Raw genomic sequence first — 144,179 nt, 5'->3', positions numbered from 1 at the left:
CCCTGACAGGGATCCAACTGGCAACCCCCATCTGGGGCCAATTTGGTGCCTACACTCAAACCAGTGGAGCCACTGGCTGCCAGAGTAGAAGAGAGAGAGAAGGCATAGAGGGAGGGGTAAAGAAGCAGATGGTAGTGTCTCATGTGTGCCCTTACTGTGGATATTCACACGCCAGGCGCACACTCTATCCACTGAGCCAACCGGCAATGACTTTTTTTTTTTTTTTTTTTAATAAATTTTTATTAATGGTAATGGGATGACATTAATAAATCAGGGTACATATATTCAAAGAAAACATGTCTAGGTTATTTTGTCATCAAATTATGTTGCAAACCCCTCGCCCAAAGTCAGATTGTCCTCCGTCACCCTCTATCTAGTTCTCTGTGCCCCTCCCCCTCCCCCTAACTCTCTCCCTCCCTCCCTCCCATGTCCTCCCTCCCCCCCCCACCCTTGGTAACCACCACACTCTTGAATGACCATTTTTTTAATGCTACAGTAAAAGCCACTAAGACTTCAAACTTTCTCTCATTTAAAAAGTGCAACATAAATTTCTCATGTGAACTCTCTAAGACTTTAAAGCCAATAGTTCAAATTTTTGATAGTTAGGAAAATTTTTTAAATGACCTGGCATCCAATCCATCTGGTATTGTTTTTGCAATATACTCAGCCTTATATTTATCCCAATATTTAGTGAGAGTATTCTACCAGATTAAAATTCTAAAATTAGAATTAATTTCAGGTAGTTAATGTGAAGCATAATTATAATTATCAAAGATTCTCACTGCTCCTGATAATGTCAGAAAGCTTACCCTTATAGATTTAATTTGGTTACTATATTTTTAGTTGTCCCTTATCTCAAGAGCTATAGGCATTTGAAGTACAAGTTTCTGATATATTAATATATATCTAATATACAAAAACATGTGCATTGGCTATTTATTTATTTATTTATTTATTTATTTATTTTGTCTTTTTCTGAAGCTGGAAATGGGGAGGCAATTAGACAGACTCCCACATGCACTCGACCAGGATCCTCCCAGCATGCCCACCAGGGGGCGATGCTCTGCCCATCTGGGGCATCGCTCTGTTGCAACCAGAGCCATTCTAGTGCCTGAGGCAGAGGCCATAGAGCCATCCTCAGCGCCTGGGCCAACTTTGCTTAAATGGAGCCTTGGCTGCGGGAGGGGAAGAGAGAGACAGAGAAGAAGGAGAGGGGGAGGGGTGGAGAAGCAGATGGGCGCTTCTCCTGTGTGCCCTGGCTGGGAATCAAACCCGGGACTCCTGCATGCCAGGCCAATGCTCTACCACTGAGCCAACCGGCCAGGGCTTGCACTGGCCTTTTAAATATTTGTTCCTTGAATGTGAGATTAAATCCAACAAAAGTCTCATGTCCATGTCTCTATAATCTTGTATCATTTTTTGGAATCTAAAAAGAGTCATGCTGTTCTTACTGGATAATCTCCCCAGCACTGTGGCCAAGCCTGCCCAGAGACTCATTATTAATAATAGGAATACAACAGAATTCCTAAGCGAATTACAGCATCATCTGGAGAATATCTACAGTATAAACATCCAGAATTTATTTACTTATAAAAACATTTACCAGAAGGAAATCAAACATAAATCCAAGAAGGACCAAGAGGATGAAATCCAGAAACCCAGTGTGTTTTACAGGAAACTGATGAGCTGTCATTGCAAGGCTCTACTTCCTGTTGGAATTACAGATATTATTTTCACTAACCTTCAATATTTTCATGTTTAAATCATGGAAAGGGGCAATTAAAAAAACATTTTGTGGCACAGATGTCAAGTGGAATTAAAATAAGGAAGGTTATCCTCTAGAAATAGCAATGATTACAGTAAAATGTTCCTTCACACTTTTCAAATCAGCTAAAGCCAAAAACCCATTAATTACATGTTCTTGAAGAATGAAACTTTCAGAATATCTTTTCTTTCCTGCATTATTGACTTATTAACTTCATTTCAACTTAATAAGCCATTCATTTATTTCTGGTTTTTCATTATTTGCAATTTCCTCAAAATTGCACACAGTATATTATAACCCATGGTAGACTATGTTTATATAAAACACGCATATAGTCAAATGTGACAATATATGTTACATTTTTATTAATTTAGCATGTATTCTTTAAATCATCTTTCACAATATAATGCACACATTCAAAATGTCAAGTGCATAAATGTAAAGTATGTACATTTATTTTTTTTTCAAAGCATTATTGAACTCATTGAGTTAATATTGCCTAATATTTCCTTAGGTCTTCTATTTACACAAATGAAACCACCAAAAAACTTAACTGGCTAAAATACTGATTCTTCTGGTCTTCATTTTTTTTGTTGTTGTTTCCTCTGACAGGATGCAAGATAAACACCCAGTTTGCTTGAGTTTTTAAAGGATTATTTCCTTTGCCCCACTTGAATGACCAATAAAGACACAAGTCCTACTGGCAAAGTGAATAGGGGGTCTTCTGGTCTTCATTTTAACTGGAAAAGCCCTACACAAATACAGTAACATAATTCTCTGATTCCCTGCCTGAAACTGCTCAAGATGTAAGCCAGAGAGCCATATTCATTACAACAGATGATATAATGTCACTTTGCTCTTCTGTCCTAAAAATGAAAGAAGGCTCCTTAGAACTGAGATTCTATTTTCTTCCATTGAAACCCTTCTTTGAACTTCCTCTTTCATTGCCTACCCTGATGTCAGGCCTAACATAATGTAGCTGAATTAATATTAAAAAGTTAATTCACCCTGGCCCATTGGTTGAGTGGTAGAGTGTTGGCCGGGCATGTGGAAGTCCCAGGTTCAATTCCCGGCTAGGGCACACAGGAGAAGCACCCTTCTGCTTCTCCACTCTTCCCCCTCTCCTTCCTCTCTGTCTCTTTCTCTTGATCCCCTATGCCTTGATCCCCTTCTGCACAACTCTTTCCCTCTCTTCTCCTGCCTGGATTTCTTAGGAACCCTGGTTTTCTACCCTCCCCTCAGTCCATTAGTCCTCATAAGAATCCCTGTCCTTTAGTTTGGGTATCAGGCTAAAGGCAGCTTGCTGCCATCCTTGGGAAGGAATAGGACCTGTTTCACCTTTCCCTCCATCATTTCAGACAGATTTTTCTAAATGCTCACGTCAAAAGCAAACATTGTCTTTTCTACTCTACATATACAAAGCTGCCTGCAACCATGTCCTGTTCCAAATTTATGCCAATTACATACTCCCTTTTAACTTACCGTATTTCCCCATGTATAAGACGCTCCCATGTATAAGACGCACTTTAGTTTGGTGATTCGAAATTTGAAAAAAAAAAGGTATTACTTAAAGTTATTGAACTCAAGTTTGATTTATCATAAAATTCATACAACTCATCACTATCAAAACTCTCATCCATTAGCTTGTCCTCATCGGTGTCCCATGATGAATCACTGTCTTCATATATTACTTTATCCTCAGTTCCATTTCACGTGAAAAAGCAGAAAATGCAAGCAAAAAAAATCTACAACCACTGTATAAGACACACCCATTTTAGACCCCAAATTTTTCTAAAAGGGTGCATCTTAGACATGGAGAAATGCGGTATTTTCTGATCAATTTCTCAGTGTTTCTCATGGTTAATGCCAGGCTGCAATACAACCTTACCTCTGTCGCTAATGTTGCCAGTCTGATCTCCTTCCTGAACTCTAATCTCTTGTTTCTGAATATCTGATCACCATTCCTGTTGCATTTATCATCAGTACCACAAACTCCACTGTCTTCCTAGCCAAGCTCTGCTCTCTGCCGCAGTCACCATGTTCTATTAAGGGCCTCACATTTGATTCTCGTTTGTTTCTTATTCCCTTGTTCAACCAGGTACCAAATTTATAGATTCCACCCTAAAAAATTTCTTTCTTTTAATCCATTTACTCTTAAGTCTCTTGGCACTGCCCTAAAGATATTTTACTTTTGAGAAATAAGGCTCACAAATAACTCACTTCAGCTAGAGTTAAAACTATAAGAATGAGGCCCTGGCCGGTTGGCTCAGTGGTAGAGCGTCGGCCTGGTGTGCAGGAGTCCCGGGTTCAATTCCCGGCCAGGGCACACAAGAGAAGCACTCCACCTCTCCTTCCTCTCTGTCTCTCTCTTCCCCTCCCGCAGCCAAGGCTCCATTGGAGCAAAGTTGGCCCGGGTGCTGAGGATGGCTCTGTGGCCTCTGCCTCAGGCACTAGAATGGCTCTGGTTGCAACAGAGCAACGCCCCAGATGGGCAGAGCATCGCTCCCTGGTGGGTGTGCCAGGTGGATCCTGGTCAGGCACATGCAGGAGTCTGTCTGACTGCCTTCCCATTTCCAGCTTCAGAAAAATACAAAAAAAAATTAAATTAAATTAAATTTAAAAAAACTATAAGAATGAGAGATTCAGCTTTTCTGCAGATTCTAATTTAGGACTCAATATTTCTACTAGTATTTTTTTTAAAAATAAAGTAAGTTAGATCTGATAAGAATGCAAAAGTATGGCTTTGTACCCACTATAAATAAACAAAATTATGTTGAGAGGAAATATATAACAATTTTAAGGAGAAAAATTCATGATCAATGAAATGTCAGTTCAAATTACTAAAAGCAATTGTAGTCTTACTATTTCAGTGAGGTATTGAGAGAAATAATAATAAAAACTATGGAGCTGAAAGATGTTGGCAGGCACACCGGGCTCTGGGCGCAGTCCCCACTCCATCCGTCAGCCCTCTCCCGGGCTCTCTAGCTTCTCATTTTCCACATCCTTTCAGGGAACTTTTGTCTCAATGCTTTACATATGGGGCTTTCTCTTTTTCTGTTGAAGGAAAGGATCAGTGAGTTAACCCTACTCCATATTAGCTTATTTTTATAGTTGCTTCTTACCTAATGTTTAGGGTGTAAATTCATAAGTATTTTTATTTTTTTAATTCTCTCAAAAATGATTACATACATGAATCATCTTAAAACTCTTTTCCCTGAGTAGACTGTTGCAGAATTTACTTGAAATAGTCAACTGTCCACATGTCCAGGGTTGGAGGAGACTCCAGGCTTGAGACGAGACAATTACTTGTGTTCTCTTGCTAATCACATTTGCCAGTGTATTACCAAGAAACTCTCTTGTTAAATGCTTCAGAGAAACAGATTCCTTGGGGATTTTTCCTCTTCTTTTCCATGACTGTTTGTCCTTCTGGAGGGTCACCTCTGATGGGAAGCTTCCTGTTTCATCCATCTTATCTACACCCCCTGCTTAGCACAACGCCTTGGGCGCAGTCAGTAGACAACAGACATTTTTTTTTTTTTTTTTTTTTTTTTTTTTTTTTTTTGCTGGGCCATAGTCTTTAATCCTACCTTGCACCCGGCAGGCAAGTAAAAATACACACTGGGCTCCAAAACCCAGTCACATTCAGTGCTCACAAAGCCACTGACTTATCCGAGTTTCCTAGAATCAAAGGTTTCTAGCTCACCAGACTTATTCACCTCTGTTCCCCGTCTCCTTCCTTATCCCAAATACAAACTCTACACAAACTGGCATCTCACTCAGCACTCCGCCATCTTGGCTGCTTTTCCTGGCCTCCTCCACGTGGCCTCCTTCCGCTGCTGGCTCTACTTTCTCTGCTCTCTCATGCTAACCTCAGGAACCAAGAGAGACAACAGACATTTTTGATTGAAAAAAAATAATCAACATTGTGGAAGTGAGCCATCTTTCTTTGAAGATCTTTTGATGAAAGTATTCAAAATTAACAGCTACTATAATTTGCTATTTGGGTTTTGTACCACTTATGCCCTTAACACCAATATTATTTTGAGACCAGTAATTCCTAATACCATGGTCAGATCTGATGATGGACAATATACCATTTATGGCCTCCAATTACTAAAGCATTCCTTATCTCTGGAACACTGAGATATTTAAATTTTAAGCAATGCCCTGAAAGTTCTCAGTGGTTTATGATTTCATTGCAATTCTAGGTTCTGAGTCTACAGATAGAAAAATCCGAGCACTCACAAAGTTATCCTTAAAATTTGGCACTCAAGAATTTCATTATTAAAATTAAATTTCAAAATTAAAGTATAACTTTTGGTCAAATTGAAGACATTAAGGTAGTTAGTATAACCTTCAAAAATATAGTGGGATAAACGTACTATATTCCACCCAAGTTTGCTACTTTCCTAATGTCAGAAACAAGATGAGAGTAAAAAACAGAATGTACGGCACTGGCCAGTTGGCTCAGTGGTAGAGCGTCAGCCTGGTGTGCAGGAGTCCCGGGTTCAATTCCCTTCTGCTTCTCCACCCCTCCCCCTCTCCTTCCTCTCTGTCTCTCTCTTCCCCTCCCACAGCCAAGGCTCCATTGGAGCAAAGATGGCCCAGGCGCTGAGAATGACTCTTTGGCCTCTGCCTCAGGTGCTAGAATGGCTCTGGATGCAACAGAGCAACGGCCCAGATGGGCGGAGCATTGCCCCCTGGTGGGCATGCCTGGTGGATCCCAGTCCAGGGCATGCAGGAGTCTGTCGGACTGCCTCCCCATTTCCAGCTTCAGAAAAAAAAACAAACCCAGAATGTACTAGGTCCTATTCTCATTCCATGTCATCATCTGATCAAAATATCATCAGATGAAACCCAGTTGTGTGGTTTTTATCATAACTTAAAGCAAGAAATTTGGGCTGTGAACACACCCAAAGTTATACGCAGCTACTATTTCCTGTCATGGAAACAGCTAGTGAAAGTTTGATAGCATTTTTAAGCAAATGTTACCAAAGAATAGAGAAAGAGAGAGAGAGAGAGAGAGAGAGAGAGAGAGAGATGGGGATTCTTTAATGTAAAATAAATTTGTACACAGATTTCTGTGGGTTCACATTTTTGTTTCCTGGCATTTTCCTTACTCATAGATGTAGTGGGGTTTTTTTAAATATCTATTTTAGGGCCTTTTTTATCACATCATTAGCTAACCAACTTTAATGAACTAATGATAAAATTTAATTAAGCAGACAACTTTCACCTAAGTTATAAAGATTCTACAGTATTGCTAGAGGTATACTGCTGTTTTAAATTTCAAAAAGCCAAGGCAGTGAAATACTTTAAGTGAGTGATTCTTTGAAATATTAATCATATATTAAGCAAGTGTAGAAAAAGTAGAATCACAAAGGCAATGGGTATCACAAATAGGATCAGTCAATTGAAAATTGAAAAAGTCAACCAGCCTGACCAGGCGGTGGCGGAGTGGATAGAGCGTTGGACTGGGACACAGAGGACCCAGGTTCGAAACCCTGAGCTCACCAGCTTGAGCGCAGGCTCTTCTGGTTTGAGCAAGGAGTCACTTGTTCTGCTGTAGCCCCTTGGTCAAGGCACATATGAGAAAGCAATCAATGAACAACTAAGATGCTGCAACGAAGAATTGATGCTTCTCATCTCTCTCCCTTCCTGTCTGTCTGTCCCTATTGTCTCTCTCTCTCTGTCTCTCTCTGTCTCACACAAAAAAAATCAACCAATTAACTGGCTCTATTACCTGTACTTTGCCAAGCAGCCAGCTGGGCTGACTCTTCCAAATTAACTGAGTCTCAGCCTGCAAGGAAAAGAGTTACATGTCAGTCATTAAGTTTCCAAGTTTCAGTAAGGTTATTATTTTGGCCTTCGTGACAATGAAGCTTTATGGGATCCACTTCGCTCTACACAAATAATAAAAATCATTCCAATCAAGAAAATCTACAATTTAATGTAGAGAAAACCAAAGACCCATGAGCATTCACTGCAGAGAAGCACGAACATTTTGTGGCATAAATATCAAGAAAGAACCCGTTTGAATCCTAGAATTGTAACATTAAGCTAATTATGCTTACAATGAACTTTGATTGCATAGATTGAGGATTCTTATCTGGAGGACCACAAGCAGGCTACTGTTATTAATGTCAGGGTGCTTTATCCCTGAGGGATGGATCTCTTATCTATATTAGATGGGATTGAGAACCACTGGTATAGATGATGAATAATAAACTTGCAATTATCAATGGAGGAGATAAAAATGATCTATTTAATGTAAAAATATACAAACTAGGAAGTTTCAAGTGAGTCAAAATAAGATTTAACTGTACTATAAGTATCCAGTCATGCTTTGCATGGCTGAAATATTTGACCATGCTGATGGGTTTGTAGCAGTGATTTAAAACAAGAAGGCAGTGGTCCTGGGGACACTTCCGAACTGTCACAACAAAGTTTATGCAAAAACAAAACAAATCAGAACAACAAAACTGAACTACTGTATTTCAAGTGCATCTGTTTTTCACCCGTGCATCTCTGTAATTGGCACAGTGGCTAAGACTATACTAGGAGGGTCCTGAGTAGTACCTGAATTAATACATTGACTTAAAGCTAGATATAATTAATTAGTTGTTTCCATAGTTCCAATTCTATTGTGAATTTTTGAACTGATAACTTTTGGTTGCTCAATACTCCCTTGAATTTTAGGATTAAAAACTATTATAAAGTGATAAATAAGTATCTTGCATTGATTGTCCTGTTTTATTTGCATGTTTACAGGCAAACGGACATAGTTTTGTACATATGGAACATGAAAAAGCTGTATTACTACTGAAGAGTTTCCAGAACACAGTAGACCTAGTTATTCAACGTGAGCTTACTGTCTAAATATTTTTTATAAATAGTGAAGATACGTCTAGCCAGACCTAATGTTCAAAATTAAATTTATACATAGGAACAAATTTTGCCAATTGCTGGACCAATGGCAAACATTAGTGCCAAATGTATAATATTATATGTTAGCACTGATCATCCTTAAAAATGTTAACTATATAAATATGATGTTCATGTGGTTATGTATTAGTTTTAATTGTCAGCCTCCGGCTGTGCATTGGTGCAGTTTTGTTTTGTTTTTTAACCAAATAAGTTTCTTCTCAAAATGGATTTCATATGATTTCAGAAGCACGGAAGCACACACAAGCTCTTTACAAATTCTGCTCTCCATCAGAAACACTGCCTCAAAGTTGTATATGCCTTTATATAGAAAATACAAACAGAAAGAATTGTAATTCCCATAAAGTATTTCTAGCACAAGATATATGTTGGCATATACACAAAAAAAGAATATAGAGCAAAACAATATTTTCATAAACTAAACATCTCGGATTGAGAAAGAAAATATATCTTAAAATAAGACTTTACTATATTGACTCTTTTTCAATAAAAATTACATGATAATGCCTTATGAAAGTAACTGTACATATGGTATAAAGTGTTTCTACTTGGTTCCATAGTCATTTGCTAAATTCTCATAACACAGAGTGAAATGTTTCATAAATTAGCCATTTATCTCTGGGACCTGAATAAAAATAGAACAAACTAATTTATTTGATGCCTTTAGCTGATTGCAGTACATGCAGAGTTAAACAACAGACTAAAGGTCATTACAGAGCAGTCTTTTCACCACAGATTTAAGCAGTGAACGATGGTGGCAGGAAAGGTATTGCTTTATTTCTTTCAAGTTTATATTGATTATAAACTGTGACCCCTGTGATTTCTTTACTTGTAAATGAGGAGGAATTTATTTGTGTGTTGCTTTATCTAATTTGCTACTTTTAAATAATTTAAAATGAGTTTTGGAGATTGATAAAATTTATCACTAGGAACGATTGCTGTTAGAAAGGTATGGTGGGAGATTAATAAACTTTGGTATTTAAATATGAAACTTCAAATATAATTTCTCAGAGCTAGAGTCTACCTGTATTATTAATTTCAGTGCCTGTTGTTTTTTTTTGTGGGCAGAAATAAAGAAAATACTTTTGTTTCAAAAATGTTTCAAATTATAATCCTGAATTTTGTCTCACTTGAGAGAATGACAAACATAGTTAATACAGGCTTAGTTTAACATTAGAACTGTTCTATTCAATAAATAATCAATTCATTTTATAATTCATTGAACCCATTTCTTTTTTATATTAGTCATTAATTTGATTAAATATTAATTTGAGATTTTAGAACAATTTCCCAGAGTTGGTTATGTGAATTCTCTCTCATATTTCCATAGAGCTCTTTTTAAAATATACGTAATAAATTTACTTTACATACCAGTATTTCAAGTCTTCTATTAAGATTTTCACAGTAGTTTCCCACATTGATGTCATCAAAGCTCTGAGAATAATATTTGTAAGTTAAATGTTTTATGGGGACATTGAAAATATTGTATTTTTGTAGGGTCTATTAAAAATGGATGTCACTTATTAGAAGTATAGTGGTATTTTTTGGCAGTAGAATTTGTCACTTGAAGGCAAATGATACTTCACTTTATAGATGATGCACTAATTTTGATGTTGCTTTATGTCAGGGTAACATTATATCATGATTTTATAGAGTTTGACATTTAACAAATGATTAAATGATTGGCCTATTTAATATGTTTCCCAGAAGTAACTTTTAAATGCATTTAAATATATTTACAGTTTCTGATGAGAAGTGTTTTTCAGAGCCTAATTTTCTTTGACAAAACTTGCACCAAACCACCACCTCCAGCTGCTATTATAGGATGATCATCAAGACAGAGGCCCTCACTGCCTTTCACAAGACCGCTTTAAAGAAAAAACAACATCAAGGGTATAGTTTCGTGGCAATGAAGCAGCTCAAATCATCCCATCAGTTCTGTTTACTCTTTTCCAGTAGAAGTAGGAGAAGAGCCAATGTAGGACCTCCCAGGTCTTTTTTCTTCTGTTAGGTTTCCATGACAACCCCAGGCCTTCAGGAGATGCTTGTGAGGCACAGCTGAAAGGATCATGATCTTTGTAAACACCTCTGCCACTCCAGATGTGGCAGCATGGCCATGGCCAGTGCTTTCATCGTTCTTGTTGTGCTGTTCAGAAATGAGGAAAAAAGAAAAGAGATCCCTGACCAACTGGAAAAGAAATCTGTTTCTCAAACACCTCACTGTCAATTGTACTGCCATGCTGCAGATTAAGACAAGGCAGGTAATAATGAAAAGAGGCATTTTTAGGTGGACTGAATAAAAACAGTCACTAAGCAGTTAAGGGTGTGTGTGTGGGGGGGGGGACCTAATTAATTCCACAAGTGACCAAAACCAATTATACATTGATTTTTGAGTATTGACCTTTTGGGGGGGGGGGGTAGTAAGTGATTTTGCTACCTGAAATAAGAATCTGATTTATGTTAAGGAAAACAAAAACAAACAAACAAAAATGGAATTTAAGGTTGTGCTTTTAAAGAAAGAAAAGTGGACAACAAAGAGTGGAATTCATGATGTCTCCAGGAGACTCTCCCTCTTGGTTTTTGGTTTTTATTGGAATCTTCCTGCTGAGGGAGCTATGTCTGCCCGATGAATCAGTCAGTAAGACAAATGCAGGGGAATGAGAAAAATCAGAAGTGGAAAGAACATGCACTGAAAATTATTAATAGAATAGCTGCCAATTTTGCAACCCAAATAGGCATTAGTGGACAATTTTTAAAACTATTTACAATGCTTATAAAACATTGTAACAAAAGCTCTCCTACCATAATTCCAGCCTTCCAAACAACATGTGCCATCTAAACAAACATAGTCATTTCAGAATATAAGTGTACTTTTGACAAGGAATAATCAAAGTCAGTATGACTACAGATATTTACATCATGCTGTTTTATTGCTCATTGAAACCTGTAAAAGATTGGTGTGTCCCAGTTCGTTAGAATTGTAATTAGATAGACAGCAAACAATTCTGGTTGTTTCTGGGCTTTACCTTGGATTCCCACCTTGGAAAGCAGTTTTAAAAACGGAAATGATAAATCTTATTTTCATTAAAAAAAATGTTTTAATCTTGAAGATAATTACACACATATCACTAATATAATTGCTTATATAAACAAGGACTGAAATATCTTTTGCCAGGAGAACTAAAAAAAAAGACTCTTCACACTGAAGAAATTAGATTTATATATTCAAATATTAAGTGAAAATTAATCTGAATCTACTAAAATAATTAAATGAAGCCAGAAAAACATTCTACTTTTAAAAATCTGGTTAGTATCTCCACAACAATTTAATGCTTTGAAAAATGTAATATAATGTGTTTGCCAGCTTGTCATTCCATTAGCTGTTAAAGCTGTCCACAATCTTTTTCTGCCCCCAATTAGTACACAGATCAAGGATGTCTATTCTAATGAACACACTCTTGTCTTGAGGCAACGATACCGCGTCACCAGATAAAAAGAGCCATGTTGGGATAGGACTATCACTCTAAAGATCTTTGGTAATTTCAATCAGACAGCGTCCTGATATATTGACCAAATAACAGGTTCATTGAAACACCGGGTCAGTAAAAAGTTATGCAAATTATTAAATCCAGTTAAGAAGATAGGTCCTTCATCTAGTATCAAGACAAACAGGTTTGAAGTTTCTGTAAAGTTTCTCTCACAGAAATCCTAGATCTCTCTGAAGCTTAATAAAATATTCAAAGCCTGGTCAGTTATATGCCCTCTCTTATGGTTGTAGTTGTCTGATCATCAAAGAACTAGAGGGAAATCTTCAGATTTGAGATCACTTTGTGTGTACTTTTCTCCTTAACAATACAACTGCCTTTTATTAAGAAACGCATCCTGCCTCAATCCTGAATATTTCTCCGTCTCAGCAAGATGATTCCTCCAAGTGTACATCATAGCAAGAAAATAGTATGTGGATTGTGGAAAAAATATATGCACACTGTAGAAAGCATGTGGGTTACTATTAAAGGAAACCCTGGGCATCCGCTCTCCTGTGCATCCTTTGAGCTCCATTTTATCTAAACTGTTCAGAGAATGTATTTTCTGAAACACCCCACTTTACAAATGTAAGGCAAATGCAACGAAGTTTTCCAGTTTATTGAATCTTCCAGGGGCATTTCTGTTTCCCACGGGTAAAACTGACATGTCTTCACTGCTGCTGTTGCTGCTGTAGATCCATCCCTCGGACACCCTGTGGTGTTCCAAAGGCCGTGGGTGCTGCTTCTATCCTGCTGGCACACGGATAAGGGCCCCCTTAAAGTGCCAACTGTTCAGACACTCTTGAATAGCAACTGATGGTTCCAGCTTCCCATCTGGAAGAAGCCCTTGGGTGATCGAGGAAGCTGGAAGAGTAGTATTAATCAAGGCAGAGAACCTACCGTGTCTCTGACAAGAGCAAGCAAAGCTTGTGCCCAACAGCTAGGTTGACAATGCCTTCATCCAGCTTTGTTTCCACTTCTGTTTTTAAAATGTTAAGCTTTATCATACCAAGGACCTTCTCTGAGCCTCCTGCTAGCTGATGCTTATTGGGACAGGTTCCAAACTTCCTTTATTTTGACACTGTCTGCAACAGAACGGTTTGGGAAAACTCTCTGGTGAGACACAGCTTCTGCTTTGGAGGATTCTGAGATTTCTGATAAATCAAGGGAAAAGTCTACTCTAAGATTTGGTTAAAAAGAATAAATGAAAATCTAGGAATATTGAATCCCCTGGGCTTTTAACGATGTGATGATCATAATCTCCCCTGAGAGCAGTTCTGTAGGAAATAGAGAAAAATTGAGGGAGGGGAAATAATTCACTGGTTCCAACGTTAGAAACATTACTTCACCTGGGACTTTCCCCAGTTGGGTTCTGCTGCGGGACAGTCAGCTCACACTTTGTGACGACCCACTGGGCACAGCCTGGATGTAAGGCAGGCACAGATGAGAAGAATCTCACTGCAGCTGCACCAATACCTCCCACAAATATCCGGGGCTGTAAAATACTGGGTTTTTGTCTGCCTGGTTTTGTTCATGGAAACACCTCAAATAGTGGAAGGTTATAAAATTCCTGCAGTGTTTATGTAGAAAGTACTGAACTCCTGTAACCCTAACTAGTCTGGGGTTGGAACCAGTGTCGTCCTAACCGCCCCCCCCAAAAAAAAATCCATGGGTCAAATTTCCACAAGTGTGACTTTTCAAATCTAATTAATTGTTTCCTCCCCTAAAAAATAAAAGCTCTCTAAGCTAGCATAATTTTCCATTTATTTTCAATGTATGTAGAATGTACTCAGGAATGGGTGTTAAGGAAAAAATTAAATGAATCAACCAATCTTTCCCTAACTTTGAAAGTACATATATTTTTTCTTAAAACTATCATGTTTGCACAATGGTATTATTTATGCCAGTGTTTTTTCTTATGTAAAATAAAGGAATGAGTAAGTGCCCTTACTCATCGCTCTACCTAGGGTAAAATATATACCTTAGTGCAGTGACTTTTATTTTCATCAGCCAGCTGCATATTTCCTCCATAGCAAAACAATTACTGTAGCTGAGTCTTAGATGCTTAAGGTATGTCATTCATAAATTCAAAACATCTGGAGACGTTATTGAAGAATACAACAAAAACATTAAATGTGAAGGTTATAAATATTTTTTGAGCATCAACTATATACCAGGTACTTCAAGGGATAGAACGTGGTCTCCTGCACAGAATCTCACAATCAAGTGGAAAGATGAGAGAACTTCCAGATCAAAGACAGTACAAGACAATGTGGTGAGTCCTTTGTCTCAGACCTCCACTCATGGACTGCAAAAGGAAGCAGCTTCTTTAATGAAATCTCTCTTGGGGGAGAGCATGGTTGTTCCATTTGGAGATACAGGTAGGTCTCCCTACTGGGTCCTATCGCCTTTGAGAGGCCATTATGAATGTTTGCCAGGATTTAGAGCAATATTTGATGGCTAGTGGATATCTAACTGGACAAAATAAATAGCAGCCAAAATCCCTTGAATCTCTGGAAGAGAATTTTGCTAGTTAGTTATAAAGAAAAGGGTGAATAGAATGAAAAATGATGTCTCTTAACCTGGCCCAGCACCATGTCTTTACACCCCTGACATGATGGGGAAAGAGGTAGAAATCAGCACTTTAAAAGACTTGGGTGTTTAGATGAATTAATTCTTCTATGTCGAGTGTCCTCCCCCAGGGTTTCTCCTGTGACCACTGTGTCTTGTCAGGGAGCATGGAAGACCCAATATTAGAATGACCCACTCAGAAATGCAATGAGTTGTATAGCCATTGGGTGGTTGCATTTCGTGTTTATGGGGTGAAGAACACCTTACTACATGCTGTTCAGCCCATCCCATGAAAATACTGTCTGCGTGAGGTTGGTCACACGTATCCATGTATCATAGACATCTACTTTTTCTTCCGAGGAGTTTGATCCTCTGAATTTAAAACTGGTTTTTTTTTTTCTTAACTCTCAATGTTTTAAACACCTAGAAATCCTCACCTTTTCTTGAGTACTCCTGTGCTTTTCAACTTCAGCCTTTGCTCACACAGGTCCCCTGCCTCTCTCCCTTCCTTTTCTATATTATCAAATTATATGCAGCCTTTGGGATTCAGCTTGAACATCACCACTACCATGAAACTATTCTTAATCTTCACTAGAAGAAAGTTCTCTTCCTTAGTACTGTTATATTATTTTTTGATATTTTAGAGTACTTAACATATTCCACCTGAGGTCATAGTTACTTGGTATTTGTTCTTTCTCTCCTTTCAACTGTAAGCTCCTTGAGAGAGAGAGGATCTGACAAAACTTAGAAGAGGCATTCTGGGTAGAAGAGCTACCAGAAGTCGTATCTGGTTTTGTTTACTGTGTGTTTAGTGTCTGTCATAGTGTCAGAAGCATAGTAGGTGCTCAATAAATATTTGTACAACGGTTAAATGGATGACAGGCCTGGCATGAAAACACAATAAATATTGAGTTAAACACGCAGTTGATGATCAATTTGCATGACATTAAACCAAAAACTTTTCACTTTCTCAGTTCATTTTCTATTCCTAGTTTGTTTTAAATTCTCCCCTTGAACCTCTTCCCTTCCTCAGCATTTCTTCTAAAATCTTTTAAACTCTTTGTGCTTTGTTTCAGCTATTGTGTTTCATTTCTCTTTTATGTGTTCTGAGGATTTCAACACAATCCAGAAAGTTTAAGAAGTGGCTTTTGTTCATTTAAATAAAGTACATCATATCTATCCTTTTGATTTGTTTAGATTTTATTTCTCTTGTTGGAGGAAGTCCTGCATATAGATATCAGAAATCTCTTCAAAAAAAGAATGTGTGAGGTTGACCTTACAGAGCCATGGTTTTGGTCTTCTTGCAGGCATCTTAGAGATCATCAGCCCAGTTCCCTCCTTTTATCAGAGGCCCAAACAAAACTTAGGTGAAGTGACTCTGGGAAATGAGGGCATGACTGAATCTGGTTTTATTTATTTATTTATTTATTTTGTATATTGATTTTAGCCAAAGAGGAGGGGAGAGAGACAGAGAGACAGGAACATTGATCTTTTCCTGTATGTGCCCTGGCTGGGGATTGAACCGGCACCCTTTGTGCTTCGGGCCGATGCTCTAACCAACAGAGCTATCCAGCTGGGAAAGGATCTGGTTTTAGAACCCTATTTAAGTTTCTTCTACCTGTTCATTGGGACTTGGTAGATTTGGTGGTGAGAGTCAGCCAGTTTGCACCGGTTCAACAGAACCGATACCTAATTTTTTGTTGACTTTGGCGAAACGGTTGTTAAATATGGCATTTGTAACCAGGGTTCTCTCTAAGGTGGGCACCTGGACAGCCGTCCAATGTGGAAATCACAAGTTTACAGTCCTTACTTTTTCTTAACATTCATCTGCACAACAGCGTATTCTAAGTGCCTGTTCATTCCATCCATAGGTGGAAAAAATGACAGAACTATGCTTGTAATATTTATTTATTCATTTCATAAAACTCATTATACCTTTGATGAAATACTGCATTTTAATTGTCACGCTTGTTGCTTCAGTAAACAAACATACAGTGTAAAGAGAAAAAGTGCCAAACAACCAGGGGGTTACAAACTGTCATTGTTAATATTTTAAATAAGTTTTATTGTTTTTTGTCAGGTATTTATTTAATATTTTTCATTAATATCTTAAAAGTCTTATAATCTAGTTTTGTGTACTTCTTTTATTGTTCTTATTTAAGTATAAATATTAAGTGCATGAAATAATAAACTACCTTTTGGTATATAATTTTTTATACTTAAAACGGTCATTAGGGCAGAGAACCAGTTGTTAAATTATTTGAATCCCACTACTGGGTAGATTACTTTGCCCAAGCTATTTTTTAAAATTTGGAGGTGTCGGGAATAGTAAAGGAAATTGTGATAAAGATGAGTCTAGGGAAAGGGAGTGGGGAAGACAGAGCCCCAATCCTATTTTAGCTCTAAAATTAATAAAACTGCTGCCTTGTGCTGCCTGTTCTAGGAAAATGAAAACTCTGTGCACAGGCCCTTGGCCATAGTTTGGCATTAAAATGTTTACACATTGCATTTTGGCATCATTTCATAGACAGATTCCACTACCTGCATTCCTAATGTGAAAAATGTCATATACTCCAGCCAAAATCTCAGGCCATTGCAAAAGCCATAGAACTAACATGATTATTTAGATAAATCACAGAAAATCTGAGTTATCTTGATAAAAGCTACATGCCCCCTCCCAAACTTTATAGACGTAAGAATCTGGCCTACTGAAAGTTGAAGGAACACTATTTATACTGCCGTTAGCATTGGCTTCATTAGATGCCTCCCCTGTAGGGGCAGAAAGGGGAATCCAGCTCCTGAAAATAAAAACAGTGTCTAAGTGGTGAAAACCTAGGTTGGTAAGCTCCTAATTTCAGTTCCTTTATTACCTCACAGGGTCTTGATTTTCTTGCAAGTAAAGCATTTCTTTCTTAACTTTCTCTCAAAAATATTTCCCATATTTTTCTATTTGGATTTCATAAGCGAATTGATTACAAAAGTGAGTGAAATATTCCCAAACAAATCCATTTCCCATATCCTATTTTGGTTATACTAATAATTCGAATTACTCCATCAGCTTCTGCCTTTTAATTTCTTTGTATGAGGAGAATTTGGAATTATGGCTTTATTTTTAATGAAAGAAGATCTTCTTTAAGAAAAAGTCTGTCATCATTTTTGTGATACAGTGCCTAAAGCTTTCCAGAAGCCTACATTTTGGTCTATAGCCCAGTGCCTATATATGAAGAAGAGATGAGTTATTAATGGAGCAAGAATGAGAAAGCTGCTTTGGCGAGGTAGCTTAGCTGGTTGGAGTGTCATCCTGATGCTCCCCGGTGGCAGGTTCGATCCCCAGTCGGGGCATGTGCATGAGTAGCCAGGGAATGCGTGGATGGGTGGAGCAACAAGTTGCAGTTTCTGCCCCTCCCTCTCTTTCTCCCCTCCATTCCTCTTTCTCTGAAATCATTTTTTTTTAATTTTTTTAAAGAATGAGGAAGCAATAAGAAGGGAGATAAAAGACTGATAAAGAGAAACAGAGAGAAAGCCGATAACAGAAACCAGACTCAGATTTAGAGGCATCCTTGAGTCTCCCACTGGCCACGCCCCTTCTTCAGAAGCCCCAGAATTCCGTGCCTCCCACTCCTCTCCCCTGGCCAGAAAAATGATTTTTTTTTTTTGTATTTTTCTGAAGTTGGAAACAGGGAGGCAGTCAGACAGACTCCCGCATCCGCCCGCCCGGGATTCACCCGGCATGCCCACCAGGGGGCGATGCTCTACCTATCCAGGGCGTCGCTCTGTTGCAACCAGAGCCATTCTAGTACCTGAGGCAGAGGCCATGGAGCCATCCCCAGCGCTGGAGCAAACTTTGCTCCAGTGGAGCCCTGGCTGCGGGAGGGGAAGAGAAAGACAGAGAGGAAGAAGAGGGGGAGGGGTGGAGAAGCAGATGGGCACTTCTCCTGTGTGCTATGGTCCGGAATTGAACCCGGACTCCTGCACGCCAGGCCGACGCTCTACCACTGAGCCAACAGGCCAGGGCCAGAAAAATGATTTTTCAGCTCTTCTTGGTTTCTGGCCTCTTTCCTACTCTCCCAGAAGTAGAAAGAATAATTCAAAATAAAATAATAGCCCTGGCCGGTTGGCTCAGCGGTAGAGCGTCGGCCTAGCGTGTGGAGGACCCGGGTTCGATTCCCGGCCAGGGCACACAGGAGAAGCGCCCATTTGCTTCTCCACCCCTCCGCCGCGCTTTCCTCTCTGTCTCTCTCTTCCCCTCCCGCAGCCAAGGCTCCATTGGAGCAAAGATGGCCCGGGCGCTGGGGATGGCTCTGTGGCCTCTGCCTCAGGCGCTAGAGTGGCTCTGGTCGCCAACATGGCGACGCCCTGGAGGGGCAGAGCATCGCCCCCTGGTGGGCAGAGCGTCGCCCCATGGTGGGCGTGCCGGGTGGATCCCGGTCGGGCGCATGCGGGAGTCTGTCTGACTGTCTCTCCCTGTTTCCAGCTTCAGAAAAATGAAAAAAAAAAAACAAAAAAATAAAAAAATAAAAAAATAAAATAAAATAATAATAATGTGGCATATATAAGAAGTAAATACATTTTACTTTATTGCTATTTATTTCTAGAAACTACTTTTTGTAATGTAATTTTTAGTCACGCAACTCCTCCTCAGTAAAAGGAAAGTCACTAAAAATTACAAAAAAAAAATTCCAGAGAACTTTTCTAAAATAAAAGCTGATATGAAACAATATAGCCACGGGAAAAAGCTCTGTGGGGAAATGAGGGAAATTATTCTATCCTGAGACAGAAAAGGAGCTTGAGGGGATCTGACTCATATGTCGCCCTTCAGGGAAGAGTTAATGCTATTTTTAAATTCCTCCAGAGAAGAGACTGTCACTTGCCTTACTAAACCACCCTTATAAAGCAACAAATTATGTATTTTATCCCAATAAGACCCTCTGTTTAAATTACTGGATTCAGGTCTGACACATATAATCTTCATACATAGTTGGGACAAAGGATGAACAGATTCACATACTTTTTAAGAACATATCTGCAGTTAGAAAAATCTACCACTAGATGGCGCCTTTATATTTTATATCCGAATTTTGGCAATTCTCTGGTTTAGATGACCACAGCGTGTACGGTCCATTTTTATAGCTGTTGTACTAATACTGTAAGTGTTAATTTATTTACATCCCTTTCCATACAACTTTGAGATAATTAACTTGAAATAAGGCTCTAAATATAAATAATACAAGATAAAATATTTAAGAGCTTTTTAACTTATTTTAAGCAGTTTCCGTATTTTCTGACTAAACCTTTCAGATTTTATCAACTACTTCCAGGACCCAATCATAGAAAGGAAGAGAGAATCTTCTCTCTCTCTCTAATCCTTGGGTGAATGTGTGCTTTAAAGTTTGATGTTCTGAATTGTTCAATGTAATTATTACATCTAACAATTTAATAGTTCTCTTTCATGTACTTTCCAGATATTTTGTGCCTCTCTGCCGCTATTATAACTAAGCTTCTTTCAAATATGCTCATTCCAAATATGTGGGAAGATATTTGCTACCAATTATTTAAAATATTGTTTTTAAATGAGCTTTCCAAAATGTAAACATTGGGAATAAAGTTGGCCTAGCAAAGCCTTCCTAATATAATTCTAAAACTAGGCTCATCTGAATTTGTGTGTATTGCTTTATTTCCAGCTGACGTCTGGCAGTAACTGAGCATCTAATATAAACTTCTAATTTTCATTTTATCTATGTGTACAAGAAATTAGCGTAATGTTATAAGATTTTACCTTATTAAAAAATAAATAGAAATGTATTTCAAAATGAATGGCATAAAGTGATCATCAGCTTCAAGGGGTAATTTGCAGTCTCCCCGCACCTCCCTTCCTTCAGTGTTGAAGCTACAGAGCCTGTGACAGCTTTAGTGACATGTCCTCAAGCTATTTTGGTTCTTAGATATTTGCAACTTCCAGGCCTCTAGTAGCTGGATTATTCATTAAAAAGTTAAAAGTTTCTTTTTCCTTCTTCTAAATGAAAATCAAATATACTCCCAGATTAATTTAGCCAGCACCCTTGCTTGGGCCTCTCCTGTGTGAATTCCATCAGAACCCTACTTTCTTGAGGGTTCCAGGTGTTTCTATGCTAACTATTTCAGCTTTCTTTCTTCCAGCCCCGAGCAGAGAGGGAGAACACGGTGTTCTTTCCAAAAGTCTTCGTGAAACTATTTAAATCCCCAGCTACTAATATTATATGGTCTAACTTATTTGTGACCTCAAACTGACCATCTTAGTGCACAATCTTGGGTTTATCAAGCAAGATAATTGTCTCCTGAACACATTTAAATGGTATACAATGTGGCCACACATTTTACAGCAAATGCCACAGGGGCCCAGCTTGGTTCCATTCCTTAGAACACATCTCTTGGCCTTTTTATTTGTCCTGTTTCCTAGTTCATTTTTTTCATTCCCCTCTCAGACTTCCCTAAGCTTTTCGTGCTAGGTTTAGTTGTGGAATCTAGAATTAAGTATAAGAACGAAAGGTAGGGAGAATTCGTACTGAGAATGATGAGAAAACTCAAATGAAAGCTATTTAGACTCCAGTAATGTTCTTGTTTTGTTACGGCTGGTGGCACCTCTAAATTTTTTTTAACTCTCTTAAAATTTTTATTTATTGATTTTAATTTTTTTTAGGTTATATTTATTCATTTTTAGAGAGAGAGGAGAAAGAAGAGAGAAGGGGGGAGGAGCAGGAAGCATCAACTCCCATTTGTACCTTGACACGGCAAGCCCAGGGTTTTGAACCAGCGATCTCAGCATTCCAGGTCGATGCTTTTATCCACTGCGCCACCATAGGTCAGGCTATTTATTGATTTTAGAGAGAGAGAGAGATAGGAACATCAATCTGTTGATTCCCTTAGAGCAGGGGTCTCAAACTCGCGGCCCACCGAACAATTTTGTGCAGCCGCAGACTAATCCACGAAGTTCAAAATATTTTGGATAAAATTAAGTAAGCCTAGGGGCCTACTTGTATTTTTCATTTCTCTAGCATCCTAGCTAGATATTAGCTTAGTTAACAGCAGTTGTGATGCGAACTACAGTTTCTGGTCGTTTTGTGACACTGAGTAAACTGCATGTACGATTGTGCTTGTTGTACTGATTTTTTTTTGTTTTCAACTGCAGTGAGAAAAGTGTTGCGTAACAGTTGCCTTTTGTAGACCTAGTGCGGCCCGCCAAACGGCTGTGATCTTGCTCTGCAGCCCACATGCTGAGTTGAGTTTGAGACCCCTGCCTTAGAGCATGGGAGCTTGTGGCTTATTGCTTTTTCTTGGGGCCTGAAGAGGCCTTATCTCTTTTATCCACAAGAACCCCATTATGCAGAACAAACCTGATCATTTTCTATCTGGGCCACAATGCAAAGAGCTTGGGAAGCTCTGCTCTTAGGTACAACAAGTGGGAAGATAACCAACGCTGGGTTGGAGAGTGGAGCCCTGAGCAGGTGAGGGAAAAGAAGAAAGCATGAGAAACTGTTAATGAAAATGCCTGGATCTCTCTGAAACACGCTCTGCATGCCTCTTCCTCTCCCACCTGGATGCTACTTGTGCATTGTATCACCTCCCTGAAAACAAAGGAGTGACAGTCAAACTCAAGACTCTAACTCATTGTTGTTCATTAGCCAGAATTCACCTGTAAAAGAAGAGGTTGTAGGTAGTGGGCAAGAGTGATCTCCTAATTTGATTTTTTCCTCTATGTTATCATTATACAAACTATTCTTGACTTAAAATACTTGTCTTTCCTTGTCTTCCTTCTGTTTGTTTTAAACTGTCCATCATTGAGAGCCAGTCTGGACATAATTTTTCAGCCATACTTGTGGTGTTGTTCAACCTATCAGTATTTTGTAGGTAGACTCACAGTCTCATTATGATCAAACAGATTCTCTAGTAGGTCATTATTCTGGTATGTTCTTTATAAAACCATAAATGTTGCTATTAAATATTCAAATATTACAGATCTATGTGACCATTTCCTAGAGGAATTCAAACCTCTCTCTCTCTCTTTCTCTCTCTCCTTCCTCCTTCCTCTTTCCCTGTCTCTCACATAAACATAATGAGGAACTTGTTTTTTAAGTTTCATATATTTCCAAAACTGATAATTACTATCCCAGTGACGTAGGAAAGTAGTAACCAGATCATCATAAACTATTCAAAGGTAAGGGACTATGTCTTTTCTTTTCTTTTTCCTTTTTATTTCTTTCTTGTAAGTGACAAGAGGGGAAATAGAGAGAGACTCCTGCATATGCCCTGACTGGTATCCATCCAGCAACCTTTGCCTGGGGCTGACACTCATATCAACTGAGCTATCTTCAGCACCTCAGGATTATGCTCAGACCAGTTGCTGCAAGAGAGGAAGAGAGAGAGAAGCAGATGGTCACTTCTCATGTGTGCCCTGACCGGGGAATGAACCCAGGACATCTGCATGTGGGGCTGATGCTCTTCCACTGAGCCAACCAGCCAGGGCCCGTGTCTTTTCTTTTTAAAACTTTCCATAATATCTCCAGTATGTTCACCTACACCCCCCTCAACAATTTATGCTTATACTTAGAGTATTCATCCCAGCCTGTATGTAGGTTTGAATAGATCTAGCTTAAAGAGGTGTTCAAGTAATTCTTTCTTAAGCCTTTATATTAAATTAGCCTCTAGCCAATTTATATTTTTACCCTTAAAATCCACTGTATAAAAATAGTGGATTTAGTGGATTCAAAATTACATGAGTTCAACCATGGTCTGGAAAATTAGCTGCCATTTGATGATGAAGTGGTGGGTTTTGCCTTGTAGCAATTCAGCATCTTTGTGCATCAACTTAGAAACAGTGAGTTTATTAAAACCATTTGTAATAGATTGTGTAGCATGCTTACATTTGAAAGTGAGATTGTGCTTCTTAAAAACTTAATCAGAGGGCTTCTGACCTTCAAGTGCTACTTTGGTCATATTGCTGGAGATAAAGGTTGAAAGGTATTGCAAAAAGCCCAGTATCTGTGTATATTCAGTGGCATACATAAAAAGTCATCATTTTTTTCACTATTAAATTGAACTATTTATTTATTTAAAACCTCATCTTAATCCAGAAATAACAGCCATGAAAGGTTATGACCTTGGGTTTTTTTTTCATTGTTGTTGTTTGGGGGTTTAGTTTTTGCTTTTAATAAAAACTGTATATATGATACTTAAGGTATACAATAGTATATACAGTAAAATTATTACTATAGTCAAGCTAATTAACATTTCATGTCCTCACAAATTTACTGTGTATGTTTGTGTGCGTGCACACACATGCGTGCGTATGGTAAGAATACCTGAAATCTATTCTGTTGGTGAATTCCCAGTGTTTGATACAATCTTATTAACTAAAGTCATCATGCTGCACATTTGATCTCCAGACTTACTCACCACATGCCCACTAGGCTGAAATGACCCTTCCACTCATAAATCAGCTTTTCTGATTTCCACATACTTGTTGAAAGCAATAAATGTCCTAATATTGGCAAGATTGGTTCTTTTGTGAACTTTACACTTACCTGTACAATAAACTAGAGAAAACTGTGAAAAATTTACCCCAAAGTCTAATAACTCTGCAAGGAACATACAGCATAAAATCACTATACAACTGCAAAGAAAATAGAGAAAAAAAATCAAAGTGTTTAAAAAATTTGAAGGAGTCAAGTATGAATTCTTAATACGTTATGAGATTTATTATGACAGTTTTTTTTTAAATCTTGTCTGAGGAATGAACAGTTGAGGTGAAACTATTAAATATAATAGTGTCAGGTGACGCTTTCAGCCTGGAGGAGCTCCACCATGTCCGAGGAATGATCTACTAGTCACAGAGATCATTAGTTTAAACCGAACCAGAGGATCTCCCTCCAAGCATCTGCTGCCTGAGTTTAGAGACCATGTCAGAACTGAAAAGAAGTAGTCTCTTATTTATCACATTTCAAATCCAAAGGCATAACCAGGAGTAGTCAACCTTTTCATACCTATCGCCCACTCTTGTATCTCTGTTAGTAGTAACATTTTCTAACCGCCCACCGGTTCCACAGTAATGGAGATTTATAAAGTAAGGAAGTAACTTTACTTTATAAAATTTATAAAGCAGAGTTACAGCAAGTTAAAGCATATAATAATAATTACTTACCAAGTACTTTATGTCAGATTTTCACTAAGTTTGGCAGAATAAATCTTTATAAATAACTTACTATAGTTAAATCTATCTTTTTATTTATACTTTGGTTGCTCCGCCACCGCCCACCATGAAAGCTGGAACGCCCCCTAGTGGGCGGTAGGGACCAGGTTGACTACCACTGGGCATAGCTCTTTGTGAAGACCCTATTAGGTTTTATTTGCCTATCTCAGGAAGAGATTGGCTTACCCGTTAGTTTAAAGCCATGCTTTGTTTAACTTTAAAGATTAGTCCTGCACCAGGTATTCTAATGCTTCCTTCCTACACACACCATCCCCAGAAGCCTCAAATTCTGAAATGCACTAGAATATTGATAGAAGAAATTATTTTTGCATAAGCAAGATCATTGTACTCAAATCTCTATTACCAACTTTGCCTCCAAACTGCAAGAGAGAGAAAATTCAGACTTTATTGGATTTTAGAACTGTAAGCTCTGTAAGCTCTCTTGGGCAAAAAAAGTAATTAATGGGCTTATAGCATTTCAAGAACTCATTGACATTGTCAAAGGATTCAGTTAGGAAGTCTAACAGCCCTGACTGGATAGCTCGGTTGGTTAGAGCGTCATCCTGAAGTACAGAGGTCGCTGATTCAACCCTTGGTCAGGGCACGTACAGGAACAGATGGATGCTCCTGTCTCTCTCTCTCTCTTCCTTCCTCTCTCTCTAAAATAAATAAATAAGTAAATCAACAAATAAATAATTAAAAAAAAGAAAGTCTAAGAAATAGATCAGCATGTCATTCATGAGCGAGAAATAGGCATTTGCCGGGAAACCTGTGTCCAGCATACTAAACACTGCACAAAGAGCGTCTTTTCTTCAGACCATTTGCAGTTTGACTGTATCCTAAAGGCAGCTCTTTGATAGTGGCTTGTCTCCTACTTCCGGGGTGAATTTGTTCATCATTTTAAATGCGTGTGTGTTGGGGGTGGTGGGTCAGGTGAAGGCTATCACTACGTGAAAGTTAGCCATCTAGGAAGGGTCAAATCAGGTCAGCTATAGTGTGACCTTCCCTCATCTCCTCAGGACAATTGCAGTTCAATGTGGACCAAAGGCTGAAGTCACAGAAATGAGGCATTAATCCTGGGATCTCAGAAACCAGCTTTTGGGGACAGGTGCAGTTTCCCTGGAGCCTCTGAAAGTACAATGTGTAGGTCTGCCTTTCTCCGACTGGGCCGAAACTTCAAGTCCTTGTTATGGATTGTCCTGGAATCTAGAGTCTGGTTACATCAGTTTATCAGCTCCAGAGTGACAGAGGGGCATATACAGGGAGGATTTGTGTCAGGTGAGGTGGACTAATTATTTCCTTAAGGAAAAACTAAAGTCTAGGTTACTTACAATAGCTGCCTTGTTGGGAGAGGGCGTGCTGCAGATTTAAAAGTTGCAGTGGGTTATTTTTGTTTTAATACTTGGGAAGCAACAGTGTATGCAACGCTGCTGTCAGGTAGTGTGCGCTGGCCTTGGAAGGGTGAGAACCGTTAGAGCAGGCTGCTTTTATTTGTCAAGCTGAAATGGATGTGCCTCTCCAAGGGCACCTTTTGACCACATGGTTATTTTACCATTCAAGCTGGAGTTCAGCCCCCCCAGGAATGGTAGTGGATTTTACAGAGCTCCCCTTGTCCAAACTACAGCATGCTTACTGCTTTCTCCCTGCATTCCTACAGCTCAGACTACAGGGCCATCTACCAGCATGTCATTTTGTCTGTTTTCATGGTTCTGGTCACACGGAAATGCACTGTTTCTTTAAATCCCAAATGTTCAAATTGCCATGTAGAAACCAACTCCCTATCAATTTTCTCCACATTTAATCCTCAGCTTCTTGTCATATTTTCGTTTTTTCTACATTGGTTCCCATGGTAACACGTCTGTTGGCAGAGAAAGTGTGACTCTGCTTTTAGCCTTCTGCACATTACTAAATCCTTCTAGCTATTCTCAGGAACAGTCATTATAAAAAGGCATGAAGAGACTAGTTTGCTAGGATAATTCCTTTCATCTCTTAACCCTACCACATGCATTTACAACCCTATTCCCAAACCAGCCCCACTCACCCAAAAGACACCAATCCAGGATACTGCCCTGAGTCCCTCACCTATTGATGCAGCTATCCAAAGGGCCCTCCTACCCGTGGACAGATGCAAGGATCGGATCTTTTGGTTCAGGATTCCTCTTCTAGGTATCAGTGACTTAACTAACATGAATGCATAATCAAAGCAATGGCCCGGCTGACAATGGCCAGCTGGGGACAGCACGAAGCAGCAACTTATATTCATTTCTCTATAAAATTCTCTCAGACTGCATATGAGATGTATTCAGCCCAGGGAATGAGTATGTCCTGAATTGAGCCTTAAACCGGTGTCTAATGATAAGACAATGGGGACATTTAAACAGATTTTCTCCTAATGAGTAGTTAAGTGGCACATGAGGGGAAACCACAGAGAACTCTGCTCCTGAAGATGAGGAAGAGCTAACAGAGAAACATAAAGAGGACATTGTAACTGGTGGTTGGCTGTGAACAAGGAAGCTTCGTTCAGTTGGGAGAATTCAGGGTTCACGTATGGAAAAGGTAAGAAACCCACTAAAAGCTGAGGAAATAGTGCATAGAGAAAAGGGAGTTTTTAAGACACTCTCTGTAGAAAAGAAGCCTGCAAATGAGAATTGTTTCATGCAGACTTTGGCCCAACTCTTTCGATAACATATTTTCAAGTAATGTTTTCCTTAAAATACATTGTTTTGTTTTGAATCTTAGAGTTCTGTTGCGGTTTGCCATTAAGTTATATGCTCAGCAGCCCTGAATCTCCTATGTCCTCAACAGTTAGAAAAAAACTCGAACTGTTTATCAGAAACGAAACAGTCCTCTTATTTGAATGTGCTTTTATTTTTTGGAAAAGTTAATGAATTCAGGGGAATAAAAACAGATGTTAGATATAAAAAAATAATGTGGGTATCTCAGTTGTAGTTAAAAAAATGATCAAATGTAAATTATTCCTTTTTTTGTTGGGTCTTATAAAATATGTAATACTTAATTAAGCACATTGAAATTTTGGTTAGCTAATTATAGTGTATAAAGATATTTTTGGCCCTTTAAAGGTTATTTTCCTACATTAAAAAAAGTTTTCTTATATTAAAAGCTTTCTGTGACTCAGGTTTGCGTCTCTGCTGAGACACACGTGCATAGGCATTTTTCTTTGAGCACTTGTTTTGCACGGGTGATGAGGTGAGCCAGGTATGCAGGTCCACTGCTCTTGATGATAGCTCAATTAAGGAAAGCATTTGATGGACAGAAGAAACCACATTATTGTGTTTCCATCCCTCTCACCCTTCCCCAACGCTCTGCTGAAAAACACCTCTTATTTATTCAAGATATCTTATGTGATTTTTTTGGACAGTTTGGGAAAACCAAGATGAAACTCAGGCTCATAGAACATAAAGCAGTTCTCATATTTGCTAGAATGGCTATTTTATTTTCACAAGGTGGTGCTGGAATACATTTTATTTTCAATATTTGTAGAGTCCACTCAGAGGAGCCTTTGCACTCTTCAATGTGGAAAAGGTATCTTGTTCAGGGCAGTAAGGCATGTTGTATGCTAAGTTTTACTCTAGGAAATTGGGTTTTAGCTTTGATGACACCTAGTGTCAATGAAATGCAATAAATGTATTAATACTGCTTTATAATGTTTAGGCATTTCCATTTAATACCCTCAACTAATATTTTCCTCCTTGAAAATGCAAGCCTTATTTCTTTTTGTTTGGAATGAAGAGAAAGATAATTGATAAACCAGATATTTTTCTCAAGAGCCAATCAAGTTTCTCTTTGTACTCAGTGTAGAGAAGGGACTAAAGGAAGCTAATGACATTATCTTCATATGAAGGAGAAAATTTTTCCTAGTTGAAAATCAGAGGTAAAGCTATTTGTAAATTTCAAAGACCATCTCAAATAACCTTGCAAAAGTAAAGTTTGTAAGTACTGCAATTTGATTTTCCCATGCCATATCCCCCAAGGGCACTCCCCCACCCAGCTATGTATAAATAAATTGTAATATGAACTATGACCTCTTTTTATTCAAAGAAAAAGTATTAAAATTAGCAGTAATTCTACACAAAGAAAGCGATAGGTTTTTAATTGGTTTGTGAAGAATTATAAGAAGCCATGAAAAATATTATTTCATTCCTGAACTATTTGATAATTACTTTGATTTGTTATTTGGGGGCATAATCCTTATTATCAAATTCTAATTCCACCTATTTATATTAATATTTTTTCATATGCTAAACATATATACACACTAAAATTGTTCATTTTTTATTTGAGATCATATAATTTGGGAAGTAAAATATTTCAGTCTTCTGTAAGTTTAAGACGAATTTCTACAGTGATATAACATTTTAGGAAATGCACTATTTTAGGGAAATGAAGACAGTCTCTAGATTTATATTCTTTTTTGACAACGGACATCACTACCATATGTGCAGCGCAACAGTGACATCTTAAGGTCAAGTAACTAGAGCTCCTTTAGTCAAGAGAAAAAACTTGAGTTGGGATTTGTTTTCAAAGAAATTCCATTATATTATCAAGTAGTTTTCAAGTTTACAATCGCCAGATCTTTATAAGTGCTTCTTTATGACTTCTTTTGCAGTCTTTGTGAACATTTTAATGTACACTAGTAAATGCTACCATTTTACGTAGACATATTGTATAGTAATGCATGCATTTCACTGCATAGTTTATTGACACTCCCCTTGTAAAGCTTTTATGGAGAAACAGTAAGCCACAGCAGTATAGCAAAAGAGGCTTAATCTTTATAAATTGGGGCCTTTCTGTCTCTTTGCTAGCCTAGGTGGCAGTAGACAAATCTGAGTGGGAGGGGGCAGGAAACACCTCTTAACATTTCAAGTTTTCTACATGGGTGAACTCTAGCCAATTCAAAAATAATTGCTTACTTTAATAAAAGTATTTTAACATTTTATAAAAAATTAAATCACATGTTTAATTGAAATGGCTGTATTGTAATTAATATTTTGAGATAATTGTGATTTTGAGCTTAAATTATATATAAAAATTGTCATTTTTGTATGTGTTAAAAATACTATATCACAATAGTACTTTTTAGTTGAGCTACATTGATGTAAATAAAACTGAATGAAGACATATTTACTTTATTAACATAGATTGTGAATGTACTTAATGATTTTTTTGCAGTATGAAACCATAACAACCTTGAAAGCTGCTTCATCTATTGTGCAAAGATGTCCTATGAATCTATATTTTAAATTGACTGAATCGGTGAAATTACTTTGTCTGTTTCTTTGCAAATGCAAGCTGTATTCTCTAGTTTTATGTATTAACACTGATTGGCAAAGGTGTACAGTGTGATTAGAATGCAATTTGAAGATGTTTTCTGTACAGATACAAAATACAGGGACTAAATAATGCTGTGCAGTGTATAGCAGAGCCATTTTTCGGCTTTGGTGTACTCAACTTTTTCAGTATTTAAAAAGTGTTTTGAATAACATAAAAGTCTCTTTATTGTATAAATAATAAATGTTACCTTATTGTAAAGTGTCTTTTGTTTAATGTCAAAGCAAAAAAAAAGCATGTTTGTTTTAAACTAAAAACACATACACAAACTACCATATGACCCAGCAATCCCTCTACTTGGTATCTACCTCAAAACCTCGAAAACATTGGTACATAAAGACACATGCACCCCCATATTCATTGCAGCATTATTCACAGTGGCAAAGACATGGAAACAACCAAAGTGTCCCTTGATAGAGGACTGGATAAAAAAGATATGGTACATAAATACAATAGAATACTATTCAGCCATAAGAAATGATGACATAGTGCCATTAACAACATGGATGGGGCCCTGGCCGGTTGGCTCAGTGGTAGAGCGTCGGCCTGTGGTGCAGAAGTCCCTGGTTCGATTCCCAGCCAGGGCACACAGGAGAAGCGCTCATCTGCTTCTCTACCCCTCCCCCTCTCTTTCCTCTCTGTCTCTCTTTTCCCCTCCCGCAGCCGAGGCTCCATTGGAGCAAAGATGGCCCGGGCGCTGGGGATGGCTCCTCGGCCTCTGCCCCAGGCACTAGAATGGCCCTGGTGGCAACAGAGCGACGCCCTGGAGGGGCAGAGCATCGCCCCCTGGTGGGCAGAGCGTCGCCCCCTGGTAGGCGTGCCGGGTGGATCCCGGTCGGGCGCATGCGGGAGTCTGTCTGTCTCTCCCCGTTTCCGGCTCCAGAAAAATACAGAAAAAAAACAAAAAACCCCAACATGGATGGACCTTGAGAATATTGTACTGAGTGAAATAAGTAAATCAGGAAAAGCTAAGAACTGTATGACTTCACACATAGGTAGGATATAAAACTGAGAGTCATGGAGATAGATAAAAGTGAAGTGGTTACCAGAGGGAGGGAGATATACGGGAGGGGGTGGTGGGAAGGGTGTAAAGAGGGACACATATACAGTGATGGAAAATGATTTGACTTTGGGTGATGAGTATACAACATAACAGTTCAAATGCTATAAAAACACTCACCTGAAACCTATGTACTCTTATTGATCAATGTCACCTTGTTAAATTTAATTTTCCAAATAAAATTTAAAAAAACACATACACTATAATTAATATTTGAAAAATGTAACTTTTATTATGAACATGTACTATTTATCTTTAACAATAATGTTTTTATTAATATGAGCATGCCTCAATCATCCAAAAACTAGCTAGGTAGTTATCTATCTATCTATCTATCATCAATCAATCTATCTTGCTACCCATCTATCTAAGTTAATACATATTATATTTATTGGCTACTTAACAGAATCACATGGAAAGTTTTATAATGGACTGATCAGCCTACTTCTGATATTTCTGGTATAAATAAAAATGTTTATATTTAATATTAAATGAAGTTTACATATAACAATTTCCCTTTTATAAAATTAACTCATGACTTCAAGGTTCGTCTTATGAAGATTACAAGCAAATTGTAAAATTAAGGCCCTGGAAATTAAAAAACAACAGCAACAAACTGCACAAGGTTGGATTAGAACACACCAACAGCCTGACCAGGCTGTGGAACAGTGGATACAGTCAGATTGGGATGCTGAGGACCCAGGTGTGAAATTTCAATGTTGCTGGCTTGAGCATGGGATCATAGATATTATCCCAGGGTTACTGGCTTCAGCAAAGGGTCATTGGCTAGGCTGGAGCCCCCTTAACTCCTCAGTCATGGCACATATGAGAAAGTAATCAGTGAACAACTAAGGTGCCGCAACAATGAGTTGATGTTTTCATCTCTCTCCCTCCCTGTCTGTCTGTCCCTTTCTCTCTCACTTAAAAAAAAAGGAAGGAACATGTCAACAGAGTAAATTATGTGTACAAGTACCTGCTTAGTAAGTATTTAAACAAAGTACATTTCAAGATTTCTATGCAGTATATACTATTAGTTATGTTCTGTTGCTAATATCTATAGAGTTAATAAAATAAGGTCTTCAGTACCTTTTAAAAAAAAAGGAAAAAGTATTTTAAATTACCAATGAGGGGAAAATATGCAGATACAATCTCTTTAAATTTCTTGAATCTAGAAGTTCTAGATTTTTGTATGAAATATTAATACTTAGACATCATTAAATAAAAATTCACTTGAAGAAACTGTTTTGTGTTATAAGGAAATGTAAATGAGTAGGATAAATCTTGTGTAAAACATTCAGAACATATATATGCACACTATACATGTTATCACCATTATAAATGTACACAACACCTTTAAAAAATGTTATAAATGTAAAAATTCTAAGAATTAACATGACTAAAACTATAAAACAACTCCAATTTAAGTAGGAATTCGGTCTCTCAAATATTCCAGAATAGCAGCTGTCCCTTTCATTAATATGGCTGCTCGAGGAACGCGGAATGGATTTCCATCTAGCAGTAATGTTCTAAACAAGAGAGAGATATTAAAAAGTTAAACATTTTTCATCAGGGAGACTTTCTTCTGATTTGTTATAATTTTATAAACAAGATTTGTGTATTTTTTTTTCTATTTCTATGTTTCAAATCTAAGCATTTAAATAGTTGGAATTAGAACTATAATAATAACCAAAAGAACATTAACAATACTTATTATATGAAAGGTACTGTGCTAAGTAATTTAAATTCACTGAGTCTATTAGTTATCTTAACAATGCTATAATGTAGGTACCATAAATATTCCTAGTTTAGAGATAAGGAAATACAAGTTCAGGGAGGTAAAAAGGTAACAAAGACTTCTCCAAGATCACACAGCTATTAAAGAGAGGGATTGTGATATAAACCACTATTTAAGTCATCCTTTTCTCAATCTTATAATGACTATATGCTAAATGGTCATATTATACAAGATGTGGCAAAAGTAAGTTTAGAGTTATGAGTAGGCAAAAGCTTATTCTTGTATTATCATTAATTATTGTATGATTTTCCATATAAATGTCAACTTACTTTTGTCACACCTGTATTTACAAAATTATAAAATCAGCACACTGACAAGAGTACCAAAAACTAAAATGCAATCGTGACATCCCCTTCCACCCGGAAGACACTGACACGTCTGTCCCCTCCCACCCTTGACCAAATACACATACAAAAATCTATTTACACATTCTGAAATGAGGTTCCATTTTAAGACTTAACAGTTTAATTTCTTTCTTTAATAATTAATGAAATACCTTAAAGTATAAGATAAAGAGACTTTTATATTAACTTTCAATAACTTAAGTTTTTGTGGAAACAAAAGTCAAATGGACTCACACCATACTATATACAACAGATCTAAATTATATCTTCAAATACTTCCACGAGGCTGCAGACTTCTTTCAAAGACTGATTTTTTTAATTAATTAGAAAAAAACTTAATTATAGTCAATCCTTATTCCAGATTCTATTAACTTGACAACTCACTAAAATTTATCTATACCCCAAATCAATACATCTGGCACTTTCACGATTTTTTGACACAGAGCAGCACAAAGTTTGAGTCCCTGGATAGGTACACTCTCCGCTGAGGCTGCACAGGTGACCCTACCTTCTTGTTTCAGTTCTCATACCTCACACAAGCGTCCTTCTCCTGGTCTATTTGGTGTGATAATTTTTATATTTTTGTACTTGTTGTTAATTTCACTGTTTAAAACGGCCCTCAACTGCCATGCTGAAGAGTTTGTTGTCTAGTTTTCTTGAACAAAGCTACCATGTGTCTCATAGAGAAAATGCATATTAGATAAACTTCATTCAGGCATGAATTGTAGTGTTGTTTTGTCATAGTTCAATGTTAATGAATCAACAATATTAAATAAGGTGGCTTAATACAAATACACACATTAAAAAAAAAAAGGTATGTATTGATTGATTGAAAGTATTGTGACCAGAGGCTTGAAGAACCTAACCCTTATACTCCCCTAAGAGTAATGGTTCACTATTCACTAATTTAGTGTTTACAGAGACTTTATAAGGGGTCCCCAAACTTTTTACACAGAGGGCCAGTTCACTGTCCCTCAGACTGTTGGAGGGTCGGACTATAAAAAAAACTATGAACAAATCCCTATGCATACTACACATCTTATTTTAAAGTAAAAAAACAAAACGGGAACAAATACAACATTTAAAATAAAGAACAAGTAAATTTAAATCAATAAACTGACCAGTATTTCAATGGGAACTATGGGTCTGCTTTTGGCTAATGAGATGGTCAATGTGCTCCTCTTACCACCAATGAAAGAGGTGCCCCTTCCGGAAGTGCGGCGGGGGCGGATAAATGGCCTCAGGGGGCTGCATGTGGCCCGTAGGCCATAGTTTGGGGACCCCTGCTTTATAGCATACAACTGCTGCCCACCACGATAATCAACTGTACTTGCCTCCCATAATTCACTAATAAGAGTCACCAGAGCAGAAGCCAGCGCTGCTTGGTAAAGTAAAATATGCCTAACCATCAGATGCTGCTTTCAATAATGAAATTACTTTTGACATTCTGTTAACTACATGGCTTTCTGTTGACATCTCAAACTCCCTTTATAGTCATTTAATAAGCATTTATTAGGTGCTTACTATGTTCCAGGCACTGAGACAACTCTATTCTAAAGGAGGACTAAAAAATAGTATAAATGAGTCTAAACAAAGCAGGATGGAAAAATAGAGCATTGACTAACTCTGCTTGGAGAACAAGGAAGGTTTTCAAATATGATGCTTAGGTTGATTATTGGTAAAAGCATGTGAAGCTGTGATAACGCCAAACACAAGAAAATCCAGGTCCCAACGTGAAGCCCACTTGGAATAAATAGTAGTAATCTAAATTTCAGACTTTAAAAACCCTATATGCACATACAAATATATTTCCCTAACATTTTTATGCAGTAGTTTCAAGTTACACAGAGATAAGGAAAGTATTACTAGAAATAATCTGTTACTTTATTCACACATATATATTATTATATAAACAAAGCTAAAAATAAATTTGTTAAAATCTGGAAAACAAAATTGGGAATCTGAGTTACCTATTATTATTGTTATTTCTTTTTGAGGAAGGGAGTGTGGGAAACAGACTCCCACATGCACCCTGATTGGAATCCACCCCACAACCCACATCTTGGGCCTATGCTTAAATCAATTGAGCTATTTTTAGTGCCTGAGGCTGACACACTAGGACCAACCAAGCTATCCTCAAGTGTCCTCAGCCCCCAGAGCCAATGGTGGAACCAATCAAGCCACTGGCTACAGGAGGGGAAGAGGGAAAGAAGGGGGAGAGAAGCAGACGGTCACTTCTCTTGTGTTCCCTGACCAGGAATCAAACCTGGGATGCCTATACTCCAGGCCAATGCTCTATCCACTGAGCCAATCGGCCAGGACCTGTTAACCCAGGCGTGGCCAACAGTTTTTGCCCCCAGGCCAGATTAGAAAGAAAACTTTTTTCACAGGCCAGACAAAATATTAAAATTTAAAAATTTAAATACAAAAACGATTCATTTAAGTAAACAAAATTTTATTATGTAATTTGTTTATGAATAAATATACAACAGATTAGCAAAAAAACTAATATGATGTGTTGAGGCGCTTTGCATCACCTATTATTTTTTTAATATCTGGCTCTATACTTGTAGTAGCTATTCTTAACACAGCCTCCAAATGTAAATCATTCAATCTTGATCTTGATGTACCTTTATTTAGATTCATTAAAGAAAAAGTTTGTTCACAAATATAATTTGAGCTGAAGATTACTAAATATTTCTTGGCAAGTTTTTAAAAATTTCTATATTTTCCATTATTCAATTGCTTATAAAAATTGCACCGACGAGTACAAAAGTTGTAAATCTTTATAATTGAATTTTTTTAAAAAATAAAGAAGTGGCCCTGGCTGGTTGGCTCAGCGGTAGAGCGTCGGCCTGGCGTGCGGGGGACCCAGGTTCGATTCCCGGCCAGGGCACATAGGGGAGGTGCCCATACGCTTCTCCACCCCCCCCCCCCTTCCTTTCTGTCTCTCTCTTCCCCTCCCGCAGCCAAGGCTCCATTGGAGCAAGGATGGCCCGGGCACTGGGGATGGCTCCTTGGCCTCTGCCCCAGGCGCTGGAGTGGCTCTGGTCACGGCAGAGCGACGCCCCGGAGGGGCAGAGCGTCGCCCCCTGGTGGGCAGAGCGTTGCCCCTGGTGGGCGTGCCGGGTGCATGTGGGAGTCTGTCTGACTGTCTCTCCCTGTTTCCAGCTTCAGAAAAATACAAAAGAAATAAAAATAAAAAATAAATAAATAAAGAAGTATCACGAATCTATTTGACCAATTATTGGAAGTTAACCCTAAATTAGTAACACATGGAATTCTTTTCCGTGTATCACTTTCTTAAATATCTTGATTTCCAGCCTGACCTGTGGTGGCGCAGTGGATAAAGCGTCGACCTGGAAATGCTGAGGTCGCCGGTTCAAAACCCTGGGCTTGCCTGGTCAAGGCACATATGGGAGTTGATGCTTCCAGCTCCTTCCCCCTTCTCTCTCTCTCTGTCTCTCTCTCCTCTCTCTCCCCTCTCTAAAAAATGAATAAATAAATTTTAAAAAAAATCTTGATTTCCAATAATCAAAGACACTTCTGCTTCTGAGTAGCTGAGATTTTAACTTTCATTGTTGTACAATCATTAGATATCGTAGTTTATGTATAATGATTTAAAAGTACCACTTATTTCATTTCCACAGTGCATCATGCGAAGAATATTAAAAATTTAATCACAGGCCGCATAAACTCATTACATGGGCCGGATCTGGCCTGTGAGCCGTATGTTGGCCATGCCTGTGTTAACCTATTATTTTTAATAGGAGATTACAATTTTTTTACTTCAACTTTCCTGCTAGAGTACCTCAACAGAAAAATACAAAACAACATTTATAATTTTTTTTATTATTGATTTTTAGATGGGGGGGCAGACAAGCAGGAACCATCAACTCATAGTAGTTGCTTCCCATATGTACCTTGACCAGCAAGCCCCAGGGTTTCGAACCGGTGACCTCAGCGTTCCAGGTGACACTTTATCTACTGCACCACCACAGGTTAGGCCAAAACAACATTACAACAAATCAATCAAACAAATCGAAAAACTGAGTAGTGTAGTTACCTTAAGTTCACACAATTGCCGAGCTCTGGTGGTATTTGCAGGAGGTCATTATTTTGAAGGTCCAATGTGATCAGATTTTCCATTGTTTTCAGTCTCTCAGGGTCCACAGATCCAACCTGATTGTTACTAATCAAAATCGTTTCAAGTGTGGGAATGCGGTACAGAACTTCAGGTAGTATTTTGAACCTATTTAAATAAGAACAGAACACCTACATATATTGGAATCAAAAGCAAAATTATTCCTTTAAATAGATGATCTTAAATTTGATATCTTGAGATAGCTTTCTTCAGTGTGTTATTTTATATTTGGTTTAAGTCCTATAGTCAAATTATCCAGAAAGTGAACAAACTTTGGAAACCTTGAAATATATATTAAGTGGACAGATTTGTGACACTTTCTACTTATTGTATAAAAGCCAAATAAAAGTTTAGAGTAAATTCTCCAATGTTTTCCTTTTCAAGTTCAGGAGACAAAGAAATCTTTCTGAGATTCCACATAAAATGTCTCCATGTAGAATTCTTCCTTAGTTCACTTTTATTTCTTATGAAACAGAATCATTGACAACAATTAAGTAAAAAATTCAAGATTCCTATTTTGCTTTGACTACAGTTTAAAAAATGAGTACATTTTTGGTTCTTGAAAAGAGGACAAACTAGCCTAGGCTGCTGGCTTCTTCATCCAAAGCAACCTGAAAATGCCACAAGAGAGATAAAAAGGCTAATGGCTCTCAGAGCAATTAACACAAAATCCTTGAGGATCTCTTGGGGGGCAGGGGCTGGCATGGTTTCAGTGTGAGACAAACTGCCTCTCACAAAGCGGACTAGAAAAGATAAGGATGTGCTGCAGGAGAACGTTACGGCTGTGGCCTTGTCCTTGTCACTTACCCATACTGCCCTTCCTCTGCTGCCTCGATATAAAAAAAAAATGCAACAGTAAAGGGTAAACTCAAGACTGCTCAGTAGTTCCAGAGGGACCAGGGGAGTCAATAACCAGGAGGGCAGATGGACCAAACGGCCTCCAAGCAGTTCCTCCTCTTCTTCTTTCTCACCAACTCATGAATGAGGTAATTTAAAAAGATGCGGCTCAATTATTAACACAGAAGTTAGGGTTAACTTTTGTCACTTCCCCAGAGACATTACTTGGCAATGCAATTGATAACTCAATAGACAATTCAACAAAGAAATGAAAGTTCAATTCACAAATAAAATTAGGAGAGATCTGAGAAGTGCATATAGTTTAAATAATGACAACAATGATATAACCTACACATGAGAAAGCAAAAATAATGGAGCAGACAGAAAAAAAATTAAAACATGCAGCATTTTAACATCAGTATGCCTTAGATTCCTCATTTGTTAGTGAGGAATAACAATAGTACAAAACTTATACACTTGTAAGGATTGAATGAATATATCTGAAGACCTTAAGATAGTAGCTGGAATACAATAAATGTTAGCTATTCATATTTAAATTAAATTGTTACCAAAATCAACTTTCATCATTGAAAATAATATGACATTATTAATAGCCCATCTTCTGATGTAAAACCAGCTGGCTTCAAATACCAGTTCTATAATTTACTATCTATGTGAACCTTAGGTAAGTTACTTAACTCCTAATACTCGGTTTTTAAATGGCCATAATAACAGAACCTACCATGTCAGCCTTTTGTGAGAATTAAATGAGAAAATACATACTTAGTCCAGTGTTAGCAGATAATAAGCTCCCAATAAATATTAGGTATTCTTAATAATCAGCAGTATCTTTATAGTGTTTAAAGAATAAAATCAAAATTTGTTTTGACATAAAACGTTTTCATAGGGCTGGCTACTGCTTACAAGCCCAGCTTTACCTGTTCCTTACCACTCCTCTAGCTACTCACTGTATGGGTGGAGCCGTATTCAACTTCCTAGTGTCCCAAACACAGCATGTTTTCACATCTTTGCGCCTTAGTACATGCTACTTGTTCCACATGGGATGCCTTATTCCTGTCTGTCTGGCAAAGGTCTGCCTATTTCTCCTGTGTCTCAGTTTCAATGCTGCCTCTTTAATCTTCAGGTTAATTTCAGGAAACACTTTTGTGTACTATGTTTCCATTATAGCAATTTTATTTATTAAAATAATTAAAAGGAACAAAAAATCTATTACATATCAGTTGTAAAAATTCTAAAAAAGCAACATCACTTTCAATTCTAAGTGAAAATAAGCCTGGATATTTAAATAAAGTAAAAATATAGGGCCTTTTAAAAATATTTTACTTAGAAAATTAAATTTAATGGGGTGACATTACTCAGTAAGAGTACAAAGGTTTCAGGTAAACATTTCTATAGCATTTGATCGGTTATGTCCATACCTATCATACCTATTTGACCAAAGTCAAATCAGTTTCCATCACTGCATATTTGTCCCTCTTTACAAATAGGGCCTTTTTGTTTAGCTCTCTTAGTTATATTCTCTAGTGAGATCTACAAATTTTCCATAGAATAATCGTTAGTCACTCATTTGTCTCTTACCTATTATAGGAAAGATTGATTGTTTGTAGTCTTATCAACGATTCCATTTCTTCAGGCAAAGAATTTAAAAAATTGTTTCTAAATTAGAAAGAAGAAGATAATTTCCAAAACATTTTTGTTCAGCTTTAATTTATAAAGTATTGATCAGACAAAAAATTACATAACTGTTTGTCAATCTTCAATCTTCTCTCCTTAACACTGAGTGCTGAGAATGCTAAATCAGTCAGCTGCCTCGACTATTTGATTAACGTGTCAAATCCCAATATGTAGCCATAAGGTATTAACTCGCTAACAACGGATTTAACAGGACAAACACTATAAACCAACCCCTTATATCCTTCAATCTGAATTTAACAATACTCCTCACAGTCAGGGCCCTTTAGATTATTACAGGGTCCTGTAACCATCACATTATTTGATACCACCAATATTTGATTAGTGTTAATACAGATATATCTTGCACACAGACATGAAATTCTAATCCAAAAAAACCTGAAATATATGAAAAAAGTGAAACAGGAAAGTAAAGAATTCTACATATTTGGAAATGTGAAACTTTTACTACGTAGGCATTATGCAAGTCCGTTCTACTCTAAGTTTAGAATATCAATTTGCACAGTGCATTTTTTTTTTTTTAGATCTTCTGATGAACCATGGCAGTCAACAGAATCTCACTGTTGGAAGGACCTGGGAACAATGTCAGAAGAAAGGTTAACAAAAAGGTAGGATTCTACAAGCTGTGTACCTACTAATAATAGAAAATATCTGTAGCCTGAGCAGTGGTGGCGCAGTGGATAGTGTCAGCCTGGGACATGAAGGTCCCAGGTTTGAAATCCTGAGGTTGCCGGCTTAAGCATGGGATCATCAAAATGATCCCAATGTCGCTGGCTTGAGCAAGGAATAACTGGCTCAGCTGGAGCCCCCCAGTCAAGGCACGTATGAGGAGCAATCAGTGAACAACTAAGGTAACACAACTACGAGTTGATGCTTCTCATCTCTGTCCTTTCCTGTCTCTGGCTCTCTCTCGCAAAAAGAAAAAAGAAAAAGTATCTGTGAGAAAATTATATCCAGTTAGATGGTAACATATTACAATTAATACTTTTCTCTAGCCTATTTCTTTATATTCAGAAGTTAAAAAGCAAGTCTAATATTTAAGAGAATTACTCTCTACAGTTCAACCTATGTTCTTTTTTCTTTCCTATGTACTTTTCTCCCATTATTGTCTTTATTGGGTTGTAATGAATAACCTACTACTGGTTTTTATCCTTTTCCTACCTAAAAAGTCTTATACCTAACTGATATCAGACATGAAAGCATAGTTTAGTCACTTAATTAGAAACCTCCAGATGTGGTTACACACAAAGCTATACACACGCGCGCGCGCACACACACACACACACACACACCACAAAGAATGGGACGAAAAGAAATAAGACAGCAGCAATGGAGACATAAATTCATTTTCTTTGCTCTGTTAATACTGAACCAATATGTGGTTTTACATTGTTTTGCCAGCGTAATTGCTACCCAAAAATAAAGGAAAGTCTACATTTAGTAAGAACAGAGTAAAGTAGATTTGCTTTAATCTCATAAATAAAAATTGTTTGTCTCTACAAGAAAAATAAAACAGCTATAACTTAGATTATCATTATGTGACTACTACTGTTTGAGCAGAACAAGAGACATTATACTTTAAATAAACTAAAAAATACACTTGGTAACAATATATAAGCAGTAGGAAGCCTAAGTAGTAGACATATAGTTTACAAATAAAATTTTAAAGCCCATGAAAATAAATGACTAACCCTGAGACACATATTATTACCCTTAAAGAACGGGGATACTTCTGACCCTGTCACATCAACTTTGAACATGTTTAAATTAAACTTCCTATTACATCTGCAGAACCTTAAGTAATTTCTTTCCTTTGTGTTGCCACTCACAGTGTAACTTTTATTTTGGCCATGAATGTTTAATATAATTTTTTGGAACAAAATAATTTCTTTTTAAGAGAAGACATGCTAGCTAGCGGCTGTGCCAGCACTGGGTTGACAGCTTTATGCTGTTATTTTCAGAAAAGAAACAATGTGAAGTAAATACTTTACACATGTTACTTGTAATTTTGTGTAAGCCTGAATCTAAAGAATATGTTAATAGTTTCTAATTTTTAAAATAATTATGTCATATCACTTAACATGTAAATAGCCTAAAATTATAGATATCCCAATAAAATATTTTCTAAATGTTTAATTTTAGAGTTATCCTAAAATATTATTAATAAGTTAAAGACCAATTTCCATACTTACTTAGGAAAGTATGAGGGCAGGCAAAAGTTAGGCAAAACTCAAAGAAAAGTTACAATGACAAAAGTGAAGCAATAGTAACAATACATACCTGATATCTAAAAAAGTCAGTTTCTGAAGCATACATAATTCCAAGGATATAAAGGAAATCTTATTAAAACTGAGACTAACATCAGAAACTATTTCCTTCAGTTCCACAATCCTGAAACAAAAATAATTTCAAGATGTTAGCACTTGAATTCAGAACATCAAAACTACAAGTAGCCCATAGGGGTAAAAATCTTATATTATTTCTGCTAATTAAGATTTTCCGTAACTTTTACCTCTTTCCACAAAAATTTCAATAAGTTTGGATATGTAACTAATAAAAACAGGTTTTTAAAAACAGCCTTAAGATTGTCTGTCCAAGAATTTCTACTCGTCCTTAACTGTGTGTTTAAGAACCCATTTATATTATATTTAATCCAATTATGTACACAGAAGAAAAAGCAAACCTAGGCAATTTTTATGCTGTATTTTGTTAATGATTTTAATCCATAAAATAAATTGTTACACATATTATATAACTGAGTAGGGTTTTTTTAGACTGCATAGTATAATATCTGGGTACTTTAAGCTGTTTTTAAAATATTATGTCTACATTTTATAAGTATAGTATTTATTATCCAACTATCATTACATTTAATCATGACTGCAAGAAAACATTAGGTTACTTCTTAGGTTTGGTAAGTGTCACTATTTTTTTTTTTTTTTTGACAGAGGCAGAAAGAGAGTCAGAGAGGGACAGATAGTGATAGACAGGCAGAAAGGGAGAGATGAGAAGCATCAATTCTTCATTGAGGCACTTTAGTTGTTCATTCATTGCTTTCTCATATCTGCCTTGATGGGGGGGGGGGGCTACAGCAGACTGAGTGACCCCTTGCTCAAGCCAACGACCTTGGGTTAAAGTGACCTTTGGGCTCAAGCTAGTGACCATGAGGTCATGTCTATGATCCCACGCTCAAGCCAGTGACACCATGCTCAAGCCAGATGAGCTCACGCTCAAGCTGACCTCGGGATTTCGAACTTTGATCCTCCACATCCCAGTCCGACACTCTATCCATTGTGCCACCACCTGGTCAGTCAATAAGGATCACTATTAAGCAACTTAAGTCAAAGATTTAAAAAGGAAGAATCAAACATTTCTAAGTAAGCATAATTAGTTTAATAGTTTAAAAGTATGCTATTAATTTAACTATAAGAACAAGAAATGCTATCTGACCAGGTGGTGGTGCAGTGCATAGAGCCTCGGACCTGGGATGCTAAGGACCAAGGTTCTAAATCCCGAAGTCACCGGCTTGAGCGCGGAATCAGACATGACCCCATGGTCGCTGGCTTGAGCCCAAAGGTCGCTGGCTTGAAACCCAAGGTCACTGGCTTGAACCCAAAGCTGCTGGCTTGAGAAAGGAAGGGGTCTCTGTAGCCCCCGAGTCAAGGCACATATGAGAAAGCAATCAATGAACAACTAAAGTGCCTCAATGAAGATTTTTTTTTTCTTGTGGGAGAGGCCGAGAGTCAGAGAGAGGGACAGATAAGGATAGACAGACAGGAAGGGAAAGAAAGATGAGAAACATCAATTCTTCTTTGCGGTTCCTTAGTTGTTCATTGATTGACTTCCCATATGTGCTTTGACTAGGGGGCTACAGCAGACCGAGTGACCCCTTGCTTGAGCCAGCATTGCTGGATTCAAGCTAGTGAGCTTTGCTCAAACCAGATGAGCTCCCGCTCAAGCTGGCGACCTTGGGGTCTCGAACCTGGGTCCTCTATATCCCAGTCCGATGCTCTATCCACTGCACCACTGCTTGGTCAGGCTCAATGAAGAATTGATGCTTCTCATCTCTCTCCCTTGCTGTCTGTCTATCCCTCCATCTCTCTCTCGCTAAAAAAAAAATTAAATTAAGAAAATTTTAAAAAAGAACAAGAAATACTATATATGTTTTGCTAACAAAGGAATCAAATCATTTTGATTTGACTATGACTGTAAATCATTTTTGTCTATATTAGTAAGCAATAAAGAAAGGAAAAATATCAAATATTGTTCTAAAGAAGACACAGTGAAAGATACACTGAATTTGGATATGTAACTATTTAACTTTTTGGAAAGTTTTTGGATAGTATGGAATATATATAAAGAGTACTCTTTGCTTTAGTAATTTATCTGGAAATCTAGCATAAAGAAATATGTTTTGTTTTACTTATTGCCATATTCAAGCTTATAATACATAGATAAATTTGATTTTAAAAGTATTGTTCACAACATAGGGAAACACTTATAAAAAAAAAACTAGTCAAGAAACAATTATAATATAATTATAAATGAGGAATAGCTTGAAATAAAATATGCCATTAGCTAATAAGCCAGTGATGGGACTATAAGTGATCTGTCTCTCCATATAGTATAAAATTTTATAAATAAATATTATTTTTACCATCAGAAAATATGGTGAAAACTGACTTGTGAAATAATTTAAGAGAGAAGGAAAGTGGTTCAGAAACTCTAAGTGAAGTATGTCTTTACTATACATCTTTTTTGGCCTTCTAAACTGCTAAAATGGTAAGTTTCACTTTCTTCCCCAATTAGCTGGTTTGATCCAGAATCCCCATGACAAACTTATCCTATCTGACAGCAAATCTAAATGCTCAACTATTCTATCAAGTATCCTCGGAGCCCTTTAATTACTATGAAAGAATGAGAAGATGGACTAGATCTCCTCTTGCAATGGAATCTCAGAGTTATCATCTTTCAAGATCTACATTTTCCAAACTATGCTCTGAAAAACAGAAAAGTAAATTACAGTTTGACTTTTATAAATTTTAAATCTTATAAATAGGTGGTAATATAGGTAATAATAAATAAATTATTATCTCCCCTTTAGAGGTGAGGAAACTAAAAGCAGCTAACCTATCCAAAGTCACACCACTGGAATACAGATAAAAGCAATGGACTCTATTACCCAGTTCTTTAACACTGCCCTATCTGTCTCCCATACTGTTATTTTAATTGCAAGGTTAACCCCAATAAATTCAATAAAAAGAAAAAAAAATAATTGCAAGGTTACTGGTCACCCTTCTTTGGTTATATAGTTTACTGCAAGAGAACAATCACTTGTAAAAATGCAACACTATACTAATTTTCCTCTCATAACCTAAATATTTTGCTATAATTAGCATAAACAAAGATGTGTTAAAATATAACACAAATGACTTCTAATATTTGGAAATGAATTCTTCTTCTCTGGGAGGAAAATAAAGATATGTTTTAGTCAATTCTGTATTCGCTATCAGTGGAAAAATTCAGTGGCTTGGCAGTTCATTAATATAGAGCCCCAAATGAAAATTCCTATTATTCAGAGAGTGACGTCACGGAAATGGCGCCGTGAGCAGCGCGTCCGACAGCTCTCCCCTAAATCACAACAAATTTATCAACTAGAAACAGAAAAATTTATCCTCGGAGCATTCCGGAGTTCCACACAAACTGATAGCGAAAGGACTGTTATCACTTGAATCTGAGAGACGAGGGTGTGGAGGAAGCTACCACAGGGACGTTCTTTCAAACCGCAAGGAAGTGCGCCTGTGGTGAGTCAGCCCATATACTTGGGAACCGCGAGCCGCCACCGCAAGCGGCCGCCGCGAGCCGCCGCGCGCGCGCCCGGTCCCATTGAGCACCGCTGACGTTCCCAGCGGCCCGCACACTGCGAGTGGGGGTCGCCGGCCACCGGTGCCCTGAGCGCCCCATTCGCGCGAGTGCCTTGGGCGTGCCTTGGGCATTCCACGCGCCCAAGGCGCCCTGCTGGCCCGCACACCCAGGGGGCTCCATTATCCTGCGCCTGGTGCGGTCCAGCCGCCAGCGGTGGGGCCAGCGGGAGAGGCTTGGGAGATTCTCTCCGTGGGCGGGGCACCTCACCCAGCCATTCAAGCTAACAATCAAGCGTTGGGGGAGGGGCGCGCGCAGGCAGCCTAAAATACCTTCGGAAGCACAGCTGCGACCCAATCACTGAAATTAGCTTAACCCATAAAATCTGCGCACCCTCGGTTCTAATTGATAAGATCTCTCTCAGTTCAGCCATCCAAGACAAGAGGCGTGATATTTTTTAGTGCCTCTCGCTAAAGGGGCGGGGGCAACTTCTGATTGATAGAGCCTCCATATTCAGGGATAAACGCTAACAACAAGGACTTGGCAGATAATAAGGTCTATACTACACTAGTCGTAAGCAGAGACTAGTGCCTCTTCTTCCCTGCAAAAACAGGCTACAAAGTGTGGAAAGCCTGGGTTGAGAGGTCCAACTAAATGATAGGCGCTGAACAGTCACCTTGACAACAATTGACTCCCACCCCCGCCTGATTACACTGGAGGCCCTGACTGTCAGAGCCTTTCCCAAAGCCTTGCACTGAGTGGGGATAGAGTGGGGATTTCCCAGCTCTTTGAGCCTCTTACTCCCCAGGCAGAAGCAGTTGCAGCCTTATAGCTGGATCACCAGGCTTCTAATTCAGAAAGGGGGGACTAGGAGAGAGAATCCAGGAAAGCAAACTCTCTCATCGTTGGACCCTGCAAACGCCAACAAGCCTTTACTTCCAGCAAGACTAAAGCCAATTATATGACATTGCCATAGAATCCCATCAACTGCAAATCCCTACCTAAGAGTGACACAGGGGCAGAGCCTGGGGTACAGAGTCACCGACCAGGAAGAGGGAGAGAAAAGAAAAAGGAAGAAGTTAACCTCTCAAAATCAAGAAAAACCCACAGACTTTACAACTTGATCCACTAATTTTTTTTTGTTGTTGTTGTTGTTTGTTTCTTCTATCTTTTTGCCTTTATTTCCTCCACCTCGGTCCTTCTATTCTCTGCCCATCTTATGCTTCCCCTTTCTTGAACTACACTAACCATGAGTGTTGCATTTTATTTTTCTTCTTCATCCTCACCCTCCTTTAAGGTTATACTCCAAAACACTTAACTCTCACTCTCTCCTCTTTTTTTTTTTTTGTCTTGCTTTATTTTGTTTTTTTCTCCTCCTATTTTATTTCTTCCTTCGTTTTTCTCTTTTTCTTATTTTTTCCTTTCTATTCGTTTTTTCTTTTCTCATTTTACTTTCCTCCTATATAATCCTCAATCACGAACAAATTAGTTAATTTGGGACTCAAGGCTTTTTTTTGGCTTTATTTCTCTTTTTTGCTTTTGTTTTTATTTTTTTTTCTTGTTTGTTTATTTTTGTGGCATTTTGGGTCCTCCCAACCCAAGGTCTCCATTGTATTTAGTCTTCGCTCCACTTAATACAACAGATTTTTACTTATTATTTTTATTTTTTCTTCTTTATTATTCTTTTTTGGTCCTTTTTTCTGCTTCCCTCTTATCCCTCTCATTATATCTCTTAGTTGACCATCACTTACAAGCAAATCATCTTATGCTTGTCTAAGATTTTCTTCCTTTTTTTTTTTGCATTTAGTAGGTCCCTACTCCCTTTTTTTGCCCCTTGAACTCTTCACCCCAAATCAGGCCCTCCATTATAGGCACGATATTTCCCTGAGGAGGGGAGAGGAGGGAAAGAGAAGAGAGAAAAAAAGGGGGAAATAATAAATTATTACTGTTTTTTTTTGTGGGGTGTTTTACCTTTTTTTTTTTTTTTTTTTACTTTTTACTATTTATTAATTCTAATTAGTGCTATCAATAAGACCACCCTCAGATGCCGATAAGAAAGAGGAAATCGAATATTATGGATACAAAAGAAAGAGAGGTAACACAAATAGATGTGGAAAAATCTATGGAGAAAAGACTTAACATATTGGAAGCCTTGGAGCTAAATGACAGAGAATTTAAAATAGAAAGCTTAAAAATACTCAGAGATATACAAGAAAACACAGAAAGGCAATATAGGGAGATCAGAAAACAACTCAATGAACACAAAGAATATATTACCAAGGAAATTGAAACTATAAAAACAAATCAAACAGAAATGAAAAACTCAATTCACGAGCTGAAAAACGAGGTAACAAGCTTAGCTAACAGAACAGCCCAGATTGAAGATAGGATTAGTGAAATAGAAGACAAACAACTTGAGGCACAACAGAGAGAAGAAGAAAGAGACTCAAAAATAATAAAAAACGAGAAAGCCCTACAGGAATTGTCTGACTCCATCAGAAAGAATAACATAAGAATAATAGGTATATCAGAGGGAGAAGAGAAAGAAAATGGAATGGAGAATATACTCAAACAAATAATAGACGAGAACTTCCCAAGCCTGTGGAAGAAACTAAAGCCTCAAATTCAAGAAGCAAACAGAACACCAAGTTTTCTTAACCCCAACAAACCCACTCCAAGGCACATCATAATAAAGATGACACAAACCAATGACAAAGAAAAAATTCTCAAGGCAGCCAGGGAAAAGAAGAGTACAACATATAAAGGAAGGCCTATTAGATTATCATCAGATTTCTCAGCAGAAACTCTACAAGCTAGAAGAGAGTGGACCCCAATATTTAAAGCCCTGAAAGAGAGGAACTTTCAGCCAAGAATACTATACCCATCAAAGCTATCCTTCAAGTGTGAAGGAGATATAAAAACATTCACAAATACAGAAAAGATGAGAGAATTTATCAACAGAAAGCCCCCACTCCAGGAAATACTAAAGGGGGTTTTCCAACCAGATTCAAAGAACAAAAGAAAACAACACCACAAGTAACAGCTCCACCAAGAACACAATAAAACCAAACTTAAACTGTGACAACAAAGGAAAAAAAGGGGGGAGAGGATGGAGATTAACAGTAGCAAAGGATGATGAAGTGCAGAAATACTTATAAGATAGGGTACTACAATGAATATGGTAGGTACCCTTTTCATTACTTAATGGTAACCACCCTTAAAAAAACCACCACAAAAACACTTGACTTAAAAAAGGTAGCAACAGAGGAAAGAAGTATGGAACACAAACGAACAAAAACATATGATAGAAAAACAAAAGAGAAGAATCAAACTAGATACAAAACTAACAGAAAGCAATTTATAAAATGGCAGTAGGGAACCCACAAGTGTCAATAATTACACTAAATGTAAATGGATTAAACTTACCAATAAAAAGACACAGAGTAGCAGAATGGATTAAAAAAGAAAATCCAACTATATGCTGCCTACAAGAAACACATCTAAGCAACAAGGATAAAAACAAATTCAAAGTGAAAGGCTGGAAAACAATACTCCAAGCAAACAACACCCAAAAAAAAGCAGGCGTAGCAATACTCATATCTAATAATGCTGACTACAAGACAGAAAAAGTACTCAGAGACAAAAATGGTCATTTCATAATGATTAAGGGGAAGTTGAATCAAGAAGACACAACAATCCTTAATATATATGCACCAAACCAAGGAGCACCAAAATATATAAGACAACTACTTATTGACCTTAAAACAAAAACTAACAAAAATACAATCATACTTGGAGACCTCAATACACCGCTGACGGCTCTAGATCGGTCATCCAAACAGAGAATCAATAAAGATATAGTGGCCTTAAACGAAATACTACAACACCTGGATATGATAGACATCTACAGGACACTTCATCCCAAAGCGACAGAGTATACATTTTTCTCTAGTGTACATGGAACATTCTCAAGAATTGACCATATGTTGGGCCACAAAGACAATATCAGCAAATTTAGAAAAATTGAAATTGTACCAAGCATATTTTCTGATCATAAAGCCTTGAAACTAGAATTCAACTGCAAAAAAGAGGGGGAAAACCCCACAAAAATGTGGAAACTAAACAACATACTTCTAAAAAATGAATGGGTCAAAGAAGAAATAAGCGCAGAAATCAAAAGATATATACAGACAAATGAAAATGAAAATACGACATAGCAGAATCTCTGGGATGCAGCAAAAGCAGTAATAAGAGGAAAGTTCATATCACTTCAGGCATATATGAACAAACAAGAGAGAGCCGAAGTAAACCACTTAACTTCACACCTTAAGGAACTAGAAAAAGAAGAACAAAGACAACCCAAAACCAGCCGAAGAAAGGAGATAATAAAAATTAGAGCAGAAATAAATGAAATAGAGAACAGAAAAACTATAGAAAAAATCAATAAAACAAGGAGCTGGTTCTTTGAAAAGATCAACAAAATTGACAAACCCTTGGCAAGACTCACCAAGGAAAAAAGACACAGGACTCAAATAAATAAAATCCAAAATGAAAGAGGAGAGATCACCACAGACATCATAGATATACAAAGAATTATTGTAGAATACTATGAAAAATTATATGCCACCAAATACAACAATCTAGAAGAAATGGATAAATTCCTAGAACAATACAACCTTCCTAGACTGAGTCATGAAGAAGCAGAAAGCCTAAACAGACCAATCAGCAGGGAGGAAATAGAAAAAACTATTAAAAATCTCCCCAAAAATAAAAGTCCAGGCCCAGATGGTTATACTAGTGAATTCTATCAAACATTCAAAAAAGACTTGGTTCCTATTCTACTCAAAGTCTTCCAAAAAATTGAAGAAGAAGCAATACTTCCAAACACATTTTATGAGGCCAACATAACCCTCATACCAAAACCTGGCAAGGATGGCACAAAGAAAGAAAACTACAGACCAATATCTCTAATGAATACAGATGCTAAAATACTAAACAAAATACTGGCAAACCGAATACAACAACATATTAAAAAAATAATACATCATGATCAAGTGGGATTCATCCCAGAATCTCAAGGATGGTTCAACATACGCAAAACGGTTAACGTAATACACCATATCAACAAAACAAAGAACAAAAACCACATGATCTTATCAATAGATGCAGAAAAGGCTTTTGATAAAATACAACACAATTTTATGTTTAAGACTCTCAACAAAATGGGTATAGAAGGAAAATATCTCAACATGATAAAGGCCATATACGATAAACCATCAGCCAACATCCTATTAAACGGCATAAAACTGAGGACTTTCTACCTTAAATCAGGAACAAGACAGGGTTGTCCACTCTCTCCACTCTTATTCAACGTGGTGCTAGAAGTTCTAGCCAGAGCAATCAGACAAGACAAAGAAATAAAAGGCATCCATATCGGAAAAGAAGAAGTAAAGCTATCACTTTTTGCTGATGATATGATCCTATACATCGAAAACCCGAAGGACTCCACAAAAAGATTATTAGAAACAATAAACCAATACAGTAAGGTCGCAGGATACAAAATTAACATACAAAAGTCCATAGCCTTTCTATATGCCAACAATGAAATATTAGAAAACGAACTCAAAAAAATAATCCCCTTCACGATTGCAACAAAAAAAATAAAATACCTAGGAATAAACATAACAAAGAACGTAAAGGACCTATATAATGAAAATTACAAAGCATTGTTAAGGGAAATCGAAAAAGATACAATGAGATGGAAAAATATTCCTTGTTCTTGGATAGGAAGAATAAATATAATCAAAATGGCCATATTACCCAAAGCAATATACAAATTTAATGCAATTCCCATCAAAATCCCTATGAGATTTTTTAAAGAAATGGAACAAAAAATCATCAGATTTATATGGAACTATAAAAAACCCCGAATAGCCAAAACAATCCTAAGGAAAAAGAATGAAGCTGGGGGCATTACAATACCTGACTTTAAACTATATTATAGGGCCACGATAATCAAAACAGCATGGTATTGGCAAAAAAATAGACACTCAGACCAATGGAACAGAATAGAAAGCCCAGAAATAAAACCACATATATATGGTCAAATAATCTTTGATAAAGGGGCCAACAACACACAATGGAGAAAAGAAAGCCTCTTCAACAAATGGTGTTGGGAAAAATGGAAAGCCACATGCAAAAGAATGAAACTCGACTACAGCCTGGCCCCGTGTACTAAAATTAATTCAAAATGGATCAAAGACCTAAATATAAGACCTGAAACAATAAAGTACATAGAAGAAGACATAGGTACTAAACTCATGGACCTGGGTTTTAAAGAACATTTTATGAACTTGACTCCAATGGCAAGAGAAGTGAAGGCAAAGATAAATGAATGGGACTACATCAGAATTAAAAGTTTTTGCTCAGCAAGAGAAACTGATATCAAAATAAACAGACAGCCAACTATATGGGAACTGATATTTTCAAACGACAGCTCAGATAAGGGCCTAATATCCAAAATTTACAAAGAACTCATAAAACTCAACAACAAACAAACAATCCAACAAAAAAATGGGAAGAGGACATGAACAGACACTTCTCCCAGGAAGAGATACAAATGGCCAACAGATATATGAAAAGATGCTCAGCTTCATTAGTTATTAGAGAAATGCAAATCAAAACTACAATGAGATACCACCTCACTCCTGTTAGATTAGCTATTATCAACAAGACGGGTAATAGCAAATGTTGGAGAGGCTGTGGAGGAAAAGGAACCCTCATTCACTGTTGGTGGGACTGTAAAGTAGTACAACCATTATGGAGGAAAGTATGGTGGTTCCTCAAAATACTGCAAATAGAACTACCTTATGACCCAGCAATCCCTCTACTGGGTATATACCCCAAAATCTCAGAAACATTGATACGTGAAGACACATGTAGCCCCATGTTCATTGCAGCACTGTTCACAGTGGCCAAGACATGGAAACAGCCAAAAAGCCCTTCAATAGAAGACTGGATAAAGAAGATGTGGCACATATATACTATGGAATACTACTCAGCCATAAGAAATGATGACATCAGATCATTTACAGCAAAATGGTGGGATCTTGATAACATTATAAGGAGTGAAATAAGTAAATCAGAAAAAAACAAGAACTACATGATTCCATACATTGGTGGAACATAAAAATGAGACTAAGAGACATGGACAAGAGTGTGGTGGTTACCAAGGGTAGGGGGGGGAGGGAGGACATGGGAGGGAGGGAGGGAGAGAGTTAGGGGGAGGGGGAGGGGCACAGAGAACTAGATAGAGGGTGACGGAGGACAATCTGACTTTGGGCGAGGGGTTTGCAACATAATTTGATGACAAAATAACCTAGACATGTTTTCTTTGAATATATGTACCCTGATTTATTAATGTCATCCCATTACCATTAATAAAAATTTATTAAAAAAAAAAAAAAAAAAAAAGAAAATTCCTATTATTCTACATGAACCTGGCTTTGTATAGTGTTTTAAAAGTTTCCCCGATATTTCATTTTAAGGGAAAAATTCTTTTTAATAATTCTAATATCCGGGCACATGTGGGAGTCTGTCTCTCCCCGTTTCCAGTTTCAGAAAAAATACAAAAAAAAAAAAAAGAAAAAAAAATTCTAATATCTATTTTACAAGTTTAAAATATAAAGTGTTTTTAAAAACTTGTATATATAATCTTGTAACAAATATTAATAGTACCTCCAAAAATACTTCGTATGTTTTGCTAAATAACTCAAGTATTAACGCAAGAAATTTTACATATATTTTCAAATTTGAAAACTATGGAAAACAATTATTTTGCAACTAAGATGCAAACAAAACAGAATGAGCCACAACTTAATGAAAATGGTATTATGAACAGTTCTTACCTTTTTGGGATTTCACATAGCTGATTCTTACTGAAGTTAATAGAAGTGATAATGTTGCTTTTTACTGCATCAAACACTTCATCAGGAATCAAGGTTGCCTGTTTATCACTAAATGAAAAATGTTTAAAATCTGCATTATTCTTAGTAGTCCAGAAAAATAAGATTATTACTTTTCATGTTGGAAGAACTTTAAAGATTTCATAAGAGCCCTGGCCGGTTGGCTCAGCGGTAGAGCGTCGGCCTGGCGTGCGGGGGACCCGGGTTCGATTCCCGGCCAGGGCACATAGGAGAAGCGCCCATTTGCTTCTCCACCCCCCCCCCCCTTCCTCTCTGTCCCTCCCGCAGACAAGGCTCCATTGGAGCAAAGATGGCCCGGGCGCTGGGGATGGCTCCTTGGCCTCTGCCCCAGGCGCTAGAGTGGCTCTGGTCTCGGCAGAGCGACGCCCGGAGGGGCAGAGCATCGCCCCTGGTGGGCGTGCCGGGTGGATCCCGGTCGGGCGCATGCGGGAGTCTGTCTGACTGTCTCTCCCCGGTTCCAGCTTCAGAAAATTAAAAAAAAAAAAAAAGATTTCATAAGAAAATCTTTGAAGGTAGTTGACTATTTAGTTCTATAAAAAATGCCACAAAGCCCTGGCCGGTTGGCTCAGCGGTAGAGCGTCAGCCTAGCGTGCGGAGGACCTGGGTTCGATTCCCGGCCAGGGCACACAGGAGAAGCGCCCATTTGCTTCTCCACCCCTCCGCCGCGCCTTCCTCTCTGTCTCTCTCTTCCCCTCCCGCAGCCAAGGCTCCATTGGAGCAAAGATGGCCCCGGGCGCTGGGGATGACTCTGTGGCCTCTGCCTCAGGCGCTAGAGTGGCTCTGGTCACAACATGGCGACACCCAGGATGGGCAGAGCATCGCCCCCTGGTGGGCGTGCCGGGTGGATCCCGGTCGGGCGCATGCGGGAGTCTGTCTGTCTCTCCCTGTTTCCAGCTTCAGAAAAATGCAAAAAAAAAAAAAAAAAAGCCACAAAAACCCGCCACCCCACAAAATATTAACTGTGCCACAGCACATTGTACCTTCTGAGCATTTATATACAGTACTCAATGTGAATTAAAACATATATCTTCAGAGTCTAAGATGTCGAGAAGTCATATAGTAAATGGATTGATTCCTCTACCTCCTCAGAGTAGAACTAAATCTGTAATGTTAAATCTGTTTTTGCCCCTTTTCTTAAAAATATCTAATAGGGGTTATCTGTCAACTTTCTTTAGGTATATATCATAGTTAACTGCAAGATAACATTATACTAAATTGGTGGTCTCATAACCTAAACTAATTTCTCTCTCCTTTAGCATGTGACAAGGCAGAGAGGGTAGTGGCCTTATAATAAACTGTTCCTGATCTTACCATTAACAAGCTTTGTCACTTACCTTCTCTAAATCTCAGTTCTGTGACATTAGAATCTAAAGAGTTATTTATTCATTATTATTTATGCTAGATCCCTGCAAATGTAAATGTAAGTTTTGTTTTTAAAAAGATAAATTTTTTTAGTAAGATTTTTAATAAAATATAAATTTAATCTTAAATGAAAGCATAGAACTGACATTTAACTATTTGTTGTTATAATTAGCCATCATCCCTCACATTCTTTTACAATTTTTAATCCCTAATACATCATCCACTTAAAAGCATCCTCAATGAAATATCTACTGAAGGACTGTATGTACAAGAAAACAACATTATTACTATGACATTATTTGACTTACATTTAGATATATTAACAGGATACAACTTCTCAAGCTTTGCCTGCATGGAGTGATCATTAACTAAACAATACTTATTTCTTAATTACCAATATAGAACCCCCTCAACCACCAATATAAAATCCTCTCTGATTTCTGGAGTCAGAAAATTTTATTAATAACAAATATGTCATCTTTTATATTTTATAATAGCAAAACAGTCTTTATTTTTCATAAATATTCTTTATTATAAAAATTTTACTATCAATAACCATCAATTATCTCAAGCATAGCAAACATAAACCACCTAATGAACGAGCATTTAAGTTCACTGTATTTTTAATCTGCTTCTATCCCTTCATTAATTTTACAATTGCTATTATTCTAGTCAAGTATACTAATGCACTTTGATGAATTCTTCCTCATCAACTGTCCTTTTTCAGAAGTAGTATGTCTAAGTATCCTATGTGTTTTATGTTTAAAGAAATGGATTACATACCTATAGTCTAATATCTTTAATGTGGTGATGGCGTGCACATTGACTCTGGATTCACTAGGTAGTGTCATGGCAGTCTCAATAACAGGGTCATTTTGGCTAGGTTCATCTGGGGAAAAACAGTCATATAAAACCACTATATATAGTACAAAGTCATTTTAAAAATATTAATATGCTTTCTTGATATTATTAGTGAGAATGTCTTTAGTCATATGCTTTATTTCCAATAACTCAAATTTGAATTTGAATTTAATATTTAATTAATAGAAAACTGATAAAGTTATTATAATGTGGCTTCAAAATCTATCAATCAAATCTTTAGAAACTTAGAAGTAGGAAAGAACCTTCAAAGAATAACTAACATGTCTCAGAAGAAACAAGAAATCCTTTATCCAAAGCAGAATATGGTCCATTAGAAGATATGTTAACAACAACAAAAAAGAATTACTGCCCATAAATGTCTACCAAATAGGCATATGCCTATCTTTTATTTATTTATTTGTATTTTTTTAAAGTGAGAAGTGGGGAGGCCGACAGACTCCCACATTTGCCCGACCAGGATCCACCTGGCAAGCCTACTAGGAGCGATGCTCTGCCCATCTGGGGTATTATTGCTCTGTTGCAACTGGAGCCATTCTAGCACCTGAGGTGGAGGACATGGAGCCATCCTCAGTTTCCAGGCCAACTTTGCTCCAGTGGAGCCCTGGCTGTGGGAGGGGGAGAGTTAGAAAGAAAGGAGAGGGGGAGGGTAGAGACACAGATGGGTGCTTCTCCTGTGGGCCCTGGCCAGGAATTGAACCGGGGACCTCCACACACCAGTCTGATGCTCTACCACTGAGCCAACTGGCCAGGGTTTAGGATGCAATAAAGATTATTATCCCCAATCATTTAAAATCTGACAATTTGCATAATCTAGTAAACATAAATATACTACTTACTTTAAGATTTTTTTTAGTAAATCCAAGACTTTATTTTCAATAGAAACTTCCTAACATGTAAGCATATTCATTCACACACAATCAATCCCCTCACTCATCTCCAGATACTGTATTAACACTTTTTGGCAATATTTCCCAAACTGGTCTAGAGATTCAATGTAATCCCCCAGCAGAATTCCAGCTGATTTCTTTGTGGAAAGTAAGTTGATTCTAAAATTCATATTGGATTGCAAGAAACCCAGAAAAGCCAAAACAAGCCTGAGAAAAAGAATAAAATAGGAGGACTTATACTTCTTGATTGCAAAACTTACTACAAAGCAAATATAATCAAGATGGTGTGGTACTGGCACAGACTAAACAGAGAAATCAATGGAATAAAACTGAGAGTCCAGAATGAACCTTATATGTATGGTCAACTGATTTTCAACATGGATGGCAAGACCATTTAATAAGAAAAGAATTGGCTGCTCAACAAATGGTGCAGAGAAACTAGATAGCTACATGCAAAAGGATTAAATTGGGCCCATATCTCATACCACATGTAAAAATGAACTTAAGGCCCTGGCTGGGTGGCTTAGTAGATAAAGCGTTGACCTGACATGCCAGAGGTCACAAGTTTGACCCTGGCCAGGACACGTGGGAAAAGCAATCAATGACTATACAACTAAAAATGGAACTAAGTGAAATGAGTTGATGCTTCTCTCTCTTTTTCTCTATATACTTTCCCCTCTTTCCTCCCTTTCCCTTCTCTCTTTCAAATCAATGAAAAAAAATTTTTTTAATTAACTCAAAATTGCCTGACCAGATGGTGGCACAATGGATAGAGCACTGGCCTGGGATGCTGAGGACCCAGATTTGAAACCCCAAGGTCACCAGCTTGAGCGTGGGATCATAGACATGATCCTGTGGTCACTGACTTGAGCCCACAGATTGCTGGCCTGAAGCCCAAAGTTGCTGGTGTGAGCCTAAGGTCGCTGGCTTGATCAAGGGGTCACTGGCTCAGCTGGAGCCCCCTGGTCAAGGTAAATATGAAAAAGCAATCAATGAACAACTAAGGTGCCACAATTCTGAATTGATACTTCATATCTCTCTCCCTTCCAGTTTGTCTGTCTGTTTGTCCCTCTCTCTCTCTCTCTTGCATAAAAAACAACATAAAACAATAACACCAAAAAACCCTCAAAATAGATCAAAGACATAAATGTATAGCAAAAATATAAAAGCTAAAAGAAAGTACTCAGGCAAATCTTAATAAAATAGAATTCTGCAAAGGATGTTTAGATATGAGACCAAAAGATAAGCAAATAAATAAAAAAGATAAACTGACTTCATGAAAATTCAAAAAGACTTCTGTGTTTCAAAGGATACCATCAACAGAAATAAGACAACCCATAGTGGGTTAGAAGATATTTGCAGATCATATATCTGACATATGACTTATATCTAGACTGCATAGAGAACTATTATAGTTTGGCCTGGTCAGTGGCTGAGTGTGCCATTTGGAGCCCAAGGTCACTGGTTCAAGCCCCGATCAGGGCACATATGGGAAGCAATCACTGGCATAACGAAGTGAAACAATGAATTGGTGCTTCTCTCACTCCCTTCCTCTCTCAAAAATCAAAAAAACAAAACCAAAAAAAAACTATTATAATTCAATAATAAAAAGGTAAATAATCTAGTTAAAAATTGGGCAAGACATATGAAGAGACATTTTTCCAAAGATGTACAAATGACCAATAAGCACATGAAAAGATGCTTAACATCATTAGTAATCAGGGAAATGCAAATCAAATCCACAGTGAGATACTTCACATCCACTAGGATACCTGGAATCTGAAGGTCAGAAAACAAGCGTTGGTGAAGATATGGAAGAATCAAAACCCTCACACAATGCTGGTAAGAATATACAGTGGTACAGCTGTTTTATAAAACAGTCTGGTAGTGCTACAAGTGACAAAACAAAGTTACCATATGGCCCTGTAATTCTACTCCTAGAAATAAATGCAAGAGAAATAAAAACATATATTCAAACTAAAATGTATAAATATACAAATTTAAAAGAATAGAAATCATACAATGTCTGGTTTCAGATAATGTAATTAAACTAGAAATCAGTAACAGAAGGACAACTAGAAAATTCCAAAATACTGGCAATTAAATAACAGGTTTTCAAATAACAAATGACTCACAAAAGAAATCTAAAAAGAAATTTTGAAATATTTTGAACTACATGAAAATGAAAACACAACAAGATTTGTTGATTGAAGTAAAAGGAGTTTTCAGAAGGAAATCTGTAACACTGAATGCACATACTAACATAGACTTATAATCAATAATCAAAATTTCCACCTTAGAAAATTAGAAAAAGAAGAGCAAATTGAATGCAAAGTAAAGAGAAGAGCTAGAATAAGAAGTCGAGCAGAAATTGATAAAATTTAAAACAGGATATCAATAGAGAACATTGAAGAAAACAAAAACTGGTTCTTTGAAAAGATCAATAAAATTGTGCCTCTAAATCAGGCTAAGAAATAGAGATAGTACACTAATTATTTATATCAGAAATGAAAGAGGAAACATCACTACAGATCCCATGGAATGAAAATAATAAAGAAGTAATAAGAACAACATGCCCACTAATTTGATAATCTAGATGAAACAGACCAATACCCTTAAAGACACAATCTGCTAAACTCAAACAAGAAGACTCAGAAAAACTAAAACGCCATATCTATTACAAACACTGAATCAATAATTAATAACCTTCCAAACAGGTTCAGTGGTGAATTCTACCAAACATTTAAGGAACATATTACAGCAATATCAGAGGCTAGAAGCAGAAGGAGTACTTCCTAATTCATTTTACATGGCCATCATTATCCTAATGCCTGTCAAAAAGATTACAAGAAAACTGGAAAGCAGTATCTCTCATAAAAATACACGTAAAAATCTCACACAATACTAAATCTCAAACACAATACAAATATGGGTGCTAAAAAATATTACTAGTTTTCCTCCCATCTTCTAAGTTCTTCTCACTGGGCGAATAATCAAATTAACAGAGACAGATTAATAGGAGAAAATCAAATTTTAATACATGTGCAAGGGGTATTCACATTGGCACAAAAGTTCCAAAGATAAAAAGGCAACATTGGGTATATAAGACATTTTAGAAAAAAGAAAACTGGAGAACAACAGGGTCTTAGATTTCAGAAATGAGAATGGGCAATTTACAGGTCACTGAGGAAAAGCAGAATATATATGAAAGGAAAAGTTTTGCTAGGCAACTCAGGAACAACTGGACACAGGGTGTATCTAGCTACAGGCTTGGAGTCTTTCTCATTAATGCTAGGGTGAAGATATCCAAGGTAAGAAAGCCAGGGATCTCTTCTGTTTTTTTTTTTTTTAATATTTTTTGTTAATATTTTAAAACTCTTTCTAATAACAATCTAGTGTGTACCTCTTTTATTGTTCTGATTTAAGTATTTTTTAATCTTTATTTTATTATTATTTTTTTATTTATTCATATTTTTAGAGAGACAGGAGAGAGATTGTGTGTAAGAGAGAGAGAGAGAGAAGGAGGGAGGAGCAGGAAGCATCAACTCCCATATGAACCCTGACCAGGCAAGCCCAGGGTTTCGAACCAGCGACCTCAGCATTCCAGGTTGACGCTTTATCCACTGTGCCACCACAGGTCCAGGGATCTCTTCTTAAAGCAGGTTTCTTTGAATCTCTCTGGCAGGAAAGGAGGGAAGCTCCCTCGAGTATTGTTTTTTTTCTTCTTCTTCTTCTTTTCAAAGTGAAAAGAGGGGAGACAGAGAGGTTGGGGTATATGCCCCAACCAGGATCCACCAGGCAACTGCATCTGGAGCAGATGCTCTGCTCATCTGGGCCCATGCTTGAAATGCAGGTATTTTAGTGCCTGAGGCAGAGGCTCCACTGATCCATCCTCAGCAACCCCTCCCCCCTGGCAATGCGTACCTGGAGGGGGAAGGGTGGAGAAGCAGATGGTCACTTCTCCTGTGTGCCCTGACTGGGAATCAAACCTAGAACATCCACATGCTAAGTGGATTCTCTACCACTGAGTCAACCAGCCAAGATGTGTGAGTGTGTATGTGGTGGGGCATGGTGGACAGACAGGGACAGACAGACAGGAAGGGAGAAAGATGAAAAGCATCAACTCTTCATTGGGGCTCCTTAGCTGTTCATTAACTGCTTTCTCATATGTGCCTTGATGGAGGGAGGGGAGCTCAAGTCAAACCAGTGACCCCTTGATCAAGCCAGCAACCTTGGGCTCAAGCCAGTAAACTTTGGGCTTAAGCCAGCAACCATAAGGTCATATGTATGATCCCACACTCAAGCTGGCAACCCCGCTGCTCAAGCTGGCGACCCTGTGCTCAAAGTACTGAGCCCACGCTCAAGACCGCGACCTCGGGGTTTTGACTCTGGGACCAGCAGCATCCCAGGCAGCAGCTCTATCCATTGTACCACCACCTGGTAAGGCTGCAGATTGTTTCTTAAAATCAATTATTCCAAAAAGGCAGCTTCGGGGTGGCAAAACTTTTGTTCCCTTCACTAGCAAATCAAATCTAAAAAAGTATAAAATGACTAAATGGGATATAATGCAAGTATGAAAGGCTAGTTCAAGGCTCACAAGCCAGTTAATGTAATCCTTCACATAAACAGGCTAAAAAATAAAAATGTCATGGTCATATCAATAGATGCATAAAAAAGCATGTGACAAAATCCAACACCCATTCATGATAAGTGTGTGCGCGCGCGCACACACACGCTCAGTAGACTAGGAATAGAGGGTGAAGGGGACCAAAGTCTTACCACTGTAAAGCTGCTCTTTGGAATACTGATTTTAAGCTGGTATTAAGAAACAAGACTCAGATAAAAACCTTCGTCCTGTTAGTGTTGGAACAGCACCTGAATGTTACTGCCATTGCACCTCAGTTCAGCAATCTTGGTACTTGAGTTTTGGCTAAGTAAGAATTCAGTGCCAAGACTCAAATACAAGCAAAAGTTTATTTAGAAAGTCACAGAGGTAGAAGAAGTAAGCCCACTGGTCTGCCTGAGCTCAGGAAACAAGTCATAAAGGCAAAGGAAGAGCCCCTGCAGCTCAGGGGAAAAAGCAAAGAGAAATGCCTACGGGAAGTAAGGCCAAAATAGACATGGCGGAGAGAGAGGGAGAGAATGAGGGACAGTGAGAGGAGAGAACGAGAGCGAGCTGTGGGGAGGGAAGAAAGCGAGAGCGCTGTCTTTGATCAAAGATGACACAATCATCTAGGTAGAAAACATGAAGAATCAGCAAAAATACCTCCTGGAACTAAATAAGTGATTACAAAAAGTTGAGGATACAAGGTAAACATGCAAAAGGAAAATGCTTTCCTCTATATCAACAATAAATGAGTAGAATTTGAAATTAAAAACAATACAATTTACAATAGCACCTGAGAAATAAAATACTTAGGTATAAATCTAACAAAATACTATATGTAGAGAACTATCTGAGGAAAACTATAAAACTCTGATGAATAAAATGAAAGAACTAACAAGAGAAATTCCATGTTCATGGATTGAAAGACCCAATACTGTCAAGATCAGTTCTTCCCTACTTGATCTATAAATTCAGTACTATCCCAAAAAAATCCTATCCAAATTATTTTGTCAATATCAACAAACTGATTCTAAAGTTTATATGGAGAGGCAAAAGATCAGAATAGACAACACTATACTGAAGGAGAAGAACAATGTTAGTGGACTGACATTATCCAATTTCAACTTATTATAAAGTCATATTAATAGAGACACTGTGATAGTGGCAAAAGAACAGAAGTGAAAGCCCGTAAGTAAACCCCCCCCCAATATATAAATATAGTCAAGTGATCCCTGACAAATGAGCAAAGGCAATATAATGGAGCAAAGATACTGTTTTTCACAAATGGTATCAAAACAAGACATATACAAACAAACAAAATAACAACTTTAATAGTAATTGCCAAAACTTGGAAACAACTGAGATATCTTCTAGGAGGTGAATAAACTGTGGTACATCCAGGCAGTAAAATTTTATTCAGCATTAAGAATAAATGAGCTATCAAGCTATAAAAACATATGGAAAATACTTAAATATAAATTACTAAGTGAGGCCCTGGCTGGTTGGCTCAGTGGTAGAGCATCGGCCTGGCGTGCAGAAGTCCCGGGTTCGATTCCCAGCCAGGGCACAGAGGAGAAGCGCCCATCTGCTTCTCCACCCTTCCCCCTCTCCTTCCTCTCTGTCTCTCTCTTCCCCTCCCACAGCCAAGGCTCCATTGGAGCAAAGATGGCTCGGGCGCTGGGGATGGCTCCCTGGCCTCTACGTCAGGCGCTAGAGTGGCTCTGGTCGCAACAGAGCGACGCCCCGGATGGGCAGAGCATCGCCTCCTGGTGGGCTTGCCGGGTGATCCCGGTCGGGCACATGAGGGAGTCTGTCTGACTGCCTCCCCGTTTCCAGCTTCAGAAAAATACAAAAAAAAAAAAAAATTACTAAGTGAAAGAAGCCAATTTAAAAAGGTTACTAACTGTACGATTCCAATTATATGAGATTTTGGAAAGGGCAAAAACAAGGAGACAAGAGAAAGATCATTGGTTGCTAAGCATGGAGAGACAGATCACAGAGGATTTTTAGAGTGGTGAAAATACTTTGTATGATTATTAAAATAATGGTACACCACCAAGAGTGAACCATAAGATAACAGTGGACTTCGAATGATTCTGACATGTCAATGTAAGTTCATCACTGGGTAAAAAAAAGTACCATTGGGTGAGTGATATTGATACTGAGGAGGCTATACATGTGTGGGTTAGAAGATATATGTAAAATCTCTTTACCTTTCTCTCAATGTTTTGTAAACTTTAAACTACTCTTAAAAAATTACCTTAAAAATTTTTGATTATTCTGACATGACTTCTATTCATATTAGAATAAACAAGTTTTTCTATAGGAGAAAGCAAACCTGAAAAGAAAGGAAACTTTCTGGAAAGACCTTATTTTAATAATTTATTATAAGGCCAAGGCATAAAATAAAAATTACTGATGTATATGATTATTTATTTCACATATACTAATTGGTCATATGGTGCTAGGCGAGGTTGTGCATAACCAGTAGAGTTTTTGAGCTAAATTGACAGTTGCTGCACTTATCCACTAAGTTTTGGAGTGGTTTGGTGGTATTTGCTGCAATATACATACTTATTAGACAACAAATGTTTTTGCTCTAATCTTAATTCTCTAGTGTATACTATATACATTAAATAAAAATGGGATATATCATATCTATATAAGCCTGAGCAGGCAGTGGTACAGAGAGAACAGCCTGGGACTTAGAAGACCCAGGTTCAAAACCCCAAGGTCACCTGCTTGAGTGTGGGCTCATCAGGCTTAAGTGCGGGTTCACCAGCTTGAGCGTGGGGTTGCTGGCTTTAGCGTGGGATCATTAACATGACCCCATAGTCACTGGCTTGAGCCCAAAGTGCACTGGGTTGAAGCCCAAGGTTGATAGCTTAAGCAAGGGGTCACTGGCTCAGTCCCCAGGCAAGGCAGATAAGAGAAAACAATAATTGAACAACTAAAGTGCTGAAACGAAGAATCGATGCTTCTCATCTCTCTCCCTTCCTGCCTGCCTATCCCTATCTGTCCCTCTCTCTGTCTCTCTTGTTGGAAAAAATAAAGGGATATATAATAGTTTTAGTGAAGCATTAAAAATTAAATTTACATCCCTACCTGGGCAGCTTAGCATTGGTTAGAGCATTATCCCAATACACCAAGGTTTCAGGTTCAATCCCAGGTCAGGGTACATAACAGAATCAAGCAATGAATGCATAAATAAATGGAACAGCCAATCAATGTTTCTCTAACATCAATAAATAAATAAAAGAATTGTTTTTAATTTAATTCATAGAGCCTGACCAGTGGTAGAATAGTGAATAGAGCATCAACCTGGGACACTTATGCAACCTGGAACCCAGGTTCAAAACCCAAGGTCACACTAGCTTGAGCATGAGCTCATCCAGTGTAAGCAAAGGGTCGCCAGCTTGAGCATGGAATCAACTTGAAGCCCAAGGTCACTGGCTTGAACAAAAGGTCGCTAGCTCGAGGAAGGGGTCACTGGCTTGGCTGAAGGCCCCCTGTCAAGGCACATATGAGAAGCAATCATTGAACAAATAAAGTGCTGCTACTACAAGTTGATGACTTTCATCTCTCTCCCTTCCCCTCTCTCTAAAAATAAAATATTAAATTCATAGATTCATTTTCTCCTTTGACAAATGTTCATGCTAAATGAATATATACTGAAAAATGTGTTTTGTCTTTTCTTTTATCAGAACTTAGCAAATGCAGCAGATACTCAAATACCTGTTAATATACTTTCCAGTCAATGTGTGTGTATATATATATCCATGTATCTTATTATAATTATGTATCATATATATAAAACTCACACACTATATCACATATATAAGCGTGTGTGTGTGTGCGTGCGCGTGTGCGTGTGTGTATAAACTCCATATATTACACCATAAAAGTCAAATTTTGCTCCTTTCAAAGTTAAAGCACTGGTGCTTATTGAATCTTTCTTATTTTTTCTAATTGGTATACTACAACACACAAAACAATAGGTTAAAGACAGAATGATATTATTGTTGATTTAAGGATGTTTTTATAACTTCAATATACTTGTGGCCTATCTGGATTCAAAATTAGAGCCACACAAGCCAGAAAACATTTCCTCTACTTATCTATACCCAAAATACATGTAAATTTATGCACTATTAACGCTTCACTATATTTCATATTATCCTTCAATCTATAGAAGAAAAATTAAAAATACCTTTAATCTTGCTTCGTAAATATTTTAAAATTTCTTGGGTTCCTTTCTGAAAAGAGAAAGAGATGAACACATTTACTAAGATATATCTTAAAGTTTTATACATAAACACATATGTCTGAATTTTAAATTTAAAAATTGAAGCTGATTTCTAAATATGCTTACATTTATAATTTCTCTTCGAATGGTTCTCATAGGATTTCCTTCTAGTGCCAGGAATTTCAAATGAAGTTTTCCCAATGAATATGGCAGACTACAAAAGATTAAATCAATTTCAGGGAAACATTAAGATGAAGTATGGCCTGACCTGTGGCGGCGCAGTGGATAAAGCATCGACCTGGAAATGCTGAGGTCGCCGGTTCAAAACCCTGGGCTTGCCTGGTCAAGGCACATATGGGAGTTGATGCTTCCAGCTCCTCCTCCCTTCTCTCTCTCTCTCTCTGTCTCTCTCTCCTCTCTCTCCCTCTCTGTCTCTCTCTCTCCTCTAAAAATGAATAAAAAATTTTTTTTTAAATTTAAATTCTGATGATTAAAAAAAAAAAGATGAAGTATAATTCAACTAAACAGTTGAGTATCAAACTGACAACATATATATGTAACAAAGAAAACCCAAGCAATGCAGGCCTACAATACTTCCCTTTGAGGTAAATGCTGAACATGTAAAAGAAAAAAAAACCCAAAAAACAGATTTGTTTGAAATTGTCATACTGTGATTGCTAAAAAAAATGTGAGCTATAAAACATCTGCTATATTATATCCAGTGCTAAAATATGTTTAATATATAAATTTGAATTAATCACTGATTTAAATAGTCATCCTTGCTGATATTAAATATTTTAAATTTTCCCTTCAAGCAAGTAAACAAAATTCTTCCTAAAAAAAGACAAAACGATAATTTTTAATCACTCAATTCATATTTTCATTCCATGAGAAAGTCATTTTTATCTTCATCACACAAAATAACCTATTGAGACTGAATATCCAATCTCAAAATTAAGTATCCACAATATTATGTAGGCTTTGGTATAAGGATATCAAGATTCTTGCCCTTAAAAAGTCCTCAGTTCAACAAAGGAAAAAGTCATGTATATGGTTAACCAAAACACAGTAAATAGGAATTATCACATAAACTAGTACAGCCACTTTGGAAAGCAGTCTTTTAAAGTTAAGGATACACTTTTCATACAACTAAGCAATCCTACTCCTACAAATTTACCCAGAAGATGTAAAAACAATGTCCACACAGAGACTTTTACACGAATGTTCACAATAGCCAATAAACTGAAAATAATTTAAATGTCCATCAGCTAACTATTGAAGAGATGAGTAAATTCTGGTGTCGCTGTATAATGGATTAACATTCAATAATAAAAATGAATTGCTGATACAGACATCACCTGAATGAATTGCAAAGGCCTCATGCTACGTGAAAGAAGACAAACACAAAATTATATATTGTGTGATTAAATAGGCAAAACTACAGAGGCAAAGCACATCAGTAATTGCTAGAGTTGAGGTATTAAAAGGGGGTTGACTGCAAAGGGTATGAGGACATTTAAGGGAGACAGAAATGTTCTACATTGACTATGACAATCGTTACACAAACATACACATTTGTCAAAAATCATTAAATTGTATGCTTAAATTAGTGAATTCTATTGTATATAAATTATACACCAACAAATATATATGTAATAAAACAAACACTAAACCACAGAAATATAGAAATTAGCAATGGGGAGAAGGAAGTAGCAAATCCTAAAAACAGAAATGGGATTCCATCAGTCTGTGAGGCAGGAAAAGGGCATTTTTGAGTAAAGGAAAAAAATAAAGTCAGTACATTTATAGTTCAGTGTAGTGTGGTCTGAGAACAGCATACCTGTAGGAATGAAAGATGACATATAGAGAGAATAAAGTCTGACTGTGCGATGTCCTTGAACTTTATCCAAAAAAGACTGGACTTTATTTTGTAAGATATCAGTTCCCAATTGCCGAAAAATCAGAGGCATCAAAATCTCCTAGGAGATTGTTCAAGACAACAACAAAAAACCAATTCTACAATCCCATCATTATTAGATGTCCTGATTCTTAAGTGCATCAGAATTTGTACAGTAATCCCCCCTATCCTCGGTTTCACTTTGGAACATTTTAGTTACCTGTGGTCAACCCCCATCTGAAAATATTAAATGGATATTTCCAGAATTAATTCACAAGTGTTAAATTGTGCACTGTACTGAGTAGCATGATGCAGTCTCATGCAGTCCAACTCATTACCTCCTGAACAAGAACATCCCTTTGTCCTGTGCAGCCATGCTAACTGCACTCCCCACTGAAGACTGTTGGTAGCCGTCTGGGTTATCAGATCGACTGTCATATGACATGTCTGTGTTCAAGTAACCCTTATTTTACTTAATAACACCCTCAAATCATTCACATAACTTTATTACAGTATGTTGTTATAATTGTTTTATTATAGTTCAGTTATTGTTAATCTCTTACTGTACTTAATATAAATTAAACTTTATTATAGGTCTGCATAATAAACAGAAACTATCAATAAAGTTTGGTACTATCCAGTTTCAGGCATCCAGTAGGGATCTTGGAACATATCTCCAGCATATAAGATGTGGGGGGAAATACTGTATTTGTTTTTCTAAAAGCTTCTTAGTGATTCTGATGTATAGACATATTTGATAAAGTGTTATAATACAGAACCATCAAAGCTTTTTAGCAGAAGACCTGACTATTTTTATTTTATAAAATATATTCTGGTAGCAGTGTGAGGAATCAATATTTTGTTTAGAGGAGGTTGACCAGGTGGTGGCATAGTACAATAGATAGAGCGTCGGACTGGGACGCAGAGGACCCAGGTTAGAAACCCCAAGGTTGCCAGCTTGACGCAGGCTCATCTGGTTTGAGCAAAGCTCACCAGCTTGAACCTGAGATCTCTGGCTTGAGCAAGGGGTTATTCGGTGTGCTGTAGCCCCTGGTCAAGGCATATATGAGAAAGCAATCAATGAACAACTAATGTGCTGCAACGAAGACTTGATGCTTCTCATCTCTCTCACTTCCTGTCTCATCTGTACCTCTCTCTCTCTGTCACAAAAAAATTTTTTTTTGTTTAGAGGAGATTCTAGAGAAGTACAAAATGAAAAGAATTGTCTAATTAGAAAGAATTATCTAAGTAGAAAGAAACTAATATTTATTGCCATTATGTTCTAGGTTCAGTGATAGATATATATGTACCTTTTATCCAGATCTCTGAAAAAAGAGGAATATAGCAGAAATATTTCTACCAATTACTTTAACATTTTTATTATAGGTTTTGTTTTAAATATTTGCATTTCACTGCTTTTATACAGTAGCCAAAATAAAACTGCCATGTGGAAAAATTTATATGTCAATATTTCTAAGAGGCAAGAGATTATTACATTCACTAGTTGTAAGGCAAGCATTTTTAGGAATATCTAGGTCATTTATTAATTCTGTCAATATTAGAAGTGAAAATTATCTCTCTTCAAGCATTCAAATCTATGGCTAAGACATACCATATGCAATATGTACATTGCGAAAACAATTCTGATTTTTAAAAATAATTATTATAATATACAAATAGAAAAAAAATCAGCTTTACCTAACTTTTCACTTTGTATGAATAGTAAACCATTTTTGACCTCCAAACACAAAACCTCAGACATCTAACTGGTGTACAATCCTAAGTAAGTCTGAGTCATATTTTTTGTTTTCATAGAAATAATTCTATTTCTAAACACAGGGTAGGACAAACGTAGGTTTACAAGTGTTTGTATGGAATATAAATAGTAAATAATACAGGAATAGTGTTTTACATATTCACAACTAACGGTAAACCTACTTTGCCCTTCCCTGTACTAAGGTTCTAATCTATACCATTTTATGACTCTGCTCACTACCCTCCTCAGCGCCAACACAGGTCATGGATTCTAAACACTCATTCTAAGTCATTACGCCTCTCATCTCTCTCTTCTTTTCATTCTCATTGTCACCATAGTTTAGATCCTGTTGCATGTGAAATCTACATAGCCATCATGAAACTGCTCCTTAATGCTAAACATTTTTAGGTTAATCTAATAGTTTATTTAGATTTTCCACCTACAAAACCACTCCTATCCAATGTATCGCACCCATTATCACGAATTTATTTTTTAATGAGACCACAATAAAATAGGTTGTCCTGGCCGGTTGGCTCAGTGGTAGAGCATCAGCCTGGCGTGCAGGAGTCCCGGGTTTGATTCCCGGCCAGGGCACACGGGAGAGGCGCCCATCTGCTTCTCCACCCCTCCCCCTCTCCTTCCTCTCTGTCTCTCTCTTCCCCTCCCGCAGCAGAGGCTCCATTGGAGCAAAGTTTGCCGGGGCGCTGAGGATGGCTCCATGGCCTCTGCCTCAGGCACTAGAATGACTCTGGTTGCAGCAGAGCAATGTCTCAGATAGGCAGAGCATCGCCCACTGGTGGGCGTGCCAGGTGGATCCCGTTGGGCGCATGCAGGAGTCTGACTGCCTCCCCCTTTCCAACTTCAGAAAAATACAAAAAAAAAAAAATAGGTTCTGTACTTAACCTTTCAGTAGCTCTCCACTTTTTCAACTAATGAACACTGACTCTTCAGTTATTTCAAGGGCCTCTTCCACATGGCCTCAACTTATCCTTCAAGCCCTAAATTCTCACAAAATCTCTATTTGCACCTTATTCACTAGTTCAATTTGATTTCTCCCTGTTTTAATACATCCCTACAACTTCTGAACTTCCAAAACCTTGTTTGTATTTTCCTCCTTCCGAGTGATTCATTTTGACCACCTTACATGTGCACTTGAAAATTGTGGTCATCCTTTAAAGATCACTGGGTGGAACTAGAATGAAGCGTGCCTGTATGTTCTTAAGTTCTGTGCCCTAGGCAATCAGCTTGCCTCACCCTAATCCAGGTGTGGACAACAGTTTTTGCCCCCTGGCCAGATTAGAAAGAAAATCCCCCCCACCAGACGAAATATTAAAATTAAAAAATGTTAACTACATAAACGATTCATTTAAGTAAACAAAATTTTATTACATAATTTGTTTGAATGTGAGAGAAAAAAATTTTAATATACAATTTTATTTTAATAAAAAAATATTTTAATAAAAATATAATTACATACTGTATAAATATCCAAACTGTATCAGTCAATTGAAACAATATTTAATTAACAGAATGAGTTTGAAGGGGTTCTATCGCAAATAAAACAGTTATTTCCTTTTACAAACAGCCTGGACACGTTTTCAGTTATCAACTGCAGCTATTGTCTATGCTACAATGCCACTTGATTCAGCCCCCTTGACCACAAAAATAACAAATTGTTTGACCTTGGGTGCACACTGGCAAACTCCGCCTAAAAGAATGTGGGTTTCACATCGCCGCTACACATCAAACAGTTCGTATCAAATATAGATGAGTATAAAAGTTGTAAATCTTTATAATGAAATTTTTTAAAAAAATAAAGAAGTATCACGAATCCATTCGACCAATTATTGGAAGTTAACCCTAGATTAGTCACACGTGGAATTCTTTTCCTGCGTATCACTATCTTCTTAAATATCTCGATTTCCAATAATCAAAGACACTTCTGCTTCTGAGTAGCTGAGATTTTAAAGTAGCGGAGAATATTAAAAATTTAATCGCAGGCTACATAAACTCATTATGTGGGCTGGATCTGGCCCGCGGGCCGTATGTTGGCCATGTCTGCCCTAATCCCAATCCTAAAGATCATCTAAAAATGTTGTTTCTCCCACAAACTTTACCCTGATACCTCTCAATAAATTGTAATTCCTGTATCTCTTTCAAGCCCGCAATGTATACCTTTCTTATGGCTCTACATTCATTTAACAAACTCAGCAAATATTTATCAGGCGTTTTCTAGGTATCCGGGCACTGATCCAGCAGTTAGAACAGTGAGGAAAACGATCAAAGTGCAGCCTTCTGAGTATTTACATTCACCAGGTCAGAGTAACTTGTAAATACATTCACATTCAGCTTGTTGCCAAGGACAAAATCTAATTACTCTTTGCAGGTCTGTACATGATACCTGTTTAATATATATTTATAAAAAAAAGATCTCTACATGCTTTTTTAAAAAAAATATATTTTATTTTTATTCATTTTAGAGAGGGGAGGGGGACAAGAGGGTGAGAGAGAAAAAGAAAAAAGGGGGAGAGGAGCAGGAAGCATCAACTCCTATATGTGCCTTGACCAGAAAAGCCTGGGGTTTTGAACCGACTACCTCAGCATCCTAGGTCAAAGCTTTATCTACTGTGCCACCACAGGTCAGGCTCTACATGGATTTTTTTTAGAAATATTTTAACATGTAAATTATGACCAAATACAGACATGATTTCTTATTCATTTGATCTTTAAACTTACCTACTAATATCATTGTTGCTTAGGTCAAGCCTTTCCAATGACTGTAGTAGTGTAATTTCATCTGGAACAGATTTTAACTTGTTATCCCGCAGGTCTAGCACAAGGATAGAATGTAGATGCTTAAGATGTTCTGCTCCTAACATTTCAATTTGGTTTTCACCTAAGTGTAATTCCTACAAAACCAAAGATTAATCATGTATATTTCTGTATTCAATATCATACTACATAATAAAGATGAAATTGAAATGTTAATTTCAAATCACTGAAGAGCACATGGAAAAAACTTTCTAGTTACTAAGGAGCTTAAATTTTCAATTATGTTTAAGCTATCTTACAGCTAAAGAAAAATGAATAAGAAATGTTTCAAAATTTTTCTAGTAATTTAAAAATAATTAAAGGTTTAACTTGGTACAAAGTTCAGTTTATAAAACCAAAAAAGAGAAATGATTTAGTAGTTACATTTATAAATTTAATAAAAATACATATCCAAGAACAATAATGATGATGGATCAAAGTTTTAAAACAAATCAGCGTAAGTTAAAAAAGTTACTTACCATTTTCATTAATGAGCATTATATAAACTTATAAATTTTCTATGAACAGAACCTACAATTATCAGATAAATAAGTAATCTTTTTTAATCTTTTTTTTTTCCTTTTTTTCTTTATTCATTTTTAGAGAGGAGAGAGAGAGGGAGAGAGAGAAAGACAGACAGAGAGAGAAGGGGGAAAGAGCTGGAAGTATCAACTCCCATATGTGCCTTGACCAGGCAAGCCCAGGGTTTCGAACCGGCGACCTCAGCATTTCCAGGTCAACGCATTATCCACTGCGCCACCACAAGTCTAAGTAATCTTATAAATTATAACTTTTTCATTTCTAATTCTGTCAGCATCCTGCATAAAAGAAACTCTTTTTAACACTAAGGCATAAAAGTATACACATAAAAAGGAAAGCAAAGTACAGCAAATTTAAAAGACAATGTTAATGCTTAATACTTAAAAACAAAAGAAAATAATTAATTTTTAATAGGCCTGATTACGATAAAGCAACCATGAGAGGTGGCAGCTTAAAGAAATAAATACTGTAGGCCCTGGCCGGTTGGCTCAGCAGTAGAGCGTCGGCCTGGCGTGCGGGCAACCCGGGTTCGATTCCCAGCCAGGGCACATAGGAGAGGCGCCCATTTGCTTCTCCACATCGCCCCCCCCCTCCTTCCTCTCTGTCTCTCTCTTCCCCTCCCGCAGCCAAGGCTCCATTGGAGCAAAGATGGCCCGGGTGCTGGGGATGGCTCCATGGCCTCTGCCCCAGGCACTAGAGTGGCTCTGGTCGTGGCAGAGCGACGCCCCGGAGGGGCAGAGCATTGCCCCCTGGTGGGTAGAGCATCACCACTGGTGGGCGCGCCGGGTGATCCCGGTCGGGCGCATGCGGGAGTCTGACTGTCTCTCCCTGTTTCTGGCAGTAAAAAAAATTAAAAAAAAAAAAAAAAAAAAAGAAGAAGAAGAAGAAATAAATACAGTATTTTATTAAATATTTTAACATGCCATTTGGTTCAGAATTTTTTTTCTTATTTTCCTCCTTAAAACCCTAGGTGTGTCTTATGGTCAGGTGTGTTTTGTACCTACTCTTCCCTGGGATTCTGGTAGTCCAGCTCTCCTACAGTATGGCTCCACCTTAGCATGTTAGCCTCATCATTTACTACTTCTCCAGTGATAAACTACTCACCAGATAAAATGGACAAATTTCTTTCTTTTAAGTTGATTATTTTTTAAAAATCCATTATTAATAATACCATTAATGTATTTAGTCATATTAAAATTCTGACAATTGCCTGACCTATGGTGGCGCAGTGGATAAAGCATCGACCTGGAAGTGCTGAGGTCGCCGGTTCAAAACCCTGGGCTTGCCTGGTCAAGGTACATATGGGAGTTGATGCTTCCTGCTCCTCCCCCCTTCTCAATCTCTGTATCTCTCTCTTCTCTCTCTCTCTCTCCTTTCTAAAATGAATAAATAAAGTAAAAATAAAATCCAAGTCTTAAACTCTTAAAAAAAATTTGTAAAAAAAAAACAAACAAAAAAACAAAACAAAAAAAAAATTCTGACAATTGTTTATATAGGAAAAACATAGCACTTATATATATTTCCATGTAAAAATAATATTAAAATTTTCATTTTCAATATTAACTTTAGGAAACTATATACTTATTTAATAATCAACTAAATAGTACCTTTAATAATTTACAAGAAAGAAATTCTGGTAAAAAACATAATTTATTCCTCCGCAAATAAAGCAATTCTAATGATTCCATGCCAGTCAATTCAGGAGGGATAGTTTCCAAGAGATTTGAATTACAATCCAAATGCTTTAATCCTGCAAAACACATTTAATAAAAAATAAAATTATTTTAATAGTGAAAAAATAGTGGTCTATAATTACAGGTACATTTAGAAAATGTATTCATAAACGTAATTGTAAGAACCTAAGTATCTGTGCTGTTGTATACTACTGTAATAATCAGGAATCCTAAAATAACACTAAATTAAATAAAAATAAAAGATTTTTTACATTTAATTATAAAGATAATATTAAAATTGTTTAATAAAAGTTCACGTCATCATTGTAACAGATTTTAAAAAACAAAGTACTTTGGCATCTCAAGATATTTCCACTCAACTTATGAAAAACGGTCGAGACAAACAGTTTTAACTATTGATATCACAAGGCTCCCCTAAAATATCAACTCGATTTATGCAGATTTAACTTATGAATTCCTATTATAAATGACAAATAACTATTCATCTAAAGTAAAACACACTATTTTATAAATTCACCCCAAAATGATCTATAATCAACCATACAGAATTTAGGCAAAACTAGACTATCTCTTATCATTAATTATGAACCATAAGTATGAACCATATTAATGATGAACCATAGGTTAGAGGTAGAAACACCTACAAAAGGGGACTAACCTCTTAGTAAATGCTGAATGAATGAGTGAAAATACAGCAAAGCTCAAAAACTTAATTTCTCAGGTATAAAATTTTATCACAATAAAAAATTTATCACAATTTATAGTAATATTTTATTTTCCTATTTTTGATTTGCCAAAGTATCTTTTCCATGTTAATTATTTGGGAAGTAGCTAAATAATAATGATCTGGAGATAATCTGACTAGTTGCTATTGTTTGCTTTTACCATTATAAAATCTATTATTTTACTTCTCTACAACTAACTATATTAAAATTTACTTGTTTAAATGTAAGTTGCACCAACTTCAAATTACATATTTTTTAGAACAGAGATTTACTTTTCATTCCACTTATTTCTGCTGGCAAATTCTTCAGTTGATTACTGGAAAGATTGAGTCGCAACAGGGTGGAGAGAGAAGAAAAACTAGCAGGAACCGTTGTAAGACGATTATTCGAAAGATCCTTTAAAAACAGAACGACAGAATGAATGAGTACATAAAAAAATAATATATTATCCCTAGAGGGTACTTCAGAATTTTGCAAGAATTGAAACTTTATTTTAAAAAAACCCTATATCCGAGGTGCTACGTTTTGTAACCCTCATTTACTGACAATTTCACAAATCGCCATTCGTTACCTCAGTGCTCTGTGGACCCGCTACATACCAATAACGTAGCAGAGAGAAATTAGAATGAATTCTGAATTAAGGAATAGTTTACATGATTTATTAATACTAAATCATGCATGCTATATTATATATCCTGTTTTCAATGTAAAAAATCCATTTGTTTATCCAATATGTATTTAATACCTGTGATAAACTGGGCAAACTCTATGGATAAACTATAATATAAAATGGAAAAAAATTTTGAAAAAGTGAAAAAAAAATTCATTATAAAAAATAAAGCTGAAAATATGGCCATTTTAATATTTGAGGAAAAAATATTCCCTGTTGATTTTCTGATGATCTCAGCAGTCTGCTTTGACTAAGTCCAGAAGCCTATTACACTACTGTTCATTCATTCAAAATTGCTTAACTTTTATACTTCGATGTTTAAGTCATTGTTTCTGTTATTTCTTTCAACAGTTATGAGGTAATTTTTTTGAAACCCCTTTAAGAGACAAGGTTATATGCCTGACCAGGCAGTGGCGCAATGGATAGAGCGTTTAACTGGGATGCAGAGGACCCAAGTTCAAAACCTCAAGGTCGCCACTTCAGTGTGGGCTCACCAGCTTGAGCGTGGGCTCACCAGCTTGAGCATGGGGTCGCTGGCTTGAGCGTGGGATAATAGACATGAATGCATGGTCGCTGGCTTGACTCCAAAGATGACTGGCTTGAAGACCAAGGTCTCTAGCTTGAATCCAAGATCCCTGGCTCAAACCCAAGTTTACTGGCTTGAAGCCCAAGGTTGCTGGCTTGAGCAAGGGGTCACTTGCTCTGTTGTAGCCTCTCACCCCCGTCAAGGCACATATGAGAAAGCAATCAATGAATAACTAAGGTGCTGCTACGAAAAATTGATGCTTCTTATCTCTCTCCCTTCCTGTCTGTTTGTCCCTCTCTCTGTCTCTCTCTGTCACAAAACAACAACAAAAACAATGTTATAAATCAGATTAATTCTTATATTTGAATTTGGTGTAAGTCCTTTACTAGCTATCAGCAAACTATTAGGTAGGACCAGTAGTAACAATAAATAGGAAATAACTTAAAGGAAATGCGCTCTGAAGACTTTTAATTGCATTGTATAACTCTAAATAAATATGATTAGAAAATGTAAAAATGCCAGACCAGCATTTAAAAGAATATATACTATTATATTGTAAACAACATTTAATAACATATTATCATAATCTACAACATATAACATACTAGTCTTCAACATCAATACTCTAATCTCTATGAATTAACAGGTTACTAATAAATATTGTATAAAATTAAAAGTTGCTGACACTGCCCTGGCCGGTTGGCTCAGCGGTAGAGCGTCGGCCTAGTGTGCGGAGGACCCGGGTTCGATTCCCGGCCAGGGCACATAGGAGAAGCGCCCATTTGCTTCTCCACCCCTCCGCCGCGCTTTCCTCTCTGTCTCTATCTTCCCCTCCCGCAGCCAAGGCTCCATTGGAGCAAAGATGGCCCGGGCGCTGGGCATGGCTCTGTGGCCTCTGCCTCAGGCGCTAGAGTGGCTCTGGTCGCAACATGGCGACGCCCAGGATGGGCAGAGCATCGCCCCCTGGGGGGCAGAGCACCGCCCCTGATGGGCGTGCCGGGTGGATCCCGGTCGGGTGCATGCGGGAGTCTGTCTGACTGTCTCTCCCTGTTTCCAGCTTCAGAAAAATGAAAAAAAAAAAAAAAAAAAAAAAAAAAAAAGTTGCTGACACTAATGCAATGTAGTATTCTGGATTGTATCCTGAAACAAAAAAAAAAGAACATTACCTCTTATTATTTGAGGCAAATTCTGAAATACAGAAAAGAAGAAAACAATATTAATAGTCTCACTACCCTGAATGATGAGGAACATGTGAGTATATTCCCTTCCGGTTGTTACTGTAAAATGTGTCCTTGTGGAGCTGAACTTTAACTAAAATACTATGTAGTATAGCATTTATTTTAAAAATTTAATATTTTGTCATAATTATTTCCCTGCAACATTAAAACTTGTTATAAATAAAATTTATATAATTACATAATATTTAAAAAGAGAGCATTAGTAAAAAAAACTGGGAAAATCTAATAAAATCTATAGTTTAGTTAGTAATATTGTACCAAAGTTAATTTCTTACTTTTTACAAATGTCCCAGGATTATGCAAAATGTTAACACTAAGGAAACCTGGGTGAAGCAAATATAGAAACTCTGTACTATCTTTACATTTCCATAAACCTAAAATTATTGCAAAATAAAAAGCTTAAAAGTTTCTATTAGAGAAAATATAGTAATTCACAAAATTATTTTAAAGAATCCATTATCAGCAAATTACTAGTAAAGTTAAACATTTAACTACTGTAGTTAATAATTAAATTAGATGTAAAATACAAGCACGTTGAATATAAATTAATCAGTACTTATGCTGCCAATTCTTCAATAAATATTTATTTAGTACCATTATGCTAAGTAGTTTTTACATAACTAAGAAATGTTACTAGTGTAAATTACTACAGATGATTATACTTTTAATGTTTTAATATATTATTGCTCATATCATGGGTTAGTTGATAGTGAGTCTTTAAAAACACAATGCTCGCCCTGGCCGGTTGGCTCAGCGGTAGAGCGTCGGCCTAGCGTGCGGAGGACCCGGGTTCGATTCCCGGCCAGGGCACACAGGAGAAGCGCCCATTTGCTTCTCCACCCCTCCGCCGTGCTTTCCTCTCTGTCTCTATCTTCCCCTCCCACAGCCAAGGCTCCATTGGAGCAGAGATGGCCCGGGCGCTGGGGATGGCTCTGTGGCCTCTGCCTCAGGCGCTAGAGTGGCTCTGGTCGCAATATGGCGATGCCCAGGATGGGCAGAGCATCGCCCCCTGGTGAGCAGAGCGTTGCCCCTGGTGGGCGTGCCGGGTGGATCCCGGTTGGGCGCATGCGGGAGTCTGTCTGACTGTCTCTCCCCGTTTCCAGCTTCAGAAAAATGAAAAAATGAAAAGAAAAAAAAAAAAAAAAACAAAAAAAAAACACAATGCTCAACTAAAACATCCTTTGCTACCTGTAATCCCTAAGGGGAAATAACTGGGAACTGCTGTGGTTTATTAGAAAGTCTCCTTCTTACTGTAGAATCTTGAACAAAAAAATTCAATTGCTACCCTTTGTCATCAAATTTTTAAAAATCTGATAGTTCCCTCCTTTGCCATTTGTTTTATGCCTTTTACTTTCCAAATCTTCTCTCTAATCTAAACAGATTTACAGAGATACTAAAGAAATGGTTGATGAGACTATGCATATTTCAAACACTACAGCAGATAAAGGAAAATATCAAGAAGGATATACTTACAGAAAAAAATAGAGGTAAAAGAAATAATTGTTCCTTTAATAAAAAAATAAACTTTGGCCCTAGCTGGTTAGCTCAGTAGTAGAGTGTCAGCCCAGCGTATGGATGTCCCTGGTTAAATTCCTGGTCAGGACACACAGGAGAAGTGTCCATCTGCTTCTCCACCCCTCCCCCTCTCACTATTCTCTCTCTCTCTCTCTCTCTCTCTCTCTCTCTCTCTCTCTTCCCTCCATCCTGCAGCCATGGCTGGATTGGAGCAAGCTGGCCCAGGTGCTAAGGATGGCTCCATGGCCTCAGCCTCAGGCACTAAAGAAGAGCTCTGCGGCTGAGCAACAAAGCAACATCCAAGATGGGCAGAGAATCACTCCCTAGTGGGCTTGCTGGTCAGGGCGCAAGCAGGAGTCTCTCTTTGCCTCCCCTTTTATCACTGAATAAAAAAATAAATATAAAGTAAAAAAAAATTTTTTTTGAGGCTAAAATGACATAAATGAGTTTTCCAAATATGTAATAGGAACAAGAACAAAAGTATAATATTAAATAACTATGTAGAGTAGATATTATTAGAACATCTGATTTAATATACTTAAAGTCTTTCAGATAAGATATCTCACATTGGAATGTTACTCCTTCAGTGGTAAAGTAGAAAAAAAAGTACACTTTGGAGTCAAAGTATCTTATGTTAAAATCCAGCATTCCTTAATTATTAGTTGAATGGCTTCCCATTAGTTACTTTTTTATAAGCCTAGTTTCTTAGTTTCTTTCTGAATTAGGGGATAAAACTATCTACCTCACCTATGTAAAGTATAAAACAAAGAGTCTATTGTTTTTATAATAATAATATGATTAAAATTGTATTTATATTCCTTTACAGTTATTTCTATTTAAGATGTGACACAGATATAATAAAAATTTTGCCAGATTATGAGGCCAATTTTAAAAAATAGAGGAAAAAATAAAAAATAGAGAAGAAAAAGCAGGCCTGAAAGGGATTATCTAGGTGCTCAGAGGAGCACTCAGAGGGCAGAAAAGCTACAGGGCCTATAAAGAGGAAGTGAAATGGGGATAGAAAAGGGAATTGGTCTATGCTAAAGACACCTTTCCTCTAATTTGCTAAACCATAAAAGCCTCTGAATAACAAAGTGATCCTTATCACCCCTTTCCCAAACTCTATTCCCACATTAAAGCCTAAGTGATGTCATAAGAAAACACAGAAAAATACACATTTACAATTACTAATTTAATAATCTAATTGAGATGCATTGTTTTTGGTAACCTATCATATAATCAGTTGCCCTTTTTCTCATGATTTCAATCATCCAAATTCTCAGCCTAACCAAAAGTCCTATAAGCCCCAAATTATATAAAAACAATGACATACCAAATCTTCTAAATTGGAAAGTTGCTCAAATCCCTCTGGTATGCAAGTTAATTCATTATGCTGGAGATACAGGCCCTTCAGGTTTCTTAGATGTGTAATTTCTTCAGGGAGTATCTTCAGTTTGTTATGACTATTAATTAATAAAATAAATGCTGAATAATTTGTTGACAACATATTAAATATTTATTTTTTATGCTAACCAACTACATGAGCTCATTAAAAATATGAAATATAGCTACTAATTTTAAATGGTTATCAAATTTCACATCCTAAAAGTATACACACAGTAAAATAGTAATCTAAAGTAATCAAATTGAGGATTTCAAAGAAAACAATAAAGAAAGTTTTTAACCACATAAATAATTTGAAAACTTTTCATTGCTTCCTTATAATAAACTCTTAATTTTACATATAACGTGAAAGATACAATAGACTCTCAATATTTTACAATTTTGATATGATATGCACACATACACTACAATGGACTCACATCTTATATGGCATTATAATTTAAACAGCACTCAAGACAAAAATAGCTATTTCTGGCTGAGGGCCAAACATGTCCCATTTGAACATAATATGAAACTCCATTCTTTGTATTTAGTTTTAACTTTTCAGTTCAGTCCTTCTTTAGAGCTATTTAACTTATTGAAGTCACTGAGGATAATACACTCCCTAATAATTAAGAGACGACTTAACTGGTTCCCAGATTTATCTCAACTACTCACTTAGGAATTCTACTCTATTTCCATGCCATATACAATTATTTAACAAATACTGGAGATTGTATAAGGGGGTAACTAACAGTAACTTTAAGTTATATTAAGATGAAACTAGTTGAAACAAAAATGTCAAAAGATGTGTGCTAAAATAACCATAAAACATTGTCAAAAATTGGTGACTACTGCTGGTTATGTAATTGAAATCTTTGAATATTTGATAGGGATCTAGTTGGGCTGAGTTGTAATTCTAACTCTATATTTCCTCCATTTCCTTTCCTCACTTATTTCCTCTACCCTAATGTTCATACTCAGTGAAAGCTAACGCTAAAGCCACACACACTCCATTCTCTCTCACCTCTTCTTTGTAAAGAGAAGTTTTAATGTAGTTCTACATAATTTGCACTTTTTTATGTATAGATATTTTTGTTGATTTATGATGATTTTAAGTTTTTCACCAGATAAGAGCTGTTATTTGAGGTACTGTTTTCCTCAAATAACATACCTTGGAAAACAGAGAGTTGGCTATGCTACGTTAGATAGATCTGTACCTATATCTATTTTATAAACCATAGTTTTCTAATTATGTTTTGAATACTTAAACCTTTTTGTTTTTTCTTCTAAATAAAATATCCCCTAACCCATTTTCTCCTAATCTGTGTACATACAGCATATCAGGCAGTTATTCTTTTTTGCAAGTCTGGATGTGTAATAAAGAGCCTTAGTCACCTGGCCCCCCTATACACCTATTAATGAGTACCAGAAGCATATCCACTGAATACCAGGAGTCCTCAGAAAGATTAAAAACCACTAATATTAAAACCATGAAGTTTTTCATCATTAATGAAAGAACCGTTTTCAATTTCTTCCTATTGCTTAAAACTTAGATATTTTTTAGAATATCAAAGTAACTTAAAACTTAAGATATCAACAAAGAGGTACAAAAAAAAGTTTTCTGAAATATCACATAAAATTGTTTCATGAAAAATAAAACACAAGTATTTTTAAAAAATCAACTGTACTAAAAAAATAAGTAAATCAACTGGCCTTAGATTTATAAAACTGAAACAAAAAATAGACAAAAATAATCTAAGAATTAAACTTACAATTCTTACTTTGCTTTAACCACATTCTGAAATAATACAATACATTCTAGTGTTAGAAAAAACTTTTAAAGAATACTAGAAATAAGTTTAAATCTTACCTGACATTAAGTTTCTGAAGATTTTCTAATTCTCTTATAGCAGAAGGAAGGGATGTCAGCTGATTGTCATGTATCTAAAAGTTATGAAAAGAATTCCTATCATATTGCCCTGGCCGGTTGGCTCAGTGGTAGAATGTCGGCTCGGCGTGTGGAAGTCCCGGGTTCGATTCCCGACCAGGGCACACAGGCACACAGAAAAACTGTCCATCTGCTTCTCCACCCTACCCCTTTCCTTTATTTCTGTCTCTCTCTTCCCCTCCCGCAGCCAAGGCTCCACTGGAGCAAAGTTGGTCTGGGCACTAAGAATAGCTCTGTGGCCTCAGCCTCAGGCACTAGAATGGCTGGCTCTGGCTGCAACAGAGCAATGCCCCAGATGGGCAGAGCATTGCCCCCTAGTGGGCGTGCCGGGTGATTCCCAGTGGGGAGCATGTGGGAGTAGGTCTCTTTGCCTCCCCGCTTCTCACTTTGGAAAAATACAAAAAAAAAGTTACTATCTCAAGTCTTATTATACTTAACCATATATTAGCTTTACCACTGTGTTCAACAATAATCCCATTCTTCTGATTCAATAGCGTCATATTGGGTACTTGAAATTTGTTCTATGTACAGAAAAGGAAAAGAAGTTTGAAAATGATCAAACTGCTGTTCAGATATCATAAAGTATGCCATCACTATTAAATATTACAATTAAAAAAACACCTCATTAAGCGAAATTTCCATCTCAAATGAGAGCTGGAAGGGTTAGAAACTAACAGCCCTCTGATGGCATGATTTATGTCAACATATACAAAAAAAATAAATGAGAAGGAGTTGAGGAACTTCTCTCATGTTCTCAAAGAATCATATTGTTTTCAGGAACCTTAAAGAACACCTAGGCCAATCCATTCACTTTTCAAATAAAGAAAATAAAAATCTAGAAATTTGACTAAATCCAATTTTTCAGACATGAACCAGATGATATTTGAGGTTCCTAAGTAAAGGACATTAGATGTGTGTGGGTTGTGAAATAAATTACTCATGCTTTATCACATGACATGGCAACTAGAGCCTAAAACATAGACCCTGAATAAAGTCACAAAAATTTAAGTTCAATAACTGAAGTCAATGTTGAAAGAAAGTTAAATAAAAAAATAATCTTGGCCTGACCAGGCAGTGAAGCAGTGGATAGTGTTGGACTGGGACGCAGAAGACCCAGGTTTGAAACCCCAAGTTGCTGGCTTGAACACGGGCTCATCTGGTTTGAGCATGGCTCACCGGCTTGAGTGTAAGGTCTCTGGCTTGAGCAAGGGGTCACTCACTCTGCTGTAGTGCCCCACCCCAACAAGGCACTTATGAGAAAGCAATCAGTGAACAAATATGGTGCCGCAATGAGGAATTGATGCTTCTCATCTCTCTCCCTTCCTGTCTGTCCCTCTTTCTGTCTGTCACAAATAATAATAATAATCTTGCCTGACCAGGCAGTGGAGCAGTGTATAGAGCATCAGATTGGGACTGGGACGCGGAGGACTTAGGTTCAAAACCCCGGCTTGTGCATGGGCTCATCCGGCTTGAGCAGGGCTCACCAGCTTGAGCTCGGAGTCGCTGGCTTGAGCATGGGATTACAGACATGACTCCATGGTCACTGGCTTGAGCCCACGGTCGCTGGCTTGAGCAAGGGTCACTCCCTCTGCTGCAGCTCCCAGACAAGGCACATATGAGAAAGCAATCAATGAACAACTAAGGAGACTAAGGAGCTGCAACAAAGAATTGATGCTTCTATTCTCTCTCCCTGCCTGTCTGTCCCTATCTGTCCTTCTCTGTCTCTCTCTCTCTCTCTCTGTCGCACACACACACAAAAATAATCTTAAGTACCACTGACTGTTGAACAACATGTTTGAACTGCACAGTTCCACTTAACATGTGGATTTTTTTCAGTAAATACTGTAATTGTATTTTTATCAATATTTTCTTAATAACATTTTCTTTTATGTAGCTTAATTTATTGTAAAAATATACAGTATGAAATGCATATAACACACACAATACATGTTACTCTATTGTTTACATTATTGGCAAGGCTTCTGGTCAAAGGTAGGCTACTAGTAATTAAGTTTTTGGGAAGTCAGAAGTCATACACAGATTTTTCAACTGTGCAGGGGATTGGTACCTCTAACCCCTGCATTGTTCAAGGGTCAATTTTACGTGCTTTAATGTCTGGAATAATTATGACGTTAAAAATAATAGCAATAGAAAAATATGAATGGCAAAAACCACTTACTAAATACTGATTCTGTTTTTATACATTAACTCATTTAATTCTAAAAACAATGCTTATAAAAATAGGTTATCAGTCCTGGTTTACAGATGTGGAATCTGAGGAACAAAGAGGTAACTTCCCAAGTTTACACAACTATCAAGTGGCAGACTCAAACTTTGAAGCCTGATGTACTGACTCTATACCCCTAACCATTATTATACCTTTTTTTTTTCTTTCTTTTTTTTGTGACAGAGACAGAGAGAGACAGACAGGAAGGTGAGATGAGAAGCATCAATTCTTTGTTGTGGCTCCTAAGTCTCCTTAGTTGTTCATTGATTACTTTCTCATATGTGCCTTGACCAGGGGGCTACAGCAGAACAAGAGACCCCTTGCTCAAGCCAGCGACCTAGGGATCAAGCCAGTGACCTTTGGGCTCAAGTCAGTGACCATGAGGTCATGTCTATGATCCCACGCTCAAACCAACGACCCTGCGCTCAAGCCAGATGAGCCCGCACTTAAGTCAGCGACCTTGAGGTTTCGAACCTGGGTCCTCTGTGTCCCAGTCTGACACTCTATCCACTGCACCACCGCCTGGTCAGGCCATTATTATACCTTATGATAATCTGTTATTCTTCCTTGTATTTTACCAACTGCAATGGGTTTTCTGCTTACCAACATCTAAATTTAGCTTTAGAGTCTCTTCCACTAGTGACCCATGTTTATAATCAGTCAACTTACATCAAGAACAGTGAGTGCAGGCAGGAGTCGGAGATCATCTGTAAGTGATTGAAGTTTATTGTTGGATATGATTAATTTGGTCAAATCCGTCTGCTCCCACCATCGCTCAGAAGCACTGAATGAAAGATTCTGATTAGCTTCCTCAGGGATATCCACATTTATTCTCCAGACACACTGAGGCACTATTTCCACCAGAATAAGACCAAAAAAAGGGGGGGGGGGGAAATGGGGTAGAATACAAGCAGTTAGATACTAAGTGACATACTTTTATAATAGCTATTCAGTTTGCCTACTGAAAAGCAATTTGCTAAAAAAAATAAGCAAACAAAAAACACTTCAAATAAGTCACATAGCAAGGAATTTTAAGTAGATTAGAGTGGAAGTTGATTTTATTAAAAACAGTATATGATATATATTTTACACATGAGATCTCGCTTTTCATTCAACTTTATTTCCTATATATGCACTTTGCATTGCACCTAATGGTACATATATACTGGACTAAGACAGGACTCTATCATTATGCTAACAGAATAACAAAAGACATGGAGATCAACATTTATAAGATAATGTTATAAATTTTATAACAGAAATATATAGATATTGAGATTGATAATAATAATAGCTAATAATAATAACATAAGATTTACAAATACCAGGCAACTTTCTAACTCATTTAAAGCTCGTAACAACTCTCTGAGGTAGGTGCTACTACTGTACTCGTTTTCTAGATGAGAAAAATGGGATACAGAGAGAATTATAATTTACCTAGCATTATACAGCCAGTAAATAGCAGAGATGGGATTCAAGCCCTGGCAAAGCTATACTGTCTTGCCTATCAGTGCATATTTGGAAGGGATATCCGACTCCAGTCGCTTCTATTTTATCTTCATACTCAACATAAATGATAACAGACTGTACTTGAAAGCTCATGGCAATGTTATTCATAATAGCCCCAAACTAGAAAAAACTCAAATGTCTATCAAGAGGTGAATGGACTACTATTTGAGAGTAAAAAGGATGAACTTCAAAACACACACACACACACACACACACACACACACACATTATACTAAGCAAAAGAAAACTAAAACAAAATCACAAATGTATAATTTCATTTAAATGAAATCTAGAAGAAGCTAATCTATACTGACAGAAAGCAGATCAATCCCTAGCAGTGTGGAGCACTAGAGTTACACTGACAGTAAAGGGGCATAAGGGATAAGGGAACTTTTCAAGTCTTGGAAACGTTCTAGACTCGACTGTGGTAGTGATTACACAACTGTATATATTTGTCAAAAAAATAGATGCACATACTGTTTGTAAATTATACCCCAGTAAGGTTAATAAATATTAACCCTTTGAGTAGTGAGTTTTTTTCATGTTCGCTGACCCCTGGGAGTAAGTTGTTTTTTTTTTTCAAAAAATGAAACTAGTTCCAGTTACAGTTTTATTAACTTAAAATCATGTTTGTTTGATAATCAATTTATGGAAACAAGAAGAACATACATTTGCTTTTTTTTTAGTGTTGCCTTACACATTTTTAAAATAAATCAATCATACTCTGGGTGGTCAGGAGGCACGAGGACATACATGAAAGTTTGTACTATTCAAAGGGTTAAAAAAGATGCCAATTTTAAAAATACAGATATAATACTATGTGAAAGTAATCCTATGTGTATACATATAAACAGGTAAATGAATAAACATATATGTATACAAAGGAGGAAAGACTTGGTGTATAGCAAAAATTTATTATTGAACAAATGCAATTCTTAAAGAGAAAAAAATAAATGCAATTCTTAATAAATAAATTTGAATAAATCTCATGTTAAAATGCTTATATGGCCTGACTCTGTCACGGCACAGTGGATCAAGTGTTGACCTAGAATGCTGAGGCTGTTGATTCCAAACCCCAAGCTTACCCGGTCAAAGCACATACAAGAAGCAACAAGTTGATGCTTCTCGCTTTTCACTCCCCTCCCCCACTGTCTTTCTCTTTCTTTCTTTCTCTCTCTCTCTCTAAAAATCAATAAATAAAATCATTTTCCTTCCTTGGTACCTAGTGCAATATTTGGAAGAAACATTAGTATGTACACAACAAATGCTATTTAAATACAGATAGTAGTAGATATACAACAAATACTACTTGAATATGTAGCATTCCTCATACCATACTTTCATATTTATTATCTCATTTATGTCAGATAAAATATCTCTTATGGTATACCATACAGATTTAGAGCAATCTGAAAAAAAGCCATGTTTGATAATATCTTTTGAACATATTTCATAATTTTAGGTAATAATACTTGGGGATAATAATAAAGATAATGAGGGGACTTTCTAAAAACATTGGTATATTTTTAAAAGTACAAGCATATGTGGACCAGTACAAGGGATAATTTAGTAAGTTTATCATAAGAGAATATAATTTTCTGCAATATTTTGATTGTCAAAAAATGCTGCTATAGGTTTTTTATCTATACTTCCTATAACACAGATTTTAAAAACCATAACCAACAGGCCACTGCCACTGTCTTACTTCTATGTGTCACTTATATTGAAGCATCAGTTATTAGGCAGACATGTAGCATAAAAAGATAAAGGACAAAGATGCTCAACAATAAGGAAACAAACAATCCAACTTAAAAATGGGCAAAAAGCCCTCACTGGTTGGCTCAGCAGTAGAGCTTTGGCCCAGAGTGTGGAAATCCTGGGTTCGATTCCCAGCCAGGGCACACAGGAGAAGCACCCATCTGCTTCTCCACCCATCCCCCTCTCCTTTCTATCTCTCTCTCTCTCCCCCTCCCGCAGCCAAGGCTCCACTGAAGCAAAGTTGGCCCAGGTGCTGAGGATGGCTCCATGGCCTCTGTCTCAGGCACTAGAATGGCTCCAGTTGCAATGGAGCAATGCCCCGAATGGGCAGTGTCGCCCCCTAGTGGGCATGCTGGGTGGATACCAGTTTGGCTTGCGGGAGTCTGTCTGCCTCCCCACCGCTTCTCAATTGGGAAAAATACAAAAAACAAAAATAAAAATAAAATGGGCAAAAAGTCTAAACAGGCACCTCACCAAAGAAGATAGAACAGATGGTAAATGAACACATGAAAAGATGAAACACATATATCATTAAGGAACAGCAAATTAAAACAGTAAAGAGATACCACTACACACCTATCAGAATAGATAAGCACCAAAACCCAGCTAATACCAAATGATGGCCAAGATATAGAGGAACAGGAACTTTCAGTCCTTGCTGGTGGGATTGCAAAATGGTACATCCATTTTGGAAAACATTCTGGCAATTTCCTGCAAAGCTAAGCATTGTCTTACCATGCAATCCAGCAATGGTGTACTTATGTTTATACACATATGAGTTGAAAACACATCCACACAAAAACCCATACACAAAGAGCAGCTTCATTTATAACTTCCAAAAACTGGACACAGCTAAGGTGTCCTTCTAAAGGTAAATAGATAAAAACAAAATGGTACATACGTATCATAGAATATTACTCAGTGAGCTACTGATTCAGGGAAAAAAAAAAAGGAAGAAACTCAAATGCATATTGCTTAGTGAAAAAAGCCAATCTGAAAAAGCTACATACTCTGAGTTTAATTATATGACATTTCAGAATAGGCAAAACTATAAAAAGAATAAAAAGACTGGTGGTTGCCACAGCTTCAGGGGAAACATAGTAAGGAATGAATAGGCAGAGTTCAGGGAATTTTTAAAGAAGGAAACTATTCTATATAAAACTGTAATGGTGGATACATGGCATTATGCATTTATCAAAACTCTGAATGGTGCAACACTAAAAGTGATTAATAATGTAAACTATGGGGAAAAGAATTTTTGTTTTTGTCATTGTTTAAGTATAGGAATCTGAAAAGAGATGTGAGGCCTTACCTACATACTTAGAGTGCAAAAGGCTTTTGTATGTTGTACTAAGAACTTCATACAAAATCCTGAGTTATAGGGAGTGACATAGTGAGTGAGTGACATAATAAGATCTGTGTTTTGGAAAGATAACTCTTAGTTATGACACTGATTTAGAGGGTGAGATTTAAAACAAGAAATCCAGGCAACCCCTTAGGAAGCTACTTAAATGATAAAAGCAATAGCCGATTTTTATTGTACTTTTTATGTACCGGTCACTTTACATGTATTATCTCATTTAAGCCTCAGTAGGTCCTATTATTATTAACACATTATAGAAGAGAAAATAAGGCACAGCAAGAATTAAGCATCTCAAAGTTACATTAGCAAAGATACGGAGATAAGGAGCGGGGCACCATATAAGGAGATATAAATAATAGTTCAGAATTACAATGGTTTGTGTGTTCAAGGCTGACTGACAGATGAAATTGAAGGTTACAGCTAGATAAACACCTGGATTATAACAAAAAATCATTTTTCTACATTTAAGCTACAAATACCATGTGCCTCTCTCATTTATATCTTTTCTCTCCTATGAAATATTGTACTTTCTTCCATTCGACATCATTTATTAAGAACCAAGTATGTGTCAGGTATTGTGTTAGACACTATTTATATATATATATACAATAATAATCTAGAGAGCGCTGATCCATGCCATCACGAAACTAAGAATCAAAATTCATTTGTTCCCTAAAACTTTTAACAGACTAAATCATCTGGGTCCAATCAATATGTACATTGCAACACACTACTTTGTTATTTGGAAATATTCATTCAATCATTTACTTCCACAAATGTTTAATAAGAATCTATTATGTACTGAACAGTACTTTGGATGTTAGGAATACAACAATGAAAAAAACTAAGCTTGCGAACTAACACTCTAGTGGGATGGCCGGGAAGTCAATAAACAAACAAATACTTACTATAAATTCTGACAGTGATTAAGTGCTATTTAAAAATTAAACAGGTAAGAGAACAGAGTGTTAGTAAAGGTATTTATAAGTAGAGTGATTAGGCTGGGCTTCTCCAGGTTTGATCTCTGAGCAGGGTCTTGGAGGAAGCAAAGGAGTGAACCCCAGTCACATCTAAAGAAAAATGTTCCAAGCTTTGCAAAAAGCAAGTGTATGTATATATCGGTAATTTTAAAATACTTATGTTCCCAGTGATTTAAAGCTTTTTTTTTTTTTTTTTTTGGTAGAGCAGGGATTTTATGTCATATAGCCTTTCATTCATTCAGCAAGTATTTGCTTGGTATATTCTATACATGGCACAATAAAATAGCAATCATTCCAAAGAAAATGGAAGGTTCTAATCCCAGTAGCCTAAAACCTAAATACCTATAAATAGAGAAAAACATTAAATACAAATTAAGACACATTGTCTCTTCCCCCATTTCCCTCTCCCTCAATAGTCAGAAGGACATCTGGCTATTACATATTCATTGCATCCAAATTTCTGCTTGTCGATCTTTATTAGGTTGTCCAGAGTAGCCCCAAATTCACTCTATATGGCATTTATCTTGATCCGCAATTTTGGAAGCATGCTCATCATTCTTCGTATTTAGGGCTCTGCCCAACTGCACAAAGCAAAGTGTCTGGTCATGGGCCTGTGGCATTTACTAAGTTCACAAAGGAACTGTTGAAGTATAGGATTTTAGATCACAGTAAGAGGAGGAAAATGAGGGCCAAAGAAACGACGTATTTGCCCATCATTTCATAGCTAATTTAGTCACATATTATGTTGCTTATTTCAACGACGGTGGGAATCCCGCAAGGCTCCCCATTTACATTTTGGCCATATTCCCATCAGTGTCCCTTCACCAGGCAGTCCTGGAGCGAAAGTAGGAACCGAACCCGGGCGACCTGGCCAATGAGTTACCTCCATTAAGAGCAAGGGGGATCTGGCTAGAAGTCCGAGGCAAAGGTGGCCAAAGCGAGGCCAGAGGAAAAGGAGGTGCCCGGAACCAGTGCTTTCTGACATGACACAAATCGGGCTGTCCCTTGGATCTTACCTTCACTGAGGTTCCGACCCGACAGGTTTAGCTGGCCGCTCTTCCTCGCCGCCTTTAACAGCCCCTGGGGTACTGATACACAGCAGTCTCGCTTTTCAGCTCTGAAACCCGCTCTGGGATCCCGCCCCGCGCCTACCTTCAGACGCGACATGTTCAAACCCGCGGGTCTAGAAGCAGATCCCCGTGCGTGACGCTATCAAGAGGCGCCGTGCGCGGCCCCATCCCCACCGGGGGCGCGCGCTCTGCGCGCCACGCTCGTGGCCCGGTGCCGGGCCTTCGCTCTCGGCGGCGCCGTACCGATGTCGTCACTGTCCGTGACTGGAGCTGGAGGACAGAGCAGCCCTTCCCGTTGCCGGTGCCGGCCTTGTGCCCTGCAATTACTTCGCTCAAGTAAGTGTGATTAACCGGCGGAGGAAGCCCTAGAGGGTGTACTGTGTGCAGTGATACTGCGACTCCATCCTGTGCTCATCTGTGCTCCGACCGTGGGCAGGGTATCGGGGAAGAATAACCTTCTCGTCTTCCTTCTGGCGTGAACTGAACGTGGGCCTTGACTAAAACTTGAGCCCTGGGTGCGGTCTGCAGCCTCGCTGGACCCCAGCCTGTGTTGTCGCTGGTGGTGTTGGTGGCGCCAAACCTCCACCCACCAGAGAGAATAAAAACATTTCTGTGCTTACGGACTAGACTCCAATCCCTTGAATTAGTGCATCTGGCCTGTTGTAGTGTTGAGTTCATAACCCAGCAAAGGAGGTGGTGTGAGATGGAAGGGTTGGCAACGGCGGGAGGGGGGAGGAGTTGCCTAAGATGTGTTCTCTCTATCAGAGGGTTTAGGGAGACAAGTGGAGGCGCCAGCTTGACTAGAGCGAAAACATCTTGGACTTTGGAGGTTGAGATAACCGAGTTTGAATCCCAGCTGCTCCTGTATCTTACAAGCTATGTAACTTTAACCAATCTACCTTACCCCTTTTAAAGCTCGCTACTTTTTGTTGTTGTTAATTTAGGGATAATAATTTCTGTCGCATTTGGTTTTTAAAATAAGTGGAGCTAAAGTTTTTACTATTGAGCGCTTGCTGAAGAAAGGAACTCCAATTCAGAATAGGAAATGAAAATTTTGTTTTTAAGTCGGTTTTCTTGGAAAGTTAGTTTCTGTCTGGAAGGTACAGCTTCATTGACACATCAAACAAATAATTAAGAACTCATAATCTTTAGTATTGCCCGGGTACTAAACTTTTGTTTTGTCTGCAATGATTTTTTTTTTAAAAAGCTTGTACTGGGAAATACCGTCCTTTGCCCCCATCAACTCGGCTGGGGATCATTAGGATGTTTGAAAGGCAGAATAAATCCTGCAGCACACAGTTTTGCCAGTGTCCTGTTTCTTGCTACTTGTATAATAAAATTCGGTTTTTAATCCTCTCTAGCAACCCCCCCCCCTTTTTAATACTGTAGAGTTCTATACACTAAAAATAAACACAGAAAAGGACCAGCGGTTAGTTCCAATACCAAAGCAAGGAAAGCAAGGACCATAGTCGTTTTTGCTAGGTCACTAATGAGATTCTGGCTCCCTCTCAGATTGTCTTGACAATAATGATTATAGTCACCCATTAAGCCCTTACTGAGTGACGCGCTCAGTGTTAATAATACCTCTGTGCTATCTCTTTTTAACACAGTGACCAGTTTTGCAGATGAAGAAATTGTGGATAAAAGGGACTAATAAAGTTGCTTAAGGTCACTAGTTTCTGTAAGTTCTACGGCTAGGAATTTGAACCTAGATGTCTCTCCAAAACCTTTCTTGTTAATCATTATGATTTGCCTAGTGGCCTTTATCTCATCATTTTCAACTTGCTTTTTATTATGGAGCCATTTTGAGGGATCCTTCAGTTATGTTTTAGAAGAGATTAATTTATTAGAAAAAAGAAACTTTTTTTCCTCTTTTTGTAGGATTTTAACAGCCTACCTTTGGAGGGTGAATTGCTCAAGTGTAAAATGTTACTTTAGCCACTCCTCCCTCTGCAATAAATTCTTCAACATTGTTTTACATTTTATTTATTTTTTATATTTTTACAGGGACAGAGAGAGAGTCAGAGAGGGATAGATAGGGACAGACAGACAGGAACAAAGAGAGATGAGAAGCATCAATCATCAGTTTTTCATTGTGACACCTTAGTTGTTGTTCATTGATTGCTTTCTCATATGTGTTTTGACCACGGGCCTTCAGCAGACCGACTAACCCCTTGCTCGAGCCAGCGACCTTGGGTCCAAGCTGGTGAGCTTTTTGCTCAAACCAGATGAGCCCGCGCTCAAGCTGGCAACCTCGGGGTCTCGAACCTGGGTCCTTCCGCATCCCAGTCCTACACTCTATCCACTGCGCCACCGCCTGGTCAGGCTTCAACATTGTTTTAAATAATGTGCAAGATGTAAGAGAGGTATAGCCTGGTCAATGGAAAAATCCAAAGGATTTACACATTTGGTGAACTACAATAGATATAAAGAGAAGTATGCAAAAATTTTACTAGTATGTATCCATAGTACACTATGGTTGTATCTGTGTAGAGAGTGCAATTGAGGGTGAAAATTATTTCCTCGGGCAATTTGGAAAATTATGTTTTATCTCATTTGATGGAAACTGAAAGCTTATCAACTTAATTGAGCTTCATTATGAGAGTATATACAGTTATATTTGTAGGGGTTAACTTTTTATATCAATTGCATTACTTTGGGAAGAATGCATTACAAATAAAAAAAACTCAACCCATTTTTAACATGAATGTTTAAGTGAAGGTATTTGCTTTTTTTTTTTTTAAAAAAAAGGGATTATTAAAATAATATGAAATGTGTGCCTTTACAGGAGGAGCTGGAAACATACTGCATAGCAACCTTTTGCAACAGATTTTGTCTAGCTACGATATACTTGTTCTATTAAAGTAGTGGAAGGTTTTACCCTTCTAACTACTTTGCTAAATTAAAAAAGAAAGTGAAGAAACCAAAATATATTGAGCCTAAGAATTACACCGGCCAAAAAAACACTGTATATTTCATAAGGGAAAATAAGACTATTTAAATAAGAGTAGCTTATCTCCATCATTAAAATTGAATGATATTTTCAAACAATACAGTGTACAGATCATGAATCATAGAAACCTACACTTGAAATATATAATTTTATTAACAACCTCACCCTAGTAAATTTAATTTGAAAATTTAATGACATTTTCAAATGTGTTTGTGTTACTCTTATGAACATTGCTAGATGTTAGAATTTTTGTGAAAGGCACAATTCAAAAAAAGATGCAGCCTGACCAGGCGGTGGCGCAATGGATAGAGCGTTGGGCTGGGATGTGGAGGACCCAGGTTCAAGACCCCAAGGTCGCCAGCTTGAGCCCAAGGCTTGCTGGCTCGAGCAAGGGGTCACTCAGTCTGCTGTAGCCCTCCCCCCCTCAATCAATGAACATCTAAGGAGCCACAACAAAGAATTGATGTTTCTCATCTCTCTACCTTCCTGTCTGTCCCTATCTGTCCCTCTCTCGACTCTCTCTGTCTCTGCCACACATACACAAAAAAGATGCATTTATTGAGGCAAATTGAGAAATTGTGGTATCGAAAAATGGATAGCATTAACTTATGCATGGAAAATATTGTTCTATATGAGGAAAGCTCCTCAAGAGTTTTAATATGACAAGATACGGTTCCTGAGACTTTATTTTTAGTGTCAACTTAAGTTGATAAGAGAGGAAAATGTAGATAATTTGATAGTTTATTGACAATCATGATCAGATTATTATTTAACAATTTGATGCTCAAATTTCAAGTGGAATATTTATACTCACAATTACAATTAATATAAATGCCAGTTTAACTTATTTTTTCTACATTTTTTTTAATAATGTAAAATATCACAATTAAGTAATTTGAAAGATATCATTGGGTTGTTAAAATACTAGTGAACATTTAAATACAGCGGGCTCTCGGGTTACCACACAGTTCCTGATATAACCCGAATTTTGGTGTAAGTCCAAATAGTCCATAAGTTTACCCACGTAGTCCATAGGTACATCACTAGCAGCAAAACACTAACATCTCAGTTTTTTTTAAGTGTTTATGGGAGTGAACCTCGTAAACTCAAAATGTGTATGTTAAGACTGTTGTAGCCCGAGGGCCTCCTGTATTTGGTCTCTACAATGCATATCTGTGAACCCAGTTTTTCTCTTCATATTTCTAAAGACAAGTGTTTTGCACTCATCACTAAATTTATGTACAGTTAATAACAGTTAATATGGCTTTGATTTTCTTTTGATTTTAAAGAAGCTGAGCTTTTTTCTTTTAACTCTTCATTTCCATGAAAGTTACCTTTCTACCTTCTCTTCCCTCCTTCAAAATTATTTGTGTCTCCACATGCTTTAGACTTCAGTGTGAGCTAATTGTGTCTTGAAACTAACTTCAGTTCGTAGTTTCAAGTGACTCAGGTGGCAGATGGGGGAAAGAAACATCCTGGGCCTTTAGCTTTAATAAGGTGTGTCAGAAATTCATATTGTTTATTATGCTTACTAATATTTCTTTGTTTTTTTTAAAACTATGCTTTGATCATCTCGTCTGTTGCTCTGACCCATGTCACATCTTTTATTTAAAATTAAATAAATGTGTAGTTATGTCTTTTGAAAATAAGGAAGGTAAATGTAGAAGGGTAATTGAAGCATTCCTAGAAAGAGTTTTCCAAGAAACATCTGTGTTTTGTCAGAAAAGAAATGTTTTGTTTAGCCATCCATCTCTCCTGTATGCATTGTAAAGTACTGCTTTAGGATCAAAATCAATATGAAAATCTTAAATCTGTTGTAACAGACTCTTAAAGGAGAAAGGGCCTCTAAAAATAGTGTATTTCATATGTTTACTACCTCTTAACAGCTTACAAAGTATTTTCACATTTACAATAATGCTCTAAGGTAAGACAAAAACATTATTGTTATTATTCATCTATTAAAAAGATGAGGAAGTTGAACATAGACTTTCCTGTAATGGTATACACCATCTATTGAGTGTCTGTATGCTTCATATTCATAATATTTCAAATCTTAAAACCTTTAAATGGTATCATTCTGATTTTTCACAAAAGGGAATTAGAGTTTCCATGGCTAATTAGAGGCAGCTCTTCCAGTGGCTGACAATATGTAGAAGAGTGGCCTGGGAGACTTCTGCCTTTGTACGCTCTGGAGCTGTACACTCACTCAACATTTTGCATTTATTTATAATAAATGTTTACTCTGCCACAAAAAAAAAACCTTAATTAAAATGTGGGATCTTAAGAAATTTCTGTATATTTATTTATTTTCTGATTCATAATTTCATGTGAATGATGAAGTAGCATTAGTCCAAGGTAGAGTGATGATATGAAATGGTACCCAGTGAGGTAACCATTCATTTATAGAGTAGTTAATGTTTATCTTTACTAATCATTTGCTTTATTCTTCTCACTTTAGCCTCACAACAACCGTGAGGTAAGCATTTTAATTTTATTTTTCAGAGAAAGGAATTGAACCACAAAGTAATGAACCAAAGGCCACAATTATTCTAATTGGTGATAGATTTCCTCAGTTTGATCCTAAGCCTGCATTTTTTTAAATTACCATTTATGTTCAATATTATTTTGATCAAAACCAGGATTATTTTGTATCAGTGTCAGATGTACTGCATAGTGGTTAGCCAGTCATATACTTTAGAAAGTGTTGTCGCTATTATTTCCAGTACCCACCTGGCACCATACATAGTTATTACAATCTTATTGACTGTATTTCCCATGCTGTACTTTACATCTCCATGATTATTTTGTAACTACCAGTCTATACTTCCTAATCCCTTTCCCTGTGCCCTTAGTCCTTCAACCCCACTTTTCTCTGGCAGCCATCAGTCTATTCTCTGTATTCTCTGTATTCTTTATTTTGTTTGTTCATTTCTTTAGATTTCCATGTGTATTCTGTAGATTCCTGATATAAGTGAAATCATATGGTATTTGTTTTGCCTGGGCTGATTTATTTCATTTAGCATAATAAATACCCTGTAGGTTTATCCATGCTTTCACAAATGGTAAGATTTTGTTCTTTTTCATTTCTAAGCCTGCATTCTTAATCATTTGTACCACCTTTAAGTGTTGTGAAGATTAAAAAGCATTTAGTTAATGTAGATTCTGTTTTTACTGAGTTGAGTACACTTGTGGGTTTTACCAGTTTTATAAGACTCTTTAGAAATAATTTTGTTTCATGAAGAAAAAGTTAATTTTACATCATAGTGGGGAAAGAAGTTCAAATGGTACAAATGTTTAACTCCTTGATTAGAAAAAACTACGGCCTGACCTGTGGTGGCGCAGTGGATAAAGCGTCGACCTGGAAATGCTGAGGTCGCCGGTTCGAAACCCTGGGCTTACCTGGTCAAGGCACATATGGGAGTTGATGCTTCCAGCTCCTCCCCCCTTCTTTCTCTCTATCTCTCTCTCTCTCTCTCCTCTCTAAAAATGAATAAATAAAATAAAAAAAAAAAAAAAAGATTTAGAAAAAACTACGTATTTAATGTTAAAAATACTTGAAACTGTTTACTTAAAGATACATATAAATCAACTGGATTATTTTCGCTTAATTTTTTTTAATGTTATGAAGCATTTTCTTGTGGCCTTTCTCATTTGAAACTCCAAAAGAATCTTTTTTTTTTTTTTTTTTTTTTTTAGCAGGGGATAGTGATATACTGTACTAGATTCTTTTATTTATTTATTCATTATTAGAGAGGAGAGAGAGAGGGAGAGGAGAGAGAGACAGAGAGAAGGAGGGAGGAGCTGGAAGCATCAACTCCCATATGTGCCTTGACCAGGCAAGCCCAGGGTTTCGAACCGGCGATCTCAGCATTTCCAGGTAGACGCTTTATCCACTGCGCCACCACAGGTCAGGCCAAAAGAATCTTATATAGCATAAAAGATAATGCTAAGTGGTTAGTATATGGAGCTTCCCCATCCAGATATTTTTTATATCCCATTCAATCAAAAAAGCCAAACATCTATACAAATAAGTTGACTTATTTTCCAAGCATATGCATTATAGCAGAGAATACTGTACATATGGATATAGGCAGTAGTATCTTAATGCTCAAACTATTTTTTTATGATTAACTATGTTTTTAATTTATTGATTTTACAGAGTGGGGGGCAATAAGAACTATCAACTCATAGTTGCTTCACTTGTTCATTGATTGCTTGTCATATGGGCCTTAACTGGGCCAGTCCAGAACCTCTAAGTGGCGACCTCAGTATTCCAGGTTGATGCTTTATTCACTGCACCATCACCAGCCAGGCTTGTGCTGTCCATTTTAAAATGTGGGTCTAGAATTCCTGCTATTAATAGGCAATATAAGTTAGACAGTAGAAGCAAGTATTTGCAAATAAGCTTAAGTAGACTTTTATAATGTCTTAGTGTATATGTCCATCCATCCATCTGTTCATCAGTTCCCTAATTCTAACTTGTATTTTAGTGTCTCCCCTTTGTTTAGATGGAGCAGAAGAAAGGGAACATGGGATTTACAATATTTGATTTTAATTATTTACAATTTTGATTTTGGTTATTTGTAGAATAATCTATCCGTATTCCATATGTATAAGATGTTCCCATGTATAAGACTCACCTTAATTTTGGGGCCTGAAATTTGAAAAACAAAGTATTCCATAAAGTTATTGAACTCAAGTTTTATTCATAAAATTTATGCAACTCCTCATCACTGTCAAAACTCCCATCCATTAGCTCAGGGGTCCCCAAACTACAGCCCACAGGCCGCATGCAGCCCCCTGAGGCCATTTATCTCACCTCCGCCGCTCTTCCAGAAGGGGCACCTCTTTCACTGGTGGTCAGTGAGAGGAGCACATTGACCATCTCATTAGCCAAAAGCAGGCCCATAGTTCCCATTAAAATACTGGTCAGTTTGTTGATTTAAATTTACTTGTTCTTTATCTTAAATATTGTATTTGTTCCCGTTTTGTTTTTTTACTTTAAAATAAGATATGTGCAGTGTGCATAGGGATTTGTTCATAGTTTTTTTTTATAGTCTGGCCCTCCAATGGTCTGAGGGACAGTGAACTGGCCCCCTGTGTAAAAAGTTTGGGGACTCCTGCATTAGCTTGTCCTCATCTGTGTCTGTCTTCAACAATGAGTGCAAAAACAAGCATGAAAAAGCAGGGAATGCAAATAAAAAAAATCTACAACCACAGTGTAAGACACACCCAGTTTTTAGACTTTAAGTTTTTTTAAAAAAGGTGCCTCTTATATCTGGGGAAATACAGAAATTTATAGAACTAGGAATAGCATGGAAATACAATTATCTAATTTGTAGAATTACAGATACAAATTAATATAGATCTGAAGGTACATTTTTAAGTTACAGATTTATAAGAAACAATTTATTTCCTAGGGTTTTCTTATAGCTTTCTATAGCTAACTACTTTGGGAGTTAATATCAAATTAAATTTTCCTAAGTTGAACAAATGTATTCCTGTCTTCATTCACCTAGCCTTTGTTGAACAGATTGTGTAAGGCATTTGTAAAGTTTCTAGCACATTGATATTATTCAGTAAGTTTTTGTCAAGTGAGTTAGTTCCAATATAATATTGTGTGCATTAGAAACACAAAGATTAATACATTGCCTTCCCTGTATTTGCTAGAGGGAAGGATCTGCTTAATAATTTGACAAAAGGCCTGTTGCTTTTGCACATTTGCAAAATTGTGTCAATTTGGAGGACTCCACCATCTTTTCCATTAATCAGTAAGAAGGTGTTTAACAATAACAGAGGTGACTTGACTTCGCCAGCTGGGATCTTGGTGCCCAGCCAGTAGAGTGATAGTACACACTTGTGTTTATTCTGTTTTAATTGGAAAACTTCTATTCAAATACATTAGTTATTCTTCCTTAGAAATGTCTTCACTTCAAATGTTTTTGTTGTTTTATTGAGATATAATTAACATACAGCACTGTGTAAGTTTAAGGTGTACACCATAATGATTTAACTAAACATGTATAGTAAAATGATTACCACAGTAAGTTAGTTAGCATCCATCATCTCATATAGAAACAGAAGATATTTTTCCTTGAGATGAGAACTGTTAGAATTTAGTCTTTTAACAACTTTCATGTGTCATACAGCAGTGTTAAGTATAGTCATCTTGTACACATCTCTAGTACTTACTTATCTTATAACTTGGAAATTTGCACCTGTCAAGTGCTTCCTTCCAATTTCTCCCCACTCTCACCCTCCAGCCTCTGGTAACTACAAATCTGATGTCTTTTTCTGTAACTTTGTTTTAGATTCCACTGTGAGGTCGTAGAGTATTTGTCTTTCTTTGTCTAAACTTATTTCACTTAAGCATAATGCCCTCAAGGTCCATCCATGTTTTTGCACAGACAGGATTCACTCATTTTTAATGCTGAATAATATTCCATTGTGTGTGTGTATATATACACACACCACAACTTCTTTACATTTATCGGTGGACAATTAAGTTTTCCATGTCTTAGCTATTGTGAATAATGCTGCTGTAAATATGAGGGTGCAGATACCTTTTCAACATAGTGGTTTCATTTCCTTCGGATATATTTTCAGAAATGGGATAATTGGATCATGTAGTAGTACTATTTGTAAATTTTTGAGGAACCTACATATTGTTTTCTTTTTTTTTTTTTTTTCCTTTTTTTTAACAGGGACAGAGAGAGAGAGACAGTCAGAGAGAGGGATAGATAGGGATCAACAGACAGGAACGGAGAGAGGTGAGAAGCATCAATCATCAGTTTTTTGTTGCAACACCTTAGTTCATTGATTGCTTTCTCATATGTACCTTGACCGTGGGCCTTCAGCAGACCAAGTAACCCCTTGCTCAAGCCAGCGACCTTGGGTCCAAGCTGGTGAGCTTTTTGCTCAAGCCAAATGAGCCCGCGCTCAAGCTGGTGACCTTGGGGTCTCGAACCTGGGTCCTCTGCATCCCCCGATGCTTTATCCACTGCTCCACCACCTGGTCAGGCCTACATATTGTTTTCCATAGTGTTTACCAATGTACAAACCCACCAGTAGTACATGTTACTCTTTCTCCACATTCTCCTAGCATTTATGATCTCTTGTCTTCTTAAAAAATTTTATGTATTGATTTTAGTGAGAGAGGAAGGGGGGTAGAGAGAGATTGATTTGTTTTTCCACTTACTGTGTATTTGTTGGTTGATTCTTGTGTGTGCACTGACTGGGGATCAACTCTGCAACCTTGCCATATCATGACGACACTAACCAAGGTACCTGACCAGGGCCATCTCTTGTCTTTTTAACGCTTGTCATTTTAACAGGCGTGAGGTGATATATCATGTGGTTTTGATTTGCATCTCTGTAAAGATAGGGATGCTGAGCATCTATTTGTGTACCTATTGGCCATTCAGGTAGCTTCTTTTGACAAATGTCTATTCGGGGCCTTTGCCCATTTTTAATTGGATTATTTGTTTTTCCCTGTTGAGTTATATGACATCTCTATACATTTTCAGATAGATATATGGTTTGCAAATATCTTTCCCATTCCATAGGTTGTCTTTTTATTTTGTTGAAGGTTTTCTTTTCTGTGGAGAAGCTTCTTAGTTTGATGTTATTCCACTTGTTTTTTATTTAATTGTTTGTGCTTTGAATGTCTCATCAAAAAAATTATTGCCTGACCTGTGGTGGCGCAGTGGATAAAGCGTCGACCTGGAAATGCTGAGGTCGCTGGTTCAAAACCCTGGGCTTGCCTGGTCAAGGCACATATGGGAATTGATGCTTCCAGCTCCTCCCCCCCTTCTCTCTCTCTGTCTCTCCCCTCTCTCTCTGTCTCTCTCTCTCTCTCTCTCTCTCTCTGTCTCTCCCTCTCCTCTCTAAAATGAATAAATAAAAAATATATATATTGCCAAACCCGATTTCAAAGGTCACTTTTCCTGTGTTCTCTTCTAGGAAGGAGTTTTGTGCTTTCAGGTCCTTAATCCATTTTGAGTTACTTTTTGTGAGGGATGTAATGAAAGGGTCTATGTAGTTCATTCTTTTATAAATTTGATTTTTAGAAACTTGAGATTGAGAAAACGAAATCTTTTTTGATTTGTTCTAGCAAGAGAGAAAGAGAGGGACAGACAGGGACAAACAGACAGAAAGGGAGACAGATAATTAACATCAATTCATAATTGCAGCACTTTAGTTGTTCATTGATTGCTTTCTCATACGTGCCTTGATGGTGGGGCGGAGCGCGGGTGGGGGTGGGAGAAGGCTCCAGCTGAGCCAGTGACCATGGGGTCATATCTGTGATCCCATGCTCAAGCCAGTGACCCCATGCTCAAGCTGGTGAGCCCATGTGCTCAAACTGGTGATCTTGGGGATTCGAAGCTGAATCCTCAGTGCCCCACGTCAACGCTCTGCCCACTGTGCCACCACCTTGTCAGGCAAAGATTGTTTATTATGACCGAGGACTGGTATTGTCTTTGAGGATTTTTAAACCACTATTTTCTAATATTCTTTGACAGACTTTCTTGCCAATAACCAATTTAAATTATTCTTAATAGTGTGCTGGGAGGTTCCCTACCTGTGAGCATTAGGGGCCCATTATGGGTAGCCTGTAAATTATTTTTTGTATTTCAAAAGCCTATCAGAAATTATGAACTATAATATGCATATAGAAACCAAATATGACTATATAGGCCAAAATGACAGAACACTTTTTGCTTTGGATTAGAAGTAGCATTAACCCTGGTAATATATATTTATTATTCAATTATAACTGTAAGTCTTCCCTAACCCATTTCCAAAGATGAACTGTGACTCTCCTCTGTATATATACATCTTTCACATGATATTGACAGAATCACCATGTAGGTCTCTCTTATATAAACTAGAAAGCATTTATTCAGAAAGAATGGTCTTCCCCTGACCTGTGGTGGTGCAGTGGATAAAGCCTCGACCTGGAATGCTGAGGTCACCGGTTCAAAACCTTGGGCTTGCCTGGTCAAGGCACATATGGGAGTTGATGCTTCTTGCTCCTCCCTCCCCCTTCTCTCTCGCTCTCTCTCTCTCTCACTCGCACTCCTCTCTAAAAATTAATAAAAAAGTAAAAAAAAAAAAAAAAAGAATGGTCTTCCTACTTATTCAAACTTGTTCTTATCTGTAGGACCTTTCTAGCTTGATGTTTCATCTGCTTAGATTGTTCTCCCAGAAATTCAAATAACTCAAGTAATACCACCTCCCCATCTCCTATCCTGGTTTATTTTCATCATGGCACATTACTCCCTTACATCTTTGTAAGGATCCCTTACAATTTGTTTATTGAAAGTTTCTCATACTAGACCTGAAGTTTCATGAGGTCAAGGACACCGCCTGTTCTTTTTCTCTGCTATATCCAATAACTAGCAAAAATCCTAGACCACAGTAGGTGCATAATATTTGAAAATCAATTGCAGGTCTTTGATAAACCTTTTATGATATTGGAGTTAAAAATGCTATCTCCAGATTCTGTACTTCTTATAGTCTTGCTTAATTTGAAGCCTAAAAAAACTGAAGTGATTTAAAACTAGTATAGATTGTTATATTTTTTTTGCTTTGAAATATTTACTTTCTTTTAACTATTTCATGTCTATGGGAAACAGACAATAATTGTAGTTAATTATTTAATCTGTTTATTAGACTTGGAGGGTTTTCAGAATTATGATTCTGCTCCTCAGTCAGTTCCTGACTAAAGTAGGTTCTTAGAAGTGAAGTGAAATTTCCTCAAATCATGCTTAATAAATGACGGGGTAGTATTTTAAGCCAGCCTTATGGCTCTGAGTTCAGTGTCTTTTTCTAGCTGCTTGATGATTTGAAATAAAATATTTTAAAAATACTCCATAGGCCTGACCTGTGGTGGCGCAGTGGATAAAGCGTCGACCTGGAAATGCTGAGGTCGCCGGTTCGAAACCCTGGGCTTGCCTGGTCAAGGCACATATGGGAGTTGATGCTTCCAGCTCCTCCCCACGTTCTCTCTCTGTCTCTCTCACCTCTCTCTCTCCTTCTCTGTCTCCCTCTCTCCCTTTCTCTCTCCTCTCTAAAATGAATAAATAAAATTAAAAAAAAAAATACTCCATATTAGAGTAAGAATTTTTCCACTTTGTTTCTTCATATGGTGACATCATCTATCTATGTTCGATAAGTTATTATACAGAAACTGACTTCAGATTCTTTAAAAGATTTTATCACAGGACTATCTTTTGCTTTGGCTTGAATGTGTAATTTTAATTATAAAATATGTCAAGCATACAGAAAAGTGTAGGATAATATCAAAGATTGTGTGTCTACCACAGAGAATAAAAATGTTAACATTTTTAAAAAATTCATGAACCTCGCCCTTATGTTATTTGTCCTTTTAGCATAGGACATTGTAGCATACTTGGCACATAAGAGGCACTCCAGCCTGACCAGGCGGTGGCACAGTGGATAGAGCGTCGGACAGGGATGTGAAGGACCCAGGTTCAAAACCTTTAGGTTGCCAGCTTTAGCAAGGGGTCACTCAGTCTGCTGTAGCGCTCCCCCCCTCCCCGGTCAAGGCACATACGAGAAAGAAATCAATGAACAACTAAGGTGCCGCAACATAGAATTGATAGTTCTCATCTCTCTCCCTTCCTGTCTGTTCCTATCTGTCCCTCTCCCTGTCTCTGTCACACATACAAAAAAAGAGGCACTCCAACTGGATATTGAACTTGGCACTCTTCCCAGGGGGTTTTGGGCAAGAGTGAGTTTTAGACCATTAGAAGAGGCAGTGTGGAAATAGCATGCTTGGCCAGGAGGTAGGGGATTTTCTTCTGAGGCTTTAGCAGGTCCTATTTTCTAGGGCAGTGATTATGCCATAAAAATTTTTAAAACATGCAATCCATGACTATTTAATAATTCACCAACCCATTCCTCTTTTTGTAAGAGCTAAGAGAAGTGACTTTGCCATTAAACTGGCCAGTCGGCCCTACATCAATTCTCAATAACTTCCTGTTCTAATCCCTCACTAATTATACTCTTGACTGCATTGTTCCATACAGGTGTTTACTAAATGAAAACATTCTTTTTTTTTTTTTTTGCATTTTTCTGAAGTTGGAAACGAGAGGCAGTCAGACTCCCGCATGCGCCCGACCGGGGTCCACCTGGCATGCCCACCAGGGGGCGCTGCTCTGCTCATTTGGGACATTGCTCTTTTGCAACCAGAGCCATTCTAGCGCCTGAGGCAGAGGCCATAGAGCCATCCTCAGCGCCTGGGCCAACTTTGCTCCAGTGGAGCCTTGGCTGCGGGAGGGGAAGAGAGAGACAGAGAGGAAGGAGAGGGGGAGGGGTGGAGAAGCAGATGGGCGCTTCTCCTGTGTGCCCTGGCCGGGAATCGAACCCAGGACTCCCGCACGCCAGGCAGACGCTCTGCCACTGAGCCAACCGGCCAGGGCCTAAATGAAAATATTTTATAAAGTCTCAGGTTTTAATCTCCAAAAATATCCGGGATCAAGTAAGTTATTTTAACAGTTGTCATAGAATAAATGGCTTTTTATTAAGACATATTTATGCACGTATTCAACATTTATTGGGCATGGATTATGTGACAGACATTGTGCTAAGTCCTCAACTGACCTAGAAAATTCACAGCTTTGCAGGAGAGGGGGGAACGCATGTGACTGTAACAAATATATATTCTTTGTTGTTAAGCAGAGAAAAGGAAGCCCTAACTGCTTGCAGAAATTGTATCAGTGAGGGAAGGCGCTGCAGTTAAATGACAGATGTCATTAATAACTTGTATTAAGATGCTGAAATGAAAGGTTTTATCAGGTTTGGGATATTGCAACTCATTGAATAAAACTAGATGAAAGTAAAACACTAGTTTAGATAAACTTGAAAAATTAGGCAAGAATCTTTTTATAGTCAAGGTTTTTAAAAATTTAAGCAAGAATATGCATGTAAAGCAAGTTTTCTGTAGTTCAGATCTTATACTTTAATACATTTAGATACTGTATAATGTGCTTTTATTTTTTCAAAGATTTGACTTTACAGAGAGAGGGCCTGTGGGGGTAGCTAGATATATCAACTCATAGTTGCCTCACTTTAGTCGATCATTGGTTGCTTGTCATATGTGCCTTGACTGGCAAGCCCAAGATTTCCAACAGGGGCCTCAGCATTCTAGGTATACACTCTACCACCGGGCCACCATAGTCCGGGCACAGTGTGCTTTTTAATTAGTCCAGTTGTTAAATAAAGTTAGCTAATAAAGCATTAGTGTCATATTAAAATATTTTTGAAAGTTTAGCAACAAAGCAAATTATAACCTAATGTAATGTTACCAAAATATATGTAAAGACTCAGAAAATTTTATACTTTTGGAGAAGAAAACCTTGGTAACTAGTGTGGAAATTTCATTAGTAACTACACATATCTGTAGTAGATTGTGTATGTAAAGAAATACCGTGAGCATATTTTTAGGAGTAGTCACTAAAGTGGGCTTTTTTTTTTTTCTAGGGAGTAAATATTGCTTTAAAGAAAAATTAATGCCTTCCACTTCTCTTTAAAAAAAGAAAAGAAAGATTGGTCGTTAAAGTGTTGACGTCTATCAGTAGACCGGGTGCCTCTCGCGTTGCCCAGCCTTGGGCGAGGCTTGCTGGGCCTGCGCGGGGCGGAGCCGATGGTGACGCGAGGCATTGTGGGAGCTGGGGCCGCAATCGAGGTGGTTGGAGGCGAAGTGGGGGTGGCCGTTTGTTTTCTCGTGGTCTCGAACTCGCGCGCTCTCCCCCCCCCCCCAACTCTCCCACGAGCGGCGGGGCGGAGAAAGAGCGGCGGAGGCAGCAGCAGAAGCCGTAACAGCGGACACCGTCCTGTCTTCTCGGCGAACCGGTTCCTCTTTCCCCTCCCTCTCACTGTTTGTTGTGTGTTTAATGTGTTAAAGCAGGAGCGAGAACGCGAGCAGCGCCATGAGCAACACTACCGTCGTCCCCAGCACTGCGGGCCCGGGCCCCAGCGGCGGGCCGGGCGGCGGCGGCGGCGGAGGCGGCGGCACCGAGGTAATCCAGGTGACTAATGTCTCCCCGAGCGCTAGCTCTGAGCAGATGCGGACCCTCTTCGGTTTCCTAGGCAAGATCGACGAACTGCGCCTCTTCCCGCCGGAGTGAGTACCGTCCACCATCGCCGCTTTTGCTAACTCCTCCCCAGGCCGGGCCTAACCGCACCATTTCCTGGGCCTGCCCGACGCTGTCCCGGACCAGGTGCTCTAGTTCAGGCGGCTGTTGTGTTTGCTCATGAAGGAATCTGCATAGTTTCCTACTAAAAATGCAAAGAGGGGCAAGCGTATGAGAGGACTAGGAGATTCTGGCTCTTAACCTCAGGCTCTTCCCCCCGTTAAATTGTGCCAGCGTCGTTGTTCTTTGGGCAATTAAAACAAGATAACTGCATTTTATGTGCTTTAATTTTTTTTAAGCCAGTTGTTTCTTAGAGCTCTTTGGAAAGCAACAAAATTGTTCATTCCTATGTAAATTTTTATTGAGCTTTGTAGGTGGTGGTTCACTTATTGCTAAGTATTGCTGTTCCGTGATTCTGGCCTAGTGAATGCAGAATTAGTAATACTCTTTTGTCAGACTGAATTCAGTGAACCTGAGTATTTGCTTTTAATAAAAAAAAAAGGGTTATGGCTGAAAACTAGAATTTTTTAAAAAATAATTATACACTTAGAATATTTTACAATTGTACTAATTTAGAGTGTCTGGTTTTTTGTTTATATACTGTTGTCTCACATTTATTATTTTAATCGCAAAAGTACTAAATGAGTGGATTTAATACTTTTAAAGAAAAAATAATTTTAAAGAAGCTATGAGGTTAGATGTAAATAATAGAACAGTCTTTAGAAATAAAAGCCATTTGCTCTTTTGGAAGAGGGCAAATTCAGATGTTACTATCAGGATATTCCCCCATCCCACTTTTATGATGTCACTTAAATACTAAACAGGAAATAGCAATCAACTGTTTTGGTGGATGTAATCATTGCTCTGTACATTTGTACACCAAAATAATTAATAGAAGTTGGTCATACTTTGGTATTTGTTATTACCTATTTCATCACTTTGTTTAAAATATTTTCTGTTGATTCTTAGTGTTTTCAAATGGTTGTGCTGATTAATTTTTAGGGGAATGTACATTCTGAGAGAGGTTTTAGAATTATTTGCAAGAATCATGCAGTTCTGGGAAGATGTAGTTTTAATTATTTTGAATGGAAATTTGATTTGTTTTAGTGAAGGACAAAGAGTTTTCATAATATAAACATAAAGAAATAGATGCTTTCCTGTTACATAGTTTTCTCCCAACATACGCTTATTAAGTTGTTAGTAAAATTAATAAACTAAATTTGATTGTTGTAATTACATTGTTATTCAAAGTATTGGAGATACTAAATTTATTTACAACTAATTCTTTCCAGTCCCATGGGTTATTAAGAATTTTGTTATGCTTGCTGACCTTGAAGTGTTTTATTTTGAAGATGTCCTTTTTATGATTCATGTATTGGAAAGATAACATAGGGAGGTGTAGGCAGTTTTCTGGTTCATCCTCTATCCATTGCATGATCAGTTTATGAAAGGGAGTTATGATGGACCATCATAGCTTTTTTGCTTATAATCAAAGGAGTAAGTAGTTCCATCACAATTGGGATAGCTGATGTGCACTAGATAACATGATCAGGAGTATTGTACATATTAAGAGGACTTTTCCCTGTATTGGAAGGAGGAGTTATATATTGACACGTTTTTGCTCTTTGACTCCATCATATATATAGGATCCCACAGAAAGACTGTTTTCTCTCCTAAAAATGTACAAAGTTACAATATAGTGAATGTTACATTACCTTAGTGACCTTCTCAAATTGAATAGTACTTGTGTAGATGTCTACTTGTGTTGCTAATCTTTTATATTTCATTATTTTTAATTGATTTTAAGAGAGGGGGGAGGGGAGAGAAAGACACATCAATTTGTTATTCCACTTATTTATGCCTTTATTGGTTAATTCTTGTATGTGCTCTGACCAGAGGTGGTTGGTGTATTGGGATTATGCTCTAACCAACTGAGCTAACAAGACAGGTTCCTTTTGTTGCTGATCTGATGTTCCTAATTTGGAAATATATACTTATTTGACAATTTCCTTAAGCTTGCTAAGTTCCAACAGTATCGCTTCTGATAATGTGCTATGAAGTCCTTGTTGTCCAAAAGGGTTCATCATTTCAAAACTTTGCTCTTACTCAGAATAAGATTGAATGGCTCAGATTACATGAAATAATGAATTATTTCATTGTAAACACATTTGACACTTGATTGATTGATTTATCATTATTGGGTTTTTTTTTTTTTCTTTTTTTAGGGTGTGTGTTTTTCCGCCCAAAGGCATTCATATCCACCTGGAATTCTTTTCTCCTAGATACAGCATAACGTGTCTATTTCCTTTTGTTGCTCAGATGTCACCTAATCAGAGAATTGTTCCCTGATCAGCCTCTGTTACATAAAAATAGAGCATCTCTGCTCCCTCTCCCTGTCTTCTCTCTTCAATTTAACTATTGTTTTTCTCTATAGCACCAAGCATTAACAGGTTAAGCTTAACTTTCTCCCTCTTCTAGAAAATGAGGCCCTTGGAATCATAAATATCATGGGGTGAGGGGTGACATTTTACATGTATTACTGAGCTCCCTGTTTGGGAGGGAGGGAATCATGGAATCTGGATCATGCCAAACATTACAGTGGCAATCTTCTCAAGGTTTCTCCCCATTTCATTATTAAATCCAGCTATTTCTTGGTTCTTTTTAAGCCAAAAATTGCTAGCCTGTAATTTCATTCAATGATAAAATTGTCTTCACAACAATATTCTAACCCTCTCCTCTCAGTATGATAGCCCTACAGCCATTGAAAGTATTTGTCACTGTCCTTCCCATTTTATTTTTTTAAAGAAAAAAGGTTAGTTTCTAAAATGCATGCTGGAAATTCAACAGGGGTTGAGTGTCTATTAATGCTAAATGGTTTCCTATTTTATCTTACTCAGCCCTTAAAAATCCAGAGGGAGAATGTGTTTTACCCTGTTTTACAAAATGAGTGAACTGAAATTCATTTAGATTATTTTTTATGCCCAAGCCACTGTACCAGTATCAGACCAATTACAATTCTGATGTTGTGATTGTCCTTTATCACTTGATAATGATTTTCTTGATTTAGCCCCGCAACTTGTGAGTGGAATCACTGTTAGTTACACTTAGTAGCTATTCTTCAAATGTTGGGTTTTAGTGGGATTTTATAATGGAAAATATGACTGGAGTGTTGATGATCCCCAGTAAAGCATATGTCAGAGTTATGCAGTAACAAAGGTTACTACTGTAACAATGCAGATAAACTTAAATTCATTATTTAAATAATACTGTTTCAATGGCCAAAGATAGATACTTTAATCATCATATAAGTAACTTAGTATATATATAGTTAGGTAAGGGAGAGACCTTAGTTTACCTTTAAAAAGGCATTTAAAAATATATGTAGCCTTTTACTGTATTTTCATAGAACTAAGTAAGGACATAGTGAGGGAGAGGGCATGTGAAGTCAGTGTCAACAGGATCAAGTTTTCAGGTGAATAGTACCTTTGTCACATTTTCTATTTCTTTTTTGTTTATTTGTTTTTTGTTTGTTACTAATTCAGTGAGAGGAGGGGAGGCAGAGTGACAGACCCTGGCATGTGCACCCCCCAACATGATGGGAGGGCAGTAAGCCCACCAGGGGGCGATACTCTGCCCTCTAGGGTATTGGCTCTGTTGATCAGCAACCGAGCTCTTAGTGCCTGAGGTGGGGCCATGGAGCCATCCTCAGTGCCTGGGACCAACTTGCTCCAACTGAGCCATGGCTGCAGGAAGGGGGGAGAGAGAGAGAGAGAGAGAGAGAGAGAGAGAGAGAGAGAGAGAGAGAGGAGAACTGGAGGAGAAGCAGATGGTCACTTCTCCTGTGTGGCCTGACCAGGAATCAAACCTGGGACATCCACACGCTGGGCTGATGCTCTACCACTGAGACCACCTGCCAGGGCCTACATACTTTCTATTTGGGGGGGACTTAGGAGATGCCTTTGTTTATAAGCTGAAAGTTCTCTGCTCAGAACTGATTAGCGCAGTATGAAGGTGGAAGTTGAAAGTGTAGTATCAATGGCCTAAACCAGAAGTTCTTAAACTTTAATGGGCACAAATACCAACTAGGGATTTCGTTAAGAATTAGAGCCCTCTTTTAAAAGGGAGTCTGAGACTCAGTGGGCTTGAGGTGGAAAAGAAATCTAGATTTCTATATGCATACCAGAAGATTCTCAGTCTTAGAGGACACTTGAAACATTAGACACAATACCACCACTTAAGGTACAGGACAAAAGCATCATACAGAGCCAGCCCACTTTTTCCTATCTTGTTTCTTAGTTCTTTTCACTGCCCTGCTTTGTTTGTATTTATAATAAGGAGTGGTACTTGCTCAGAATACTAGGGTGTGAATATTAAATTCATGCATCCATTTTCTATCTTATATTAACGTGTTTCTTAATAAATTTAACTGAGAAATGGTAGTAATATAATTGTGGGGCCAAATAGCAGTGGTTTTAAATTAGACCGTTTGAAGTGGGAAGAGATGGATTATTTGTGGTTCTGAGTTGTCTTACTGTTACTGTCTTTTCATGGTATTTAAATTATTCCTATTTTACCTCACCACCATTTGCAGGTTTGAAATAGCCCAAGTAATGGTAGCATTCCTATAATGAGTGGGTAAGGGAAAAATTAATCATTTTAGGATTGCTAAGTAAATGGAAATACATTGTGATCATGTAGGCAATACTTTCTAATTTATTTTTACATACCTGTTTATAATGTTTATGTTCTTTAAGAACATGATACCTGACTAATACTTGATAGAAACTTTTTTTCTTTTAGTCAGATGACTACACAGTGTCACTTTTTAAGAAATTTTAAGTGCCACCTGATCAGGCAGTGGCACAGTGGATAAAGCATTGAACTGAGACACAGAGGACCCAGGTTCCAAACCCCGAGGTCACTGGCCTGAGCATGGGTTCATCTGGTTGAGCACAGCTCACCAGCTTGAATCCAAGGTCGCTGGTTTGAGCAAAGGGTCACTTGGTCTGCTGTAGCCTCCAGGTCAAGGTACAAATGAGAAAGCAATGAACAACTAAGGTGACTCAACAAAGAATTGCTGCTTCTCATCTCTGTCCCTTCCTGTCTGTTGGTCCCTATCTGGCCCTCTCTCTCTTTGTGACAAAAAAAGAAAACGAAAAAAGTTTAAGTGCCTACTACTTTCCAAATCATTATGTTAAGTGTTAAGAATATAAAATGAGCATTTAAAGAGCTTTTTAATTTAGTGGTTAAAATATGAATGTCAGAAAAGAAGTACAATGTGCTATATAGCTTTAGTACTAAAACTACTGGAATTGAATTCTTTCCACTACTGCAACATTGTTAAATTTTTGACCAGTAATTCTTCACATTAAAAAAAACATTTCTACATTTAAAACCAGTTTCCTTTCAAAAACATTTAGCAGTAAATTTATATAACAAGGTGGCTTAAATTTATGTGTCACTATGTTGTCAACTTTGCTTTGAACCTAGATTAGAATCTGTGCTTGGAATCTAAGAGTGATGTCTTTAGGTAAACTTGTTAATTCTACTGGGTTTGACTTCTCAGGTTTTATATATTTAGGTTAGTCCTTCTTGTAACTAATAACTTTATATTTTTCTTTTAATGCACAAATTAGTAAAAAAAGGTCATTTTTAATAAATATTTCTGAAAAATACCTAGCGTAATCACATATGATATAAATACATTTTTACTTACATCTGAAAAGTTTATTAGAAAGGCTGACAGTAGGTCTCGAATAAGGTTCCAAGGATACAACAAACAGGATATTCCTTTTCATTATTGAGTCTTAAGATATAATGGGATTATCGTAATAAATCAGAGGCTCTTTACCCTGAGTGCATATAAAAATTGTCAGGATTAAAATAAAGAAGGAAGAAGCACTCAGTACTTTATTCATCAGAGATCTTTAATTAATTGCTTTGGCATAGAGAGCCAGGATATTTTTCTTCCCACAGATGATTGTAATGTATAATAACCAGGGATGGTGTCATTATTACTGCCTTAGGGAATTGTTTTTAAAATAACTTGGTTTGGGATTATGGAGCAGCTCCTACCTTTAATCTTTCGCAGAAAGTTTTATGGCAAAAAATTTGAACCGTCTTATATTTTAAAAAGTCCCTTTCTAATGTATCTTATCTTACAGGCTGCCATAGCTTGTACTTCAGCACTTGCTTTTGTTTTATCTCAGAAGGAAATTGCTGAGGGAAGTGACTCCTTTTGCTTATTAAAAATTTTGCATAATAATACTAGGGGGTGGAATAATGTTCCCATGTGTGTTTAAATTTTTTTCTGATGCTGTAGGTGAAAGAGGAATGGGTATTTATGTATATTTAGTCGACAAATAAAGAAAATTCCACCCTGGCCGGTTGGCTCAGCGGTAGAGCGTCGGCCTAGCGTGCGGAGGACCCGGGTTCGATTCCCGGCCAGGGCACACAGGAGAAGCGCCCATTTGCTTCTCCACCCCTCCGCCGCGCTTTCCTCTCTGTCTCTCTCTTCCCCTCCCGCAGCCAAGGCTCCATTGGAGCAAAGATGGCCCGGGCGCTGGGGATGGCTCTGTGGCCTCTGCCCCAGGTGCTAGAGTGGCTCTGGTCGCAACATGGCGACGCCCAGGATGGGCAGAGCATCGCCCCCTGGTGGGCAGAGCGTCGCCCCTGGTGGGCGTGCCGGGTGGATCCCGGTCGGGCACATGCGGGAGTCTGTCTGACTGTCTCTCCCTGTTTCCAGCTTCAGAAAAATGAAAAAAAAAAAAAAAAAAAAAGAAAATTCCATTGTCAAATTTTTTTTTGTTTCCTTAATTGGCAAATTCTTTATGTTTTTTACTCTAAAAAGTTTTCTAAGCCAAGACTACTTGTTAACCGTTATTTTAAAACAACTGGTTTTGATATTATTTTTTAAAAGTTGACACTTCACTTTTGGTTTGCTCGAACTCTGAAACTTAGGTTTCAAACTGATTTTGACATGTTATACTGCAAAATTAAACAGGGATTGTCTACATGCAACTTGCTACATGAGCTTAGTGGGCAGTACTTTATTTGTAATATCATTTTTTGCAGTTAACTAAAGTAATGTGCAGTTACTATTTTTATCTGCCTATTTTGCTTTTGAAATGCAAGTGTGGGTTTATGAATCATAATGTATGTTTTAGCTGATATTATTTTTCTCTACTTTTATGTTATTTGTTTATTTTTCAGTGATTCACCTTTGCCAGTCACATCCCGAGTCTGCTTTGTTAAGTTCCATGACCCGGACTCAGCAGTTGTGGCACAGCATCTGACAAACACTGTATTCGTTGACAGAGCATTGATAGTCGTACCATATGCAGAAGGTTTGTGCTTTGTTTAACGATCTATGTGGGCATCCTCTGATGACCATCTACCTCAGTATAGTTTTAGAGTGAGCGTTAGTAGCATGTTAAAAAGCTAAGCTATTAACATTTTGAAACCCTTGTTATACTGTGGTCCATGTTTTTACTTGCAGATTTTTCTTTAATTCTAAAAATTAGAAATCAGAACTGTTTTTATAAGATATTTAACCTTTGCATTCTTTTAAATTTTTTTAAGTTCTTTAAAATTGTATTCCTGATTATAATTCCTTAAGATATATTTACTTAGTTAATTTAACATCGAGTTTTATGAAAAAGTCCAGAAGATGAATTATTTATTCCATGTACATTTTACTCAGGAGCCTTCAAATAAATGCATGATGTTATTTCTATATTTAATAAATGACTAGGTTTTATTTCCTTATAGTGCTTCCTCCCACTGATAACTTTAAAAAAAAATCCCACATTGAATTCCAGTATACCAAGGGTTACAATGATTTCGGTTTGTATGAAAGTTCAAGATTTCCTGTAGCTTAGGTGCCAGATGGGCACTGGGTGTTTTGTTTTTATTATTGCCAGATTTTCTTGTTCATTCTTGCTATATTTTCTAGAATATCTCTAAATAATAAATTCTTCTCTCTGTTATTTGTGTGTGTGATTTTTGTAGTGGAGAAGGCAAATGCAAAACTCTTCCAGATGACTGAAAAACTGGGTCCTCTGCAGCTACAGGGGATTCTAGACATTAACTAAAGGCCAGCAAGCACTCAAGTTCCCCAAGTGTTTTCCTGGTGTAACCTTTTGTTAACTACATTTTCTCTCTTTTTACATTTTAGGCTGTTAAAGTAATTTGACAGAAATAATGAGCAGGGTTTTCGGATCTAAAAAAGCCACTGTGACAAGACAACTATTTTAATTCCGTTTTGTAAAATTTTATAAGCCATATTTTATCATTAGTTTGTTCCCAGTGTACTGCTACTTTATTTGCTTTCTGGTAACTATAATTTTGGTCAAAGAAATAACTGAAATAGGATAAAATTACTGGGTTTTAATTAAGTAAATAATTACTGGATTTTAAGTTAATTTGCAGCATTGAATTCTGACCAGGACTTAAATGCTTTCCCCTTAATGTACTGGTCAGTGGAAGTAGAATCTTGATATTGTTAACAATAGATGCTATATCAGATCTTTGAGTACTATGTGAACATTTACACCATACCTTGTAAGAGTTGTGAAATGTCTAGTCCTTAAAACGTAGAAAAATTGCCTCTGTGGTTTTCTAAAGAAATTAAGTTGCATTCATAGATGGGTTAAAGGCATGCTATATAATAGTACGTATATCTATGATATTAAAGTGTGTAAACCCAATTTTAAGGTTTTAAAATATATATGCTAATAAACATTTGATTTAGTATGTTTTGATTAAGCAGTTCCTTTTATATCAGTGTTCCTGTTGTAGGATAAGACTTACCACCAAGAGAAAATATACAGAATTTAAATTTAGGATAAGTAAAATATAGATGATAGTTTTTAGAACAAGGTTCAAATCATGTGAGTAAATGTGCAGAACAATAGCCTTTAAATTTAAAGAACTCTTACTGGCTAAGTATTGTATCATAGTTCCCAAGCCCTGAACATAATACAGTATATCATATAATTAACTTTCATAAATATTTTTAGACCATGGTAATTTTTCTGGATCTGTTTCAAAAGTGAAATTTTAGGAGTGTATGTAGAAGTGCTGAAATATTTAGTTCTGGAATCTGTTTTTGATGTATTTAATGATATGGTATGCTGTATTAATGTTATTTCTACTAAATAACTGATGTACTGAATCCCTTTGTCACCATTCTCCCTAGTTTTAGCTCTTAACTTTGGTATTGGTTCTTGGTCATGTTTTAAAACAGTAGACACAAAGTTGTCTATAGTAAGGAATAGTCCTAATTGGTAAAACTGAGATAACCTGGATTTGGAAGGAACTCTTTAATAGTAATGGATTTGGGGGTATTTAGGTTCCTTGGTTAATGTTTGTTTCTTTTGTCTGTTTCTTTTTCTTTCATTTCTACACATTCATGCAGTATTTCATGGTTCTATCAAAGCAGCAGTAAAAAAAATACTCTTGACGCATGAAAATTAACTGGTGAGGGGCCTCATTGCTATTTTTAAATTGTAGTTTTATTTTTAAATAGTCTTTTTTTTTAATCAGAGGATCAGATGCATGACTTTTTTTTAATGAATGCAGATCTTCTATCAGGTGTCTCAATAAATTCAAGAGGATTTTAGTTTGGCAGAAATGTTGCAAATGCACTAATTTGAGTAAGATGTTGATATTTAATATTATCCTCTTGATACATAATTTTGCATGCAAGATTATCCCATAATCTCTGTAGGTTTGTTAATATTGATGTCTTAATGCCCTATATCTAAATGATCTTCTCCCTTCCCCTCCCTCCATAACTCTTGGTATCTAAATTGATGACAGCTCTGACACAAGCAAGATAACAGTGCTGTGTAGTATACATTTGTTTATATTATCGGCACTTCTCAGTATAGGTGGAAGGAACCATTACCTTTATTTAACAGTGGTTTTTCTTTTTTGTTGTTGTGTTTTACAGTTCTTTTCCCTGGTTCAGCCTGAACTATATACCAGGCCCTGCTGAAAATACCACCCAACAGTTTTCTTCTGCAGCTTATCCAGTTTCTCTTAAGTGCCCTGTACATATTGTATGTTTTATGATGAGATGCAGTTTCTTAATATGTATTACAGAAATACTACTGGTATTTGCAAATATGTAGTTTTAATTGTATTATTGAACTCTCATTTTGGGGGCTTGGGCACATTAACAGATTAATCCATCTGTATAGGGCTTTTGCTGTTGGATAGAATTTATATTGTCTATATAAATATTTGTCTTAGGGCCCTTAGATTTTATCTGAATACACAGATTAGGCTTTAAAAACAGACATACATGTTTTTGGCTTTAGGAGTTTAGCTAAGTTAGTTTTTGAACTGACACTATATATATAGCAACATTTTTTGGTATGGTTAGCATGGCACATGTGGGAACATAAAGCATTTACTGTACAGGTAAGGAATGTGCCATGTTGTACCTATTCTCTCTCTCACTCCCACACACATCCTGTGTGTATTCAGAGACCTTCAGAAGCATTCATTTTCATTTTCATGAATCAGCAAAAGCCCTACGCTTGATTCCAACAGAATATTTCTTTTACATACTTTTCTTCTCATAAGTTTTACAAAATTTGTATGGTAGGTGTAAAAGAAAATCATAGTAACTGTACCATATTATTAACCCCTAAATCAAACTTTTTTTGTCTTGTGTATCTTGATTTTTCTGTGTGCTTTATAGTGAAGCAGCCGACACGAGTCGTTGTTCATAAAACAGCTTTTGAAAGTTGAGAGCACACCCCTGGAGAACCGACTGTGCTTGCTTACGTTTGGTTCATGACTTAAAAATCGAGTACAGGTGATGAAATCTTGGCAGTGTTAACAAAAAAGTAGTGTGTATTGTGCTATTTTTTTTTTACTCTAGAAACTTAACCATTTGTAGAGAAAAAAGGAAACAAATTTTCACACATTGAAGTTTCATTCTGACATAAAATTAATGATAAATAATCATAGAAATCAAGCTTTATATTTTAGCGAACATAAGTACTTTCAACAAACTCAGGTGGTGTATCAGGGAGACATTTTCTGGGTGTTTTTGTGTGTTTTCTGTCTTGCAAGAGGGTGTATTCTAATGCAAGGATGTTTCTCTGCAGGAGTTATTCCTGATGAGACTAAGGCTTTGTCTCTGTTGGCACCAGCTAATGCAGTGGCAGGTCTTCTGCCTGGTGGTGGACTTCTGCCTACTCCTAACCCACTTACCCAGGTACTAGTTCTGTTAAAGTTTTAAGAGGATAGAAAGAAACGCAATTGTAGATAAAGCTAAACATTAGAGCTTTTTAAGTGTTGTTGTGATTTTAGTTCATGGAATGATATGATGTGTAAAATTCTGTAAAAGGCTGTATTGCAATTTTAAGTACTAAGGAGAATCTCTTAGAAGTCTGCATTTTAAGAACACTGAAAATCACAAATATGCTGTACTGGTTTTGTGACTGACTCTCAAAATAATCTAGTAATATGAAAAAGATCTCGTAGAGCATAAGACTTCTTTTGAGCATGCTGTTAAAAATGGTATGTTCATTTGGATCAGGGAAGAAAATAAAGGTGAATTTCAGACATATTTTTTCTTTGCCAATGCCTTTTGATGTTTTGCTTTTACCTTGAGGTTTTAATTAAGTAGGTGGCTTGCAATAAAAATGAAATCATGGATATATATTTGATATGAGGAAGATGAAATACTCAAGTTGGAGAAAATTCTCCTGGGTAATGTTTCTAACCCTGATAGTGCTGTAAATAGGATATCATTTTAGAGCCAGAGGTTTTTAAATACCTTGAATTATAACCAATCAGATTGTAACTGGGTCACTGGTGTCATACTTAAAGCAAATGATGGAGCTTCAACTAGAACCGTTTAACTAAATTCTTTTCATTAAATCATTTTACCTGTCTGGTTCAGTTACTGTTACATGAATGGTATGGTATAGAAAGAGACTGAAATTAGGAATTCCCAGCTTTTTTAGTATAACTTTGATTGTCACTTAATAAAATACATATCTGAGAAATATGTAGATACCGTTGGTGTATAAAATTGTGTAATAACTAAGCTTATAGTAACTTATATTAACAGTATTTTAACTGCATTCAATATATACTTAAATTACAGAAAGTTTAGACTTTGTATTAATATCTAATTAAAACTTGGAGAACTTTTAGCACAGTAGAGAAGGTCAAACTATCTTCAGAGCTATAGATTTTGCATGGTTTGTGTCTTAAATTATTAATTAGAATTATAAGAGACACCACGTAGTAATTTGAACAGGGAAAGTTTAGTATAAGGAGTTGGTAACTAGTACTGGATGGGAGCTTAGTAGGGGAACTCTAAGGAATTACAGGAATTGCTGATTTAGGAAGCAACCATTAATTCTAGAGTTGAGAAAGAAAGAACACAAGGAGAAAAAAAGGACACATTTAGATGAGGGAGCGTCCTCACACACACACACCCCGGGATAAGATTTAGACCTCCTTTGATTGAAAGGGGTAGACACTAGAGAAGTTTCCAGTGTGCTACAGAACTTGTTAGGAAGATGCCTCTGAGAGTTAAAGGCCACGGGGTATCCCAGCTGGTGCTGCAGTAACAATCAGTAAGGGGACATAGGAACCAGGAGGAGAAAACTCTTTCTCACTGTCGTTACAGTTTCCCCTATACATAGAGCTTCACTTGCCGCGTTTCCAGTGAGATGCTTATCAGGGAGCTACCTTCAGTATCGCAAAAATGGGGCAAAGAACTGGGTTTAGAGTGAGCAATGATAAATATTTATAATTGGCACAGGAATATATTGAAAATTATTTCCCCCTAAATTCTGATTGTAGAGATAAATTTGCTGTAATAACGGGTGGAAATTGAGGCCTGAGGTAGGCAAACTGTAGGCCAGACCCCCATTTTTGCTCATTAAAACACAACTGTGCCCATTTTTTGATGTATTATGTATGCCTATTTTCAAGCTACTGTAGTATAGTTGAGCATTTGCAACAGAGATCACATAGCCTACCACACTTAAAACTATTTATTTGCCCTTTAGAGGGAACAAAGTTGACTCCCACCTACACGTACCCTATAAGGTACAGAAATTAAATTTTAATCAGTATTTGCACGTTCACAGATTGGCGCTGTTCCACTGGCTGCTTTGGGAGCTCCTACTCTTGATCCTGCCCTTGCTGCACTTGGGCTTCCTGGAGCAAACTTGAACTCTCAGGTATAATTTAATACCCTTTGACTTTGAGTTAATTCTTATAATTAACAATTTATTTTTATTTTCTGTTACTATATATTTCAAGAGCAGGTGATAAATGATTGCTGTTGTCTGGGGTTTTTCTATATACATATAATCTAGTTAAAAAGAGATGTAAAAGGTCAGTACATCATTAGCTCTTTACACATTAAAGAATTGCTCATTTTATATGGTTCAAAGTAGAGAATATTTTCACAGGAATTTTGCACATTAACAGTATCTTACGAGCCAGAGTAAATTGTCATGAACGGATGACAACATGGGTGTATAATTTGTTTTCCTATCATTTGCTCAGTGGGAATTTTATTTTCTCTCATTGTAATTTGGCTAAAGTTTTTTTTGGAAATATTTTTGTTATATTAGCTAAGCACTGTGAGGTTTGTTATACATGTTCCTTGAAAGCGTTATTTTCTCTCAGAAAGTCTTGAAAGAGGTCATTGTTTTGTAAAATCTACATTGTTTGGCCTTATCATCTTTAATTTGCTAAAGCACTTCTGGATATATACTACTATAGCCACCAATGTTACCTGTTTCTTTTTTTTTTTAATGTGGCTACTAGAAAATAATATAAGATACGCTTTAGATGTCATTGTATTTCTGTTGGTCATCAGTGTGCCAAAATGTTACTTTTTTTAGGTTTGTCAGATTGTCCTAGGATAATTGCAATATCCTGAAAAAATAAAATGACAGTCATTATTGCTTCATGTATTCTCACTGTTCTTATATTTTTATTTTTACAGTCTCTTGCTGCAGATCAGTTGCTAAAGCTTATGAGTACTGTTGATCCCAAGTAAGGACTTTTTCTCTTTCCATTGATGATACATAGTATGTGTAGAGAACAGTTATTTTTTAGATAACTGAAAAGAAAGTTTTCTCGGGGCAAGCAGTAATACATAATTTGGTTTTCTAGAAACAAGGAGAAAAATCTAATGGTAAGTCCTATATATAGAGGGTTTTATTTAGTGTATTTTGAATCTTTCAAAATAATTATAAATAGTTTATAACAAAATAACAGGAAAAGAGCCAAATATTTTTATTTGCTTTATTCATTTAATATATACATGTTGCCTGACCTGTGGTCGCGCAATAGATAAAGCATCGACCTGGAACGTTCATGTCCCCAGTTCAAAACCCTGGCTTGCTCAGTCAAAGCATGCATAAGAAACAACTACTGTGAGTTGATGCTTCCTGCTCCTTCTCTCCCACCACCTCCTCTCTCTCTCTCTCCTCTCTGTTTTCTGGAGGGGGTGGGGACCTACTATAAGCTTGTACCTTTTTTTTTTTGGTATTTTTCCGAAGCCAGAAACGGGGAGGCAGTCAGATCCACCCGGCACTCCCACCACGGGGCGATGCTCTGCCACAATCAGAGCCATTCCAGCGCCTGAGGCAGAGGCCACAGAGCCATCCTCAGCGCCAGGGCCATCTTTGCTCCAATGGAGCCTCAGCTGCTGGAGGGGAAGAGAGAGACAGAGAGGAAGGAGAGGGGGAGGGGTAGAGAAGCAGATGGACGCCTCTCCTTTGTGCCCTGGCCGGGAATCGAACCGGGGACCCCTGCATGCCAGGCTGACACTACCACTGAGCCAACCGACCAGGGCCTATAAACTTGTACCTTTATAGCATTTATACTGTAGTCAGGAAAGGAGACAGTATTTAAATATAGTAAAGCATGTGGATCTAACTAAGAGGAAGTACAGAGTTGCTACAGAAACTTACTTCAAGGAGGAAAACTTAATTTGAAGATCAGAGAAGTTAAGCCCTAGGGGATAAGTAGGAGTTAGGGGACAGAAGTAAGAGAAACACAGTCCTAGAGTGAAGGAGTGGCGTATGGCACATAATAAAGGCCAGCGTCTGTTAGGTACTTTGAAAAGTTCTCTTTCTACTGTAATTATTATATTTCTTACTTGATACATATTAAAAAGTCAGTTATTTTATTTGGTGATTTGAATGCTTTTGTCCTTGGTGAAAATCACTATGCATAAGTGGGAAGGTATGGGCATAGGAAGGACAGAATCATTCAGAATCATTTCACTATAGTAGTTAGTGGGCTTTTATTTCCTTAAAAATTATCAGGTAAAATCCAAGCATATATCTATCACCCAGCTTACAAAATAAAATGTCAGTAAAATTGATATTCCCTGTATACCCACTTTTGTTTATATTTCCCTCTCTCCTTAAAGATAACTTCTATCCTAAATTTGATGTCTTTTCTCATATGTATAAACCCTTAAAGGTACATCTTTACCCTTTCCAGTCAGGAATTTTATAAGTAACTTTTATGTGCCATTGGCCTCTGCCTCAGTTTCTTCCCGTCTACAAACTTAAAATAATGCTCTTGCCCAACAAAATTATGATGTAGAATGTTTTTTAAATCATATGAAAGAACGTTTTATTAATCTAACTTCTTTATCATCACCATATTTCCATGTACTGGCGTTTCTCAGAATATGTTTATGGGAAGGTAATGGGTGTTCAGCATAGTTAAATAGGCATTTTTCTTATTTCAGATATCTTGAATCTTAAAATGCAAATGTTATTTTAATATTCAGAAGGGTAGTATGCTATGTATAGTTTTACTAAAATAATGAAATTCTTTTTTCAGGAATGTCTTACTAAAATGTTATATGAAACAAATTTATTTGAAATGCTTTTGTGCATTTTAAAATATTTCTGGTCTCAGTTCTTGTTTCTGTTTCAGGTTGAATCATGTAGCTGCTGGTCTTGTTTCACCAAGTCTGAAATCAGATACCTCTAGTAAAGAGATAGAGGAAGCCATGAAGAGAGTACGAGAAGCACAGTCCCTAATTTCTGCTGCCATAGAACCAGGTAAAATATGTTTATGTACTTGTTTGAATCTTACGCTACATGACTGTTGGCAAAATGACGATTACATAAGTTTGGAAATTTGTTGACTTAATACTTTAACCATATTTTAATTTTCCAAATTCTGATAAAAGATCATGTAGTGATTTTTCAGAAGTGATCTAGAGGGGTGGGTTGGTGTTGTCATGCAGAAATATTTGAAATATCTGAAGATACTTAGTTGCTTCACTGGTACCAAATGTATCTACTGGGCAGAGGTCTGGGGATGTTGCTAAATATCCCTCAGCATTCAGGACAGGCACCAACCCTGCTTCCCCAACAAAAAATGATCCATTCCAACGTGTTGCTAGTGCCTAGGATTATCTAACACTTTGGGCATGATATTTTTGTTGTTTTTAACTTTTGACTTGGGGGTTGTTTTTAATCTTTATGATTGCCTATGTAGCGCTAGCCCAATTGATCTTATTATTTATTGAGACCTGGAGAGGATGCTTCTGTTGATGCCATTTGTTTAAAAGAAGTAAATACCTTATTTTTTTGCAGATTACTTTTTGTGAGGGAATAATAGGTATTTATCCTGTTGTCTCCCTGTGTTTATTTCAATCTTTGGTCCTGGATTATTTTTCCCCCATTAAATGAAGTTTTGTTTATTTTTCACTGTTTCTTAGTAAATGGGAAGATTCTTAGTAGGTATTATATTTGGAAAAATTTTGGATAAATTAATACCAAGTGCTTTATGTGCATTATTTAATTGACAAAATAATAATTAGATCAATATCACATCAAACAGTAGGAGCTTCTAGATACACAACTGATCTCTGACTCCAAAGCTAGGACACCATGATGTAACTTTTCATTGCAAACATAACTGGAATGACTTAGAGTAATTTATGAATTTTTTCCAAGTTTTTTGTTAATAATGACATTAACAATAAATTGAATTCTGTGAATGAAATGAACTGAATGTGAAAGAATTACTCATTCTCACTTTGATGATTGTCTCATAAATGCAGTGGTTTTATTTCTATTGTTAGGTCCTATGTAAAAAAAAGATTTCTTATGTGTTAACAACTAAGAAATGGGACAGCATTCTAGATTTATCTCCTACACTTATACAATTCCAGATTGGTGAGGAAGAAGAGAAACATTAAGAAGAGAGTTTTCTTCAACCACTTTAACATAGACATTTATTAATTTAGCAAGGGAACATAGAGCTAAGTGGTGAAGAAAGAACATATATATATAAATTTTCTTTTGTATTTTTCTGAAGTGAGAAGTGGGGAGGCAGAGAGACAGACTCCCACATGCACCTGACTGAGATCCACCTAGCATGCCCACTAGGAGGCAATGCTCTTCTCCTTTGCAACCAGAGCCATTCTAGCACCTGAGGCTGAGGCCACAGAGCCATCCTCAGTGCCCAGGCCAACTTTGCTCCAATGGAGCCTCAGTTGCGCGAGGGGAAGAGAGAGACAGAGGGGAAGGAGAGAGGGAGGGGGGTGGAGAAGCAGATGGGCGCTTCTCCTGTGTGCCCTGGCCGGGAATTGAACCCGGGACTTCTGCATGCCAGGCCGACGCTCGACCACTGAACCAACCGGCCAGAGCCCTGTTTGCCTTTTTTTTTAATGTTGCCTTACACATTTTTAAGATAAATCGATCATACTCTGGATGGTAAGGAGGCATGAGGATGTACATGAACGTTTGTACTGCTCAAAGGTTGAAGTGTCCATTTACTATTAAGTTAAACATTTATGTATATATAGTTCTGCTGGTTAGAGATATGTAATTGTTACATAAACATGTAAAAAGTTAAAGTTTTAATCTTGGTGAAATGTAGTTATTTTGGGAAAGTAGAACCTAGGTGTGGAAAAAGGGACTCCTTGTTTATAAACCTTCTAAAGGGTGAGAGAACTTTTTATAGTACTTTATGGACAACACTTGACAGCCTCCTCAGTCTGGAAATGAAATTTTTCATTTGGCTAGCTAAAAATCAGAAGTTTAATTTTAATTTAGATCTACCAAAGCCCTGTAAAATTTGTATTCAGTAAGCTTCAACATTTTGATTGTAAAATGATCATTTGTAACATTTAAGGATTACATGTAAAAGCTGTAATTAAAGAAATTCTTACATTAATTCCTCTGTGGGAATAATCTATTTGACATTTTAAAATCCAGATTTATTTTCTTTTAAATCTAGATAAAAAAGAAGAAAAACGAAGGCACTCAAGATCAAGATCACGCTCCAGGAGGAGGAGAACTCCTTCATCTTCTAGGCACAGGTTAGATTGATTGCTCTTGGAATTGAGTTGTACTGTAGACAAAGACAATTTCTTTATGTCACATTCTTCTTAATTTGCTCTTTGTTCACCTAGCAGCTCCTGATTAAAGTGTGTTTTAGTAACCAGTGCTGTTAGCAGTTTGTGAATAAGTATTCATGCATATATATATAAAAGGAGAAATGGTATAAATATATGATTAAGGCCTGGCTAAGTGGGTCAGTGGCTAAAGCATCATCCCAGTAGAATGGAGAGTTGATGTCTCTTTCTCTCTCTTTCTTTCTCTCTCCCTCCCTCCTTCCCTCCCTCCCCCCCTCTCTCTTTGTTCCTCTCCCTTTATCCCCTTCCCTCCGCCTCCCTCCTCCTTCTCTTCTTCCAACTCTCTCCCTCAAATCAATGAAAAAATTTTAAATAAAATTTTATTATTGATGATTTAAAACCCAAAAATATCTAGGGGTAAGAGAAAGGTGCTTGGACTTAAGCACTAAATTGAGTTAGTAGTCTGGAAGGAACTGCACCTGAAATTTTTTACTTGGGTTCTAGCTTTTCACTAAACTTCTAAGACTTAAGTTGGAAGGTCATCATGCAACCTGCAGAGGACTCCTCTAATACAGGAGTATTTATTTGCAAATGACATAACTTGCTATTCTTTTGAAATTTTTTTTGTATTGCTGGATAAACTGATAGTATAATTTTTTTTTTATCCTGCCTGGAGTAAGACTAAATAAGTCTTATTTTCTTTTCCATGTGACATCCTGTATAAATTTGTAAGGTTCTCAAGACCAGTGGCTCTCAAACTTGCTAGTATTAGGACTTCTTTATATTTAATAGAAGTTATGAGAACTCCAAAGAGTTTTGTATATGTTGGTTATAGCTGTTAATGTAGGCTATATTAAAATTTAAAATGCCATTTAAAAATGATAGTAAACCCATTCATAGTAACACAACTTTGAAATTTAAAAAAAGAAGAGTGGTTTTGTTTTACTGTTTTTGCAAATTTCATTAATGTTTATAATCTAGACATAAAGGATTCTACATTCAACTTACTGCAATGTATTTTGGTTGGTATAGAGAGAAAATCTGGCTTCACACAAACATAGAAAAGGGAAAGTTATTTTGTGGTCTTTTCAGATAAATTGTAGCTAATGGTCTTGGATAGAACTCAAAAACTTGGGCCCTGGCCGGTTGGCTCAGCGGTAGAGTGTCGGCCTGGCGTGCAGGGGACCCGGGTTCGATTCTCAGCCAGGGCACATAGGAGAAGTGCCCATTTGCTTCTTCACCTCCCCCCCTTCCTCTCTGTCTCTCTCTTCCCCTCCCGCAGCCAAGGCTCCATTGGAACAAAGATGGCCCGGGCACTGGGGATGGCTCCTTGGCCTCTGCCCCAGGCGCTAGAGTGGCTCTGGTTGCGGCAGAGCGACATCCCGGAGGGGCAGAGCATCGCCCCTGGTGGGCGTGCCCGGTAGATCCCGGTCGGGCGCATGCGGGAGTCTGTCTGACTCTCTCTCCCCGTTTCCAGCTTCAGAAAAATACAAAAAAAGAAAAAAAAACTTGACTAGTGATAGTTTCTTAAAAGATAGTTGCAAAAGGGAATCTGAAACCATAAATGAACTTTTCATAGCCTGTTACATTAAAATCTATTAATCTTCCTTATGCTTAGAATGGATCTTTTTCCCAAGCATTCTTTTATAAAATTGTTTGTTAGCTTGAAAAATAATTAATTGATTGCTTTATGTAAGTTTTCAGCTATTGACATATTTTGTTACATTACACAAAAAAATGCCATCTGGTGTCACCACCACAAATTTCATGAGAAGATGCTGTCAATTCACAATGGTGGGTTCAAGTTTTCTAAAATTTTCTTTTGAAAACTCAGATTTTTCATTGGTAACAAATTGAATTGTTTTTCCTTGATGTGATAGTCTTCATTCATTTTTCAAGAAAATGGCTTCAAATACCCAAGTCTGAGCAACCATGTATTGTCAGTTATTTGAAGTAAAGGTGATATTTCATGATAAAAGCTGGTTAAGCTCAAAACTCAATCCCACAAGTGCCTCCCTTGATATAGCCCTTCACATTAATAAATATCAGAAGTGGCCTGACCTGTGGTGGCACAGTGGATAAAGCGTCGATCTGGAAATGCTGAGGTCGCCAGTTCGAAACCCTGGGCTTGCCTGGTCAAGGCACATATGGGAGTTGATGCTTCCAGCTCCTCCCCCCTTCTCTCTCTCTCTCTCTCTCTCTGTCTCAACCTCTCCTCTCTAAAAAATGAATAAATAAATAATAAATAAAAAAATTAAATTAAAAAATAAATATCAGAAGTGATTTATTCATACTTCCTATTTTATTGTGCAGAAATCTAGGGGACTAGATTTAATATTTGTTATCACTTGAGCAAAGACTTCTCTTCTGAAAATAATGTTTTAGGGAATTTTTAAATTTCTTATTCTGCAAGTGCTTCCTACAAATGCCAATGAAGAATACAGTGACCACTAGCGCAGCTCACTTACTTTGGTTTGTGCTAAAAAGATGCCAGCACTTTTACACCACCATTGCCTTTCTTTTTTTGAGAGAGAGAGAAAGAGGGAAACATCAGTTTGTTGCTCTACTTAGTTAGCATGCGCCCATTGATTGCTTCTCATATGTGCGTGCTCTGGGAAGATGCTCTATCCACGGGGCTGCTGACCAGAGCCCTACACCACAATGCTGTTGCACCTTTCATGCAAATGTCAACACAGTAAAAAAGGCAAATACGTTATTTTGAAACTACTTTTGCTCTTTTGGACCCCATGACATTATCAAGCCATTTCTTGGCCAGTATCTTTCTCTACTCACCTGCTGTAGTAGAATACTATATATAGACTGGGTGGCTTATAAACAACAGCTTTATCTGTCACAGTTCTGGAGGCTAAGAAGCCCAACCGATCAAGGTGCTAGAAAATTTGGTGTCTGGTGAAGACCTACTTGTTAATAGGGGCCATCATTTTGCTTTGTCCTCACATGATAATGGGCATAGGGTCTCTGAGGTCTCTTTCAAAAGGACATTACTCCTGTTCATTTGAGCTTGACCTCATCACTTACCAAAAGCCCCACCTTAACAGTATCACACTGAGGTTTCTCATAAGAATTTTGAGAGGGCCTGACCGGGCAGTGGATATAGCGTCAGATTGGGATGTAGAGAACCCAGGTTCGAAACCCTAAGATCGCTGGCTTGAGCACGAGGTTGCTGGCTTGAGCAAGGGGTCACTCACTCTGCTGTACCTCCTACCCCCAGTCAAGGCACATATGAGAAAACAATGAGTGAACAACTACGGGGCCGTAACCAAGAATTGATGCTTCTCATCTCTCTCCTTTCCTGTAGTGTCTGTCCCTATCTGTGTGCGTGTGTCTCTTTCACAAAAAAAAAAAGTTTTGGAAGGGACACAAACATTCAGTTCATAGCAGAATATTAACATTGTTGTCTTGATTTTTGTTTCCTGTTACCTACCTTCCTTCCCCAACCTGTCTCATTCTTAAAGATGTCTGTCAAAAATCCAAATTGGGATTATATCAGAACTTTGTTCAATCTTGGAGAACTTCCCTGTTGCCTTAATAAGGTGGTACATAAAACCTCAAAGCGGCATTCAGAATATTTTACTATTCAACCTAATTTTTCTTACCACACCTGTCATTTACCACTCCAAAACAGTTCATCGCACTACTAGTTGCTTGAACATAATTGCTTTCTTTATGCTTTCAAGTTTTTGCTCAAGATGTTTCTGCCTAACGCTCTTTCTCATATTTTCACTTTCTCCTAAGGAACTCCTATTTCTTTGTTTAAAATACAGGTAATATTTCACTCTTATGTGAAATGTTGGCACTACTTAGAATCCTAATCTTCCAGGTCATTGCTCTTGTGGCTCAGTTTTTAGCACTTAAGAAGAACGTATGTCTTCTGTATATAATACCAAATACATCCTAGAACTGTCAAGTTTTAATTACTTTGATGTGACTAGTGGGAAATAACAGTGAAATATTTCTTTTCCTGAACAAAATGTTTTTGATATAAAATTGACCATTACTTTAAATAAGCATTTTTACTTATATATTATATGCTGATCTCTATTTCTTTGATTTTTAAAAGCTTACATAAACTAGTTCGTTAAAGTGGCTCTGTAGCACATTACTCTTGAAAAATAACTGTTTCAATGAAGATGCTATAATAAATAGGTTATTGCGATACCTCTATTTATTGACTTTTAAAAACTTTATTACCAGTCACTTTCTTTAGAAAGAAACTGGTAAAAATGACCTTATGGGTTTTTTTTTTTTTTTTTTTTGCATCTGTATTTTTTCTATACACAATCAAAGGCAAGAAAAATGTGTGATCTAGCTCAGCTAAAATTATTGTTGACTTAAATTTTTCTTAAAGCAAAAATTCTCAAAAGATTAGTAGTTACTAATTCTAATAACAATTTTTGTTTTTCAGCATGTTTTTAACTCTTAAGAAATTGTTGATTATGATATTTTATAGGGTCAATATTTCATTAAAAATAAGTACCTTTTAAGTTAAGTGCTGTAGTAACTTTGTAAGGGTACAGTAGTTGATAAGATAAATACATATACCTCCTGCCCTTATGGAACTTAAAAAAAAGGTAGGTCAACATTACATGAAAAGTTCCTAGAATATAGACATGTTATTAAGGGAAATTGTTTTGGCCCTGGTCGGTGGGCTCAGCGGTAGAATGTCAGCCCAGAATGTGGAAGTCCCGGGTTCAGTTCCCCATCAAGGCACACAGGAGAAGCGCCCATCTGCTTCTCCACCCTTCCCTTTTCCTTCCTCTCTGTCTCTCTCTTCCCTTCCTGCACCCAAGGCTCCATGGCCTCCGCCTCAGGTGCTAGAATGGCTCTGGCTGCAACGGAGCAATGCCCCAGATGGGCGTGCCAGGTGGATCCCTGCCGGGCACATGCAAGAGTCTGTCTGACTGCCTCACTGCTTCTAACTTCTGAAAAATCCCCCCCCCCAAAATTTGTTTTAGTTAATAGTTACATATATGGTCAAAAATAAGAGGTGATTAAAATAATTTATTGGTCTTGAGATCCTAGTGTGTGGTTTTAAACAACATTCTTTTTTTTTTTAAATGCTCACCTCTTTACTCTTTTTTTTTTTTTATTTTTATTTTATTCATTTTAGAGAGAGAGAGAGAGAGAGGAGAGAGAGACAGGGGGGAGGAGCTGGAAGCATCAACTCCCATATGTGCCTTGACCAGGCAAGCCCAGGGTTTCGAACCGGCGACCTCAGCATAGTGTGTGGTTTTGAAACAGCTGTTTTTAGAAAGTGGTGGCAACAAACTTTGTTAGCATATTATTAAAAGAACAAAGAGGGTCAGTATTTAGGGTACATGCCTATACTAAGGCCAGAGTGCTGTAATTCATTTAAATTACAACTATTCTGTAATGTGTAGTTCTACCCTGAAAGACGTTAAATAAGAAATGCCCTCAGTTTTTAACTGGTTTATAAATGAGATTAATGCCAGTTATTAAATATCTGACCTCTGGCACCTTGAGAAAGTGAAGGCAAAGGTATAAACTATATTTGAGTTTTTAAAAGAGGTTTAATGGTCACTAGAAGTTAAATGATCAAAGATTGCAATTTGTGTTTAATCTTAGAAGAGAATAAAAGGAAGGAGAATCGATGACACATCAAAAGGTCTGCTGTACTTAAATTCAGGAAGAGACAGAAACTATCTAGAAAAGAAGTATAAGATTGAGGAGAGGAATGAGGGAAGGGGATACAGAGAGAAACATTTGTTACATAACAGGAAAGAAATGATCATATAGAAACAACGAGGACAAAATGAGAATAAGAGGCAGTTTGTACTGAATTGTATAAATCTATATAAGGCCTGCAATGCTCTTAAATTGTAAATTAAGGAAATGAGATATATTTCAGAGAACAACAATTAGAAATTGTAGAAGGTAACACTAAGTGGTTTCTATTTATAAAACGGAATAATGTTAAGGGCTTATTATGAGGATAAAATGAGTTGTGTTTGTAAAGCATGTAGAGTAGCATATGTAATTGATAATAGATAGATTTAACCTGTAGTAGTGAGAAATCAAATAAGAAATAACATGCCCACCTGACCTGTGGTGGCACAGTTGATAAAGTGGAGGTTGGTTCAAAGCCCCAGACTTGCCTGGTCAAGGCACATACAAGAAGAACTACTACAAGTTGATGCTTCCCACTCCTCTCCCCCTTCTCCTTTCCCTGCTCTCCCTCTCTCTTTTCTCCTCTCTTCTCCTCTCCTTTCTTCTTTCTCCCTTCTCTCCCTCTCTTCCTCTCTCTTCTCCTCTCCTCTCTCCTGTCTTTAGAATCAATAAATGAAATCTTTAAAAAAAAAAAGAAAGAAATAACATGCTAAAATACAGATTATATGGAAGGTAATGCATAGTGTTGGGGTGTTTTGGGTCTTTTTTTTTCCTCAAGATCAGTGATATAATTTCAGTGGGTGTAGGCCTAGCATGACAGCTTGAACAATGGGTATTACATATTTCTAGAGTATCAAAGGTGTTTATTATGTGGACTAAATAAATAGCAGCAGCGTGAGCAGGCAGCGGTGCAGTGGATTGGCCTGAGATGCTGAGGACTGAGATTTGCAACTCCGAGGTTGCCGGATCGAGCACTGGGTCTCCTACTTGAGCATGGATCGTAGACATGACCCTGACCCCATGGTTGCTGGCTTGAACTTAAAGGTCACTGGTTTGGCTAGAGCCCCCATTCAAAGCACATATGAGAAAGCAATCAGTGAACAAGTATAGTGTTACAAGTGTGAGTTGGTGTTACTCATTTGTCTCCCTTCCTGTCTCTCTCTCACTCGCTAAAAAAAGGTAACAACTGCCAGGAAATTGCCTCCACTTATTGATGGTTAGCCCATATATCTGATGAGTCTTATCTGCTGCTAAGTAAAACTCACAAGCAGAACTAGTCTTTTTACATTTATGTATATGTATTGTCTTCTTTTTATTAGGCGATCGAGAAGCAGATCGAGAAGGAGATCACATTCTAAGTCAAGGAGTAGGCGACGATCCAAAAGTCCAAGACGAAGAAGATCTCATTCCAGAGAGAGAGGTAGAAGGTCAAGGAGCACATCAAAAACCAGGTACAGCCTGACCAGGCAGTGGTGCAGTAGATAGAGTGTCGGACCGGGACTCAGAGGACTCAGGTTTGAAACTCCAAGGTTGCTAGCTTGAGCATGGGGTCTCTGGCTTGAGCCCAAGGTCACTGGCTTGAGCAAAGGGTCACTCACTCTTCTGTAGCCCCTAGATCGAGGCATATATGAGAAAGCAGTCAGTTAACAACTAAAGAACCTCAACGAAGAATTGATGCTTCTCATCTCTCTCCCTTCCTGTCTGTCTGTCCCTATCTGTCTCTGTCAAAAAAAAATAATTTTTTTAAAAAGGTACAGTAGACACAGTGGGGAGACAAATTTTAGAGTTCCCAAGACCCCAGATATTGTGCTATTTAATGACAAAAGACCTGCTAATGGGAGATACAGCTAGACAAGAGGAGAAATGCAAGTTTGGTGAGGCCAACATTTATTTTCTTGTTTTTTTTGTAAACATGAGGTTTCTACTTAGAACTGAAGTCTTGGATATGATTTCTTTCTCATAGAAATTCTTAGCTGTCCTACTACCTCCCTTCATTTTCTCCTTTTCACTCAACCATCACTAAAGATTCATTGCTACCAGCCATTCTTTAGGGTATGCCAAAGAGTTTATGACAGACAGCCATGTTTTAATTTATCTTCATATATATTTTACCATTAACACATAAACTATTTAAGATATACTATATGCCAGAGATTGAGTCATGCTTAGAGTCTCTTGTCTCCTGATTTGGGGACCAGTAGAGTTGAAGTGAAGATTTACTTTATATATATCTCTATCCTGACGTTTTATTTTTATGTAAGCGTGCATTAATAATCGGTCTTTCTAAAAGCGTGCATTAATAATTAGTAAGCGTGGTCTTAAGTAACATACATCAAATCAGTCTTTTCATTTGAACCACCTTTAAAGTAGTAAGGGACCTGTCCCTTGAAAAGTGCCTTGTTTTTTTCTATAAATTGTTATCACACACAATTTTACAATACTTAAAATTTTTTAGCAACTATCCTTTATCTCTTTCTAAAATACTTATTTTTTTAGTAGTTCTTAATACTACTTCACCCATTCATTTATTTATTTATTATGTAATTAAAATAAAGGACAGTGGAACCAAAAACATTTTCTTCTTGGTAAACATATAACTTAACTGGGAACATAAGTTCTGGGATAGCTTTGCAGTGTGTTCATCCTGTAACGAGGCTTTTCATCAAGTTTTATAGAGTGGGTCATCTCTTAATTCGAACAATCTTGCTTAGAAAGAGGAATTAGGCATTCCTTTCTCAAGAAATTCTCTTTATACTAGTAAAAAGGTGAATGTACACAGGAAGGGCCATTGTTAGTGATGTTGAAAGAGGCTCAATTGAGAAGTGACAAGTATTAACTTGAGATAGATTTTTTTCATTGAATTTATTGATACGACATTGGTTATTAAAATTATTTAGGCTTTAAGTATATAATTCTGTTTATTGTATTGTGTGTTCACCACCCCAACTCAAGTGTCAAAGGAGACTTAAGATAGATTTGACTGGACCCAGTGTGGGGGACATAGTTTCAGGTAGAGAATGTTATTTGTGGAGTTAGCTTGAATTCATGAAATGGCAGGTATTTTGCTGTGTGAAGACCAGGAAATGAGGTCAGAAACTGTAAGGAGACAGACCAGATACAGGAGACAAGGAGATTCGATTGAAAAGTGATGAACCAGGGAGCTATTAAGTTTCTATTTTGAAAAGATTTTTGATAAGAGGGTATAGGATAAATTAGTGTAGAACATGACCAGACTCCTTTAGGGACTATTACAGTGATCATAAAGACTTGAATAGAAAGGGTAACTGATGAAGAAGGGTAACCAAAGAGGGGAGGGGAACATAGAGCAACAAAAGAGCTACTTAAATCTCTAAAATTACAGAATAGTTCAGGATGGGTATGCGTATGGCAGTAAGGGCTTTTTCATAAATATATTGATTACCCTTTGTCCAGTGTCTTTGGGAGAATGGTGATCTTAAGGGGGTGGGGGGGATGCTGTGGAGAGTAAAAGTCAGTTTACCAATATTTGTGGAAAGGCTAAGATTGAGATGTGGTTGTAGTACCAGCCGATCTTGATCTTGATGTGGTAGTTCTTCTGGTAGCACTGAGAGTATCCCAGAATATGTAGCAGCAGCAGAAAAGGGAGAAAGTTGGCTTGATCCATGATGGTGGTTTAACATGAGGTGTGTGCTTTAGAAGAAAATTAATAATTTACTTTGGTGGTGCGTTACAGGTTTTGGCCTGATGGGATATAGCGCCATGATGGGTCTGGAAATAGAGAAATCCATTGAAAGAGAAAGGACTGTTGAAGAACCTAGAGACAGTTATTAAAAGTTTTTGTAGGTATGCCAAACATAACTTCTCACCAGTCTACTTTTTCTCTATTGGAGAGAAGTTTTATGTAGAAACCCAGGAAAATGGGATTTTTTTAAAGTATTATTTTAACTACAAATGATACCACTTGAATTCTGTTTCTATACAGTATCTATTAAAATAATGTTATGTTAGCTGAAAGTTCTAATGCATTCATAAATTGTGTTCATTTATTAGAGACAAAAAGAAAGAGGACAAAGAAAAGAAACGTTCCAAAACACCACCAAAAAGTTACAGCACAGCCAGAAGGTCCAGAAGTGCAAGCAGGTAAGGCCTTAGGAATTCTGGGCATTTTTTTTAAACTTTGTTTGCAAGGAAATCCGTAGTCTGTGAACATTAAATGTTTCCCAGTACATACAGGGGTGGACAAAGGTAGGTTTGCAGTTGTGAATGCATGAAACAGAGTATATTCTTGTATTATTATTTATTGTATTATTTTCTATATGAACAATTGTAAACCTACTTTTAGCCACCCTGCACGTACTTGAGTGTTAACAGGTTTTAAAGGCAATTTGTGAAGAATAACCTGAAGTTCATCTTTTTATTTAATACTTACGGTGTAGTGTGTGATTGAAATAACGTGGAATTCAACAGAGATCAGTTTTTGAGGTTGCTATATGCATTTCACATCCCAATTATTACATTAAATTTATTTATTATAGCAAATCATATTTAAAATGTCCATATTTGAATTTTTTAATTTAAAATTTTTTACGTTATATATAGTAATTCATTGATAAAATAATGGGAAGCAATGCAGGTTCTAAACTGGATCGTTCTTAGACTTGTAATTCCTTAACCTACCCCAGTGGAAAAATTCAGTGTCATAGACTTTACTCCACAGGAATACAGTTTTTATACTTAACATTGGAATTTATATGAATTTAGTAAGGGCTAGCCATACTTAATTCCATTTTCTTCCAGTCTAGTTTGCACATTTAGCTGCATTGTTTTATTATTAAACGATAGGAGGCTTCTTAATTATTAAATGATAGGAGGCTAACTATATACAAAAATTAATTCAAAATGGATGAAAGACCTAAATGTAAAACTAAAAATCTCTTGAAAGAAAACATGGAAGTAAAATTTCATGACCTTGAATTTGGTGGTGGTTTTGTAGGAAGGACAGCAATAGCATAAGAAACAACAGATAAATATAAATTGAAGCTTATCAGAATTGAAACCTTTTGTGTTTCAAAGAATACTATTAAAAAAGAAAAGACAACACAGTGTTAGAAATAACAAACTGTATCTGAAAAGGGACTTGTATCTAATATAAAGAACTGTTACAACTCAGTCAGAAAGACAACCCAATTTAAAAATGGCCAAAGATTCTGAATTGACTATTCTCCAAAAACATATGTCTGGTAAACATGAAAAGATGGGTGACAGTCATCAGGGAAATGGAAATCAAAACCACTCACACCCACTAAGACGGTTATAATCAAAAAGAGATAATTAGAGTTGGCTTGGATGTGGAGCATTTGGGACTCTGTATTCTGTATATTGCTGGCGTGAATGCAAAATGGTGCACTTTGGAAAAGTGTGGCAGTTCCTTAAAAAGTGAAACAAAAGAATTTTTTGAAACAGCAATTTTACTTCTACGAATTTGCCCAAGGGAAACAAAGACATTCCCCACAGAACTTTGTACACTGATTTTCATAGCATTATTCATAGTCACCAGAAAGTCAGCCCAGATGTCCATTAAGTAACATGAGTGAACAAAATGGTGTGTATTTGTCCATTGGAGTATCCAGCAATGAAAAGGGTCCAACTGCTGATATATATTACAATATGGATGAACCTTGAAAACTTACCAGATAAAAGAAGTCAGTCACAAAGAACCATAAATTATATGATTCCTTTTATATAAAATGTCCAGAATAGGTAAATCTATTACAACAGAAAGTAGGTTAGTGGTTGTGATGCGATAGCAATAGGGCATGCAGTTTCTGTACAGGCTGAGGAATATTTTCATACAAGATAAACATTCCTCGCCTGAGCTTGGGGTCCTGGTTCCAGGACACCCTGCACATACCAAAATGCAAGGAAGCTCAAGTCCCTTGTATTAAATGGCAAGAGTAGTACATACAACTGGCCCTGTACAGATTGGGAGGGCTATTTTAAAAAGAAAATGAAAACAGGTGTAAGAGCTCAAGAAAATGCCCAGCGAGGCCTGAGGGAGGTGACAAAAGGGCATAAAGATGGCGTGTGCAACGTGTATTTCTCTACTAACTACAGGCTTTTTTTCCTTTTGCTTTATTTAATGTACTTATTCATAAGTCCCTTACCCTGCTTGATTATTGGATCACTTTACAGCATATTCTATAAGTTTGTATTGAATACCTATTTGCAGTTGTGCTACAGTCTGTCAAGGGGCACAGAAATATAAAATGTCTTTCCCATCAAGGGAATTTGGAGTACACAAAGCAGTAACAAAAACTGTGAGGTATATGGTCCTGACAAACTCAGTAAATACTTGATGAATGAAAAGTTGTAGGTAATGTTTCCAGTGCTGGTGGGGGAGCAGGGCTGTCACACAGGGTTGAAAAGGTTTAAAAAATAAAAAAAGCTTTTATAGCAACTACACAACTGAGAGTATGGGGGTTTTGTGCCTAAGTGGTATAATGGTCATCTTGCCAGTCCTAGTAACAAGATTAGTAGCAGAAGCAGACAGTAAGGGATGGGAAAAGGCCACAATTTTGAGAGGAAATACATTGTACATCTTAAACATCAGTTGCTCAAATCAGGGTTGGGTGGAAATAGTTCCTTAGAGTATAGGGAACCATTATTATCTCTCTGTGACCATTAACTAGTTCTCAAATGCTTTAAGAGGTTTTTTTTTATTCTATTTTATTAGCACCTGCCTTACTTACCAGAACGTATGATTCCATACCCCTTCTGGATACTGGTGTGTGAACCTAAAACTGATTTCTTAAATATCTTAAGACAGATTTTATCTCTTGAATTAGAACTTTTGTTAATCAGTCTTTTCCTTGAGTTTAACACTTCTGATATCATGATGATGTAAGTCTTTAAGAAGAATTGCTGGAGCCTAACCCCAGGTAGTGGCACAGTATATAGAGCGTTGGCCTTGGGACGTTACGACACAGGTTTGAAACCTCATGGTCACTGACTTGGCTAGAGCCCTCCGCCCCCCAGTCAAGGCACATGTGAGAAAACAATCAATGAACAGCTAAGGTGCTGCAACAGAGTTAATGCTTCTCTCCCTCCCACCCCCAAGAAAAGAAGAATTGCAGGAAATCAGTTTTCTTGAGGACATTTAAGGAAAGCACAAAGTTTGAAAAAGACTTGTGGTTTGGCCCTAGCCAGTTAGCTCAGTTAAGAGGGTCCATCCTGAAACAAGGTTGCAGGTTCGATCCCTGATGAGTGCACACAAAGGGAAGCAACCAGTGAATGCATAACTGAGTGGAACAACGCAGTGCTTCTCTTCTGCTTCCCCTTCCCCTCTCTCTCTCCCTCCCTTCCTCTCTGTCTTCCTAAAAGTCAATAAAAATTAAGCCCTGGCCAGATAGTGCAGTTTGTTGGAGCATCATCCCAGAGCATGGAAGTTGCCTGTTCGATTCCCGTCAGGGCACATACAGGAGTGTCTCAGTGTTCCTGTCTCCCTCTCTCCCCCCCTCCTTCCTTTCCTTTCCCTCTCTCCTTCCCTCCCTCTCCTTCTCAAAAGAAAAAAAGAAAGAAAGAAAAAGACTTGTGGTTTATTATTAGATTCTTCAGCTCAAAATGGCATTTAGAAATGGGTATTTCAGTGTCAGAGTCCTGCTGTCAGGGTCCATAATGGAGCTCCATCATAGACACATCTGCTTTGATGTGTCTGTATTTTAAGTCTAGTTTGTACATTTGTGGTTCTAGAGAGAGACGACGACGACGAAGCAGGAGTGGCACAAGATCGCCTAAAAAGCTTAGGTCTCCAAAAAGAAAATTGTCTCGCTCACCATCCCCTAGGAGGTAAGAATGTTAATGATTTAGGTCTATGCTGTTTTTCAGAAACTTCTTTGAAGTCAAATGCTTGTGAGTGTGCTTTTATTTTTTTTTTATGGCTTGAGACTGTGTTATAATAAACACTTTTGAGGATTGAGCGTTTTAGATCTGTAACTGAATTAGTCTTCTTGCCTCTATTACTGTACACAGCTTGTACCCAGTGTTTTGATAGTGGATCTTTACCATCCTCTATCCATGGGAACTTGGGTCAGGCTCAGCAGCTGAAGTTGAAACTTACTGGTGTACTTCTGGGTGAAGCTCATCGAGTGTGTCCTCTAAACTACAGCGTCTTTTTTTGAAAACATTTTACTGTTATCCTAGGCATAAAAAGGAAAAGAAGAAAGATAAAGACAAAGAAAGAGGCAGAGATGAAAGAGAACGATCAACAAGCAAGAAGAAGAAAAGTAAAGATAAGGAAAAGGATCGGGAGAGGAAGTCAGAGAGTGATAAAGATGTAAAAGTATGTTTACAGACTAATTTATTTCGGTATTTTGGGTGGTACTAGTACCTGTAAGGAGTGATTTTTCTGTGAAGACGTTTACTTTTATTATTCTCCTTGGCAAAGCAGGTTACACGGGATTACGATGAAGAGGAACAAGGGTATGACAGCGAGAAAGAGAAAAAGGAGGACAAGAAACCAACAGAACCAGGTTCCCCTAAAACAAAAGAATGTTCTGTGGAAAAGGGAATTGGTGATTCACTAAGAGAATCCAAAGTAAATGGGGATGATCATCATGAAGAAGACATGGATATGAGTGACTGAGAATGGCCTCTGGAGCCCACTGTGTACATGCATCAGTGTCATTCCTTTGTGTGATTCCTTAATGCTGTAGTTGTTCATCTCAAACCTTAGGTGTATACAGCTGTTATAAATGGTTATAAAGCTCCTGATGTTGATACTATTTACATCTAAAGCTTTTAGGAAATGATTCATGGGTAACCAATTCTTGACATGGTGAGATCTGATTGAGGAACATAACCAAGCAGTTTTACTATTCAGGTGCTGCTTCATAACAAAAATGAAAAGCTGCATGCATCTACAGCAGGCATGGATTGTTTATGTTGTATGACCTCCTTTATTAAGTAAGTTCACTTAGAGTATTTCTAGAATTTGATTCATTGCCGTAATAGAGCCATGTAGGGAATGCACTGATTGCATGTTAATTGTGGCAGGAATATCCTAAATGTCATTAAAATCCTCCAACATGATGGATCTACTTATGATCTTGTTTGTTGACATGACAAATTAACATTCTATAGTTACATCTGGAAATAAGCATTTGAAATAGATAATCCTTTAAGCCTTGTGGCTGAATTTTTGTGGCTTTTGTTTAACTTTGAAAGGTTATATATGCACTAACCTTTTTTGATGGCTGCTTAGGCTTTAATTACAGAAACAAGATTTCAAATGAAACTGTCTTTGGCAGTGAGTAAATAGCATATTTTGAAGTAGAGTTGTATACTTTTTCATAAGGTGTTTGGGAATTTTTTTTCCTGAAATAATTTATTCCACACCTACATCAGTGAAAGCTATCTGCCTATCCTGAGTCCATCTGTAAAAGAAAGTTGTCTTTTTTCCTGATTTCCAATTTTCCACTTTTATTAATTTGTTTTAATATAAGTGTTGGAAAAGAGGGTAGTGCATTTTAAATTGATCTTCATATGCTTTTAAAGACAAATGTATTTGATAATGTACTTTTTATTTGATCTCAAGTTGTATAAAACCTATAAATTTGTGTTACTGTTTCTGCAGTAGTAATCTTATGGCCACAGTGATTCCATGTTAAATGCAAAGTAGTTAACTGTTTTCTTAGTTACAGGAGTTTCAAGCTTCACTTTTGTGCAGTAAAAACAAAAGTAGGCTACAGTCTGTGCCATGTTGATGTACAGTTTCTGAAATTGTTTTACAAGACTTTGATAATAAAACCCTTAAACCTATGTTATGTTCCTATAATACTGTATTTGTATTTATTTACAAGTTGTTGAATGTATGACATTTACCTCATTCATTTTCCAAATCAAGTTCTTTCCCCTTTCAATCTACATATTTACATGATGAAATCCATCACTGATTAGTTGCCATCAGAATTGTACAAGGTGGTTTAATTTCTACCGAAAGCAGTCCCTTTCTTAGTGTAAATTTCTCATATTTGGGGTATAGGGATTGGGTTGAGTAAAGCAATGAACTTTAGGATAAACAAATGATCCCACCTATATCTAGTAAATTTATATTTTCAGTGAAATATTTGCCTTTCCTGGAATAGTATAGCAACTGTCAATGGTATGTATCTATTGTACAATACTAAATAGTATATTTATTCATTTATGAAATGAATAGTGTTAGAGTGGAATTAAGGGAAAAATGAGACTTGTAATTAGAGCTTTTATCCAAGTTTGATCATAATTTTTTTAACTTGAAATGCCATATAGAAAAGCAGCATTGTTTTTACAGTTTGTAGTAACTTTTTAAAGATTTTATCAAAAGGAATTTTGTCTATAGTTAAGAGGTTCCAGTATTGGTCCTAATAATCACTTCATTTTAGAAGAGTTGAATGCAAATGACATTTGCTTAAACTTATAAAAACTTTAGTAGAAAAAGGTTGAACCATATGACATTGCCATTTTCATAAATCAAAATTAAAATATTGGCAGTTTCACGTGGTTAAATCTAATTTTACTCAGTCTGTTTCCTCACTTGTGATCTCTGAATGCAAATATAATTTTTCTAAAGGGATTAAGAAATTTTTGGTTTTAAAGTAGTGCCACTGATTTAAGATGCTACAGTGAAGGAAATCATACTTGGGATATTATTCAGTGAACATTTATGCACAATGGTGGTAGGGTTACACAGGGACACAAGCCTTTAATAAACATAACCAGTTGAAATCAAGTGAACACTGCCTCCACACTGAGTTCTGTTCTGTAGTAGTACGTAATTAAAAATAAAAGTGGTTTTGTTAGAAAAAATGTTTGTCCTATTTATTTGCTTAAATTTTTCAGGTGAATGAGGTAGTGGCTATGAGTCCAGTCATGAGTTTCAGTATCATTTACAGGTGGGGAGACCTGTGTGTGTTACATTCATTTTCCTAATTATAAATAAAGCAGGAGTGATACGCTGCTTTCAATGTTGCTGACAGTTGGGACAGTGATGTATGCACACCTTCCTTTGTTACCTGGGTCATACAGCTAAGACTGAGAAAGTTACGTTGCCTTTTTCATTTTTGTGAAGATGGGTTTTGGGTACTGTGTAAGTTTCCTGGAAGTGATTACAGAATACATGGAAAGTGGGTCAATGTCAAATACTCAGGAAAAGAACAGGGCTTCTAAAACAGTACAAATTAATTTTACTTGAAGTTGCATCTTAACAGCTGAATTAAGTTCTAGTGGGTATCAAACTGCACAAGCCAATTTTTCCTCTCGCAAACACCACTTTCTTCAGTTGGGCACTAGATTAAGTAGGTTCCATGGTGGTTGAAGGTTGATAGACATCTTTTAAACCAATTGACATTGGTTCCTCTTGTCTCAAGTCAACAGGATCTACATATTTCATTCCTGTGCTATCTATATTTCTTCAAGTACATCTAGTTGTGTTTACTTGGATTAAATATGGATGTAATTGAAATGTTACTGGTACTTCTAAGAGCATCCAGACTGTTTAGTCCTAAGGCTATTAGCAGTAGTTTCTAAAGGAGACTAATTCTGGAGTTGTAGATTTTTTAGTGTGTTTTACTACTAATTGTAATGTTGCCATTTTCGTTGTATGTTAAATTCATGTAGAAATTCTTTAGCAAAATAATTTACATGTGAACCATACTAATTCTTCACCTGTGGGAATATTAATAATCTGTTAGTAATCAAATACAATTCACAGAATAGCTTTTTTTAATGGTAAACTTACAGAAATAATTGGGGAAGTGACATGTTTATTCTTTTCAAAATAATCTCACTTTGTAAAGGTTGGTTTTCAAGTGCAGTATCACTAAATTAGTGATATTAAAATTAGAATGATGTCCTTTTCTAAAAGCTAAATAAAGTATGATCTGCGTAAGATTGAAGGTCTAGACCAGGGGTCCCCAAACTTTTTACACAGGGGGCCAGTTCACTGTCCCTCAGACCCTTGGAGGGCCAGACTATAAAAAAAACTATGAACAAATCCCTATGCACACTGCACATATCTTAAAGTAAAAATACAAAATGGGAACAAATACAATATTTAAAATAACAAGTAAATTTAAACAAACTGACCAGTATTTCAATGGAAACTATGGGCCTGCTTTTGGCTAATGAGATGGTCAATGTCCAGTTCCATATTTGTCACTGGTAGCCGTAACAAGTGATATGAGGCACTTCTGGAGCTGTGATGCGTGCGTCCTGCATCACTGGAAATAGTACTGTATGTGAGCGACGCAGTGCTTTGTGGTGCCGTCACATACAGTACTCCAGGAGCACAGGATGCACAT

The 144,179-nt window shown here is 37.2% G+C and overlaps 3 protein-coding genes and 3 non-coding genes across 12 annotated transcripts in view; 4 read left to right on the top strand and 2 right to left on the bottom strand.

Annotated features, from left to right (window-relative positions):
• The window catches only part of LRRC7 (leucine rich repeat containing 7), a 598,371-nt gene extending 588,011 nt beyond the window's left edge, over nt 1–10,360 (top strand). For both annotated transcript variants that reach the window (XM_066268909.1, XM_066268907.1), the window contains one exon: nt 8,537–10,360. In XM_066268909.1, the coding sequence (XP_066125006.1) occupies nt 8,537–8,644 (108 nt within the window). In that variant the 3' untranslated portion in view covers nt 8,645–10,360. The remainder of the gene's footprint in view (nt 1–8,536) is intronic.
• LOC136332413 (small nucleolar RNA SNORA27) lies at nt 2,360–2,487 on the bottom strand. Its single transcript, XR_010730678.1, has one exon. It is a non-coding gene; the product is annotated as a small nucleolar RNA SNORA27 (small nucleolar RNA).
• A 20,527-nt stretch (nt 10,361–30,887) lies between the features above and the next one.
• TRNAH-GUG (transfer RNA histidin (anticodon GUG)) lies at nt 30,888–30,963 on the top strand. The gene has a single exon. It is a non-coding gene; the product is annotated as a tRNA-His (tRNA).
• Nucleotides 30,964–31,642: 679 nt separating this feature from the next.
• LRRC40 (leucine rich repeat containing 40) lies at nt 31,643–91,930 on the bottom strand. Its single transcript, XM_066268899.1, has 15 exons — nt 91,659–91,930; nt 85,702–85,883; nt 82,728–82,801; nt 80,805–80,934; nt 75,795–75,918; nt 74,711–74,853; nt 72,489–72,661; nt 66,226–66,313; nt 66,064–66,109; nt 56,262–56,367; nt 54,039–54,146; nt 42,550–42,660; nt 40,156–40,233; nt 37,642–37,827; nt 31,643–32,962 (listed from the first exon to the last, which is right to left on the bottom strand). The coding sequence occupies exons 1-15, from the start codon at nt 91,807–91,809 to the stop codon at nt 32,857–32,859; spliced, it is 1,806 nt and encodes a 601-aa protein (XP_066124996.1). The 5' UTR covers nt 91,810–91,930; the 3' UTR covers nt 31,643–32,856.
• TRNAT-AGU (transfer RNA threonine (anticodon AGU)) lies at nt 77,407–77,482 on the top strand. Its single transcript has one exon. It is a non-coding gene; the product is annotated as a tRNA-Thr (tRNA).
• Nucleotide 91,931: 1 nt separating the features above from the next.
• On the top strand, nt 91,932–141,657 carry SRSF11 (serine and arginine rich splicing factor 11). Of its 6 annotated transcripts, none has more exons than XM_066268900.1 (13): nt 91,932–92,048; nt 107,600–107,815; nt 115,038–115,171; nt 118,949–119,058; nt 120,953–121,045; nt 121,822–121,871; nt 123,777–123,904; nt 126,096–126,177; nt 133,182–133,313; nt 135,892–135,981; nt 139,570–139,686; nt 140,041–140,179; nt 140,285–141,657. In XM_066268900.1, exons 2-13 carry the CDS (start codon nt 107,622–107,624, stop codon nt 140,480–140,482), a joined length of 1,467 nt encoding a protein of 488 aa, XP_066124997.1. In that variant the 5' UTR covers nt 91,932–92,048; nt 107,600–107,621; the 3' UTR covers nt 140,483–141,657. The 6 variants fall into 6 exon arrangements, with proteins under 6 accessions (XP_066124997.1, XP_066125003.1, XP_066125002.1 ...); XM_066268906.1 differs by having other exon boundaries at nt 91,941–92,048; nt 107,597–107,815; nt 139,591–139,686; XM_066268905.1 differs by having other exon boundaries at nt 91,941–92,048; nt 107,597–107,815.
• The last annotated feature ends 2,522 nt before the right edge of the window (nt 141,658–144,179 follow it).

The sequence above is a fragment of the Saccopteryx bilineata genome, chromosome 3 (genome assembly GCF_036850765.1).
Source record: "Saccopteryx bilineata isolate mSacBil1 chromosome 3, mSacBil1_pri_phased_curated, whole genome shotgun sequence".
NCBI lineage: Eukaryota > Metazoa > Chordata > Mammalia > Chiroptera > Emballonuridae > Saccopteryx > Saccopteryx bilineata.
This window is presented reverse-complemented; position numbering and strand designations above follow the sequence as displayed.

Coding starts and splice junctions, on each gene's coding strand:
- SRSF11 (XM_066268900.1), top strand. CDS start 107,622: ATGAGCAACACTACCGTCGTCCCCAGCACTGCGGGCCCGGGCCCCAGC. Junction 126,178..133,181: donor CCTTCATCTTCTAGGCACAG/GTTAGATTGATT, acceptor TCTTTTTATTAG/GCGATCGAGAAGCAGATCGA. Junction 135,982..139,569: donor AGGTCCAGAAGTGCAAGCAG/GTAAGGCCTTAG, acceptor TTTTAAGTCTAG/TTTGTACATTTGTGGTTCTA.
- LRRC40 (XM_066268899.1), bottom strand. CDS start 91,809: ATGTCGCGTCTGAAGGTAGGCGCGGGGCGGGATCCCAGAGCGGGTTTC. Junction 40,234..42,549: donor CTGACTTTTTTAGATATCAG/GTATGTATTGTT, acceptor TTTCTAATTTAG/AAACAATTTTTTAAATTCTT. Junction 32,963..37,641: donor GGCAATTGTGTGAACTTAAG/GTAACTACACTA, acceptor TCTCTTGTTTAG/AACATTACTGCTAGATGGAA.